The 133,420-nt window shown below is 36.6% G+C and overlaps 3 protein-coding genes and 2 pseudogenes across 11 annotated transcripts in view; 3 read left to right on the plus strand and 2 right to left on the minus strand.

The window, feature by feature from the left end:
* Positions 1 to 1,917, plus strand: part of LOC137936733 (uncharacterized) — an 11,736-nt gene extending 9,819 nt beyond the window's left edge. The window contains exons 7-10 of one of the 4 annotated variants that reach the window (XM_068781592.1): positions 1 to 483; positions 596 to 911; positions 1,107 to 1,206; positions 1,358 to 1,917. The exon at positions 1 to 483 is cut by the window's left edge and continues 2,237 nt beyond it. In XM_068781592.1, coding sequence (XP_068637693.1) covers positions 1 to 483; positions 596 to 911; positions 1,107 to 1,206; positions 1,358 to 1,511 — 1,053 coding nt within the window. In that variant the 3' untranslated portion in view covers positions 1,512 to 1,917. Of the gene's footprint in view, positions 484 to 595; positions 1,207 to 1,294 lie in introns of all 4 variants that reach the window. The other 3 variants (XM_068781589.1, XM_068781590.1, XM_068781591.1) reach the window with 3 other exon arrangements.
* A 19,547-nt stretch (positions 1,918 to 21,464) lies between these two features.
* Positions 21,465 to 69,449, plus strand: LOC137936664 (protein NUCLEOLAR FACTOR 1-like). 2 transcript variants are annotated; one of them, XM_068781480.1, is made up of 27 exons: positions 21,465 to 21,629; positions 22,762 to 22,895; positions 23,311 to 23,427; positions 23,554 to 23,661; positions 25,219 to 25,351; positions 25,504 to 25,604; positions 35,304 to 35,457; positions 38,424 to 38,568; positions 48,739 to 48,862; positions 50,769 to 50,869; positions 50,940 to 51,071; positions 52,438 to 52,518; positions 53,508 to 53,677; positions 54,632 to 54,704; positions 54,974 to 55,033; positions 55,151 to 55,189; positions 55,305 to 55,393; positions 60,765 to 60,829; positions 61,272 to 61,318; positions 61,385 to 61,444; positions 64,358 to 64,429; positions 67,878 to 67,907; positions 68,022 to 68,116; positions 68,233 to 68,338; positions 68,450 to 68,512; positions 68,606 to 68,677; positions 68,852 to 69,449. In XM_068781480.1, exons 3-27 carry the CDS (start codon positions 23,403 to 23,405, stop codon positions 68,924 to 68,926), a joined length of 2,220 nt encoding a protein of 739 aa, XP_068637581.1. In that variant the 5' UTR covers positions 21,465 to 21,629; positions 22,762 to 22,895; positions 23,311 to 23,402; the 3' UTR covers positions 68,927 to 69,449. The 2 variants fall into 2 exon arrangements, with proteins under 2 accessions (XP_068637581.1, XP_068637580.1); XM_068781479.1 differs by lacking the exon at positions 22,762 to 22,895.
* Positions 69,450 to 69,872: 423 nt separating this feature from the next.
* Positions 69,873 to 71,165, plus strand: LOC137937344 (large ribosomal subunit protein P3-like; annotated as a pseudogene).
* Positions 71,166 to 103,893: 32,728 nt separating this feature from the next.
* On the minus strand, positions 103,894 to 117,044 carry LOC137936476 (pumilio homolog 5-like). 5 transcript variants are annotated; one of them, XM_068781184.1, is made up of 15 exons: positions 116,876 to 117,044; positions 115,025 to 115,099; positions 114,760 to 114,854; positions 114,567 to 114,651; positions 114,408 to 114,468; positions 113,479 to 114,131; positions 112,987 to 113,155; positions 111,702 to 112,905; positions 111,407 to 111,548; positions 111,187 to 111,294; positions 107,771 to 107,983; positions 107,555 to 107,665; positions 106,415 to 106,609; positions 104,484 to 104,655; positions 103,894 to 104,270 (listed from the first exon to the last, which is right to left on the minus strand). In XM_068781184.1, exons 6-15 carry the CDS (start codon positions 114,124 to 114,126, stop codon positions 104,248 to 104,250), a joined length of 2,985 nt encoding a protein of 994 aa, XP_068637285.1. In that variant the 5' UTR covers positions 114,127 to 114,131; positions 114,408 to 114,468; positions 114,567 to 114,651; positions 114,760 to 114,854; positions 115,025 to 115,099; positions 116,876 to 117,044; the 3' UTR covers positions 103,894 to 104,247. The 5 variants fall into 5 exon arrangements, with proteins under 5 accessions (XP_068637285.1, XP_068637284.1, XP_068637283.1 ...); XM_068781183.1 differs by having other exon boundaries at positions 111,702 to 113,155; positions 114,567 to 114,647; XM_068781182.1 differs by having other exon boundaries at positions 111,702 to 113,155; positions 114,597 to 114,651.
* An 8,187-nt stretch (positions 117,045 to 125,231) lies between these two features.
* On the minus strand, positions 125,232 to 128,436 carry LOC137937345 (mitochondrial outer membrane import complex protein METAXIN-like; annotated as a pseudogene).
* Positions 128,437 to 133,420: the final 4,984 nt, after the last annotated feature.

Below are 133,420 nucleotides of genomic sequence, written 5' to 3' on the forward strand. Positions count from 1 at the left end.
TTTGACAGGGATGAGGAACTTGATGGCAGTGTACAGTTGCACCTTTCTGATCAGAACTTTGATTCATTAGAGAGCCTTGTGCAGTCTGAGGGGTTCCCAAGTTCCAAGTCCATTAAAGTTGTTTCTGTGGAGCTTTCTGAACATAAGCCTGATATTCTTAACAGTGATTTTACCAGCCACTGGCAAAATCTTCAATATGGCCGATCCTGTCAAAATCAAGGTTACCATGGGCCTCTGGTTTATCCTTCGCCTGTAGTTGTCCCACCTGTCTATTTACAGGGCCATTTTCCATGGGATGGGCCTGGAAGACCTCTTTCAGCCAACATGAACCTCTTCACTCAGCCAATGAGTTATGGGCCCCGTCTTGTTCCCGTTGCTTCTCTTCAGCCTGGGTCTAGTCGACCACCTACCAGTGCTCGTCAACGTTATGGAGATGAAGCACCTAGATATCGTAGTGGTACTGGAACCTATCTGCCAAACCCTGTAAGACCATGCTCCAAATCATGCAGTTTCTCTTTGTTTCATTCTTTGACATCAAGTACTCCTTTGTGGTTGTTCATTTGCTCTGTTTTCTAATCTGCATTCACATTTTCAGAAGGCATCTTACAGAGAACGACAGTCTTCCAACTCCAGAAATCACAGAGGGCACTACAACTACGATAAGACTGATCATGGTGAGAGAGAAGGAAACTGGAACGTCAATTCAAAATCACGTGCTTCTGGGCGAAGTCATGGTCGGGGCCAAGCTGAGAAACCTAATTCAAGATCTGACCGGTTGACAACTGATTCTCGGTCTGAGCGGCAGTGGGATTCCTACAGGCATGATCAATCTCTCTATAACTCATACCAAGCACAGAGTGGACCTTTAAACGCTGCTAACTCTGTACATGGATCTGCAAACATGGCATATGGTATGTACCAGGTGCCAACAATGAGGTCAAATGGGATTGCTCCCAGTGGTCCAAATGTTCCTTCTGTTGTCATGCTGTATTCTTATGATCATAATGTTGGCGGTTATGTTCCTCCCCAAGAGCAGCTTGAGTTTGGCTCACTTGGGCCAGTACCGTTCTCAGGTGTGAATGATGGGTCACAGTTGGGTGATGCAGGTCCTGCCAGAGCTGTGTTTGAGCCAAGGCGTGGTACATACCAAGGAGGTTCCCCGGCTCGTTCATCACCTGATCAGCCATCATCGCCGCAACTCCAGAGGTACAGTTTTTAGGGGAAATATATAATTTTTTTTTCTTAAAATTTGCTGGCCTTATTTTTCTTTACTGTTTTTTTGTTTATTCTTCAGTTGGGATCGCTTGTGATGCTGTTAATGTATCATCTTAACAGGGGGATTTGATTATTTTGCCAGATCAGCGGCCCAGAGGAACTATCAGTTGAAAGATGAGGATTTTCCACCTCTGTCATTTCAAAACCATGGAGGTGGTAATGGTGGTGGGAACAGTAGCTATAACAGCAAACCTTCCCATTACCAGACCTTCTTGTTCAACCCCCCTCACCCTTAAAAGGGGGATCTGGGCCTCTGTTGCTTCATTCTTTCTGTATATTTTCTCCTGTAAGTGGAAGCAGTCTTTCCCACTAGCATAATTAGTGGTTGTATGTACACTACAGCATTTTTAACCTGCCCGTTTTACGAGGGTATAGCAGAATGACAGTCAGGAAGGAAAAGGGAAAAAGGGTTAAAAGGATCTCACTCATTAAGTTAGGTTTTTTTACCGTTACTTTGTAGGATATCTGAAATTCAGTTTTAGGATTTCATTTCTGTTATTCATGTCAGGCTTTCTTTTAAAGGCATCACAGGTCTTCATTTCTATAGTCTTATGTAGTAGAGATTTCCTTTTATCCTTTGTTTTTTTTTTTTTTTTCTGTTTGAACATTATATGTAGCATATTATCTTTAAGATAAGTTAGAGAAAAGGAAAAAGAAGAAAAGAGTGCACGCAGTTGTTTCTAAATGTTGGCTTGTCTGCGTTTGATCCTGTAATTGTTCAGTTAAGAGTATGGCATTTTTAATTGCATACTGCTTCTGTGAAGCCATTTGAGATTGCAGTTTTTGAATTTTGAAGGGAGTATATTTAAATTTTATATGTGATCCTATGAAAGGATAAAATATAAAATGAACTGGGTTTGCTACGAGATGATCTCTTAGGAATACTTTGCAGTGTATAGTTTGGAGTGGCTTCCTGGAAATTTACCGTATTTTGTTTGGAAAAAAACTGTAAAAGGGTCGCAATCGCATAGAGTCATCTGAATTGACGGATTTGTATTTTCTGAGATCAGAAGTGGTCATATTATTGAGGTGCAGCCCCATGACAACCTTGAAGTGAGTTGCATCCCAATGATGGACTATATAGTCCAGGACAGACCTATTGGTCCCAAATAGGGGTATTCAATGGAAATGGATGAATGAAGTTCACTTTATTACCTCAACCATTTCGCCTGGTAAGACAATATTTGAGAACAACTTGTGGATCGTTGATGACCCACAACTTGAAGTCGCAATCACTCTCATATCTTGAGTAAAATAATAATAAATAAAATTAATCAATACAATACAAACAAACTTATTCATAGTAAAATAATTAATGTCAAATTAAAGGTTATCATATCTGAAGAGGGGGAGTGACAATGCTGATCACTACCTCATCCAAAATTGCGAGGTAGTGACCATTTTTGTCTATTTCACAAGTAGAATAGGAATTAGCAAGGTTAGTCTTCTTTGTCAGCCTTTTCTTTCTCGTAGTGACTACAACTCTACAAGAAATAAAGAAAGAGGGAACCATAAGGAATTCAACATACTTCAATAATATACTAAAAGTTTCAAATCAATATTGGTAACTAGTTACTATATTGTACAAAGATGCAATAGATGTTGATACTTTCATTGACCATGTTAGCTTTATCAACTAAATTAAGTTATCGCGAAGCACAATACTATGTTATGAACTTATGTAGTATTATTTCATTGCTATGTGTTATAGTTCATATATTTTTGACATAGGATAGAATATAAACAAAAAAAGCTTTCGATTTTCTTCTCCTACTTCTTTTCAAAAACAAAAAAAAAACAAAAAAAAAAAAAGATCAAAAGAAATGTAAAGTCATGTCACTAGTCTCTTCCTCCAATCTTCCACCTCTATGAGAGGAGGGAGATTACTTCGTAGAGAGACGATTTCATAATCTCTGATTTTATAGGAACATGAATGAGCTCCTTTTGTTAGTCTAAATGAAGGTTATAAGCTTTAATAGTTGAGTGATAAAAAAAGGGCTTCCAGTTGACAGTCGAATAGGGGTATTTTGGTAATCTTATGAATTTTCTAGGTTATGACTTGAGTGAATTGGGCCCTCTAAAAATCCAAACTGCACCACACTAAGTTAGATGAATGAAACTAACAATCACCTATTACAACTTCATACTTAGTCTGACTTCTCTTGATATTAAATGCCCTTAATCTTTCCTACCCTTTTTCTAATTTTACCAAAAATTATAAAAAAAGTTATTTGTTCAAATATAATTTTAAAAATATGGTGGGCACGATCATGAGCACACCTCCATTTTTTAAAATAGGGGACAACCACATTTTTTCCCTCTCCACATGATGAGAAAACAAGAAAGGAAGAAAATTTATTAAAATTTTGGAAACATTAAAAAATGGCATAGAATGGAATGTTGCATGAGTTATCTTGATACTGAAGAGAAAAATTTATTAAATGGTTTTAAAGGAACCTTATATTGAACGTGGAAACAAATATTAATTGATGTGATAGCTGCTATCTATTCAAATTAATCTCCCTATGCTAATAAAGGATGACTTTTATTCTCAAAATTGGATGATAAATCTACCACTTGGTATTAACTAGTCCCTAAAGATATTTATAAGAATTATTTACCAAACATAAAGAAAACTACAAGTCATTACTAACAAAAAAATAAACGCAATAGGATATGTGACTGTATATGTCATACAAACTATAATTCTTATATTATAATTTTTTTAAAAAAAACCCTCATTGTTGCATCAAAATTAACCATATTGAAATTGGAATGAATGGCAAAATCAGTAAATTGAGTAAAAATTTGAGTAAGAAATCAAACAAAATCAAAATCACCTTGTTGATCTAATAAAGACCAATTTGGATAAAACAAAAAACTAACGAATAGACAAGAAACCAAAAGTATAAGAAAAAAAAGGATTTGTTAGAATCTTGTTTTGGAGCAATATTGTTGGTTTTATGAATGTGATATGTTTCATGTTCCAAAACAACACTATTGTGCATCAAATTGTACACGTAAATTTGCACATATAATATATAACCCCACATAGCATATAGATGGATAGTTTTGCTCTACATACTTGGTACCATATTCTTCGTACTGTGTATAGATCTAGTTTCAAATCCCAATTCCTAAAAACTTGTTTTGTGCAAGCCCCTACATGAGCCAATGTGGCCATTACGTGAGCCAATGTGGCCAATGTGGCCATTACATGAGCCAATGTGGCCTAAAAACTCGTCTCCTATCTCTTTGTTGACCAACACCAAACAAGTCCAATTAATCATTGTTTTCTTGTATTTTATTTGAAATGAAGGTAAAACTTATTGAACTTATAATTATTATATTTGAATTTTTTAAGTACAAATCAACAATAATAAATGCATGTGTAAAAAGCTACATGTTTAACTAATAATTATTCTATTTGAATTTTAAAGTAAAAGTTAGGGACAATAAAGGCATATGTAAAAAGATGAAACCTCCAATTGTACTCGATTGCAGCCAATATATAGAAAAAGTTCAATTCATGACCTTTTGTAACATGTATTCTACTTTAACAAGAGGTAGAATTTTTGGAAGACATTATCCCTTCTAATAAAAATGAAAGAATTATACAAAAATGTCAAACTAGAATAAATGATTTTGTAAGATAAAAAAATTCTCAAACGCAAATCTTCGGTCTAATATCATGTAACAATAAAGAAGAGTAAGCTTGAAACAATGTGGAATCAAAGGTACAAACAAATTTTTAATGATTTGGCTTCGAATGGTTGATCCCCTAATGGAGAGAGAAGTGATTAAATTTATTAAATTAGTTGATTTTTACATCATTTAGGATTTTATTTATATGTCAAGAAAGAGGGAATAAATTGTTAATCAAGAATTTGAATTTCAGTGCATTTAATATCAATATTGTTTTAATGGTAGTAATTAACCTTATACATATTAATCTTTCTAATCAATCTTTTGATTGGTTTAACCTTGATTTTCAAATTCTAAATATTTAAATAATAATTGTTTATTTTTTCAAAATGCCTATCATCTTCAATTGTTTTTTACATTTATCATTTATTTTATATATTTATTCTTATACAAGTTTTATATCGTGTTCAAACATTGTAATACACAACTATATTGTAGTGTAATTGTTATAAATCACAATTAATTGTAATTATATTATTACATAATATAAAATTTGAAAATTTTAAGATAATAATTTTTAGAATATATGCATTTGATACTTGTTTTTAACATGTCATTCATATACGAGGTTTTAATTTTATAATATTCTACTTTACTCTTAATAAGAGTTTTCATAGGAACCTTTATCAATTACAAAAATGCCCACTTGTAGTAACAAAAGTGGTAAAACACAAACTAGAATTTGTACTTCTTAACTCACCACCTCTCTGTCTTCCTCTCTCCTGTCCTCTTTTCTCTTTACTCTTCATTGTTCTATTTGGAGAAAACCAAATATTGGCATAATTTCACAAGGTTACAAACATATTTTATAATGACACCCTTTTTTTTCCTTAACATAGTACAAGGTTGAGGTTTTGTTAATTATAATTATTTTATGACCATATGGATTTATTGAAGCATTGCTATGTTGTTCTTTTATTGAATGACATTTATATGTTAATATTGTAGACCATTTAAGAGATATCTCACTTTAGTGACATCAATTTTACATCTAAGTAGGTTTTGGAGGATTACGCTAATTGAAAATTAATTAGGAAATTTAAACTTTGGCCATAAAAAATATTTGATTTAATGCTAAAAAGTGAATGAAATTTTGATCCATCTAAAAACTAGGGTAAATCCTATAAATCATGTAAATTCGTATAAATTTTGTAGTGTTTGATGTTTTGTAATGTTCTTCCAAGTCATGGTTGTAGTGCTATTGTAGATCTTGGTGTGGTTATATATTTTTTCAATGCTGAACAAAAGTTCTATCAAGTTCTCTTATTTGTATATGAGTCTTTATTTTCATGAATCAATGTGCAACATTTCAGGTACTTATGGATAAATTTTTCAGATAAATAAAATATAGTATTAAGATTTTTTTTTGCTTAGTTATACTTGCTCTTGTAAGCTATTGTTTACATCATTATAATGGGTGAGTATAACGTTCTTATGGTATGGATTATCCGTTATATTTGAAAAAAATTAGAAAGATCGCCCTTTAAAATTTGAAATATTTATAGGATAAATCAAAATGTCTTTATCATATTGATGGGGAAATTGAATATTAGAAGACTCGTATTTGATACAAGAACTATCTTTGTGGAAGAACAACATGCATATTTTTGTCTGATTGTTGGTCAACAACAATCGTAGAGTGTTTCCTCATTGATATTTGATAGATTAAATTGGATCATTAGTAAATATTTTAATAAGGAGTTATATGCTATTGTTAGACTATAGTCTGAGTACGATATCAAGACGTTCTCATTCAAAATTTTAAACAGTGGCATGTTTTATCCTTACTTTAATGTAAAACTAATGTCATTTTATGAAAAACTTCAGGCTAATATCAAATATAGATTTGTTTTATCAAATATGTGTCATTAGGATTGTACAGGTGTTACTAAATGTACTTAAATTAAAACATATATCTCATTTAAACAATAAGCAAAATACTGGAACAAAAAGGGTTTTCTCTTACAAAATGTAATGACAATATGTACATTTGACATTCAATTCACTTTAGTACTTGTTGGTAGGACGGATCAAGAACTAATCAAAATGTACTAAAGTCTGCATTAACAAGACGAGATAAACTCTGGGTACTTAAAGGTAAATGATATTTTCTTTATATTATCTATTTTATCTATTATTATTTTAATTTATTCATGTAGAATATATATTTTATTGTAGGTAAATATTATTTAATAGATGTTGAATACGCAAATCTTTTAGGGGTTTTAGGTCCCTGTTAAGGGGTTTGTTATCATTTGTAATAATTTGGAGATAATACACCTATAAATGCAAGAGAAGTGTTAAACCAAAGAAACTCATCTTTAAGAACTACTATTGAGAGTACTTTTGTGGCTTTAAAATTTTGTTATAAAATATTAAAAGATGCCCCTTCTTTCTCTTTTTTTATTCAACAAAAAAATGTGATTGTTTGCTTTATATTATATAATTATAGATTTAAGAGGGATTATATGGATTTATTTGAAAACGAAGATGATGATTAAGATGATGTCTCTCGTAGAAAAGATTATTAGGATAATGATGTAAGTGAAGATGAAGATAATGACGATGGTGATGATATTGTAGATGACAAAGACCAACAAAAAAAATACTAAGATGAGTGTACAACACAATTCTAAAAAGAAAAAAAAATTCAAGATTTATTAGCAACTTAGATGGGGCAAAATTATTGATTATTGTATTTTAATGAAAATGATCATTTAGTTTGTATTTAAAAGATACTAACTTTAGGTTTTTTTATAGTTCTACCCACAATCAAATAAGTGAAATTGACATTATATTATGATCACAAGATAAATAATTAATATGGGGGCTAGTGCACTTTGAAAGTGAATTACCTAGTAAAGTTAAAGTTAAAGTCAAAGTCAATGTAAATTATTTTTATTGTAGTACTGTGTATAATGAAAAGTATAGTGTAAAATATTTTTTGTGTTAGAATGCACAATAGAAAGTATAATGAAAAGTATAAAAAAAATACTAAAGGAATTTAATAGAATTAAATTTCATAAGATAGTTTTTGAACTTTTTTATTAATAATTTAAGATAATTTTTAAATTTTCTAAAGTAATAAATATTTATAAAAATTAAATTTTAGTTATTATTTGATTAATCTATAAAATCTAAATTCCCACTCTTCAAATAGTAATTCAATATTATATAAAAAATACTTAATTGCTATTTTATTGTATAAAATTACTTTGATAGATTTAACTCGTTAAGGTAGTTTATTTAACTAAAATAAAATATATTTAAACTTGTTCTAAAATAGTAAATTTTAAAAATTAAATTTCAAGTATTTATTAAAGTAAATTTATAAAAATAAAATAATTAAAAAATACTTACTTTATAATATCCAAATACTTAATCAAATGGTTACTTTTAAAATATCTAAATTCCTACACTTAAATTAGTAATCAAATTTAATATTAAAAATTATGTATGCTTTTTTATTATATTGATAGATTTAATTTTTATAAGATAATTTTATTTATCTATTCTACTAATAAATAGATAAATTTGAACTTGCTTAAATTATTAAAAAAATTATATTAAATATATTGAAATAAAACGAAAGCTTACTTTTATAAAATCCAAATGTAAGAGTGAGATCACTTTTATAATATCACTTGCTTTCCTAAAGAATGAGTAAAAGTGAAATCCCTATGTGATTTCATTAGTGAAAATGCTTTCACTTTTCACTTTCAAAGTGCATTGACCTATTTTAATATTGATTTATTTATTTTTTATAAATTATGCACTTTTAAAATATTATTTTATACTATATATTAGAAATAAAAATATAATATAGAATATATATTTTAATTTAGAGTATAATATATTTATTTCTATAATTTGGAATATAAGATCAATAAGCATTTGTTTAGGCATTTTATTTTAAATTAATTAATTAACCTTAATTCATTTTGTTATAATTTACCAATTTATTCAAGTTAAAAATAAATAGACCAGGAAAAAGAAAATAAAATCAGAGCTGGAAAATAAACACACACAAATAAACCCTAAACAGGTCAAGTAGACGAATTTTCTACTTTTCTAATTTCACCATTTCTACATGATTTCATCTTCTAGCTTGCTTATAGATGCATTCAACCCTTAGCCTTAAGCCATCATGCCTCTGATATCGATTATAATCTTGATAGAAAAAGGATTAATTAGAAAATTCTACTCCCCTTGTAGTCATACAACATTTTATGTTCACAAAAATGTTGTAAAATAACGAGGAGTTCCTGTAGAATTTAGGAACGAAGAATAATATTGACGTGAGTATTATTGATCAGGTGGACACTATTTATAGGATTACACAGAGATTGTAGGTGATTAGGACTCTACAATTTGAGTCTATCTCTAATTCAATCTCTAGTTATCTTTATCTCTATATTATCTTTATATCTATCACTATCTTTATTTTTTTCTCTATCGTGCCCCCGCAAGATGGAGCTCCGGGAGGAGAGTCCAATCTTGATCTTCAAAAAGAGGAAGCTTGTTCTTGGTAGTGGTTTGGAGAGAGCAGCGACACTAGTAGGGGCTGAGTAGAGTCGCGACACTTGAGGCAGCTGGGGGAGATGGAATTGCATCGTCTGGTGGAAGAGCAACTACACTGGAGGTGGCTGGTGTGGACAAAATTTCATTGTCCGATGGGAGAGCAGCGACACTCGAGGCAGATAGTGTAGATGGAATTGCATCGTCCGATTGAAGAGCAACAACACTAAAGGCAGCTGGTGCGGATGGAATTGCATCGTCCGGTGGAAGAGTAGCGCCACTAGAGGAGGCTGAGGCGGACAAATTCTTATCATCCGAAGGAAGGGCAGCGGCTGGGGCGGGTGGAATCGCATTGTCCAAATAGAATGAAGAGGTTCTTCATTGAGTTTTTTTATAATAAAAAATGCCACACGTGCGAAACTCATACGTGTGCAAGCCCACGTGTGAGTTCGCACACTGTGCACATATGTGCATGGCACGACATGTCCAAGGGGGGAAATAATTTTCCCCCTTGAACTAAGGTCATTTCGTTGCTGCCAAGACGGGCGGCGCCGATAGACTAGGGGCGGTCAGCGCTGTGGCTGGAGGGGCGAACGGTGGCGACGGCTAGCGGCAAGCGGCAACGGAGTCCACCAATTTAAGTGGCAAATCGGTGACGAGAGAAGAGAGACGAAAGTACAGGGGTTCTGTGCGGCGTCGGCTGGCTGAGGGCGATCGACACTGTGGCCGGAGGGGAAAAGGCGTCGACAGTGATGACAGCGGCGAGACGAAACAACGGTGTTGGCACCAACGAGACTGAATCATGACGGCTACAACGTTGTGAGAGATGTGTTGGAGAGACAACGGGTTCGGCAAGGGGGGCAGGGGGTGGGGGAAATAGGTTCTGTGCGGCGTCGACAGTGGCTTTGAGGGGAGGGGAGAAAAATAGGTCTGCCGAGAGAGGTTATGGTGCAGCGTTGGCAAGGGAGTTGTCAGCAAAGCGGATGGTGATGGTAGCGGGTAACGACGATGAGGATGTCAGGCGAAGCGGCGGGGACTATTTTTTTTTTTTCTAAAATTCCCCCAACGAGATTGCGTGGAGAAGGGGAACAGAAAAGTACTAGGTATGGGCGGCGACAGTGGGTTGCAACTACGGAGGCTGCTTTCGATAAGGATTTCCAGCGACGACAAACTGGTACTGATTAATCGATAGGAAACTCTAATACCAGGCAGAATTTAGGAACAAAGAATAATATTATCGAGATTATTTTTATCAGGTGTAAATTATTTATAGAAATACACAGTGATAGTAGGTGATTAAGACTCTACAATTTGAGTATATCTCTAATTCAATCACTAGTTATCTTTATCTCTATCAGTTCCTTGCACTCAATGACTGTCTTAGATGGATAAGATAGCCTATCCCAAATAAAAAGGATCTTTTAGATAGATTCCATTTTGTTAAAATCTTTTCTAAATTTTATCTTAAATCGAGCTATTGGTAGATTCAAATACATGAAAAAGATAAGTATAAGACTGCTTTTACTGTTCGTTTTGGACATTATGAATGGATTATTATGACGTTTGGGTTGAAAAATGCTCCCTCTAAATTTTAAAATATCATGAATGAAATTTTTAACATTTAAAGTGAATTTTCTATAGTTTATATTGATGATATTCTTATCTTTTCTACAACTGTAGAATCGGATTTCAAACATTTGAAATTTTTTAAAAATATTATTAAATTCAATGGTTTAGTGATTTCTAAATTATTTCAAAATGCTATCCGATTTTTGGGTCATAATATTAATCAAGGAATAATAATTCCTATTGATATATCATTTGAGTTTGCCTCCAATTTTTTTGATGAAATTAAGGATAAAACTCAATTACAAAGATTTTTGGGTAGTTTGAATTACATTACAGATTACTATCCCAATCTTGCTCAGGGTTCCAAACTTCTTTATGAACGATTATAGAAGAATCATGCACCTTGGAACATGAGCCATACGATGGCCATCCAAAAAACTAGAGCTCGAGTTCGATAGTTACACTATCTTACCCTAGTTAACCCTCAATGGAAGAAGGTTGTTGAAACTGATGCCTCCTCCTATATTGGATATGGAAGTATCTTAAAAAAATAAAATCCAAGATCTAATAGAGTGGAATTGGTATGGTTTAATTAGCCTTTGGAAATAGGCGAAGTTGAACTATTAAAGTACTATGCAAGAAATTCTTTCCATTGTAAAATGCATTGGCAAATTTCAGGACGATTTACTTAATCAAGAATTTCTTTTAAGAGTAGATTGTTCTGCGGCCAAACAAATTCTTAAAAAAAGATGTGGAAAATTTGGCATCTAAGCAAATATTTGCTCGATGGCATGTGGAATTAAGCCCATTTGATTTTGATATCAAATATATGACTGGAGAAAATAACTTTGTACCTGATTTTCTCACCCATGAATTTTTGCAGGGATAAACTAATGGTACATTTTCCTCGCAAGGGAAATCTTCTCTCTGCGAGAGGAGAAAGAGGTTGAGGTAGTTCCAATCCCAATAAAGGGATAAATAAATGGAAAAATAACTGAAACATCCTCATCAACGTCAATGAAGGATGTGGTTCAGGCAGAACCCAATTTTACCACTCTTCCAATTACAGAAATATTTTTGTCATCAACCGCGAGGATATGCTCGTGACTGCTAATCCTTGGAAAATAAGTTCCAAGTGGTTGAAAGAATATTTCTTTCCAACGTCTAACCACAAATTGGTTTTTGATTATATGTCAATTCTAGCTCATAGTCAATCTGTGACTAATAATCACACTTTGTCTAATATAAATGAATTGGACACGCAAATTTCTTACAGTAGTTGCACAATAACCAAATTCATCTCTTTTGATGATTTGGGACAAACATAATCTTTATGAAAAAGAAATTACTCCTAATAGTAAGGGGTACAATTACTGGGAATATATCAATGCATGGTCCAACATGTTTTATTCTCAAAACCCTACACATAAACATACTTGGTTTATTACAAAATGTTGAAATTCAGAAGCACCTGTAAAATAAAATATATATTCCTTTACGGGTATATAAATGGTGGGTTAAATTTGGGTCTCCAATCTCTATTCTTCCTGAACCCATTCAAGAATTATATGGTCAATGGCGGGCCATACATCCTAGTATTAAGGATGTTTAAAATTTAGTGACAGGATCAGATACATTCCTTTTCTTTCTATAATTTTCCTTTTCCAAGATATGGAAATAGAATTTGAAAATTACATTATATGAATCACAACTACCAATTTTACTGTGTAATTTCCATGTGCATTTGTGGGGAAAATTTACCACTACAACCATGGAAGAAAAGATTACAAAAATTAAGGTTGTAATCCTTAAATATAAAAATTCAACTCCTCAATATGTGGAGCCTTCGACAAATATGTCACCTTTGATATTATCAAAGCTCAATTAAAAGGAAATTTTCCTAACATAATTGAAGATGAATTATTACTCAATGCCCTTGATTTTATTAAAGAATGATTTTTATCTGAACTTAATAATTTCTAAAGATGATAATATATCAATTTCTGACTCCTCCAACAAAGGCAATCAAGATGACAACCAGGAAAATTAGGATGAAGAAGTGAGTTCGATTCTAGACTCACAACCAAAAGAAGATGATGCATCTCTTGGTGTTTAGTAGGATGCAATGATTCACAAAGTTCAATTATGGACTAAGAAGAAATAGTTTTTGCAGATGGATAAAAAGAACGATTATCTAATCACCGATCAGATGATCAATGCTTATCTCATTTTTGATAAAAGAACAAAACAACTATATATCCTATGAAGTTTGCTTCGAGAAGAACAAGAAAACAAACACAAAATGCATACAACATAAATTTCTAATCTTTGGGGAAAACGACAAACAAAGAGTCAAATAAATAGACTCACAATGGATGAATACTATTAAAAAGCAATTGACAATTGGCCAGTAATGGACACAAAAGAAGCTTCTTTTAATTTCAATGACAAATAAATCAAAATGCCATACAGTCAAATCACAACAACTAATAAGATCGACTACCAAATTGATGATTTGAAAAAAGAAAAAGCTAAATTGGATGACCAACAAGTCACATCAATTATAGTGTCAGCTACAGTGTCGCGTCGACATCAGACTCCAACACAGTGTCTGCAATATACATGTCAATTTTTATGTGATGGATTTAAAAATAAGTTGAAATTAATTTTTCTTTTCTGAGGTCTTAAGGTTTCCAATTCTATAAATAGGGAACCATTCAGTATGTTTAGGCATCACTTAGCTCTCTTTGAGTTTGTTGCTAAGGTTGCTCTCTCGGGTTGTGTTTGCTCTTGTTTGTTTTTAGTTTCTTTTGTAATTGATATAGTGCATGCTTGATCTGAAGTAATGAAGTTTTATTTTTGTGTAATGAAGCATTGTGTCTTATTGAAGTATCCAAAACCCTAGAAATTTTAGGATAATTGAAGTATTTTTTGGCCTTGTCGATGCTTGAGACAAAATCTGTGTTTATGTATTCTTATGGGTTGTATTAATCAATATGCCTTATCTTGTGTCATGGCTGAGGAAATTTCAAAGATTCATGTGTTTAAGAATGTTTATGATAGATATAAGAGAGGAGAAAGAAACGCTTGAAACTCAGGCAAAATTTCATTAAGGGAATGACCATAAGGTAGAGAAAAAAGAAACGTAAGCTCCTTAGTTTCTCAAAGACATTCCTTCCTCCTTTTTTACGTATCTGATGTATTGATACTTGATGCTGTTGTAGTCGTTGTGACTATAAAAAACTAGATTCATAGATATTGGGATTGTTGACTTGTTGACATACCAAATTGTAATACATCTGTCTCTCTTCTAATGGAGTTCTGCCAGTATCTAGTTCAACCGTACTACTTGTGTGGTACAATACGAGTCTATTAGAAAATAAAACAACCATTAACTTGATTGCACTAGTTGCTTTCAGGAAATATCAAGTTGACTCCATTGTAGAGGCACGAGTGTCTCCCACCAAATTATCAAGTCGAGTCATATATCATTTAGTGGACTCAATCTGGCAAGGAAGTCATTATCTTATATTATTATTAAAATATTATATTATTTATTTATTATATTCATTATTGTTATTATTATATTAAATTAATGATTTAAGAATGATAATTAAAATATTGTAAAAAGTAAGAATTTGATCAAATATCTAGATATTATAAACGTATAAATTTTTCTTTAAGTGTTTTATTTTTTTATATTTAATTAGTGCACTAGTTAATTTTAACTTGTAATTCTAGTATTAATTTATACTAAACAGTAATATATCTTAATTTATTAATAAAATATATTATTTAATTAATTATTATGTTGATATATTTTAATATTATAATAAATCACTTATTATAAAAATAACCATGTTTGTTTAGGTTTATTATGTGTTAAGATATATGATCTATTTAGGTATATTACAAAAAATAACTCATTTTCGTGTTTACACTATATTTTTTATTTTGGGCAATAACACAAGAAAGTGTGTTCCAATATACTTTACATCGAGCACACCGATACGAAAAAGTGATTTACTTTCCATGTTACTTTCATTAGGACACTAAACTGACTATGTTGTGTCTTGTTGAACCTAACTAGTTCACAATTTTTTGCCAACCCTCCATTCCACAAAGCACAATCACATGGTGATTCGATTACAAACCTTACCGAGAGATGAATCGAGTTGATCGTCATGCTCTATCAGGGGGGGTTAGTCTACAATGAAGTGGAATGAATTCCCCCCGCATTACCTAGTTCATCCCGCGTATGGCTAGTGCAAAAAGAAATAAATTGAAGTGAGATTACATCACTTCATTCTCTAAGGCAAAAATCGTGGAAAGCTTATTCAACCCGATTTTCGGAATCAACCATTTGAATCACGCGATGCGTTGCTTCTTCCACCCCCCCCCCCCCCCTGAAAGGAAAAAATTATCCTCATTTGCCTTTCTCCTCTCCCTCTCCCTCGGTCTTCGTCTCCCGACGAATTTTTTCGCCACATCTTCTTCCTTTTCTTCCTCTCATCTTCACTTCCTTTGTTCTCTCTGCTTTCTCTCGTCATCTCTCGTTTTCGCTCTCATCAGTTTTCTCTCATCATTGCTCGATTTTTTTCGCCCCGTCTTCTTCTCTTTTTGTGTCTCTCTCGGCCTCACTCTTCCTTCTCCCTCTCTCGTCTCCCTCTCTCTTATCTCTCTCTTCTCTCTATCGGCCTCCCTCTACCTTCTCGTTCTCGCTCTTCTCTTTCCTTTCTCCCTCCCTCCCCCGATTTCTTTCGATTTAAACTATTTTGGTTTCAATATCCTAGATTTTCTTTGATTTTTGACATTTGGGCGTCGATTTCTTCGATTGGGCTTAGATTTCCCCATTCGACGGTGGTTTTTCCCAAATTTCAGAAGGTAAGCCGAAACCCTAATTTTTTTTCAACTAATTTAGTGGGATTTAGGGTTAGGGTTTAATTTTGTCTTGATAGGGTTTAATTTCGGGATTAGAGTTGAGGTTTGGGACTTTTAGGGTTTTAAGGTATAGAGTTTACTCTTTACCTAAGCCCTTGAGGGTTTATGTTTTTTTTTTAAAAATAGGGTTCTCGATTTTTGGGGTGATAGTGTTTTAAGGGCTTAGGGTTTAGTGTTTGGGGCTTTTAGGGTATAGGGTTTATGGTTTGGGGCTTTAGGAGTTTTAAGGTCTAGGGTTTAGGGTTTAAGGTTTTGGTCTAGGGGTTTGGGGCTTTTAGGGTGTTAAGGTCTAGGGTTTAGGGTTTGGGGCTTTTAGGGGTTGTAAGTTTTAGGGTTAAGGCTTTAGGGGTTTGGGGCTTGTAGGGGTTTTAAGGTCTAGGGTTTAGGGTTTGGGGCTTTTAGGGGTTGTAAGGTTTTGGGTTTTGGGTTTTGGGTTTAGGGTTTGGGGCTTTTAGCAGTTGAAATGTTTTAGAATGTTGTTGAATTTGTTTGAAGTGTTATGGAATGCTCTTGTCATGTGGTGAGGAAATTTTGGTGTTATAAATATCCACCACATGGTACTATATTTTTTGTTGGTTGTCTGATAATTTTTTTTTTCCATGAGGACCTTCTCGGATTTAGTTTATAAATGGTTGAAAGAAGACAACAAACTCCTCGATCATATGATATTTGGACCTTCGATATGATAGTAAAATGCTCGATCTCTTGGTTGAGCAAGTCAATATGGGGAACAGGATGCCCAATGGGGTTTGGAAGCATGAGGTGTATTTGGACTGTGTCAATAGGTTCAATGAAGATGCAGCTAATAAAAAAACTGTTGAACAGCTCAAGAATCAAACAAGATCATGGAAGAAAACTTACCAAGAAGTAACGAGTTGTCACAACACTAGTGGGTTCGGCTGGGATGCAACCACACACATCGAGTTGCTGCATGTTATTCTCTATGGCAAGACTATATCAAGGTCAATAAATTATGATGCACTGTAAAACATTTTGTATATTTTTCGTATTACTAAACTCTATTCCAAGTTGTCTAAATGATGTTTTATTCTTGTAGGAGCATAAAGAAGCTGAAAAGTATAGACAACAATATAACAAATTGGCTTTAGTAGTGGGAAACTCAATAGCCATGGGGACAGTAAGTCAAAGTCACAAAGAAATGTGCAATGATGTCGAGCGTGAGGAAAAAAATTCACCCTTGGACATGATCGAGGATGTCGATTTAGGTAGAGATACTCCTTCGCCATTCTTTACAGAAAATGAGTCGGCACCTGATCAGTCTCTAAGTGCCAACCCGTCAACTTCAAATCGTCTTAGAAAGCGACCACAAATGTCCACTGATGACAACTTCCTTGATTCAATGAAAGAAATTGTTGTGGTATTGTGTGATGCTATAAAATCGGATGATGATCAAGTTGACGAAAAGAAATGGATTGACGCCCTATCGGAAATCCCGAACATTCCAATACAGTGGAAATTTTGTGCTCCTGAATGGTTGGATACGAAAATTAAGAGGAACATGTTTATGAATATGACAGTGGAAGAGCGACTCCAATGGCTTAAATATTGTTCTAGTGAAATATAGTAAAGAGTTTTAAGTACACTATCTACTTTGGGATGATTGTTTTGAATTTTAAATATGTTTTTTAATTATGACATTATGAGACTTATCATTAATAGATTATGAATGCCAATATGGATAAGATTTGGGTTTTCATTATAACTTATTTTCTTATTGTGTTGATGAATATTGTGGATGTGTGATTGGATATGGTTGTATATAGGTCTTATTGAAAATAGGTTATAATTGAAGATAAGGGTATGTTTTTGTGTTTATGATATTTAGGAAGAAACATGAATTATTTTTATAGTCGTCATTATGATTGTGGTGATTGTTGTTGCAAATTTCCATGGATATTATGAAAGACAAAAAAAAAGGATTGTAAGTATGATAGCATTCACATGTCTTATGTACATTATGGGAAAGTACTATCTCAGCTATAGGTATAGACGTGCACTACGTCCTCGTGGGATTGGTGGTCCGATTTATTTGCAAAAGGCATTAGCGAAAACACCTGTTAAATTTCAAAAAGTTTACAGGATGAATCTAATTGTGTTTCAGAAAATAGAAGAGATATTTTACGGTAAAAGGATTTTTATCACCCACAAAGACCATCTCAGTGGAAGAACAATTTACATATTTTCTCCTAACTGTTGGTCAAGGACAAACGTATAATATCACAACAGAGATCTTTGATAGATCAAACTGGACCATAAGTAGGTATTTTAATAAGGTGTTGAATGCTATTATCAAACTTCAGCCTGATTACATCAAACGACTTTCAGAACGGACTCACTAGAAGGTTTTAAACAATTGAATGTTTTATCCTTATTTTAAGGTAACATCGCTTGGCATCTAATGAACAATTTTAGATTAATATCTAGAGTTGCTTTGTATTAATTGAAATGATATAATTAGGATTGTATTGGGGCTATTGATGGAACTCATATCAAAGCAAACATCCCACTTGAAAAACAACAAAGGTTCTGGAACAGAAAGGGCTATCTCTCACAAAATGTGATGGTAGCATGTACATTTGATATGCAATTCACTTATGTACTTGTTGGATTGGAGGGAGTAGCAGCTGATTCCCGTGTATTGAATGACGCATTGACTCGCCGAAATAGAATCTGTGTACATGAAGGTAAATAATATATTTTTATGTAGTAATTTTGTTCTATTTTATCTTCAATTATCTTATGTGGAAAATATTTTGTACTGTAGGTAAATATTATCTAGTCGATGCTGGTTATGCAAATATGCCAGGATTTTTGGCTCCATATTGAGGAACTCGTTATCATCTACAAGAATTTGGAGACAACCTTCCTAGAAATGATAAAGAGCTATTCAACTGAAGGCACTCATATTTAAGGAATACCATTGAACGGACTTTTAGTGCTATAAAAGCTCAATTCCAAATGTTGAAAGGCGCACCTCCATTTTCTTATAAGATCCAGATAAAAATTGTAATAGCTTATTGCATATTACACAATTATATACGTAAAGAGGATTACAATGATATGTTTGAATTGGAAGATGATGATTCGGATGATGAGTTTGGTGGAGGAGGTGATGAGGTCCGATTAGCAGGTGAAAATTTGAATGAAGATAGCGATGATCTTGGGGATGAAGGCAACCTATCAACAACTATGCGGAGGCGTCGTGCATTAGAATCTACTAGAGTTGCACAATTTCGAGATGCCATAGCGACTAGCATGTGGAGTGATTATTAGTGGTTATACTTTATTGCTTTTGAACATGTATGTTGTCGTTCGTATGTACTAAACTAGTAAGTTGATGATGTTAAACGCACGAAGATGGTCTTAAAAATAATTTACGTTAATTATATTCGTTTTTGTTATTTTATACCTTTTTTCACGTGTTTAAAATTTATTCTATTCACACGTAATAAGTATATTAATTTATAATAAACTTTAATCATTACTTGGTTTAATTATACAATTGCTATAATTAATAAAACAAATGGTTTTACATTTTGTGTTAATATTTCATTAATTATTAATACTTAAAAATAATTAATTGGTTTAATTATCCAATTAATTAAACCATTAGTTTTTCATTTTGTGTAAATATATTATTAATTAATAATATGTAAAATATATATTATATTATTGATAAATTAATATATTTATTTATTTATTATGTATTTTTATTTTGTATTAAAATAGTGAGTTTTAATTTTAAACTATATTTAAACTATATCTTATGTTATTAAAAAATAATTTATTTTTTTATTATATTCACTTATGTAATTTTTAACTTTTTTATTTATTTTAAATAATTTATTCTAGTCACACGTAATTAGTATATTAATTTATAATAAATTGTAATCATTAATTGGTTTAATTATCCAATTGCTATAATGAATTAAACCATTAGGTTTATTTATTATATTCTCTTATGTTATTTTAAAATTTTTTTATTAGTTTTGTATAATTTATTCTAGTCACACGTAATTAGTATATTAATTTATAATAAATGTTAATCATTAATTGGTTTAATTATCCAATTTATATAACTAATTAAACCATTAGTTTTATTTATTATATTCTCTTATGTTATTTTTAATTTTTAATTAATTTTATATAATTTATTCTTGTCACACGTAATTATTAAATTAATTTATAATAAACTTTAATTATTTATTATATTCTCTTATGTTATTTTTTTAATTTTTTATTAATTTTGTATAATTTATTCTTGTCACATGTAATTAGAATATTGATTTATAATAAAATGTTATCATTAATTGGTTTAATTATCCAATGAACTTATAATTAATTAAACCATTAGGTTTATTCATTATATTCTCTTATGTTATTTTTTAATTTTGTATAATTTATAATAAGCTGTAATCATTAATTGGTTTAATTATGCAATTTCTATAATTAATTAAACAATTTGGTTTATTTATTATATTCCCTTATGTTATTTTTTAATTTTTATTAATTTTATATAATTTATTCTAGTTACATGTAATTTGTATATTAATTTATAATGAATTGTAATCATTAATTGGTTAATTATCCAATTTCAATAATTAATTAAACCATTAGGTTTATTTATTATATTCCCTTATGTTATTTTTTAATTTTTTATTAATTTTATACAATTTATTCATGTCACACGTAATTATTGTTTTAATTTATAATAAACTATAATCATTAATTGGTTTAATTATCCAATTGTTATAACTAATTAAACCATTAGGTTTATTTATTATATTCCCTTATGTTATTTTTTAATTTTTTTATTAATTTTATATAATTTATTCTAGTCACACGTAATTAGTATATTAATTTATAATAAATTGAAATCATTAATTGGTTAAATATCCAATTTTTATAATTAATTAAACCATTTGGTTTATTTATTATATTCCCTTATGTTATTTTTAATTTTTTATTAATTTTATATAATTTATTCATGTCACTTGTAATTATTGTTTTAATTTATAATAAAATATAATAATTAATTGGTTTAATTATCCAGTTGTTATAATTAATTAAACCATTAAGTTTATTTATTATATTCTCTTATGTTATTTTTTAATTTTTTTATTAATTTTATATAGTTTATTATTGTCTCACATAATTATTATTTTAATTTATAATAAACTATAATCATAAAAAGTTACTCATTCTCTTCTTTATTTAAAAAAGGACACTAGAATCTATTTTCCAACCAATTCAACTGGCCTAGACTAACATAGATACAGATCATAGAAAACCATAGATAAGTAGAGAATGGCTATTATTTCTTATTTTCTCTAGTTATTTTTTAACGCACAAGGCATCCTTATTTTTCGGGCATGAATGAAGATAGAAACTTCTAGTCAGGCTTAAATAAAAATCCTAGTTAGAATAAAAATTAACCTCATAATTAGACTAAAGCACGAAAAGAAGAGGAGGCGACGGGGCAGAAGAGAGAAAGCGAGAGAGAGAGAGAAAGGAAGAGGAGGCGACGAGGCAGAAGAGAGAAAGCGAAAGAGAGAGAAAGGAAGAGGAGGTGACGAGGAAGAAGAAAAGAGGAGGAAGAAGTAAGTTCGAATCCGAAGTCACCGCTTTCGTTTTATCGTTGATTTTATACTTCCGTATCGTTTTCTTCTTCTCTTAGTTCGTTTTAGAGAAAAATAATTGATTTTTTTGTTCGAATGAGGTGTTTTGTGAAAAAGTGACAATTCTTCTAAAGATTGCGAACGGAGCTTCCAAGCAAGAGGAGAACAATGGTGTGGTTGTGCAGAAGCCCCATTAGCCCTTTATAGTTGGAAGTAACAGAAAAGAATTTTTTTTTTTTTTTGTTAGAAAGGTGAATTTTATTCCAAAGCCGAAAGGCTAGAGAACAAAAGGGAGGTGGCCCAGGTACAATAAGGGATTGCAGGGACCCAAATCCTTGCTTAGCAAGAGAAGAGACAGAAGAGATGCTTCTAGGAAATCTTTGACATTTCGACTTGTCTTTAGCATGCACTGATGATATAAATATGCTCTCAGCAACAAGGGCACTAGTGGTCAGTGCTATAGTGTAGTTTGCAGTCTGAATGTCCAGGCAGGATATTAGATTGTTGTCCCATAGGATGAGAATTCCACCAGCCGAGCCCTTAGCGTCAACAGAAGTCTATTCTGGATTTTTCTTGTGGCTCAGGTCTTTAATTAGTTCCTTTGAAAGAGATTTCAGCCTTAATTCTTGGGTTTAATAAGCTGTCCTTTCCCCCAACCTATTTTGATCTCCTTTGAAAAATGTTTGTTGCAAGCTTTTACATCTAATTTCACATTTTATTCTTTGATGTTCTGCACATCAAAGGGTAAGTGCCATTGGATGGAGATGAAATCAGGAAAATAAAATTTTTAACTTCTTATTGCATGAATTAAAGCTTAGGTAGTTGTCAAGTTCAACAATTTTACGTAGTTGAATGTATTCCAATTTGTTGACATAGTTGAATGTGTTCCAATTTATTGACAATTTTTTTTTGAAATGATGCTGAGTTTATTAACATTCTTGTTTTGTCTTTTTCGTCTGAAGCCTTTATATATGCATTGTTTCTTTCTTTTGTTCCGATGTATTAGCCGATATGTTACCGGCTTCCTTGTAAGATTTTTACCCCCCTCATCTTTTCTCTTAATACATTTCTCATTATTCTAAAACAAAATAATTCCAATTTATGGACATTTCAGGATAATGTACTAGACTGGGTCAGTCATTTGTATCAAAGTTTCTATTGCAAAGATGAAGAAATAAACACTGTTGCTGGGAAAGATTGTTATGTGTCTCCTCTCTTTTACCTAACTTTCTGGTGGTGGGATATGTGGTAATCTTTACTATGAGAGTTAGCGTGTTGTTACTTTAGAGTAGTTTCATACTGTTGCAAGTTTGTGAAGAGAACTGATTGCATGATTTTATGAATAGGTGGTATGTTCACTCTCCCTCAAAGTCTAAAATACCGTCACACTTATAAATTTCAAATGGTTCTTGAAGCTTACCAAAACTGGAAACATCTTTAAATGTAAAAATCTACTTAACCTTTAATAAAAAAAATCCAATTAATCTTCTTTTATTGTTGGCTTTTGAGTAATTGACGTTCAAGGCCCCTACTTATTTTGTGAGGTGAGGCCATTTTAAAGTTAACTATTTTTAGGCCTTTTTATAAAATTTGGCCTTTAAGGAAGGAGGTAGTACACTCCCGATTGATGATTTCATATCTTGATTAGTTCTTTGCTCTGCAGCTTAACAACTGGAAAGGTGTGTGCTCTGACGAGATACCTTGTGGAACCTGGAAGCAAGTGTACTTATAGTTCACATCTTGCTGTAGGAGCCCATGGGGACATTCCTTAAACGAAAAGGTGACTAAGTGACAAATTTTTTTCCTTCAACTTTTTAGTATACCTTGTATATTTTACTGGTTTCTCACTTCTTTGAAGTGTATGAAAAGTTAGACATTTTCTGAAGTTTCTTGTTTCTTTAAGCAGCTTTGAAGAGGCCCCATAACCTTGATAAAATTGATCGCAGTCAACATCTAAAGAGGGTACGCAATGCAACAAATAAGAGAGACAAGAGCTCATCAACAAGTTCTTCAGGTATAGAGGGAGAAGTTGAAAGGTGTTTGTTTGTTGAACTGGTTGAAATTGCTCTAGGGCTGGTTCTAATCTAATTGAAAGAGAAACAATAGACTTGTGGAAGATTCTTTTTCCATGTTGGATTAAGACGGATAACTTTGTTAGGAAATCTTGTTAAAAATACTCTGGTTATGTGGACTGACTCAGATTTTGATCCTCGGACGTTTTGATTTTTTTTCCTGTTTAACCGTACCTTGTAGGACAGCCATATGATATTGAGAAAGATATCCACCATAATTGAGCTATCTGCCATTGTCCATTTGCAATGTGCCAAGGAAATCATCCAGAAGGATGTTTATGTTTGTAGCTTATTTCCAAAAAAAAAAAAGTTTGTAGCTTAGTTGTTTGATGAAAACTGAAACCCTCTTCTTTTATGAAACTTCCCAAGTTTATTTAAAATTATTATTTAATCGTAAATTTGTCTAATTATCATCAACCATCACTAAAAAGACTTGATTCAACTGTGTCAGGTAGTACATGAGTCCTGTTGCTCCATTCCTATATATGACCGGAAGACCCTCATCCCCTGAACAAAAGTAGAGATAAAGGTGGTTCACTCATAAGTAGAGATAGCAGGACATGTGGTGATATTTGACAAAAGTCCATTGTCAATCCCACATAACCTCTTTATTTACTGGCTTAGAACCAGCAGTTAAATAAAGTTGAGTTATTGCATATTCTGCTACTATTATATACATTATTATTTTTTATAAAAACTTGACAAACTCAGACAATTTTGTTGGATGTCCACAGGATACATAAGCATATTTTAGTGAAGCTTGACTCAACAAATTCGACCCAACATAGGAAAAGTTTTTCCTCATAATAAACATTTCCAGATTTATTCACTTGTGTTTGAGCAGTTGGATTCTTTGGATTTTTTCATTTATTATTATTTTGAAAATGATTTTTTAGTAGGTAATTAGATTCTTCTTAGAGAAAAAGAATGTCAGAGAGAACAGTTACCAATAGGAAAACAAGATGCTGTGGTGCATAACTCCATTGCAAGAGCATCAAAATTTTCGATGTAAATCAGTACAAAAAAACAGTGATTACTTTATTTTGTTAAAAAATTGCTCACTGGAAACTGTGAGGTGAGAATGATCTTCTCTTGTTTGGGGCTGTTCCACTTTTGTGACTCTATTTGGCTGAGCCGATTTTTCTGGTCTAAAGATTGAGGTTATTTGAGAGATTTTTGGTCTTGTTGAACTTGATGGAGAGTAAGCATGGTTGTTCTGTTTAACCCACAGTGCTCAAGCGACCGCTCTAAAATTGCCAGTTCCCTTGTTTGGTAGAAACATGAACTGCAATGAGCTGGTCTTAGTTGCTGATTGTTTAGCCATGCAAGAAGTTGGCTGCTCAACATATTTTGTAGGCAATCTTATGTAGGTGTTTCCTTGTGTTTGCTATATACTGCTTAGTGCACTGCCTTTTTTTTCCTGTGCAGATGGCTACTATAGGCTTGTGTTTACTCATCCCTTCTTCTCATTCAATAAAAATATTGTGAATGGTTTACAGGTCGATCATATGAGAGATCTTCAGAAAGTGACATTTCTGAGGAGCTTGAGGTTTATAAAGAATCTTCGATGTATGACAACTTGTTATCGGTTCTTGGACATTGTTGTGAATCTTTACCAGAACTTTATGAGACGTAAGCACATTATTTCTTTTTAGACTGACATTTCTTGAAAGTTTGGGATTTGATATGAGTGATCGTCACCATCTCCAACTCACAAATTATGGTCCCTGCACTTCTAAATATTTCTATGTTTCTTGGTAAATTCTTGGCCAATACTTTTACAGGCAAAGAGATCGATTGGAAGGTGAAGGCGGTAGTGCAGAATCTTCTAGGCTGTCAGAGGGGGAGAGTGATGGAAATTCTGTAGAAGTGAGTGGAGATCAAGGTAACTTATGTTTTTGCTGTTCTGCTACCTTGTGAAGATTGTCTTAGCCTATTTTCTTAATGTAATTTTTATTTTTTATATCTAATGTTTGTTTCATTCTCTCTTGTCTTTTAAGGATTTTTTGGTATAGTGATAGACCTGATTACATTTGAGCTTTTACTTGTTTTTCAGTTTGCACTTCTACACCTGTTTCTTCTTAGACTTGATGCTTAACCATGCAACAGTTTGTTCTTAGATTTGATGCTTAACCAGAAGTGTTTGTGTAAAATTCAACTTGGAAGTTAGGAACTAATCTAGGCAATAACTTATAGCTGATTGTTCTCCAACTTTTTCTCAACTTTATCTCTCTTCCCTTTCTTTCTGTTTCTGATTCTCATTTTTCTTGTCAATCTCTCAAACTTCTTCGCTTTTCTTTTCGGAAATTACTTCTCTTTTTCTTTTTCTCCTTTTATTTTTTTAACATTACTAAAACGGAGATCATATTAAAAAGCTCCTAGGTGAGAAGAAAGTATACTTTGATGGTTCATCGATCAAAAACAATGAGGAGCAAAAAGTGCTAAATACAAAGACCATAAATCGTGTGGAAGAGCATTGTCCCCATCAAGATGTTGACGGGTTGCTTGGCTTTTGGACAAGGAATCAGCTAAAGCTGTTGGTGTTTCTTTGTGGATTTTTTCGTGTCCCTTTGTGTTATTTTGAAATGATACGTATAAAGTATTAAAAGAAGAGGGTAGTACAAAACAAACCTAGGAAAGAGGGCCTTCCTCCACAACAAGGTGTTGGAGTGAAATGCCTACCTTAGCCTGAATGTTTGCCAAATGATTGGTAAAACGAGGAATGTGCTTCCAAATATACTTCAAATGGGAAATTAAATTACAAAATTTTGAGTACATGTCGAAGTGACGCCATGGAGGTCTGTTGGATTTTGCACACCAGTTAATGACAATCTTTGAGTCTCCTTCGATGCTGAGTGGGCCCATGAGCCGGCTAAAGAAAACTTGAATTCCGTTCAATAAGCCTGAGAGTTCTGCTGTTGTAGAGTCGGAGATACCAAGTGGGCCCATGAAGGAGAAGAGGAGATGACCGTTTGCATCATGGATAACTCCTCCATATCCCGCAGGACCAGGGCAACCAAGAGCGCTTCCATCGAAGTTAAGCTTGAAGTGGCCCGATGGTGGGGGGCCCCAGATAGCCATGATCGAGGGGCAACAAGGCTGAGACAGCCCAACAACCAGCTGCCAATTTCCTCTAAAGTTTGAGTTGCTGAAGTTTCTGAATTTTTTTCGGTTTAGAAGCCAGATAGTTACTTTGGCCCGTAATGCTAGCAATCAGAATTTCAATGCGGGAAGATTTGAATTTGAATTTCGTCCTATTTCTTTCTTTCCATAGTCTCCTTGGGATATGCCCAATGCAGCACGAGAAAATCATCTTTCCTAGCTTTGGGAGGCTAGTGTCAATGAGTGAGAGAATAGTGGATGACAGATTTGATGCAGCGCTTTGTTGATTCTTTTTTCTCTTATATAAGCGCAATTGCCTGTTAATACTTCGTCAATGCATCAAAGCAGTGATCATGGTTTTTAATCTTTTTATGAAATTTTTTCTCAAATTGACTGACCATGGTCAAGATCAAGGTACATTCTCTTTTAGAGGCTGTTCTGATACTTCTTTTGTTTCTAGAGTCTTCTACTGTATACTTTTGGTGTAATTTTCCTTGGATATGATTGGTTGATAAGATACATCTTTTTTCTTTCTCCTTTGATGCGTCCCATTTTTACAACCTTGAGGTAGAATAGTTGATACATCAAATCCTTTCCCCCAAAAAAATCCTGATATATGCCAACAGAAAATTGGAACACAAATTGAAACTTTGTTTTAATCGAGTTCCTGGACCTCCTTTTAAACTGACAGTGAACAAAAAGATATTTTGCATTTTGTCTCCAAAGTTGCATGTAGTTTGTGTTGGAAAACTCTTCTAAGCAACAATTGACTGTTAGGGTCTTACATTATAGGTAGAGCTAAGACTGTTTTGTTTTGTTTTGATTAACTTTATTTACTCGTTTATTTTTGGATATAATTATATTTCGTTCAAGAGAAAAACTGCAAGATATTACAAAAGCAGTCCCAAAGCTGAAGTAGAACAAGCAAACCATGAAGAATTTCTAGGATGACAACTGATCACAATAAGAAGTTGACAGTGAGGAACTCTACATCAAAGAATCATCAAACTTGTTTAGGGCTTATGCTTCAAAATCGGGGATGGATAGCTGAAGGCTAACAATATAACTTGCTAAACGCAGTAGAAGAAAACAACAGTAAGGTCACCCAACAGAGAGCATTTCCGACATGATGGCTATTATTGGGATTCTAGATTCATAACTGCTTCATAGAAATCATAAGCTGTCATAAGGTTTCTCATCATGTTCTGCTCTTCCTTTTTGGAGATTTAAGCTTCAATTCAAATTAGTTAGGAATGAGGGAGTGATGGCTAGAGTGATCTGTTCTAGCAAACGTGGGACCTCCATCAAGTCCTTCAAAGATTGGAGCTAGGCATTGGAACTGGGCGATTGATAGTGGTAGAGCAATCGATTGAAGGTGATGATCAAGATGAATGGACAAAACACGCAAGTGTTTTTCCAGGTGTAATTAGTTCTCCTTAAAAGCAAGGTGCTGCAAGGAGGATCAGTGATGCTACTACATCCTCAAGGAGATCGGAAGGGAGATGATGCAGCGCAACAACATTCGAGGAGCAAGAGGAGTTCAGGATTTGATTTAGTGGCTGAGCAAGGTGACCATAGATGGCAGGTTGTGTCTAGGAGGAGAAAATAGCAAAATCTTTATGGGAAAAGATTTTTTAAAGCTAGGAAGAAACAATTTCATTATGAAAGGATGATGCTGAAGGAGGAGGTGATTGGTATGGAGGAACAAAAGCTTCTGAAGGTATCTGTAACAAACGGTGACTAGCAATCTCTTGTTCGGACTCCTGCTACTATTGGGCATCTTTTAGTCACCTAGTTTGAGCTATTGTGATGGATGACAATGTTAGGAGGTCTGGATGGAACACTCTTAGTTCGTCATTTCTGCCTTTCACTACAAAGGGTGACCGGTCTGTAAGTTTACTCTTATTAGAGAATTCCCTCTGCTTGCTGGGATCTACATTTCACAATGCACTTTAGAGGGGTTTGGTTGGATAGTGTTTTATGAAGCTTGACGAGACTTCTTTCCAAATATGCATGATTGAGATTGTTGATATTGGTAAGTCCAATCATAACTTTGATGCGACAAACTGTTGGAAGTTGCCTCAAGAATCAAACCTGACAAAAGTCACTGTTTCTTTATCACTTCAAATCCTTGTAGATGGGAGGATGTTGCTACACAATTCGTTACTGACATTTGTGCTATGAAAATTGAAGAAAGATCATGAGTTTAGAGATTGGATTGCAAGTAATTGGTCCTTAGCATACCTTTCAAATCTCTCTTCTTAAGAGTTAATAGGTGGCTTATCAAGTTAACCAACTATGAAGATTGTATGAAAATCTTCAAATCATGGAATTCAGACTCTTGAATTCTATGTGATACAATCTCTAAGTGACAAGGCAACCCCAATCAAGACCTTTTAAGGTTTGGGTGAAGATTACAGGTCTACTTATCGAGCTCTGGGTAGAGGATGTTTTCCGTAAGATAGTTAAAAGCTTTGATGTATCGAATGGATGAAAATACATAGAAAGGTTGGCGCACGAATTTTTGCCAAAATATAGATTTCTTCCTAGAAGCACTTGTTGAACGATCTGATGCTGAATATCAAGTTAGGAGATGATACATTTGCATATCAATTCAGTTTGAACAAGGGCAGTTTTCTTCGTAGACAGCCAAACACGGAAGACGAGACCAAGACAACATGAAGACTCAGTCATAGAATCTTTCAATTCAGTAGGAATTAGGGCGAGTCATCCCTGCCTTCTTTGGCTCACCTTGTTACAAATAGTAATTTGGCACGCATTCAAAATTAAAAACCCGTTAACCTAGATCCTAGCTGAAATATTCCCGAGATACTAAATTTGGAAGAGGATCACTTATCTTTACATCCTGGCTTAGTTTACCAACAACCAAACATAAATGCCTCCATTAATATCTCACCAACCCCAACCACTATCCTTCCACAATTGCCAAAACATACCAAATCTGGAACCAAATCTCGAGACGTATCTTCTACTACTCAGCCCAAATCATTCAAAATTCATTCCTATCTCTGAGCCTGAAATTGCAAAAATTAACACCCCTATCGGCTATGCCATACGAACCCTTGAACACCCCTTTACTCCCACTGGTTCTTCTGCTATCCCAAAAACATACATCCAAAAAAAACCTTCTCAACCTCCACAATCTTTTTTTTTTTTTTTTTTTTTGAATGAAGATGTATAAGCTATAAAAAGAGTAAGGATTACAATACCTAGCTAATAAAACCACTTGAAATGTTCCAAATACTGCTGCTACTATTCTTGATCGAATAATGGAGCATCCACCTTGATACAGTGATGAATCCTCTTCCAGCAAGCCTTTCTCTCCTAAGAGCACCTCCATTTCTAAGGAATTGCAATTCAATGATTTATCAACTTCGAGTGCCCTTTAGTCATGCCCGAGGCTGATAGTTTTGGAGATCAACAAGGAGGACCTAGTAAAAGAAAGGAAGGAAGGAAGGAGGTTATTGGAAAAGGAAAGAAAAAAGTTACAGCAAAGTAGAAGAATTCTCTTCTGGAAGCAATTCAAAGTCAAAAAGATCTTTATGATGATGAAACGAGAATTCTGGAGTTTGCTGAGCAATTCTACTCTGTTATGAACAACCAAGGAGAGAATTTTGGAGTCCATATGAAAACACAAGGTTGAAAATGATTATAGCCTTGGAATATCCATGGAGTTGGTAGTCATAAGAAGCGAGTATCAATTCGCGACACTTTAAGAATTCAGAAAGCTCATGTTGTTATTTTAGAAGAAACCAAAATTCGATCCCTGCCTGACTCATTAGTACACGATCTTGTTTCTATCTCACAACTTGGCTGGATAGCTTGTGATGCAATTAGATCGGTAGGTGGTATCTTAGTTACTTAGGATAAAGTCTTTTTGGATTTACAAAATTGCAAGATAGGGGAATTCTCATTATCTATCAAATTTCTTTTTTGGGAAAGATATATTTATATAAACAAGAGAAATTACAAAAGAAGGAGCAGATCCCTGACAAACTTCTTAGTCAGGAGCCAAGAAGAAATATGTCCCACCACTCGGTTCGTAACACGATCAACTGTTTCACTTTTTCCATCAAACCTCCTTCAATTGCGTTCATTCCAAAGCCCTCACGGGATATTATCTATCAAATTTTTGGATAAAGAAGCTGGTACAAATTGGAATTTTGGAGGTGTTTCTAGTCCTTGCACTTATGGGCATTGTGCAGAAATTTGGGATGAGTTAACTTTAGCTGTGAAGGATTTGGATTGGGCCATGGATGTTAGGCTTGTGATTTTAATGTAATTCAATTCTGCAATGAGAAGTCAACCTCCGACTTCTTGTTTGATTGATTCAATGATGAACTTTTGTGATTTCATTGGCCCCAATGAGCTTGATGAGATTCTTGCATTAGGCAGAGTTTTTACATGGAGTAACAAGCCTATTTTGTTACTTGTGGTGCCAACAGACTTCTTGCAAATATTTCAAAAGTTCTCGTGGTATTCGACAAGGAGATTCAATTTCTTCTTTTCTTTTTAATATTGTTGCGGAAGGGACTTACAATTCTATTTTGTTTAGCTTGCAACTCAAGTTGGATTCCTCCCATCTTTGCTGATGGTCGTTTTGACACTCCTATCATTTATTTTGCTAATGTTACAATTATATTTGTAATGGCACACTGGATCAAATCTTATGCATCAAAGCTTTACTTCATATTTTTAAAATCATTTCATTGCAAAAGATAAATTGGCTAAAGTCTTCTCTATTTGGATTCAATTTGGATCAAGATGTTGTGGATAATTGCATCGCGTTTAAGCTGCTACATGTCCTCTTCCTAGCACATATTTAGGCTTGCACTATTCAAAGGAAGAATTGATAAACCAGTTTTTTTTTTTGAAATGATGCTGAATTTTATTAAGACAAGCTCAAGAGAGCAAATTACAAAGAGGGGAAGCCTTCCCAAACAATGAGAGATTGCAGGGAAGTTCTGAATTTTGCCAATTTATCAGCCAAAGAGTTGGCTGATCTAGGAATGAGATTCTAATTACAATGAATAATAGATAACATAATGTCAGCAATACAATCAGTGATAGGCCAGTGGCACCAAGGGGGGAGCTATCTTTTGAACACCAATTGATGACAATCTTTGAGTCTCCTTCAATAATTAGCTTGCCATGGAGACGTTCCTTGAAGATTCGGAGGCCAAATAGAAGAACACTTACTTCAGCAGTGTTTTAATTAGCAATGCCCATCGGCCTAGCGTAAGAAAGAATAGGGTTTCCATTGCTATCTCTGAAAACACCACTTGTTCTAGCAAGCACTGGACAACCAATAACACTACCATCAAAATTGAGTTTGATGCAGTCGCAAGGGGGAGGATCCCCATATAGCCATAACCGGAGTCTTGCAAGGGCCTGTCATATGAGCGATCAAACTCTAGTTTTCCTGAAGGGAAACACCTAGTAGAGTGGCAAACTCCTTCCTGGTATGTAACCAGTTTGTGATAAGGTCCACAACATGTGAAGCCGTATTTTTCGAGGTGTTAGCTTTGGAGTTGAATCTCCGGTTATTTCGCTCAAGCCATATGCACCATGGGACATGTGCAAGACATGCTAAAAGAATTAACTTGCCCAACCGAGGAAGGCAGATCCCCCTAACCATCTCATAGGTGCCGAAGGGGTCCTAATGTAGCCCCATTTGGAGCCCAATCTTATGAAAAATCTTCATCCAGACTTGCCAAGAAAATCCACAATGTAAGAGAACATGCTGGATTGTCTCATCGAACACACCACAAAGGGGACAAAAACGATCAGGGGCGGTGAAGCCTCTTCTATGAAGGTTGTCAGATGTGAGGATTTGTTCTCTGATGGCCGACCACATGAAAAATTTGATTTTACTTGGTGCTGAGAGCTTCCAAGCCAGGTTTGCCTTATGCTCATGCGTACTGTAGTCTTGCTTTTTGATATGAAAGTAGGTGGAAACAACAATGAATCGGCCATTAATGCTGGGCTTCCAAGTCAGTTTATCAACTGCATGCTCCCGGTTAAGTTTTCTCATCATTTAGTTCTTGGAGGAACAAGTGACTCCATGAATGATCCCTCCAAGAATCAACCACTAAGCAAGAGAGGTCCCTAACCTTCCTAGAGAGCCCCAGGAGGCCTTTGAGAGGGGGCGGGGGTTGCACCATTCATCTGACCAGAAGAGGAGGGTCCTTCCATTGCCCGTGTGAAAGGAAGTAACATCTCTGAATACTGGGATGAGCTTATAAATTGATTTCCATATCAGGGATGGGAGGCGAGTGACGCCATCCTCTCTCCACCCGGCACCTGAAAATTGAAGGTAGAATCTGACTCTATCTCTCCATAGGTTGTTATGCTTGATGTTTTTTTTTTTTTTTGATATGTCTGTTATGCTTGATTTTGAAGTTCCAAATCCATTTGAGCATAAGAGCTTTGTTCATTTCCTTTGTAGGCCGGATGCCTAATCCTCCCCTATTACGAGGCATGCAAATATCCTTCCAACTAACCAAATGATATCTGAAGGTATCTTCTGATCCTCTCCAGAGAAAGGCCGACAGATGGCGTCAATCTTGGAGCAAACGGGGGTCGAACAGTTTATGAATGATAGCAAATAGTTTGGCAGCCCTGCCAAACAAGACTTTAGGAGAGTGCGATGCCTCGTTGTAGATAGAAGCTTACCCCTCCATGTAGCTAGTCTCTTCTCAAATTTCTCAATGAGGGGGGGCCAGAGCGACGCCGAAGGCCGAGAGTAAAAAAGTGGGAGCCCTAGATATGTAGCTGGCAAATTTTCCAAGGAGCATCCCAAGTAGTCAGCCATACCTCGAAGCCTAGCTTGATTGATGTGGTAGCCTAGAAGAGTGGTTTTCTTCTAGTTTATGTTCTGACTAGAAGCCAATTCAAATAATCCCAAAATAGCTTGCAGTTTTCTGATTTGATCCATAGTACCAACCCCAAAACAAATAGTATCATCTGCAAACAAAGGCTTCTTTTGCCCACAACTCAATAGATAAACCATTGACCTTGAGGTAAATACCAAAAGGCCTTATCGGAGAAGAATCATGCCATTTAGAAAGTCCCTCGCATGGAATTGAGGATTCTGAATTCCTGAAGGATAAAATTTTCAGGTACTCCATGTTGGATAACTTGATAAGCCACCGCTTACCCCTAAAACATAGATTTTGAGTAAATATGATAAGCCCCAATGATGCAAAATTCAAAGGCTAATTTCCTGATCTTTCTTCAGTTTCCATCTCACAGTAGCTACAACAGAGTTGCGGAGATTTTTCAGGCCATTTGATAGCAAATGAGATGGGAGGATGGTGACATTAGATGGAGGAGTGTTTTGGTAGATTGTCTTGCACTTCATAGTGATTGAAGGTGCTTTTGTGATGGCGACATCTTACGTAACATTTGCTGTTTAATGTTGAGTGCTTTTAGGAAAGAAAAAGCTCAATGCATCACGGATACAGGGCTAGCTGAAGCCATCAATGATGACTTTTGGAATGTAGATTCGAGCTAGGACTCAAGTATCTTTAAAGTGTGTGATTTTGCAATCTGATCTGCCTTTCTATTGAAAAGATGGGAACACAAATTGGGAGTTGTCCTCCCATACTTCCTTGCTGCAAACAAGGTTATCGTCACTAGAGATAATAGCTTTGAATTGTGTATTGAATAAAGATCCCTCTATGTAAGGGATTCTAATGAAAGATTGTTTGTTGCCATTTATAATGGAAACCTTAAGATGCCTTTGGTCCTCTAAGCCAATCTCCTCCATCTTCAAAATTGATGGCTCATAGTGAAACCTCTTTTCTTTCCTTTGTGTTGTTCGTTTCCCTTCCGTCCTTCGTTTTCTTTCGACTCTCGCCTCTTCTGTTGTTGCCTTATTGGCTATTGCCTTTTTTGCTTTCGCCTACTCGGGTCTTGCCTCTTCCGTTCTCACCATAGATCAAGCAATTAATCCATCTCACATTAACGCCATTAGTTTTTTCCTGCATCCAAAGGCATGTCTTTAATTCTTCTTGAACTCAAACTTCTACAGATAGTTATCTTTGAGCAATGTAGGTTTCATAAGAATAGATTAGATTTTTTACAGAGAATGATATGAAGGGTTCTTTTCTTAATGCTAAACTCAAAGGTGGATATCCTGATTTGTGTTTTCATGGATACATTGCATGTTTTCTTGATGATTGATTGTAGGGTGCTTGGCTATCCTCTACAATTTGCAAAAATTTGACACATATTTCTTGGAATTTTCATCAGTAATTCAAAAAGGCATTGATGTCATTAGTTTCATCTTTTATTTATAATTATCATTATTTTCTTTGCAGAGGAGAAGTAGGAAGGGCATGGAATGGTCATCTTTGGTTTTTATTAATTTTTGCATGAGAGCATAGACTATACTTTTATGTTCAATTTGACTTCAGGAATTGTTTGCAATACTCATAATGGGCAAAAATTCATGTAGGAAATGAGGTGAGGAAGCTAATTGAACATGACCTAGATGGTCATGAGGGTGAGAGTGAGGAAGATAAAAGTGGTAATGATGACTCTACTGAGTATAGTGCTAGTGATTCTGGAGAAAATGACCAGTTTAATGCAGATGAATCAAGGATCACAAGGTGAATCATGCTCTCTTCTTTTGTAATTGGGATGTTTCTTTGCAATGTTTCTTACTGGTACTTACTTAGGGTAAATCTTGTTATTCGTTCTTGGGTGGGGTTGAACTGACATTCTTGTTTCTTGGGACGCCTTCCTGGAGATTCTTGATATTGCTTCTCACTTTTCTTGTATATGGTCTCTCATTCCATGATCCGTTAATTTGACAGTTGATGTGCTTGCCAAGCTGGGAACAACCCTCCAATCTTTTGTTGTTAGGGGTTTGCTTCCCTGATTTTGTATTGTTCTCTCTTTGTTAATATATATATCATTTTCAAAAAAAAAAAAAAAACAAAAAAAGTAACCATGTAATTGTTCCAAGTACCCTTTATATTTGGCACTTCTAAGCTGCTTTTTTTTTTTTTTATAAATAAAAAGTGACAATCTCTTTAAAAAGAGAATGAAGATACAAAAGTTACAAGATAAGTCCCAAAACAAACTAGCCAAACATCAATTGGCCTAGATCTAGAGAGAAAGAATTCCCCTCAACAAAATGATGAAGGAAAACTATATTCCTAGTTAAAGAATTTTATATGCAATTTGCACCATGCTCAAGATGTGACCATGAAGCATCTAAAGAAGTACAAAAGTGCCAAATCTCATAATAAAAATGTGGGTTGCTTTATTGATTAAATTCAATTTTTCCATGTGCTCTCAAATGTCGTTTTCGGGTTTTGTTGTCCAATTTTAAAGGGTCTTTGTTAACACAAGACAAAATTTATTTTCTCCTTTAAACTATAAGTGGAATCACATTCCACGATCTGCTAATCACCTAGCAGATTCTCAGGCCAAGGCGGGCATCTCTCTCCAACACTTTGTTATGGAGTTAGGCCCCCGACATTAGGTTTGTAATCTTCCTTCCTTGTTTTCAATATATGCACCATTATTCAAAAAAAAACACAAGACATAATTTTATGGCAAACAGCTTTTGTAGTAACTGTTTAGGCTCTTTGGAAAGAAAGGAACAATAGAACCTTTTATTGCAAGCACAAATATTTGGATGATAGAGAGGATTATTTATTGTGCACATATTTCAGTGTCTAAATTTTTGGGTCTTCGTCTTCTTTTAAGTTTTGTCCTAATATTTTCTAGAGAGACTAGCTGCTTCCCCTCTCTCTTTCTCACACACACACATTCTCATCCAGGGGGTGTATGAAATTAATTTTTGGTAAAGGAAATCCTAGCTTGGTTGGAGGTGGAGGTGTTGTTTGGGATTGTTAGGGGCATTATGATTAGTTTGAGGCTGAACTCTTGGTGCTTTTATGTTGTGCAAAGGTCCACAGTTAGAATTCTTGGGTCCCTTTGATGGTGATTCATCTGTGATAATTTCTTGGTTTCATTGTGGGAAGTATCCTCGTGGAGATTTCTTCACATACATGATGAGATGTGCAGTGCTGTCTGTATGTTGAGATTCAGTGGGTTCACACATTGTACAGTGCAAATTCACTGCTGATTCATTAGCTAGCATAGAGCTAGTCTTCTTGATCTTTTATGTGGTTGTATTTGCAGTGCTGGTTCATCTGCGAGGCATAGAACTAATCTTCTTGATCTTTGATGTGGCTGATACTTCCTTTTGATGTCTATTAACTGTTTTTAATTTTTCATGTAATTGTTGCATTTTTTTTATGTAGGATGTAAAAGCTTTTATAAAAGGGTGAGAGAAATATAATTGTTGCATTGAAAGAGATTTTCCGGCTTCCTCTTTGTACAAATTTTCTCTTCAATGAACTTCTCATTGTTGTTAAAAAAGGTTAATTGAATTCCATGGAGGCTTGATCTGAGGATAACCAATTAGTAACCACTACTGAATTTGCCTCCACCACTGAGGGAAAGAATAGTCTCAGTGGAAAATTTGCAAGCTCTGTAAAAGAGCATGGAACTTCACTTCTATGAAATATTAGTGCCCTAGAGGTACTGAGTAAACCTGAATAATCATATCTGTACTGTTACAAAAGACTCCTGCACCTCCCGCACCTCCAGCAGCTCCTGGATTTTCCATGAAATTCTTTAAAAAACAAGTTTAAGATAGCTTCACAGGAGATCAAGTGAGTATCAAGAGAACTCTAAAGCAAGTTTAGGTAGCGATATATATTCAATGATCTCTCTCTCTCTTTTTTTTTTTTTTTGTAATGATGCTGATATTCAATGATCTTAATACTGCACTTTGGATATGATGAAGGTGAAGAAACTTGCTAATCCAAAAATTATTTATGAATTACACATTCAGTAATTTTACCTTCAGAAGTAATTTTGTTATCAAAAGTTTTGCTATTCTGCTACTCCCTCAAAGCCTAGAGAACAACTGCAAAAACAACCTGCCATAAAAACTCTTAGAAAACTGTACGTTATTAATTTATGTAAGTCATCTGCATATTCTGGCAGAAGCTCTCTTCAGCAAACATGTCTCATTTTGGTTTCACAAACTCTTTCTACAAAATGAGGTATCTGCCGTTCATCTGGATAAATTGTTTTGATTGATTGAAAACAAATGTTAGAAGAGTGGGAAGAGGTAATTATGAGAATTTAAAGAAAAAAAAGTTGTAGTTGCTACAATCTCTAAGACTTCTCCCTCCATCATTGTCTCCTCTATTCGATCTGTTGTTTCTATTCGATCTATTATTTCTTATTTTGATCATTAGGTTAATTTTCTTTAAATCTCACCCCCTCTATGCATGCTGTCTCCAGCCTTCCTTAAGTTCTTGTAAATTCATTAATAAATTTGATGTAGTTTTACCAACAGGTGACCTATTGGATATATGTCTAGCATATCTGACCATCTTGGATTGCTCTCTAACGTCAGTCTCTTATATGTTAATTTGAAGGCAGTAGCTTTGAGGTTTCATATGGTTTCTCAACTTTAGTTGTATGCTCTCTTACATTATGCCCAGTTGTTTTATTACGTTTATTGTGTAACACTCTTTTCTTGCAGCTCCTTCCATGCTCATGTGGGTCGCATACTAACTGAAGCAGAGGTTCGTGATTTGACTGAAAGGAAGTGGAAGTTTGATTGGGAGATGCCTGCTGATAATGTGTCGACTGGGAAATGGGTTGGAACAGGAGAGTCTCTTTTTAAGGTAGAGACTGTTCTCTCTCACATTTGTTCAGCATTAAAATCTAAATTACATTTTTTTTCAGAGATATTAAAAGATAAAAAGCTACACTAGATTACAGAGGAGGCAAGGAGGAGCCCGAGACAATGAGAGATTGAAGGCTATTCCTTGCCCAGCAAAATGGTCAGCCTCAGAGTTGGCTGATTGGGTACATGAAACCATGCTATATCCAAAAACAGAAGAGGGGTCATAAATATCTTGTAGTGTCTGCCTATGCCTCCAAGGGGAGATAAGAGTCTGCTTCTCGTGGTCTTTGAAGACACCACCAATGCCAGCTGGGCCCAGGCAGCCAACAGCACTATCATAAAAGTTGAGCTTGATGATACCATGAGGGGGACGGTCCACTCAACTAGGATGATGGGCTGGGGAAACATTATTTAATTTTCTGTCGCTGTTCTCTTAACTTAGTTCTCTATCACGGAACTAATGTCCATGAAATTATAAATTTTTTGTCTTTCCCCGATCCTATTGGTTCCATTGCTGCTTGGTTGGGTACCTCTTGAGCAGATGTCTGCATTGAGACCCACAACTATGCTCTCACCCCCCCCCCCCCCCCCCCCCCCCCCCCTCCGCATCAGGTCATCAAGCTAAGTTTTGATTAAAGTGATAGGAATTAAAGTATTTAGAAACCATGAAGGGGTTATGAAGCATCCTTCTCTGGCGTCACTGGGCCTGCTGATTTGACTACTGCTGAAGTGATGGTGCTTAAGCAGAGACTCCTCATCTCCTTTGAGAATCTTGGAGGACAACTTTGGGTAGAGGGCGATTCTAAATCAATTGGATAGTGCTCGCGCCCCGTTGACTCTCTGTGGAGGCGATTGCGGACTTTCACGAGAGCCTTGACTTCCCCTCTTGTATCAATATTTCTTGGTTCTATTTTCCTCATTCAACAAACTCTATGGCCGACTCTTATGCTAAGAACTAGGGTGCCTTCCGATCCTTTTTGTTTAGGGCCCTTGCTTGCCTAGGTTGTAATCCATTTATTTGCTTGGCTTTTGCCTTTAATGAACTCACCTTTCTCAAAAAAAAAAAAGAGGAAGCAGTGATCAATGTCTTCCTCTTCATTGTTACAAAGGTCGCATTGCATGAGAGGTAGCTGGAATCCTCTCCTTCTCTGCTGGTCACATGAGAGAATTCTCCCTTACACACCTCAAGAATGCCTTGGTCTTTGGAGGACCAATGAGTCCCTAGGCCAAAGAAGATGGCATAGGAGTGCACTGATTCCTCCAACGAGAGCAGCTTAGGACGATGCCACAGTGAATTTACTAGAAGTGTTGGTACACCTGATTATGTCATCTAATCCTCTGCCATTGAAGTAGAAAAGCTCCAACTTGCTCATAAGCCTTCTTTCATCTTCAAGTTCATGGCTGTCCAACTCTCTAGTGAAATTCATATCTTGAAATCATCAATAGAAGTCTTGGGGCAATGCAATACCAAGAGGAGATTTTCAGAGAAAAATGTTTTGTCATCAAGCCACTAATCCTCCCTGAATTTAATTGCCAGCCTAGAACTCGTCCCCAAACTGATTCCATTAAGGAACGGAGGTCTAACAAAATATACTGTTTCCCATAAAGTTTTTTTTTTTTTTGAAATGATGCTGATTTTCATTAATGCAAAAGCTCAAGAGAGCATATTACAAGGGAGAGAAGCCTTCCCAAACAATGAGAGATTGCTGGAAAGTTCCGAATTTTGCCAATTTATCAACCAAAGTTGGCTGATCTAGGAATGAGATTCCAATTACAATGTGTAGAAGATACAATGTCAGCAATACTATCAGTGATGGGCCAGTGGCGCCAAGGGGGGAGGCTGTCCTTGGAACACCAACTAATAACCGTCTTCGAGTTGCTTTCAATGATTAAATTGCCATAGAGACGATCCCTGAAGATTTGGAGGCCGAACAGCAGAGCACTAACTTCAGCAATATTAGAATCGGCAATGCCCACCGGATTAGCATAAGAAATAATAGGTTCTCCATTGTGACCTTTGAACACACCACCTGCTCCTGCTGGACCAGGACATCCAATAGCATTACCATCAAAATTTAGTTTTATGTAGTCGCAAAGGGGAGGATCCCAGATAGCCATTCTTGGAGCTTTGTTGGGGCTAGACATGTGACCGATCAAATTCCAATTTTCCTAAAGGGAAACCCCCGATAGAGTGGCAAAATCCTTCTTTGTATGGAGCCAGCTCGAGATGAGGCCGACGGCATGAGAAACAGTGTTGTCTGGGGTGCTAGCTTTGGAGTTGAATCTCCGGTTGTTTTGCTTGAGCCAAATGCACCATGGAACATGCACAAGACAGGCCGAAAGAATTAACTTGCCCAGCCGAGGAAGGAGAATCCCTCGAACCATCGCAAAGGTGCCAAAGAGGTCCTAATGAAACCCCAGTTGGAGCCCGATTTTCTGAAAGATCTTCATCCAAACTTGCCATGAAAATCCAGTGTAAGAGGACATGCTGGACTGTCTCTTCGCACTCACCACAAAAGGGACAAGAAAGATCGGGGGCAGTGAAGCCTCTTCTATGAAGGTTGTTTGAAGTAAGAATCTGTTCTCCGATGGCTGACCACACGAAGAATTTGATTTTGCCTGACGCTGAGAATTTCCAAGCCATATTCGCCTTGTGCTCATGAGTACTGTAGTCTTGTTTTCTGATATGAGAGTAAGCCGAAGTGACAGTGAATCGGCCATTATTACTAGGCTTCCAAATCAGCTTATCAACTGAGTGCTCCCGGATAATAGTACTGCCGAGTTTAGTAAGGAGAGCAAAAAGCTAATAATTCCTCATCATTTAATCCCCGATGGAACGGGATACTTCACGAGTGATCACTCCATGAATCAGCCACAGAGCAAGAGAGGTTGCTTGCCACCCTAAGCAGCCCCGGGAAGTCCTCCGAGAGAGATCGAGGGCCACATCATTCATCTGACCAGAAGAGAAGGGTCCTTCCATTGCCCGTGTGAAATGAGGAAGCATATCTGAATACTGGAAGCAACTTGAAAACTGATTTCCATATCGGGGATAGAAGGCAAGTAGTGCCACCCTCTCTCCACCATGCACCTGAAAACCGAAGGTAGAATTTCACCATATTCTTCCATAAATTGTTGTGCTTGTTATTGAAATTCCAAATCCATTTGCGCATAAGAGCTTTGTTCATTTATCTTGAAGGCCGGATGACCAATCCTCCCCTATTATGAGGCATGCAAATATCCTTCCAACTGACCAGATGGTATCTAAAGGTATCTTCTGAACCTCTCCATAGAAATCGTCGATGGATGACATCAATTTTGGAGGAAATGGAGGCCGGACAGTGCATGAATGATAACAAATAATTTGGCAGCCCCGCCAGACAAGACTTGAGGAGAGTGAGACGCCCCGCTGTTGATAAGAGTTTACCCCTCCAAGTGGCTAACCTCTTTTCAAATTTCTCAATGAGGGGGGACCATAGTGATGCCGAAGGCCGAGAATTAAAAAGTGGGAGCCCAAGATATGTAGCTAGCATATTTTCCATAGAGCATCCCAGATAGTCCGCCATATCCCCAAGCCTAGCTGGATCAATGTGATAGCCAAGGAGAGTGGTTTTTTCCTAGTTTATGTTATGATCGGAAGCCAATTCAAATAATCCCAGCACGACACGCAATTTTCTGATCTGATCCATAGTACCAACCCCGAAGCAAATAGTATCATCCGCAACCTGGAGAATCGGAATATCAAAGGCTATGCAATCAGTCGTGGGGAGGGGCCATCCCATGTTCTTGGCCGATTAGATCAAGGAGGATAGGTATTCTGTCACCACGTTGAAGAGCAAAGGGGATAAGGGGTCTCCCTGTCTGATTCCCCTGGTTCCCTTAAAATACCCACAAATTGTTCCTTTGAGAAGGACAGAGTAGCTTGCAGAGGAGATGCAACTTTGGATCCAGAAGCGCCATTTTTCTCCGAATCCCATCTTCCCCAGGAGGGTGTCCAGAAACTTCCAGTTAACTTTGTCAAATGCCTTTTCGAAGTCAAGTTTGAGGGTGAATCTGGGGAGCTTTCGGACCTTGAAACGATGACTAAGTTCATGACATGCCATAGCTGAATCAAGAATGTTTCTTCCCTTAATAAAAGCACTTTGGCCATGGTGAATGGCAATAGGGAGGATTGCCTTGAGGCGACTAGCAAGGAGGCGAACAATCACCTTATATACACTGGTAGTGAGACTGATCGGCCGGAAGTCGAATGGGAGCTCTGCCCCATCTTTTTTAGGGATGAGGGTGATGAAAGAGGCTCCGATACTCCTATATCTGATGCCATACTGATAAAAAGAGCGGGCCATGCTGGAAATGTCTTCTATGATGAAGGGCCTACAACGACGATAGAATTCCCCGTTGAATCCATCCGGGCTGGGGGCACAATCTAAAGGAAGACCAAGGGTTGCAATTTCAATTTCCCGATTAGAGAAGGGGAGCTCGATGAGACTAGCTGCAATTGATGGAATAACCTGAAGGTTAACCCTTTGGAAGAAGGGCCGGAATGGCTGGTGATCAGAGTATAAATCTGCAAAAAGATTCACCCGTGAGTCAGAAATAATGGCTCGGTTCGACATGGCCTCACCGTTGACGCTGAGCATGGCAATGCGGTTGGCCATTCTTCGCGCAGAGGCGACTGCATGGAAGAATTTAGTATTAGCATCCCCATTGGAGAGCCATTTGAATCTTGCACGTTGCTTCCAGTGCACTAATTCGCTGTGGGCGAAGGACTGCAATTGCCCTTGAAGGGCATACCTCTGAGAGACTTCTGGAGAAGAGAGACCTCTGACTTCCTCCTCAGAGTCGAGAGCGGCTTTCTGAGCAAGGGCATTGGTTCTCACAACCGAGAAAGATGCCTTCATTTCAGAGGCCCAAGACCTCAGCAGTGGCTTCAACATCTTGAGCTTGATTGGGAAGGCCCACCCACTCGGTCCAACAACATTCATATTCTCCTAAAAGGATTGAAGAGATAGATCAAAAGAGGGGTCCACCATCCAATTATTGTTGAATCTGAAAGGGGAGGGGGTCCAACTGCCAAATGGGTATCAACCATAATCGGCCAATGATCAGAGACGACTCTATTGAACACTTTGCCGGAGACGTTGCTGTAGAGCTGAAGCCAATCATTGCTGGCTAAGAATCGATCCAGCTTTGAGAGGACAGAGGGCTGCCTGCCATTTGACCAAGTGAAGGTCTTTCTAGATAGGGCAATCTCATCCAGGTCCAAGCTGCCAATAAAATCAGCAAATAGCCTCATGGAGGTTGTGATTCTCCGGGTTGGCGGGGATTTCTCGTGGCAGAAGCCACCCACAAGCTTCAGAGTGACATTAAAGTCACCCACAAGCTTCAGAGGAATAGGCCACATCTGTCAAGTCCTCAATAGATCCTCATGGTGTCTGGTAGGGCCGTAGACACCAACTAGGCACCAAATGTTCCCCGAACCTTTGTCTCGCAGCTTGATGCCACGGGAGTAAGAGCCACTGCAACGATCAAGCACCTCAGTAGTACTGGTGTCCCACATCAGTAGGATTCCGCCTGCCGATCCCACTTCATCCACTGAAGCACAACTGGGCTCATTTAGGTGCCACAACTCACGGATGTATCCAAGGGGTAGAGAAGCCACCTTCGTTTCTTGGAGAACAACAACATTTACCTTGGTACAAGCTAGAAGGTCCCGAATGGAGGCGCGGCGACGCAAGGACCCAATTCCATGGACATTCTAGTAGAGAATAATCATTGATCATTGTTTATCTTCTTCAACTTCTCAGATGGGTGGTTCTCCCGGGAGAGGCTCCGTGAAGACGGTGCCCATCACCTTTGCAAGTTCCACTATCTGGGCCCAGGTTTTTGGGTCGTATTTGTGTTGTTCTGACTGGAGAGCTGCCACAAACACTTGAGCTCGTTCACCCGGCTCTGGAATGATGAAATCTCCCATCTCTGGGTTGCAGGGGTATCGAATGGTGGCATGGGGTCCTCCCTGTGGAGGCTCTCTGCTGCCCTCTAGCTCGGTGCTGGTAGGTTACAACGGGAGGGGGAGAATTGTTTTGCCTGTGGGCACGAGGAGAGCGCTCCTTGCTTTCGGACTCTGCATTGGAGAGGTAATTTTCAGGGTGGGGATTTCTCGGGGTGGGCTAGGGGGGATTCCAATATCGGGGGGGGGGGGGGGGGGGGGAGTTTGTGGAGTGTGAGGGTTATGGGGATGATTTGTAAGAGGGTCTGTGAGGGCTTCTATGGGGGGGTGTGGAAGATGAGGGTATGGGTATTTCTGGCAATAAGATAGAGGGGTGAATGACATCTGGATCTGGGCCAAGGGTATTTTTGTGAGGGGCTAGGTTGAGTGGGTGGGTGAGTGATGGGTCGGATAAAGGGGGGGGAATGCCGGGAGGTCAGCGATTATAGTTCCCATGCCAGCTATAAAGCTTCCTGGGGGGGATCGCAACTGCTGGGAGGGGGCAGAGTCGAGAAGTGCACTTCCCAGCTCATTGGCTAGCTGTGTGATTTCCCAAGGTTTGATTGTGTTTTCAGCGACCACATTTCTAAAATCATCCATCACAACAATGCTGATACGGATCCAATATCACTCTTTATCCACCATAACGCATCTGAAATATTGCCCTTCACATGGGTAAAGAGGGTTATGAGGATCCGGGCCTCATCCAGAAGGTGCCAGTGTTCTGTGAGTGGGTCCACAGCAATGATAGAGCCAAACTCAGACACGACTCTCGAAAAGACCGCGTTCTGCCATAGCTCAGTAGGAAGCCATGTAATTGTGACCCATTGGCCGTATTGGCTGGAGGGTGCCGAGGGGAGCCATTCTGAGACCCCTATGATGCCAGAGCTGGTGTGAGGTATGATGGCAAGAGCCGTAGATGACTCCTGCTGGGTTCCGAAATGAACAAGCCAAGTTTGGGGACTAAGATAGGAGATTCTGGGAGTGTAAGGGAGGTGAAGTGCATCAATCAGCCATTGAAGAATGCTGGATTTGATGACGTCGGGGGATGCTTGGACGAGAATGGAATGAGTCAAAATTCTGCGCCCATCATGGAAAAGGTTTGGTGGGATTTGGATGATTTCGGGTGTTTCTGTGGGAGTAGGGGGGACTGATACATGGTTTTGGGGCAAATGAGGAATTTTCGGGGAGGAGGGGGTGTTGTTAGGAGTAGGAGGGGGTGTCGGGAGGGTGTTTTGGTGGCGCTGGGCTGCTGGGAGGAGAGGTGGAAATTTTACTGTGGCATCACTGGGGCGGATTGGCGCTTCTGCTGTGGCTAGCGCCGGGGAGAGGCTCTGGAGTGCATCGGCTAGCTCATTCCAGCCAAAACCCGAGTTTGTGGCCTCATGTATGAATAATCTGGCTAAAATGGAGTTTCCTCTTCTGTGGGTGATCCGACATTCCCGGTGACCACGGAAGGTAGCCACCGAGAAGAGGAAAATCGAGTCCCGTGGCCAGAGTTCACGGGATTTCTCAGTTTCTGAGGTAGCTCTCTAGAACTGAATCCTGAAGTTGTGGATCGCTTCTACTGGGATGTAGATGAGTGAAAGTCTTGATCTGTCGGCTGAGGAGATACGGATCACCGGACCTGTTTCCCATAATGTTGATGATGCCTTTGCAACTCAATTCACATATTTGAACTCCCCGCGACTCATCAAAAAGGTTTTGGCAGATTGAGACCACTCCATAACGTTCCTTCCATCTAGTTTAACTGTAGAAATCTGAGGGGTTTGATTCTCATGTTTAGTAAGAATTTTTTGGGAAATAGAGGTGACTGTAGAGGACTTGGAAGTTTTAGGCATCATGGCTGGATGAGGGAAAAAGAGAAACCCGTTGCGGTACCTTTCCACGCAGACAAGTTTGGCGATGAAGGCCAATGAAAGGATCTCAGCAAATAGAGACTTTTCGGTAATGAAGACTGCAAACAATGGTGACTGTCGACAATGAAGGCCGGTGAAAAAAAGAAGCTCTGATACCATGATGAAAATAAGAAGAAAAAACTTTTTACAATTGGTTTAATCACAACTACAATGTCTACAATATATACACTATTGGATGATGAATAAAAGGAAAACTGATTAATTCCTAGAGCTAGTCTAGCCTCCAATATAAAAGATATTTCAGCAAGACAATAAGAGAATGAATTTGGACATATTTCAACAATGAATCTAGACATATTTCAACAATTCATCATCCTTTGTTGTATATATTGTAGCCACTGCAGTTTATGATTTAAGCAATTAAATAAGAAGTTTTTTCTTCTTCAGTTTCATCAAATTTTGATGGTTGCGCTTTTGGCAACCCAGGCTCAACTGGATTTGGTGGGAATTCTTAGTACCTTTGCTGGCCCACTAGGCATTTCTGATTCCACTTCACTTGAGCTGCATGTGCTCCATGGGCTCCTGGTTTTTCACAACCACTTCAACAACCATCTTCTCATTTAGGGTAATTCCAAGATCGTTATTGGCTGGTGCTTATGATTGCTGTCGCCCCTTGGCGTCATTGGGGAATTTTTCACGAAATTTTTAATATTTCCTCCTATCTTTATTGTATTTGGATTCATGTTCCTAGGGCAGCTATCAGTTTAGCTGATTCCCTTGTTAAGTAAGGAGCCTCCCTATAATTGCTCGTTGTCAGGGAATTTCTCCTTTGCTAGTGTTGTTTTGTGTGCTTGTTTTGTTTTTGGCTTTCCGTGAATAAAATTCATTCTTTGTCAAATAAAAAAAAAGAATAGCCTTGAGGTTCGTTTTTTGAAAGAAGCCTTGATGTTAAGTAATTTATCTATGGTACCATCACAAAAGTGGATGGTATCGTTGGCAAATATTGGTGTGCTAGGGGGAAATCTGGAGAAAAATCCAACAACCTTTTATGAGCCTTCTTGAATGTATTATTCATTGCTTCAGCTACCAAGTTGAAGAGGATGGGAGATGAAGGGTGTCCTTGCTGAATATCGCTAGAACCTTTAAAGAAATGTTTTGTTGCCCCATTGATTAGATTAGGATATTTGGCTGACAAGATCCATATGTAGATCCAATGCCTCCATTGCTGCCTAAAATCCATTTTTATCATGATTTCAACCGAAAAGGCCCTATTGACCCTGGCAATCAGTTTGTATGATCTGGACAGCAAGCTGATGGTCTAAGGCCACCCGGATGGGCTGTTCCATCCTTCTTGGTGAATTAACATGCGAGGCCCTTATCATGAAATTCAGCATGATCTCAGATTTGAGGAAACTCCAGTCTACTCACCATAATTCTGAAGTAAATCCATTAGGCGTAGAGCTTTTACACTAGCATGATTTTATTGCTTTCCAAATTTCATCTTGTGTGAACTTCTTTCAAATATTTTCATTGCTCAAACAGGAGCAAATTGAAGGAAAAATTAATCGCATGTGGCTTGTGATAGGGCCCTGGGCCCTTATGGCTCTTCTTCTATCAATTTTGGGTCAAAATCCTGCACGCCATCAATCAGGGTTACTTGTCTTTCTAATACATATTGGGTTGCCAAAAATCCAATATGTATAGGCCGATACGGGTTACATCGTGCCATATCGGATCGTATAACACAATCTCGTAGGTTACAGCCTGATACAGGTGCAAAAAAATATAAAAAATCTTAAAAATTACTAAAATTTAATTTACTTCATTTGCTTTAGATATAAGATACACTTGTTTTGTAGTGTTAACAGCTTAGTATGGTTTGCTTGGAAAGAAGAATTAAAAATAAGTGAAAAGTTTCCTTTACCATAAACCAATAATGAATACTAACAATAAATATTTTTTTTAACGAAGTAACTTGTGCATAATATTAAGTAGGTATAAGTAGTTAACTTGATGCAATGCTGACTTCCACCAAGTAAAACTTTTCATGGTCTCACTGTAGACCTGCTCTTTGCTGAAGGTGACTAGTCGATAGGAAAGAAAGCTCCAGTCTACAGTTATGTTTATCACTGCTGGATAAGCTTGGGCATGATGCCTGCCTAGTTGATAGAAATGATTTCTTTTCTTTTCTTTTTTTGGAAAGGTCAAATTGTTCAGTCTATTATCTGCTTTTGAGATGTAATTGTCATTCTTCTACAGCTGATTTGCAGTAAGTGTAGTTTGATGGGTGATCTCACCTTTCTACTCTTTTTGGCCATTATAGGAGCTTGGCTTAGGTTCCACTTATGGCCTTAAGCCAAAGTTGTATGAACACTGGTTGGATGTTTACAAGACTTCAGGTGGCAGTGATTTCCATTCATCTAAGCAGCGGCAGTTCTTCTCTCTTTGTAAGTACCAATCATTTGATCCTAGTTGATATGATTGTCATTAATGAATGAAGACATCAAAGGAAAAAGAAAGAAAGAAAGAAGCCTCATGCCTACCACTTCCAAAGAAAGAGGAGACTTGTTCCTTCCATTCTAAAACATTTTAAAAAAAGAATAAAGGAAAAAATAAATTTCTATTTGAAGAAAAAAAAGAAGACCTTTTTTTTTATGAAAGGTGATTTTATTAAAGGAAAGGACCAAAGGAAACAAAAAAGGTGGAGCTAATCCCTAACAACAAGAGATTGCAAGGAAGCTCCCTGTTTGGCCATACTATCGGCCATAGAATTTGCTGACCTCAGGATGAAAAAAAAGAAAAGAAAAGAAAAGAAAAGAAAAGAAGACCTCTTCTTTTATCACTTGTGCAACTATGAACATATGTTAAAAAAGATCACTTCTGGTCTTTGGTCTCTGTGCTCTTTATATTGAAGCTTTCCTGAAGTTTAATTCTTTTTTATGTGCGTGCATGCTTTTTAATATTTTGAATATAGTGTGAATATTATTAAAAGAAGAGAGAAATACATGTTAGGGACACTCTCCCGTTACAACAAGGGATTGAAAGGAGGTTCTCAGTTTTGGCTTGGCCGTCAACAAACAAATTGGCTGAATGGGGAATGTGATTCCAAGTACAACATAAGTTGGAGGAAGTTGTACAAATGTTATAATAGGTTGCCCAATGTCTCCAAGGCGGCTCCTTAGCATTTACACACTAGTCAATTACTACTTTAGAGTCACCTTCCACAATCATTGGCTGCTTGTGCATGCTATCTTCTTATGTAGTTTTATTCTTTGTTATGCTCATGGATGCTTTCTTCTTACACTGCTTGTTAGATCATGTTCTGTTCCTGCTGATGTCAAACTTTATCTCCAGTCAAGAACACTGTCAAGTAGTATTACCCTGAATATAATTTGTTTATTGAACTTCGGCTTGAGTTCCCATCCTCACTCTTTATAGGTATAATTCGTAATGTTCGTTCAACCATCAATAAAGAAGAAAGGAAAGCTTGTGGGAAATTGATCTAATTTAATTTATGGAACTTTTCTGCCCGGTGTTATATCATTGAATCTCCTGTTTTCTTCATGTGAAACTTTCCAGATGTTCTTGAACAATGCTATTGCAGCCTGCTGACTTAGTTTACATTGTTGTTGAAGTTCATTAGAAAGTGACGTTTTTGTGACATTTTTCTCGCAAATGTGATTTTAATCCCCTGCAAATTGAAGTTACCTAAAACTGTTCTCAGATTAATAGTTGATTATATGGAACCTAGGTGTTCCATTTGAAAGAAAAAATAGTGTTTAGATTTGAAGTAGAAGATACATTGGTTAGAAACAGATATACATGAATGATATGTTAGAAGGGTTTATCGATCAGATTAATTTGGTGTTCTGAGTGGAATTCTTTTTGAGGAATTTGTCTCACCCAGTAGCTCCTGTATCAGTAATTGCCTTCGTGGATAGAAATTTCCTGGAGTGAATTGGTTGTCCTGCTTGTTAGTAAGTATTTTTAGGAGCAAAAACTAACTGTATTTAATTCAGTGAAGTTACTTTGAGGCATATACTTACATATGTACATAAATACATCCATACACTCAATATATGTTTTGAATATTAGGTAAGGGTGATAAAGAGATTTAGGAAGGATTCGTAGAATATTTTACAAAGAGATGGGTGAACAAAAAACTCTTAGTGGCCTGAAAAGATAGTTAATTATGTTATTGATGCGAACAAAGGTTGATCAGTTATATCTACTCCATTGTTGTTTTTTTTTTGGGGGGGGGGGGGGGGGGGGGGATGTTCCACTGTTGCATATTCTGCTCTATAGTTCTAATTGATTGATTTATATGACAGTTTTTTCATGTATTTTTTTTAGGCAATAGTTATCGTGATATAATGCATTGTAACAAGAAGCCTTTTTATCTCAAAGGCCTTGAAGAGGACACAAGTATCATGGATGCATACATTATGCACATGGTATGTTCATGTTATCAATTTCTGTGTTTCTCTAGCTGTGGAATTTTATGCTTTACTGACCTCCCCAAAGTTAAATCATTTTTTTCATACTAGAGATGTTGTGAAAAAGAATGACGCAAAGTTGGCGAAGCATCCGGAAAATGGTAAAGATGAGCTCCTTAGCGGCGATGGGTTTCTTGATCAAGGATTTACACGTCCCAAGGTATTCCTGTTGGACTTGGAAGCACTGAGAAGTAATGTCTTTCTTGAATCTGGAGAATGGACGTGCTTGAAGCATGTGCTAAATCTAGCCATAAAAGCTTGGATGAATGGTTATGTAATTTGCCAAATACCCAAAAACTGAGAATTTGTTAGTAATATTTTTATTTGTACTTTGGTTATATTCTGCCATCTTATATGATGGTGTATAAGTTTTTTTTTCCCTTTTCTGTTAGATAGTCTTATTTTCAATTTTAATTTTTCAAAAAAAAAAAAAAAAAAAGAACGGCGAAACTATAAAAGAAGTAAAAACCTACAATTATAGAAAGCATCACAAAGCCAGACATCAGGAGAGAAGAAAAGATTTTTTTTTTTTTGAATATTATGAAGATGATAGTTGGATTAATGGAAAAGTATCTCTAAACAAGATGTACTAAGACTCTTGTTGGCTAATCTTTCTGCCTTGTTTTTTTTTCTGTGAAAGTTGGGACATGTGAGCATTGGATGAGGTGATGGAAGGTCTTTGGTTTTCTGTAATGTTGTGCCTTAACAGCATTATTCCAGAAATAGTTTTCATTTCGTTCTTAAATATTTAAAACATGCCAAGTGGGAAGGGCGTATGACATTTCATTCTTGTTCAACTGAGGTGCTATTATCTGTGGAAATTTTGTGCTGTTATTTTTATTCTCATGTAGAAAAATTATTTCTAGCTGAACAATGTACATGTCGAGTCACTTTCAGCAATTCTTTTGGACAGTCTGCTGTCTATTTCTTTATCGTTCAAAATTTATTGGAAGCTGTTATTTCAAGGCTCTTAATCATCTTTATATGTCATGTATATTGGTCTGCTATATTTACATACACATTAAACAGCTATTGTCTTTGCTATCCCTCATATTATTTCTGTTTTTTGTGTCTTATATGTTTTGTAGAGAACGTTTTGAAGATATGAGATTTTTCAAACCCATCCAATTTGCCTAAAAATCATCATTCACAAAAATATTACCAAACTCAAATCATGGAATTGGTTGGCCTATACTATTGTAAAACCAAAGGGAGGTAACAAGGGGAGTGGTGGTGGCCCTCCCTTCCTGCATTTTTGGTGCCGACAAGGGAGGAGCCTTCATTGTGTTGTGCTGGGAAAATTTCCCCGTGCAACAGGTAACCCAGGTGACCTGTCTGAGTCTGCCAATTCACCTGTTAAATGGGCAAGCCTGGCTTGGTCAACCAGGTTTTGACTTATTTTTGGTCTTACAGAATTCTTTGCACCAAACAATCAGATTAGTTTCAACAGTCGGTCTGAGTTTTATGACTTTGGTCTAGATTATTGTGTAACACTGATTTTCATATATTTCTTGTATATTCTGCAGGTCTTGATCTTGTTGCCACTTAGAAGCATTGCTTTGCGTGTTGTTACGAGGCTGATACAGCTAGCCCCTTTATCACACAGAGTATGATTTATCTTTCTCTTTATGTTTTTAAACTTTTGAAAAAATGTAACCTGAGTTCATGAAAGCAGTTCTATTCAAAAATTGGAATCTGAGTTGGCCACACAGAATATAAGACTTTCTTCCCTACTAATACTCCCTCACATCTAGGTCTGTATGGATAACCTGACCATGACATAAATAAAGATATAGATGGGCCATCGTATAGCAACAAATGGGTTTAGATTCGTTTTGATACTACGTTTAGTTTATCTCAGAATGACTAGAATAAGCTCAGAGGCTTCTCCCCAACTGATAAAAAATGTTTTTTTCCCCGACCCAAACCCATGTGAGATTATTTTCCCACGGACAATTCTCTTAATCTATGAGAACAGAGTGGATCACATGTTCAGTGACAGAGTTGTGGAACTTCTACCCATAAAAAAACTATGCTTTTTAATTCTTGTGCTACTGTCCCATCTCTTGAGCTATATAGCGTTATACTTTCAAGCTTCTGTGTGTTTGCTACAGCATGGCAAACAGTCTCAAGTGCCTTTTTTTTTCAAATGTTGATCTCCATACTCTGGGGAGATTGAACCCAAGACCTCATATTAGAAGCTTCCCATGTGGCGTTTGAGCCAAAGGCTCATCCACTAAAATAAAGTAATATTATTTATTTATTAAAGTTGATACTCTAGTGAGACTAGAAGCTCCCCATGCGGCCTTTTAGCCAAAGGCCAAATCCCCAAAATTAAAGTATTGTTGAACTGAAGAGATGAGATGAAAATTATTGCTTAAAAATGATGATCTCATCAGAATTGCTGTTGGCTGTGATGTTTATTTTGCGTAGTTGTTATGTTTGAATTAGGTTAGAGCACACAAGTGCCTTGGAGCGATGAGCATGTTAGAGTTCTGAAATATTGTTAATGCATGTCTAGTTGAAGAAAAAAATGGCTGCACTGAAAGGTGATTTGGCTCTTTGTATTTATTGTTTTTATGTATATGTTTTTCAGGCTAATGTAGAGCATTTAGATCGTTTTATCACTGAGTTTGGAGTGGAGGAAGATGAAGATGGCAGCAGTGAAATTTTGAAGTCTCTTAAAACCCTAAAACCTGCAGACCATGAAGCTCTTTTCAGCGGGAATAATGACGATCACTTTATGCTTGGAATCAAGTTTACGAAGTGAGGATATATTTATTTTAAAATTTAAACAAGATGTTTCAACTAGTACATTTCTTCTCTTTTTGGTTTCTTTTCATTCATTTTTTAATATCTAAGTCTCATGCTTCTTGTCATGCATGGTAATTGTTGAGTAAGTCCCACATTTTTATTTTGAGAAAGTAAGTCCCACATTGAAAAATGGGAAGAAAAGTTAATGAGTTATAAGGTCAAGCAATAAATTCCTAAGCGGCTAGTCATTTTGGGAGGAACCCCAAAAAAAAATAGTGTTATCAGAGGCAAGTTGTGTGTACTGGCCAAGTACTAATTTGTGCTCCCTAGTTTATCTCTATGTTGTGTTGTGACCTCCATGAAGTAGGAGAGTGTGTGTGCGCCATCGAGGCTTTGTGCCTACATCTCAAACCCGTAGTGTGTAAAGCCAGGATGTGGGGGGAGTGTTGAATGAGAAAAAGTCCTACATTGAAAAATAGAAAGAGAAGTTAATAGTTTAGTTTTGTGGGCATTCATTTATCTAAAGACCTGGCTGGAGATTAATTTTTTTTTTTTGGAAAAAGTGCGCTTTTCATTCCAAAGTTCGAACGCATGAGAATACAATCAGGAGGTTAAACAAGACGTAGATTAAACATTCTAGCTGCTTTTGCAAAAGTTGGAGTTCCTGTTGCACAACTATGACTGACATAGACTAAGCCTTAAAGATGAAGGTATCTAGTATCAGTTGACCGAGATATATACGAGTGTTCCGGTACTTAGTGGAGAAAATCCTCTTAAGAGGCTAATATATTTTGTTAGTCACTTAGTAAACAGTACCTATTTTTCACTATTGAACTGGTCATGGAGTTGGTCTCTCACATTTAAAATTTTCTTCCTTGCATTCATTGTAGTTTGCAATCTTTAAATAGTTTGTTCTTCCAGGATAGTTAAGAAACTTAGGACTTACCTCTCATTTTCTGATTGCAGGGGAAACATAAAACTGTTTAGCGATTTCTACTCCTCTGACCTGATTGTAGCTTCCCCTTTTGCATTAATTACTGTGAGTACTTTAAACTTCCCTCTGCCTACTTTGTGAAGCTTAAATATCATAATTTCATCAAGTGTTCAGAATGGAAACAAGAAAAACAAAGACATCATTCTTCTTAGCTTTTGGTCTTTGAATCCCACCTAAATAACTTATAATATGTGCTTCTCATATTGTGAAATGACAGAATATTTGTATATGGACGTATAAGCATTTGTGTCTTCTATATTTACTTTGGTGAAAAAAATTGTGATAATCTTAACTTCAGTTTTTACTGTGATTAGAAAATGGGAGAGGCTAAAGTAGAGAAAGAGAAAGATGTTGACTATCTCTCCTCAATAGAGGTAATAAATTTTAAACATTTTAATATTATGGCAAAGGTTTAGAATGGGTTTCAATGTTCTCAGTTAGTTGAGGTGTTATATCTGCCTCTAATAAAATTTGTTCCTTATCTTGCATAGATCTTGATAATTGATCATGCAGATGTAGTGGGCATGCAGGTATGACGCTATTTATTTATTAATTTTTTCTTTGATCTAGTTACTAAGATAAAATTATTATCTTTTATAAAGTTGCTGAGATAAATTTATGTTGTTCTTGTCAAACATCTTGCAGAATTGGTCTCATTTGGATACAGTGGTTGAACAACTGAATCATATACCAATAAAACAGCATGGAACGGATATTATGCGCATAAGAAATTGGTAAGTGTTAAGTAAGCTATATTAAAGTATTAAGATAGTTTGTGCAATAACATATGTTTCCTAAGGGTAGACCTGCTCCTATTGGAAGACTTTAATTTCATTAAAAGGTGACTGGGTTTCCTTACTATAGATTTAGGTATGGTACCGTGTCTTTTTCTAAAATCATGGAATTGCATGATTTGGGCCTAAGGTATTTCTATCTAGTGTTGTAAAAACCAACGCAGAGAGGTGACCGGGTCCAGTTGATGTCATTTTTTATAATTTTTAAAAATAAAATAAAACATCATTAGAAAGACAAAGGAGGTGGGTGGACTCATTTCCCTCTGTCTTGTCACTATAATAGAAGATGGGTCTCCTGTCTGATGAGAAGGGGGAGGCATGGTAGCTAAGATTGGGGATTTATAGGTGTAACTCTAAGGGATCATGCGACATGAAGACATCCATGGCAATATGGAAAGTACATCTAGGGTTCTTTCTGACCCTACTTAGCCAAACATGCATTTCATGTCTATGGATAAGCAGTGGATTTCTCATGCAGCTACAGCTGTAAATGGGAAAGAATCGGAGAAGGTAGCTTCATTTACTGGATGTCTATTTTATTATCCACTTCTTTTTGAAAAGGTAAGGGTGTTACGCCACCCGTTTATTTATCCAATTACCTGCAGTGACTTGGTAAATGGGTAAATTTAAAAGGTAATAAATAAATCATAATAAAACCTATAAAAATCTATAAAATAATATAAAATAATATAAAATATTTAAAAATTGTTAACTAAATTAAATTATCCATTATGTAAAGAGGGTTCTTTACTTACACTTACATAGGGAGGGTTTTATAATTAAAAAATTCCCTTTTCTTTATCTGGGTATGATGATGTGTGGACCTGTAGGTAAAACCTTACATGAGTAAATTTTTTTGTTCCATATCCTTGTATAAATGGATGGGTAGAACTTAAAATAGGCAACCAGGTAAAAATTGCCAGCCTACGTGTGATGGGATTAACCCATCTAATGGATGATGTTTGCCAAATCACTCGGCAGCTGCCATATTAGTGCAAAAACCATGTTCATCGACCTAATTTGGTTACCTATTGATTGGCCTGTGCTTGTGCTTTTGTTTGGGTTGTTGCTGACAAGGGATTTGTAATAAGGAGTTAAGAATGAACTGGTTGAGAGTATTGGCCATCCTTGTCTTCATCCATGACCTGCCATAAAGAAAGTTGATTACTGTTGATAATCAGATGGCCATCCTTGTCTTCTTCATCTACTTGAATGCTTGTTGTATCATGCTGTGATTTAGTTTAACATTTATGGAGGAACTACATTTTGAGGAGAGTTGTAATCAAGTTGAACCTGTCTTTCTACCTCGTGATGCTAGGCTGAGTAGACTATTCTTTTTAATTTTTTTAACTTTTTTGAGGTGGATGTAAATTTTATTAAAGAAAAAGAGTGCATAAAATACAAATGAGTACATAAAAGTGTAAAAAGATGAGCATTAGGGAGAAAAGGAGAGAAAAGAGTGACAAATAGAGAGAGAGGGAAAAGAAGAGTGCATGGAACTGCACTCCTATAGGGCAGAAATCAAGGCTTCCTTTTCCGTTATATTCCAGTTGAGTTTACTGGCTTAGCAAAGTTACAAAAATGCTCCTCACAGCTTAAAACCTTAACTCCTAGAATACTATTCAGAATTCTATCAAATTTGAAGCTAATGCTCCTAACATGACACTTAGATTGCTGCTATTTTATGAGGTACATTCCAGAAAGGTAAAAAACCAAAATACCCTCATATATTTTAACACCTTCCTCGAGCTAGAGCGTATGTCAAGATGCCTTAGTTTATTATAAAAGATTCCAAATTCTTTCTTCCCCAAGGCTTCGGTGAAAATATCACCAATCTGATTAGTTGACTGAACATGAGGATTTACCTCTGCTCCACTCATTATTGTATCACGAATGAAGTGACAGTCTACTTTGACATGCTTCGTGATCATTAAATATAGGGTTAGCAATAAAATTTGTTTCCTGATTATCACAATTCATAGTCATGGCCTATATGTTCAGAAAACTCCAACTCTTGCAACATGGATTTGACCCACATCAGCTCACTGACTGGACGAGCTATAACTTTGTATTCAGCTTTTGCTTTGGAATGGACCATTGCATTTTTTTCTTACTTTTCCAACTAAGTTGCCACCATAAAAAACACAATAGCCAGTAGTAGATTTTTAATCTAGTTTTCCTCCCGCATGATCTGCTTCTGAATATACCTCAAGTTTCAAGCAATCATGGAGTTTATATAGCAGAATTTTTCCTGGTGCCCCTTTTGGTATCATAATATTCTGAGCTACTTCCAAATTAACCTTTCGAGGACACTCCATAAACTTGTTGACCATAATCACCACAAATGATATATCTAGATGCGTAATAGTAGCATAAATTAGCTTACCTGTTAGCCTTATGTACATATATTCATGGAGATTATGATTTACTTCCATTGGAGTCTTTGCAGTTACTCCTAGTTAGCTATATTCTTATAGCATATCTGTCACGTATTACCTCTGTGCCAAAATAATCCCAACTTTACTTTTGGCAACCCCAATCCCCAAAAAGTACTTCTGTGACCCTAAGTCTTTAGTTTGGAGTGTCTTGCAAGATGTACTTTTACCTCTTCAATTCCTTGTATCACTGCCTAATAATACTATATCATCCACATAGACAAGTAGTAGCACAATACCAGTTTGTCTTTTAATATGAACAAAAAGTGGTCACAATGACTTCTAGAAAAACCCAATGGCATAATTATTTTACTAAATTTGTCAAACCATGTTCTGAGACTCTACTTGGGACCATAAATTGCCTTTTTTAATATACACATCTTTTTAGTCTACCCTGAGCAACATGCCCAAGAGGTTGCTCTATATAGACTTCTTCATCCATGTATTCATGTAAGAAGCATTTTTAATATCTAATTGAAATAGAAGCCATCCCTTGGTCACTGCCACTGAATCAAGAATTTGATAGAAGACAATCATGCTACAGGAGAAAAAGTCTTAAACACATCAACACCATAGGTTTGGGTATATCCTTGAGCAACAAGGCAGGCTTTACAACTTTCAATAAATCCTTCAGCTGTATACTTCACCATATATAGCCAACAACAACCTTCAATTGCAGCACAATGAGGCAAATCACATAACATCTATGTTCCTTGGTCAATCAGAATCGCTAGATTCATAGCTTGCTTCCATACAAGAGATAATGCTTCTTGCTCCGAGGAAAGAATTGTACACGAAGACAATGATAGAGATAACTCTTTAAAAGACCCAGATAAGAGTCAAATGAAACAAATGGAGAAAGATGCAAGTCACTTTTTCCAGGATCCTCAAATTGAGAAGATGGCAGACAGTTGGGAGCTCAAATCAAGGAACTCAAATAAAAGGGATTGACAACTCAAATCCATTTCTATGAGTTGGGAGCAACTCATAGACCCTAGTCTACCTACTCTATATCATGTTTAAATTTTAAAGGAGAAATTGCATTTGTTGGATGTGTAGAATGAGTACATTGGTACTCTATTTATAATAAAGAAAACAAATAAAAAAAGAGTAAAAGTAAGCTACCCAAGTCCTAATTTTTTAGGAATTAGACGCCCTAATTCCAAACTAACGGGAGCAATACTAATAAACGCGGATGAAGGGAAAATCAAGCAAGAAAAAGCACAACAAGATTTATACAGGTTCGCCTCAAGGTGAGACTATGTCCTGTCTTCCGCTGCTGCAGTAATCCACTATGAAGATGAAATAGTTTACAAGAGAAATCGCACACTTACAGGTGTTTCTCTCTAACCTCTCGGGCTGCAACTCAAGATACTCCTCAAATTAAGATCATAAAACACTAATAGCGGTGTCCCCCAATTTAAAAAGAAAGCTAGGGCAACCGCATTACAAGAGTGAAATTCTCTAACTGCCCATAATGAAACAACAGTCAATATATCGTAAATCGGATAGGGGCTCTGCGACCAATTCAGCGTAAGGCGTTAAATAGGCTCCACAACTTAACATAATTATACCCAAAGTATAACACTTAAAGATAAGACCTAAAACAAATAAACAACTATTGCATAAATAGATAACTGGTAGGACATTTTTTATTTTTTTTTGTGTGAGACTTCTTGCCACGAGACTCATAAAAAACTCCGCTACATTAATTCCGTGATTGTGAGATTACTTGTCATAGGAGTCACGTAAGATTATTCCATATCACTTATTTAACATCTTCTTCATTCTTTTATATATCTTCATTTTTTCTGGATGACTTTCTTCTTCCACAAGTGAGCCATGTACTACATTAGAGGCCCAATGAATTGCCCGGATAAGGTGGGAGTACACGAGTCACTGACAGTATCGTTAATGATAAAGGCATAGGTACAGGATACCAAGAACTTGCTTCTCTAGTCAGCAGTCCAAAATAGTTTGTCTTTCCGATACTGTCATTATCATTTTGGGTACCTCTTACTTGGTTGAGGTTCTAACTACCTTTCATATGAGCAATCTCAATGCACTAACTGATATATCCAGCTCATGGACAGCACTGAAAACCAGGGGAAAATTGAGAGCAAATGGCTGATTCTCCAAAATTCTAACCGAGTCACCCACCATCACAAACCCAAAACCTTACTGATTTTGAAAAAGATAAGACTGGCTCATATTTCATGCCAAAGGGAGGATGCATTGTGGGGAATAGACCTTGGGGAGCAAACTTTATCCCAATTTACAAGGTGATATCCGGACCCTTTCTGATAAACCACACAAAAGTCATTTTCTTTTCATTGCCTCCATCTCAGAGACCAATAATGCAGGGCAGGGCAGTAAAGAGAAAAATATGAATTCCCCTGTGAATACTCTTGTGTACCATGAACTGAATGTAAGATAATACCTAATCATTAACTCCAGAAGTTTTTTTTTTTTTTTTTTTTTTGGGGGGGGGGGGGGATGTAGTTGAATGAGCAAACTCTGCCTACTCTTTTGAAAATTCAGTGTTTTTTCTGTATGCAGAGCCATTCTCTGTAAAATTGATTTCGGAATATGTTTCACTGCCATTTTAAAAAAAAAAATGAGATGCTATTTCACAACCTTATTGTCAATTTGAAAACCGTTGCTATGCCTGTAATTTTAATGCAAAGTAATTTGAAGTTTTGAAAAAATATATCAAGCAATAGTTTTAAAGGTTCAGTTTCAATCCTGGTATCTGTTACAGTATCATCTTCTATTTTTGTTTCAAAGAGAAGCTGTCACAAGCAGAACAACCATTATTATATTGCAAAAGCTGTCTTCTTTTTTCATAGAAATGCTTCTGACTTTCGTCATGTCAGGTACTTGGATGGAAATGCTAAGTTTTATCGCCAGACAATACTGTTGGGTTTCTTTCCTAATCCAGGTATAAGACTATTTCTTGGTAGCATTATATGACTCATATGTCTTCAGGTATTCCTATTAAAAAATGTTTTCATATACTAATTCATGTGTTTAAAGTGGCCCAAGAATTTTGAATGTTTTATCAACGAACCAGATCCATTCATTGTTAAAATTTGAGGGACCATTGTGTAATAACCATTCTATACTTTTCTCTTTGAAGTTCTCTGATATGCTGTCTGCTATGCCTGTTCGATCTATAAATTTTGTTGTATAGATTATGGAAGTTGCAGTTGTAGGCCTCACTAGACATTGCAAATTGTGAAAGTGAATGCAAAATTTACTGACAATAAATATGAAATTACTAAGAACTTGCTTATGTTAGTGTTGCTTTATGTTCTTTTAACAGTGGGTATTGATCTTGTTTTTTTTTTCTTGTCTTGTTTTCATATGCCATTCTTTCTCAGAAATGAATGCTCTGTTCAATCAGCGTTGTGTTAACTACCATGGGAAGGTATGGCACTGATGAATTATACCATAACTTTTCAGTCATGATCTTTAACTTTTTTCTGTCTCTCAGATGAAGTTGGTATCAGAATATAAAGGTGTTCTTCATAAAGTTTTATTTCAAGTTAGGCAGGTAACATATCCATACATATGCTGATTCAGATTATTGAGTAAAAACCTTCAAAATCACAGATTGGCTTTGATTCATTTGTCATTATGTTCTCATTTCCTTTTTGTTGGTATTAGCTGACTAATGAACTTGTCATTACACAGATCTAGTTGTCGTACATATGGTTTATCATGTCAATTGTGTCCTTGGGATTTAGTCTTGAGTTTTTGTTCCTCTTGTAAAAATGTAACGCCTCAAAAATTTGCCCTGCATCTGTTTTTATTTTTGTTAAGATTTGAGTGGTGTAGGTGATGAAATAGAGTGCACTCATCAAAGCTTATGAATACAGACATAGAAAGAGATTTTTTCCTTTTGGCATTAGCAATTGTCATGTATTCAGTTCTTGTAATGTGTAGATATGTGTAAGTCACTCACAGTGGCTTCATAATTACATTATGACCCATCTTTCCTTTAGGCATTAGCAATTGTCATGTATTCGGTTCTTGTAATCTGTAGATATGTGTAAGTCACTCATAGTGGCTTCATAATTACATTATGACCCACTCCAGAATAGCTCCATAGCTAATTTGAGATTTAGAAATCCTTGCTATGTTAGAAGTTATGTTAGAAGTTATCTTCTTCTTTGAAACCGCAACTACTAATCTCTTTCTGTGCGTGTCTTTTCTTTTTTTCACCTTAATCTCTGTTGTTTAAAAATCTTATTCCCTTGGAGGTGAAGAGTTCAAATACTCTTGTAGGTATGTATGTTGGAGTTTATTAACTAATTCTATGATTAGGAGAAATTGTAGTCTACTTATTAGCATAAGTTTCCCAATATTTTTGGGCATGTCCACTGAAACCACATTTTATTTTTTATTTTTTATGAAGGATGTAAAAATTTTATAAAAGAGGGAGATAAATATACAAATCTTACTAAGTGGGCCTTCCTCCAAAACAAGGTGTTGGAGTGAAACACCCAACTTAGCCTGAGTATCTGCCAAGTGATTGGCAGACCTAGGGATGTGATTCCAAGTACAGTTCAAAAGAGAAGTTATATTACATATTTCAAAGTAAATGTCCGAATGCCGCCTGAGAGGATTGTTTGCCTTTGCGCCACTCAATGACAATCTTGGAGTCGCTTTCAATGAGGGGGCCCACAAGATGGCCCTGGAGGACCTGAAGCCTGTTGAGTAATCCGGAGAGTTTTGTAGTGGTAGAGTCGGTGACTCCCAGCTGGCCATTAGCAACCAACTCTTCCATGCTATTAATTAACCAGCTTATGACAAGTATTTCCTCTTTTAGCCACTTTTGGTAGGAGGTGTCTTCTCATTAGTAGACGGAGGAGGCTTAGTCAGGTGTCCAGCCAGATCTCTAGGAATAAAAAAATGTTTAACCGGCTGACACACCTAATGTAAGAAGGATACCACTAGACCAAACGGCCATTGGTATGCTTGCTGAGTTAAGAGACTAAACTCAAGGATTTGTTTAAACTCTGCCATGGTTGGCTAAAAAACCAGAAAATTTGAATCCTAAAACACTTGAAGCAACTTATGAATACAAAAGATGTGGCCAACTGCAACCAAAAATGCCAACTTGTATGAGCTAGAAGGCAAGATCTTGTATCAGTATTGCAACAATACTCTTGCATGAAAAACTTGACGTGCATTTCATGCATGAGTTGTTTTAATTCATGTGTGGACAGGTTTCAAACCACAACGATTTTTAAAAGAGAACAGCCATGAAAATATATATAATAAACATGTAAAAAGTATTGCAGCAATCAGAGACTTAAGTAAGGAATAAAACCAAACCCTAATTTAGGGTTTCAAGCAACAAAAACTGGCTATAGGAGCACGAGGCTGTAAGTTTAAATTCAACTAAGAAAAGAAGTCTTCTAACTCCTACAAGGCATTAACAATCCTGAAAAAAACAGACTTTGATGTAATGAAGAGTTTAGACTGAAAAAGCTAGGATTCGATGTTCTGTAATCCTAGCTTATCAAGAATAAACATGCATATAGAAGACTGAATGTTATGCCTTTTAAACTCGACTAAATTCTGGAATTTTTCTGAGAAAAAAAAGAGATCTTACTGGTACTTTTCTGGCTAGGGTGTGGCTGGAATTTGAATGCTGCTTTCTGGCATTCATGCCGCCTCTTGTTGTCCTCCATTCTAGCTTGTAGTTGAGATTTAGAGCAACTTATTTGAAACCATGGAAAGCCTGCTTTAATACCATGTTAGATTCTAGGGTTTCATTCCTTGACTGGGCTTGTTGTGGTGGAGAAGGAGAAGAAAACTAGAACAGAAAATAGGAGAGGAGGAGAACATGTGAAGAAGATACTAGGAAAACCGAGGAGTAAGTGGCTCCCTTGGATTTGTCGGTTGACTTCAAACCTCTAATTAGTATAGGTCAAGCCTCATAATGTAGGTCAAGTCATTTGACCTTGACAGGAGTTCCACTTTGGTTGGACCTTACGATTTTTATGTCTAATCACATCTTGAGTTCTAGACCCTTGATCAAGGTTCGGATTTAGTGATCAAATTTGTGTCTACAATAATAAAGTCATCTCCCTTGGGAATGGCTCTAATAGTAGGTATGGTAATGCTTTGCCTTTCTTTTTGACATGTATCAGTGGAGAATACTCCAAACACCAATCTCCAGCAGACCAGCAACCTTCGTGCCTATATCTTACAATTTAACCTTTCTTATCAATACTTTTCAGCTAAAAACTGTCCAGGGAGGGAGATCTTTGTTGTTTATAATGTGAAACAGTTTTTCTTGAGTTGTTTGTGTGAAGCTTTTTTCTTTTAACCAATTCAGAATGTTAGGCAAGCTCTTGCCATGTTGCGTTTATTATGTTCTTTTGCTTCTTTAACACGATTTATTGTGAGTTGTATTTGATGTTGAGTAAGTAATCTTTTTATGGGTTATTTGCAGGCTTATGAAAGATTTGATGCTGCTTCAGTTACTGGGGCTGATGATGCCCGCTTTGATTTTTTTGCAAAGAAGGTGAAATGATATTATCTTAATGTTTATATTTTAACTTCTATATGTCCTAAATATACTGCTTGTTCCATATTACATGCTTATATAACTATTTCTTAGAAGTTTGCCTAGTCAAATGGGAGATATTTTTTATCAGGTTTGAAGCTCTCAATTTCTTGTTGTGGGGTGTTCTATCCCATTGCGATGGGCTTAGTCAATTTGTTGCTTTCCTTTGGTTTTTTCATATATACTCCATTCTTGTGTCTCTTACTCTCTTAGGCAAAGTTCATTTAGAAAAACAAGAGAAACAATTATACAAGAACAATTAAACTAGGTTGGGGTGAAAATAACTTCACTATTTGGTTAATCTCTTGCTTTTATCTTTGTTGGAATTTTTTGAGACTGTGAAAGACTTAGGCCTCAATAATTCTCTTTTAGTGAAACGTATTGCTCCACTCAAATGTGGTTTACGATTGTTAGTCTAAGATGTGACAAGTGGTGCTCGCAATGGAGTGAATGAGTGAGAGAACTGATAAGTGGGAGCCAAAGAAGTATTCATGTTTTGAATAGTAATTTCCTTTTAATTTGGAGTTGGTCCTATTGGATTGAGCCATATTACTTACCAAAATGACTAGCAACTTAGGAAACTTATTACTTAACCTTGTAAGTCAATAAATTTTCTTAACATTTATGAATGGGACTTTTCCCTTTCAATACCCTCAACAGAGAACAAATTGTGCCTTGGGCTACACTAGCATCGAGCTCTGATACCATTGTTTGATTGAGCTTGGTTCTATCTAAAAAAACTAGCTACTTAGGAGGCCTATTGTTCAACATTATAACCTAATACCATTTCTTAACATTTATTAATGCGGGACTTTTCCAGCTCAACAGTTTCCTTACAAAACTTGCTAACTAGAAGGTCAAGTACACATTTATAAAGAAAAATCAAGAGGTTGTGACCCCTTTTTACACTTTTGGGAAGAAATGGTTTTTAATAAATAAAGGTAGTTATCTCTTGTTGTTAGGGTTTTGCTCCCCTGATTTCTGTATTGTTCTCTCTGTTAATATATACATCATTTTCAAAAAATAAAAATAAATAAAGGTAGTTTTTAGGAAGAACTGCAATGGTTTTTTTGAGTGGGAAAGAGTCCTATATTGAGAAATATTAAGAAAAGTTAATGGTTTTAAGATTGGGGAATATACCCCTAAATGATTAGTCATTTTGGGATGGAACGGGTTCATCCCAACAGTGGTATCAGATCTGGATGTGAGCATGGATTGAGGCCCCATTTGTGTTCCCTATGTTATTTGTCTGTTGTGGGTTCCATGAGACGGGAGGCTGTGTGCTGTTTGCTTTGTTCGGAGTTTGTGAACACGTCTTAGGCCTGTTATGTGTAAGCTTGGATGCAAGGGGGAGTGTTGAGTGGGAAAAAGGTCCCTCGTTGTAAAATGTTGTTATGAGGTTGAGTTATAAGCCTCCTAAATTACTAGTTATTTTGAGATAGAGCTAGACTCAATCCAACAGGTTTGAACCTTGTCTTAGCTCAATTTCACTCTATTACCCGGTCACATATTCCTAGTTTTCTCTACAGGAGTCAGTCAGTGAAATTCACACAAAAAAAAAAGGAAAAAAAAACAACATAAAGATGAACAATCTAGGTGGACATCAAGGGAGACTCGCATATTGGAGTGATTTCACAGGGAACTATGCGATCCCCTAGAAGATTCAACATGTGATCTATGATTGTCACAAATTGCTGCGGCCTTGCACCTCTTTTATTAGCATATGTATTGGGAAGTAAATGGGATTGTAGATGCCCTCTCTAAGACGGTGTGATGCATGCTGCTAATAGTAATTTCAGGGTCATTATTTATTTATTTTTTGGGGCGGTTTTGTTGTTAGTCAACTTTATTTTTTTCCAACTTGTATTACTGCTTCTGTGAACCTGATTGACTAATATCTTCCTGTTAGTCCTGATTCCCCTATCATATGTCCCTCTTGAAAAGTGAAAAATATGGAGAAATAGAGAAAGATAGAAAAGAAGGGAAAGGAGAGTTAGAAGAGTCTGCGTTGAGGAGCAGCTCTCGTTGTGGCTGAATCCAGACCCGAAGTTTTCTTATAAATTCACTTAAGTTATCATCATACAAAAAAGACATACATGCCCCTGTATTTATCACCCTGACTGCACAGCAGAATGACAATGAAGGTTGAACCAAATAGTGCTAACATAAGACACTAGGCTAACTGGTAAAGTCTATTATTAGAGTTTCTATCTAAGTTTTTTGTTGGAATCCTTTCTTTTACAGTTTAGGAAGTGACAATTCAGTGGTTATTGTGGAACTACAATAGAAATCTGGAACCAAACTACACTTTGCAATCTATCTTCCTCGCCTGCCAACTTCCAATTTTTAATGTCTCAATACTTAGTGGGCTCGCAAGAAGTCCCTTGGCTTTGCCCCATGGAAGAGCTCAATGACATCCCCTGTTCAGTGGAGATTGGAGCTCTTATGTTGCATTATCCTTTCACAAGCATGTGGATGTTGTCCTTTGGGAACTGCCCTCCTCGATTCCCTCAAATTGAACTTGGATGCAAGTTCAATTGGGAACCTGGGGCCATCAGGATGCATTGGTGCTGAACTTGAAAAGGATTCACAAGCTTGTATTTTGGCCCTCTCAGAACAATGGTTTCAAATGGAGATGAACTTAGATCTTTCTTATCTGGGCTAAAATTATGCTAGCAGCGATTTTAAGACTGGAGGATATACATTGTAGGTGATTCTGCTCTAGTCATAGGATGGTGCTCGAAGAATGATAGCGGCCTTGGTGTTTTGTTCATCTTCTAGATCAAATTTTTACCATTTGTAGTGACCTGGATGTTTCCTGGTTTCATGTTTGAAGATCCGCTAATGGCCTTGCCTATAATCTTCCTGAAGAGGGGGCTAATCTTCAGCAGCTTGTTGTTGATACCTGTTAGCTGTTTGTTTTCTCTTAATAAAGATTTCACACTTAAAAAAAAAACAATTGTAGTTGAGAAGTTTAGTCCTAGAAAACATATTTTAGAAAATCTATAGTTGTTTTAATGTCTATTAATAGGTGAATCCCGTTGTAACATTGGCTAAGTTTTGAATAATTAATATTGATTTTCATTTTTGGTTGTTGGAGCACCATTACTTCTCTTTCTTTTTTCTGAGAACAATTTCTTAAGAGGCTTTCTTCCCTTGTGTTAGCTACAAAGTTGAACATGTAAGTTCAAGTTCTTCTCTTTGTACTTCAAAATCAGGAAGTACTTAGTTTTTTTTTTTTTTTTTTGAGTAATGTGCAACTCTCTAATCAGCCATTGCTACCCCATGTTCCCTGTATTCTATGCATATGGTCATAAGTTTCTTCTGGCTTTTCTTAGTAGTTGAATTTTCGAAATGGAAGTATATAATAGGTCATATTTTGATTTTGATGTTGTTCTTCTCGTAGGTATTCCCCAAAATTAAGGACTCAATTCAGGTAATTTGCCATCAAAAGTAAAATAACTTAATTGTCTCGAATTGATTTATAACAAATATTCTATTTTGTACATTACCTTTTATGTCATTTGTGATAAATTTGAAATTCTTGTAGGGTGGAGTTTTACTGTTTATCAGCTCATACTTTGAATTTGTGAGGCTACGAAATTTTTTGAAGGCACAGAATACTTCTTTCTGTTCTCTCATGGAGTGAGATTCCACTCTTTGCTTTTTTATTCTATGATTTACTCATCTCTTTAGTGATCATATCACCGACAAAGTGAAGAGTAAAAGTTATTAAACTCTTGTATGCTACTTCGTTCTAGCCACACAAAACAAAGTGATATATCGCGTGCAAGGAGCAATTTTTTTCATGGTAAACAGAAGATCATGCTGTACACTGAGAGAGCTTACTTTTATTACAGATATAAGGTAATTTCCTCTGCTCAAATATGCTGTGAATTAAAGGAAAAGCTGTTTATGAAATAACAAGAAATTGTTAAGCTCATTAATTTTTATTTTTTTATTTTTATGGAAATGCAGATTCGTGGTGTTAAGAATTTAATCATCTACTCTCTTCCAGAGAGAAAAGAGTTTTACCCTGAGGTATTAGCCTTTTAGAATCCTATTTTTCTTGTTTATTTTGAAAGTTGCTGGGTACTGAAAGATTTGAATGCCTGTGGATTGATTCTCTTCCAGATTTTGAATATGGTCGAAGACTCAACCGACATGAGTTGCACTGTTCTCTTCACGCCCTTTGATAAATTCCGGGTATGATATTTTCTGTGTCAGTTGTACGAGTTTTTCTCTTTTTCTTCTCTTTTTCTATGTAGCTGTTCTTTGCGTACACCATCACTCTCTTCAGATTTAGAAAACCATCTTAAAAGATGGGAAGCATCAGGAATTTAGGGTTATACCCATGCTGACGTCTGTGTTAACTTTCAGCTTGAAAGAATTGTTGGAACGCCTGCAACAAAAAGGATGTTGTCATCCAATAAGGATATGTTTGTCTTCTGTTGATACCATGAGAAAACAAGGGAAGAGTTCAGTGCGGCAAGTTCAGAATTTTGTATCGATAAAGCTGCCAAAGTTGGTTGCAAGCCCTTGATCACATGATCCAGAAAATTGGTATTCAGAAGAGAAACAGTTCTATTTTTGAGAGTTTGGAGTTTAGCTGTTATCATAGGGGTCTGGTACCAAGCTATATCAGGAGAAATAGTGGTGATACTGGCTTGGAGTTAAATCATTAGGTTTTGATAAGTTTGCAGAAGACGGCAGCCGGCGAGTTCTTAAAACTTTTTAGTTCTTTGCTATATGTTTCCCACTAATGTAAGCTGATTATAAAGTGTAAACTGAAAAGGCATTCATTTTTTTTATTAGTTTTATCTTTTTTATTTAAATTCCATATTGTTAGTTACACATATGATCTAATATGAAAAGTTATTTGGATGAAATATGTGAAATGGTTATCTCAGTCGTAGATCATGATCTGATGGCTGAGATAGTCATTGATCTGATGGTTAAGATAGTCGTTGATCGAACAGTTGGGATAACCGTTGGTCATGATCGGATGGTTGAGATAACGTTTCGTAAAATTGACATTCCAGTTGAATTCGGTTTGCGTCAATGAAGGGAGAAATTTAGGAATAATTGTACAGATTTGCAGTTTTTTTGTTCGATTTACACATTAGCTTGATTCATGAAGAGGTGGATTCGTTGACCTGGATGGTTTGGCTATGTTTTCTTACAGAAAAAAAGAGAAAGAAATCCAAAACTGAAAACAGGTAGGAGAAAATACCGTTTCTGATGGGTGTTAGTGATCGCCCTTACAAAATTAACTGCTTGACCAGTCTAGTTGCTTATATTTGGGCCTCGGTTCAGGGCTTTATTTGTTGTCGAGGACTATAAATTCGTACTTTCTTTCGTCTCCTTCAGTTGAATCGCTTTTTATTTCTGTAGGCAAGTCTCCACCCAAGGAGGAAGATGGGAGTGTTCACTTTTGTTTGTCGAAATGCGGACGATGAATGGACAGCAAAGCAACACTCTGGAGATCTAGAGGCCTCAGCTTCTACGACTTACAAATTACAGAGGAAACTGGTGCAAGCAGCTCTGTCTAGCGATTCATCCGGTGGCATCCAGTCGTCCTTTTCCTTGATCACTCCCACTTCCGCTGTATTTCAAGTCAGTTAATGTTTTTTTTTTTTCAAATTGTTCTTCCCCGGGCATCAACTGCTTTGGTTCTATCCTTTTACCTCTTTTGTGAGCCTACTCCCGTGATTGTTTCTGATTCCATGGTGATGTGTTTGGTTCAAATATGTCTAACATTAGGTTCTAAAATATTGCGAAAGATTGTGACTATTGAACTCATCTCGAACCTAACAATGTAAAAAATAGAAGAAATCCAGCTTCCACAAAAAATCAACCCGTAACTCACTTTACAAGCGAGGTCAGATCTATTGAACTCTCCAAAATAATTTGGTTGAGCGAGAAACTTTCCAGAGCCCAATATAGCAGTAGAAACCCTTTTCCTCTATGTGCTGGATTATTTCTTAAATGATCGCTTCTGTTTATCTGCCATCGCTTCAGCAGTAACCCGCAGCCCACATAGCCAGTACCCCCAATTCTTCAGTCTTTAGAGATGGATCTCTAACAACCGTCACAGGCAAACTCAAGAGTTTGTACTCACACTACCTGTTACATATGAAGACAGCAGTGGTAAACATTTTTAGAATCAGGAGACCTTAGTCAACCAAACATTTTCAATGTAAAAATTAGAAAAACCTGAAAGAACCAGAAATCAGACTGTTCTGCATCTCATCAGAAGTCCTTGCCCAATTGCAAAATCCTGTTAATCACAGCAAAGCTCAGAGTGTAATTCAGGACTCTTGAGTAACCTGATACCAATTTAGGAATCGCAATAATCCAGAATGCTTGGTTTTAATTCAGTTGTTTTTTAGTTCCAAAAATATCATCTTACACGAAAGTGCCCTTTTTTAGGTGATCATTGGTGGTGGTGCCTTTATTGGAGGTGGGGATGTTGCAGCACCAGTAGGCTCCAGTGTTGGTTGCAACACCAGAGGCTCCACCTGCTGAAGAGAAGAAAGAAGAGAAAGTAGAGGAGAGCGACGAAGACATGGGATTCTCTCTCTTGGATTCTCTCTCTTTGATTAGTATACCATTGAGTTCTGTTAGCTACATTTTTCTTTTTTCTTGGGTAAATTTTTCTGGTATTTATGATCAAAGTGATTTTGAAATGTGAGGACTAGATGAGAATTATGAAGAATGTTTTTTCCCTAAAAATATCACATTCTGACTACAAATTTCTTTCCCATCAAAATTCTAGATTTTGCAATAAATTTATAAAGCTTTCACGAACTATCAAATGAGAAAATCAAAGTTTCTGACATGGACAGATTTGTACATCACCTTCATGTTTCTATATTCTGTTTACTTTTGAGCTCTACTTCCAATTGCAAATTCACTTGCACTTAGGGGGGTTAGTCAATAATGAAGTTGAAATGAAGTTCACGTATATCATATAGTTCATTCAATTAGGCCGTTAGTGGTACACCAACGCCAACATCATTTAAAAAATGCAGGTAATTATCTCAGGCTGTAATCGTGGAATCATGATTCAGCCCAAAATTTTGAATCATTCACTTGAAGCAAATTTTTGGGGCGCGTCTTTCCTTCCTCGACGAATTTTCTTTCTTTTTTGCACTCTCTTCTCCCTCTCGGCCTTCTTCCGACTCTCATTTTTTTTTCTCCCACTCTCATTTTCCTCTCGCTCTCTTCTTCCTCTAGTCTTCACACTCCCTTCGACTTCTCTCTCTTGGCCTTCCTCCCCCGAATTTTTTTTCTCCCTCTCGGCCTTCGTCGCATAGCTGCCATGGTGGAGCCTCCATCGCAAAGCCTCTCGACCTTCCTTTCTTCTCCCTTTCGAAGTACCATTGCCTCTGGTGTACCGTCGGAGTGCCGCCTCTATTGTCGTTGCCTGCTTGACCGCCGTTGTGTCCCTGCCATATCGGTGCCGTGAGGAAGTCAACGTTGTTGATTTAATTTTTTCTAAGTTAGGAAAAATTAAACCAACGTTATTTATTAATTATATTTATTTTTTAAATATTGTATTATATTAGTGATTTAATAGTGGTAATTAAAATATTATTAAATCAAGTATTTGATCAATTATTTTGGTTTAATTAGCCTATTTTTATTTTGGTTTAATAAAACCTATTTTCTAGCCATTAACCTCCCCTAATTTGATGATTTTAATATTAAAGGTACGAACTCATTGTTATATTCCAAGGCATAAACGTGTGATTTTATGCTGTAAATTGTGGACTATTACGAGTAATTCAGTTCATTTTCAAGCATGTTTTAATTTTTAATTATATATATATTATTAATAATCTATCCTAGGTTATTAATAAATTTATATATTTATTTATTTATTTATTATATTAATTAATTTTATTACTATATTAAATTAAAATTTTAAAACTGGTAATTAAAATATTGTTAAAGAAAGCATTTGATCAATTATTCTGGTTTAATTATCCCATTTTTTAATTAATTAAACTAATCATTTTTAATTTTGTAAAAAATATTATTAATTAATACTACATAAAATCATCTTCTGTTATTTTTTACTTTATTTTTTTATAATTTATTATAGTCACACGTAATTATTATAATATTTTATAATAAACTATAACCATTAATTAATATAATATAGTATTTCATTAGTTAGTATATTAATATATTTTAATACTACATTAAATCACATATTAGTATAGTAACCATGTTTATTTTGGTTAATTATCTGTTTAGGTATATGTTTTATTTAAGTATATTATAAAAAGTTTCTCATTCTCTTGTTTACATCATATTTTTCATTTTGGGACATTAACACTGGAATTTGTTTTCCATTGCACTTGAACTCATCTATACTAACACCCATGGAAGAGTTGAAGTTGAATCAAATCATTGCCTTGAATTTGAAGTCTAAGGGGGGGGGGGGGGGGGGGGGGGGGGGGGGGGGTCAGTCCACAATGAAGTGGAATGAATTCCCCCCACATTACTTAGTTCATTAAATAATGGCATTAGTGTAGGATGAATTACATTGAAGTGAGATTACACCACTTCATTCGCTCAGGCAAAAATCGGGGAAAGCTGATTCATACCTATTTTGCGAATCAATCGATTGAAGTGCGCGACATGCGTTGCTCCTTCTCTCCCCCCGTGATCCTTCAACAAAGTTTTTTTTCTCCTCCCTCTTCCCCCAGCCCCGTCAGCCTTCCTCTCCTCTCCCTCTCGACCTCTGTCGCAGAGCACGGGAGGCCGAGCCTTTGTCGCAGAGCCTCTCGGCCTCCCGGCCTCCCGGCTTCACATTATATTGTTACAATTTTGTATACATTGTAATCTGATTTTGTATATATTTTAAATTATAAATACTATCCAATTACTAGCGTGTACATAATTATTTTTACGATCGTATGTTATTTTTATTGAAAGACAAACATGTGTCTTGGTGTAACATTATATTGTTAAAGTTTTGTATATATTTTAAATTTTAAATTTGTTAACTGCTCTTATTTATTAATTCATTTATTCAGTCAATACAAGGCCAAATAATGAAGATAGAATATTGATGCATGTAATTGGGTACTCGAGAGCTTATTTAATATCAGTATTTAAAATACAAAAAAAAAATGCTTTAGCAACTAAAACACCTAAACAAAAGTAAGCACAAAACTAGATGTTAGTTCACATAAATGTATAGTAAAACTAAAGGTGTTAATGTCAATGCAAAAAATAATATAATTATTGTAAAATATATTCAAAGTAAGTTTAGAAATGAATAAAGAAAACATGTACTTAATAGCTATATCTGAAAATAGATAAACCTAAAAGGTATTAAGAAGGCTTTCCAAGGGATTTGACTTGGTTGTTTATCAATGGGAATGAAACTTAGGATTTTGGTGGATCAATCATGGTATCAAGTCACTTGAGAAAGATTCAGGCGCGAACTTAGTCTTCTTGTTTGTGTCCACGTCTCAAATGATCGCCTCAGAGTAGACCCATCTTCCAAGAACTCTATCAGCTCCTAAATGTTTGTATAACCACCACTACTTCTGGCCCAAATACAAGACCGATGTATGGAAATGATCATTGCTACCTATCTTTCTCAAAAAGAATTGATACTGCAATGATCCATCATAATCCCGAGGTCAATCCCATGGATATCAGCCTCGTCAAATAATCTCAAGAATTTGTTTCCAAAATAAAAAAATATTCAGTTCATGACAACCGTTAAAACACTTCAATTCATTTCCGCAACTATAGGTTTGATTTTTTGTTCGTAGTTCAACTCCCACTGAAATCAAGCATTTATGTCATCCATGGAATCAAAAGTGTTGACTAGTCGTTTCTGGAAAGACACATTATCTTTTCAAACTTCATAAATTATAGCAGAGAGAAAGTTTGTGTGCCAGCAAGTCCAAAGATTTCAGATGACCCCATGTCATTGCGACCCAAAATTCCAAACAAAAACCTCTAACGAGGAAGCTACTCCACACAATAGATTACGGAGTATCAAAAAGAGATCATGTCATAACAAACCAAATTTTTAAGTATTTAGGAAAATAATCAACAACATTCAACAACCACGTCTTACCCTACATACCTAAAAACGCAAGCTTCATAACAAAGGAATCTGAAATATGCTACTAGTTCTAAACATTATGCACATAACGGACTATTCCAAGCATTTCTTATAAACACACGTTTACTAGCTTTACAATATTGGTAAACCATGAAAGAAGCAGGATCATACCTTCATCTTCAAGACTATTGCTACCAAACTTACAAGTCTCAACTGTACGGTGGCATGTCCCTTATCCAAATTTCTCCTTGTGACTGGTAAAAGGCTTTTAAAATACACTGTTATCAACTGAGCACAATACGAAACCAATGGCCTGTATGCACTCCTTAACAATTCTGAGGCAATGATTACTAAACAAAATGCCATTATATTTTTCTTTTAGTAAAAGAACAAAAAAAAAATATTTTTAATGCAAGATACAAGAACAAATATTATACACTATATTGAAACAATAAATAGAAATTTGAGCATATTGTTTGGCCTTGGGAAGACTCAGGAACAAAAATCAATTCAATATAAATTCAAAAAAGCGTACAATAGCTGCATCTAATCAAGCATATACTTTACCTTCATTAAGCAATAGTTTGACCCAAGAAACAATGTGTTTCCCCTATGTATACTTGTGCAACAAATGGAGTACTCTTATGCGAGTAAGCAAGACCTCTGGCTGCTTATCGCTGCAAGTTTCAAGATTTAATGCAGCATGTAATTTGCAAGTTGGTCCTTGATCATTATCTACCACACAAGCCCACATCAAATCTATTACTCTCATTAATAATTAGAGTCACAAACAAATATTATACGTTCCATAAGATACTAAAATAATGCCCTTTTAGGTCAACTACTTGAAGATAATTTTTTATAGTTCTATCAATGCACATACAGTTTCCAAGAACAATATTATGCATTCGACTATAACAAACTTACATGTTGGAGATAAGACTTTTTATTCTTTATTTGAAAGATAATATTTAGATGGTACTGCCAAATAATAATTGTTTTTTTTCAAAAGGTTATAATTGTTCACAAATGTGGTCCTTAATAGAAGTATCCATCTAGCTGGGATATCACATTAGATAAGTAGAAGAATTCGTTTGTTTTTGTAGACTATGATGTCTTTTGAACAAGCAAACAAAAATGATAGAAAGGTGGGAGGGCAATTAAACATCAACCAAGGAAACAACTAAAGAACTAAAGGGGCATGTTGTGCCCATACACATGACATTGACGACACGTGCCCTCATTGGCTGAGGGAATCATCTATAATCTGCCAAATAGAGAGTCTATATGTTAAGAAATTGGGAGATATCTTAAGCCTCAACAAAGATATTACTACAACCTCCAAGAATGGTCAAGAGACTTCTGCGTCTAGTCAATAACAAGCATAAAATCCCATTCAACAATAGAAGGCAGATCAAAATGGTCGTCCTCAATCCACAACCATGAAGCATAGTTTGACATCTGCTTCAAGAGAATATGTCCATGATGACCTCTAATCACAACACAACCTAACCAGGATTACAAAAGAAACTTCCACCAAAGGTGTGTATTCATCGCCTAGGGGAGGGATCCAACTGACCATTTTTTTAATTTGTGACAGGCATGATAACAATACATTCTAGTTGCAAATCACGGTGATTCACAATGATAATTTGCAGCATACAAACTAACCTACTATTTGGATCAGCTTCAAGGGCTTTCTTAATGTCCAACTTAGTCATGTCCAAGTTAGACAGTTTCATGTATGCTTGGATTCTCCTAAACAATGCTTTGATGTCGTGAGACGCAACATATAACACCTGAAAATGAGCCCTATAAACAAAGGAAAAATGAAATATAACACAATATCTACATCCTAGATGTTGAAAGGCCTTCTCATAAGACCTAAGAAGAGGAGTAGAAGAAAGAGAGAGAAAATATACAACAAGTATAAGACAACAGATGAGTGGATAAAAAGTTAGACATAGGGTAAGATGTAGATGGTCTAGAGCAAGACCATGGTTCCTTACCAATAGTAATCAATCAGGTATCAAACGGAGGTCAAAGATAATAGGAGTAGAAGGAGAAGGAGAAAATACCTCAATAGGATTTGTAGACTCCACAAGAGAAGTGTTAGTCGATGCCATAGGTAGTTGTAGATGACTATTGTCATTGAAAAAACAAAGTGGATTCTCTAAGGGAACAATTAGCTAAGGAAACTCTGTGAAAGGGGAGAGAGCCTAGGTAAGGCAACGCCCAGTGGCTAAAATGGTTGGTCTTCAAGAAAAGTCATATTTCTTAACACAAAAATTTTAATAAGGAACAATTGTAACAAATATATCCTTTTTGAGTGCGAGAGTATCCCAAAAAAATACATTTAGTTGGTAGTATGTGGAGATGTGTCATTAAAAAAATAGATGTAGCTAAAAACTTTCAAAGGAAGGGTACAATAGTTCTTATTAGGAAACAACATAGAGTATGGTGACTTGTTCATGAGGAGTAAGAAGGGCAACAGGTTGATGTAAAAGCAAGGTGTAAGAACCGCATGAGGCTAATAAAAGTGAGTACATTCGTATACTGGGGCCTGACAAGATCAAGTAGGTGTCTGATTTTCCTTTCAACCACTCTATTATGTTTGTAGAGTGTAAACTTAAGAGCTTTGATGAATAATACCATGCTCATTGTAAAAAGATTGAAACTCACTATACATATATTCCTTTGCCTTGTCAAATTGAAGAACTTTCAATTTAGAATTGAATTGAGTAAAGATTTAAAAATAGGGGAACTTCCAAACCTATCTTTCATCACAAATAACCATGTTGCTCTAGCATAGTCAATCAACAAAGATAAAAAAGTATTTTGACTAAGAAATATTAGAGACATTGAATGGTCTCTATACATCAGTATAAACTAAAGAAAAAGGGGTAACACCCTTAATTTAAAATTGAGGAGAGTAGGTACTTCGATTGTGTTTACTCAAATGACACATTTCACGATTGAAATTAAAAACAAACTTTAATGTGGGAAACATGCAGTGGATAGACTGAAGTGAGGGATGTCCCAATCTATTGGGTTATTGAAGGGTTTCCGTTTGTGAGCTTGTTGTGGTTGTGACTGCTGGTATGTGCAGGTAATAAAATTTTTCCCTATGACCTCCACCAATTACCTATTTCATTTGCAAATCATAAAACATACAATGGATAGAAAAAAAAGTAATGGAATAATTAAACTTTTTGATTAATTGACTCATTGACATTAAATTTAATGAAAATTGAGGGACAAAAAGAGCATCTTGTAGGTGAGAGAGGATAACTTACAAGACCAATTTGAGGGAAGCAACAGAAAAAAAAAAAAAAAACAAGTTTTAACAACTTCTTGGAAGAGGAAAAATCTACTAGAGGAAACTTGGCTTTACTTACACCCAAGTAACGAAAGGTAACTCTGACAAAACAAAGAAACAATTCGAGGTGGACTCTAGAGAACTCTAAGAGAAGAGGACACCAATTGAGGAAACATACCAATTTGAGTTCATGAAAAGGTGTTCAAAAAAGGAAACTTGAGCTTTCCTGTTCATATATAGAACTTAAATGAGAAAAATCAGGTTTTTGTAGGGAAATTTACCAATTTTAAGAAGAAAACTCGAGGTCATGCAAGTTCAGTTGTGCAAGAAGACGAGGATTTCAAGATCATGCATGGGCTGAGTAAATTGTTAAAAAAACATTAATAGAGTACTACATTTTGAGGTTTTTCAATTCAGACATGGAGGATATTAAACAAAATGGTATGGATTACTTGCCTTTGTACGAATTCACATACTCAACCTGAAACCCACCCATGCAACCTTCCACGTATTCTTTGAGCAGAAACGAAGCGTTGAATCCTGAAGGAACTGCTTTGATACCATATTGTATCTTAGAATTCTATGGATGTAGCCTTAGGTACCTTCCATTGAAAAAAGGGAGAGAAGAGAAGAAGAGAGAAAGAGGAAACAAGGAAAGAGAATTAGTTGAGGAGAGAAAAGAGAGTGCACGTGAGACAAGTGAGATGGAAGAATGTGTGAGGATTAGGGATTTGGAATGGGCTCCTAATCCTCTCCCTTACCTGTTTATATATTGATTTGAAATAAGAATCAATTACATACCCCTTAACCTAAGGGTTTGAAATTAAGGACTAAAACCATAAGCTATTTTACATCAATGCCAATCAATGTCACTCGTGTGTTAAAACAAAGAAGGTTGCTATTCTTTATAGGCATATATACTTGGTCAAGTGTAATCAATTGATTTCAAAATCATGTATGCCAAAACTTAGTTTTTTAAATTCTAGACTCAATTATTTGAAAAAGAAAAAGTCCCACTTCAAATCAACTTGCTAGAATGAATAATATGATTTCAATATAAGAGAATAATGATTCTAGTAAGGAAGATGCTAAGTAAATATAGATTTCAAATTAATAGCCCACATATACTTAGCACTTTAAGAGATTGCTTCTCGAATTCTCAAATTTGAACTCTAAAATCGATTTTAGAGTAAGAATGTGCCTAAGACTGATGTCAGAGCCTTAGCAATCTATGGTATGAAATTTTCGGGCAAAATCAATTTAATAAACAAGTTCTGAATATTCAAAAATTGAATGTTGACCTTGTAAAGGGATATTTTTAATTCAATAAAATCTAGACTAAAAATGTGAGAATGAACTTAATCTTATTTTCGAGTTTCTAATCACATAAGTAGAGCATTTAAAATTTTTGGAGTCCTACAAGTGTTGGATCAAAACTCTGAATCCTCTTCTACCACCTTTTAGAACATGCCATTGGATGTTTGATGTCCGTTCGAATGGTTTTCATACGAGGGCTATTTTTTTCTTCATTCCATCTAGATGTATGTTGAATGGTTCATAACATAACTCTCTCTCTCTCTCTCCCTCTCTCTCACTTGTCCATTCAGATGATTTTTTTTTAGTTGAATAGTCTTCCTAGAAGGACTTGTATTATTTTTAGGCTCTTCATTGGATTAGTCATTCGGATGTTAGGATGAATGCACTCCAATAGAGAACTTTCTCTCTCTTCCCTACTCATATAGTTGGCTACATACTATTGAAATGAATGTCTTAGCCTTGATTATTTTATTGTGCATCCTTTCTGGTCAGTCAAACCTAACATTGACAATTGTTTCTTGAGAGTTTCTCTCTTCTTTGGTAAAATAAATGTTGCTAGGTCGCTTGGAGCTTAAGTAGCATATACCCTTTCTTAATGGGCCTATGTTGTTAAAAAATTTCTTAGCGATTTTTTTGCTATTAAGGTATGCTTAATACATATCATTAGTAGTTTAAGTGTTTATTTTTATCAAAACTAACTTAATGAGGATCTTGAGACCAACAACTTTGATAGATTTGAGAGAAAATCCTTCTGTATACTTATTGAGGATAAGAGGTTGTTTTCATAAAGAAGACTTCGTTTTGGCCAGATCAAATCCATTGACTATTGAACACTTTTTCCACTTGAGTGGCAAGACAAGATCCTTTGTTCATTCAAGCCCTTTTGACTAGTGAATTAGAGTTTCTTCGAGGATAGAGACATTGAGTCGACTCCATAGTGGACGAGTCAACTTGACTCACCGTTGAACAATAAAAGAAATGTGCCTTGAAAACTTGAGTCGGCTCAATACTCCATAGTGGACAAGTCAACTTGACTCACCGTTGAACAATAAAAGAAATGTGCCTTGAAAACTTGAGTCGACTCAATATGTGATTGAGTCCACTTGACTACCAATGTTATGAACAGTGGGAAGTGAAGGTTTTTTCTGTTGCAACCATGAGTTGCTATTTTGGTATTCTTCAAGATTTTGTAATGCCAAGTAAATACTATCCAGTTCCTAGCAACGAAGACATGGGATTCTCTCTCTTTGATTAGTATACCATTGTGTTCTATTGTTATTGAATATTATGTGAGTTTTGTTAGCTAGTTTTTTTTTGGATCAATCCTTTGGGTATTTATGATCAAAGTTCTTTTAAAATGTGAGGACTAGATGAGAATTATGCAAAATGTTTTTTCCTAAAAATATCACATTCTTACAACGAATTTCATTCCCATCAAAATGCTAGACTTGCAATAAATTTACAACGCTTTCAATGAACTATCAAAAGAGAAAAATCATAATTTTTGACATGGACAAACTTGTACAACACCTTCATGTTTCTATATTCTGTTTACTTTTGAGCTCTAGTTCCAAAAATACGTGTAAAATTTCAAATCTGCTTGCACTTACAGGAGAAGCTTAAAAGCTTTCTGCTCTTAACAATTGGGAAATGATGGGTTTTCTCTTGCAATCGTGAGTTGCTATTTTGATATTCTTCAAAGTTTTGTAAGGCCCAATAAATACCATCTCGTTCCTAGCGCGAAGTTAGTCTTCTTGTCTGTGTCCACGTCGCGAATGATCGCCTCAGGGTTAGACCCATCTTCCAAGAACTCTTTCAGCTCCTAAATCTCTGTATAACCACCACTATTTCTGGCCCAAATACAAGACCGGTGTATGGATATGATCATCGCTACCTATCTTTCTCAAAATGAATTGATACTGCAATGATCCATCATAATCCCGAGGTCAATCCCTTGGATATCAACCTCGTCAAATAAGCTCAAGAATTTGTTTCCCAAATACAAAAAGATTTAGTTCATTACAAATGCTAAAACACTTCAATTCACTTTCGTAACTATAGGTTTGCTTTTTCTTTTCATAGTCCAACTCCCACCGAAATCAAACATTTTTGTCATCAAAGGAATCTGGTTAAGTGTGGACTCGTAGTTTCTGGATAGACACATTATCTTTTCAAACCTAATAAATTATAGCAAAGAGAAAATTTTCATGCCAACAAGTCTAGAGATTTCATATGACCCCTAGTCATTGCAACCCAAAATTCAAAACTTCCAAACAAAAACCTCTAACGAGGAAGCCACTCCACACAATAGACTATGGAGTATACCAAAAAGATCATGTCGTAGCAAACCCAATTTTTAAGTATTTAGGGAAACAATCAACAACCATGACTTACCTTGCATACCTAAAAACTCAAGCTTCATAACCGAGCAATTTAAAATACTTAGCAGTTCTGAACATTATGAACATAATAAACTGTTCCAAGCATTTCTTATAAACACACGTTTACTAACTTTATAGTATTGGTAGAAACCATGCAAGAAGAAGGATCATACCTTCATCTTCAAGACTGTTGCTACCAAACTTACAAGTATCAATTGCACGATGGCATGTCCCTTATCTGATTTTCTCCTTGTGAGTGGTAAAAGGATTTTCAAATACCCTCTTATCAACTGAGCACAATACGAAACCATTAGCATGTATGCACTCCTTGAAAATTCCGAGGCAATGATTACTAAACAAAAGGCCATTATATTTTTATTTTAGTATAAGAACAAAAAATTATATTTTTAATGCAAGATACAAGAACAAATATAAATACACTATATTGAAACAACAAATATGAACTTGAGCATATTGTTTGACCTTGGGAATACTCAAGAATGAAAATCAATTCAGTATAAATTCAAAAAAACATATAGTAGTTGCATCTAATCAAGCATATACTTTACCTTCATCTGGCAATAATTCAACCCAAGAAACAATGTGTTTCCCCTATGTATACTAGTGCAATGAATGGAGGTGTACTCTTATGAGATTAAGCAAGACCTCTGGCTGCTTACCATTGCATGTTTCAAGATTTTTTTCAGCACGTAATTTGCAAGCTGGTCCTTGATCATTATCTATGACACAATCACTCCACAAATATATTACTCTCATTAATAATTAGAGTCACTAAGAAATATTTTACATTCCAAAAGATACTAAAATAATGCCCTTTAGCGCAACTTCTTGAAGATAATTTCGTACAGTTCTATCAATGCCCATACAATTTCCAAGAACAAGTATACATTCCACTATAACAAACTTACACATTGGAGATAAGACGTTTAGATAAAGAATTTATTTGAAAGATAATATTTATGTTGATTTTTAGCATTCCGTGGATTTAGCTCTTGGAGAAAAAGAGACAGACACCTATTGGGAGAAAACAGGAGGAAGAAAAGGTTATTGACTTATGTCCAAACCCTTCTCCTGGAGCTTAAATTATAGATTAATAAAACTATAATATTATAATTATGCCACTGGAACTTCAGATAGTTACATCAATGTTACTCTATGAGATGATTCTTTATTTACCATTTTGCCATCATTGTATGGGCCTGTGGGCCTTCTCCTTGGTCTATGGTTCTTGAGCCCATCTTCTACATCTCTTGGATGTGTGGGCCTTCCTTGGTCTTATGGACTTGAGCCCATCATCTAACACACTTAGATGTGTAAGCCTTCCTTAGTCTTGTGAGTTTGGGCTCATCTTCCAACACTCCCCCTAAAGCTGGGAGTGAGAGAACATCATCAACACCCAACTTGCTGCAAATGGTGTACATGATCTTCCTGTATAAAATGGCAGTCCACCATATCTTTCAACACTCCCCCTCAAGCTAGCGGTCTCTTCCAAGAGGCCCAACTAACATAATATAAGTGAGAGTAAAATCATTCCTAACCATAAGACATCGCTCCATACTCCACTCAAATAATTCATGTTGTATGTTGGGCACACTCCTATCTTCTATTGATAATGGGTCTATACGTAGTGCTCAGAAGTATAATAAAATTCCTCCATCATCGTGTCCCTCCCCAAGACATTGGCTCTCAAATGATAGGAGAAATAAATGCTTATTAAGGGGGGTAACGGGTAATTACCCGGAAGATAATATTCTGGGGCCACCATGTGCTTTCTTCTTCATCAGAATAACCAATGCTGACAACAATCAGCAACAAAGAAGTGCTTAATAATAATGTCTCAACCAAAGAGACTCAATGGCAACAACTGAAATGGACTTGGGCCCAATAACACGTACCAAATAATAAAAATCTAAGGACCCATAAAATAATCCGTTGCGAGTTTTTGCACCAAAGAATATACTAACCAACTAATAAGATGCCAATACTTCAAAATAATAATCTAGCAGGAGACAAGGAACCAAGTCCAGCTAAGTAAAAAAGTAGATCAATATAACTGAGTCACGGAAGAAATATGTATAGAACCTGGGACCCGGATACTTATAACCAAGGCAAAAAACAAGTAGGCTGATTCAGGTTGACCTAGACCCGAGTTGACCCGGTCCAAGTTGGTCTGACTAGCTTGGTTGACTCGACTGATTAAATACTCGCTCATAGAACCATGGTAGATTAAACCATACCGGGTAATAATAACACCTGTCTTTTCCCCCAGCAAGCAAAACCAAAAACTAGAAACAAGTCTCGACAGCAGTAGAGTCGTCTCTCCAACAACACCAACGAGACTGTCATTCATGGCAGAGATGACAAACCAGCTCGGGGTTCTGATCGGTTTTGGAAACATTAATAACTTGGAACAGTAATTTAATCTAATTGAGAGTAATGAACTTTGGCAGTAATTAGACCATGATTGAAGGTAGATTAACTGAGTATGCCAGCCGATGAAAACTCGAAAATAGCTAACCAACGCAACAACAAATTAGTTTATGAAAAATAGCAGCTCTCGGGATGGTAATCGGACAATAAAGAGACGTGCAAGAATTATGAGAAAGCAGTAGCAATCAGCATAGTCCAGCAGAGTGATTAGCAGAAAGTAGAAATAGTGTTCCAGAAATGAAACTTCCATGCGAAAGTGGACCCAAAAATAATAACAGGTTTAGTTCGTTGGATCCAGCAAAGGGGAAGTTTCCAAAGGAAAGGCAACAACAATTCAATAGATAATAAAAATGGCAACTATGAAAATAATCTTCCGAAGAAAGCAGAAAATCTCAAAGAAGCAGAAATAGAAACTTAGTCGAACTTAAAGAAAAATAGCATCTCCATCTTCTTCGCGATTCCAATACGAATGTCCAACTCAGTCAAGTCCAAGTCACAGTTCCATGTATGCCTGGATTCTCCTAAACAATGCTTTGATGTCGTGAGACTCAACATATAACACCTAAAAATGAGCCCTACAAATCAAGGAAAATTGAAATATAACACAATATCTACATACACTTTTTCCTAAGATTTCATACCTTTGATAATGACAAATTCTTAAGATTTCATACCTTTGAGCCAACATCAGACTTCAAAAGAATTTGCTTGCTTCAGAGCCTAATTACGGTTGTTTTCTTCCAAGAGGCCTAACTTGGACAAAAATAATATTAGAGAAGACATGATACTCTTTGTCAAATAGCAATACTCCATACACCAGTCAAAATGGTCTAAATATGAAAAAAATTATTCAAATTCAAAGTCAAACAAACCCAATTTTACCTTATAGAAAAGAGATTATTCATTATTTTAAGGGTAGCTAAAAAAATACAACTTGGATGAAAAAGTAAAAGATTAAACTCAAGTTGGAAATTGGGTGCACCCCTATTCTTTGCAAGTAGTGGATCTATATACAATGCTATGAAGTGATAAAAATAAAGGGTAATAAACTAAAAAAATACGAAAGATTTTTTTACCTACACATGTAAAAACTTGACTCATTACTAAAAAGAAAATTAACCATGACACTCAAGAGGATTAAAAAACTAATTATCAAGGAAAGGGAGTTGTGTGTAATAAAATTGGAAGATTGGCCAATAAAAGCAACAAATTAATTGACAAAAAAAGACCTTATGAAATTTAACAAACAAACCGATCATAAAAATTTGACATAACAATTGACTTTAAAAACTAAATAGATTTTTTTGTCAATAAATTAAATACAAGGGAGATATACCTTGAGCGTTATGCCTCCTAGAATCATGTGCATAATAATCAATTGAACTTAAAAGATGTCTATGGATGTAGCCTGAGGTACCTTCAATTGAAAGAAGGGAGAGAAAAGAAGAAGAGAAAGAGAGAGGAAACAAGGAAGACAAAGAACTCACATGAGGAGAGAAAAGTGGGTGCTCATGAGACAAGTAAGAGAGCTTGTGAGATGGAAGAGGGTGTGAGGATTAGGGATTTTGAATGACTTCCAAATCCTCCCCCTTACCCATTTATGTATTGATTTAAAATTAAAATTACATACATATGACTTAACCTTAGGGGTTGAAAATAAGGACTAAAAATATAAGGTATTTTACATCAATGCCACTCTTTTTCACTTGTGTACTTTAACACTCCCCCTAGAGTTGGTAGTGCAAAGATGTCATACTCTCTCAGCATGGTATACATAGTGGTCAATATTTTCAAAGTAATAGATTTCATGAATATCTCATTAACTTGGCTGTGAGATGAAACATACTCAAGGCTTATAGTACCAACTTATAGCTTCTCTCTAACAAAGTGGTAGTTAAATTCAATGTGCTTTGTTTGTTCATGGAAGACTGCATTAGAGGTAATATGGAGGCCACTTGATTGTCACAATGAAGTTTTATTGGGGTATCGTTGCTGAATCCAAATTCTATGTGGAGTAATTTGATATTTATTAGTTCATTCACCACATGTGATATGGCTCTATACTCAGCCTCTTTACTAGATCTAGCGTCAACATTCTACTTCTTGCTCTTCCAAGTTACCAAGTTTCTTCCAACTAGAGTACAATAGTTAGAAACAAATTTTCGGTCATCTGGAGACCCTACCCAATCTGTATCTACAAATTTTTTAATATTAATGTAACCATCACTCTTATATAAGAGTCCTTACCAGGAATCTTTTTTAAGTATTGGAAGATTTGTTCTAGAGCTTGCCAGTGAGGGATCAGAGATTTATGCATATATTGGCTAACAACGCTTGCTACAAAGGAGATATCCAGTATAGTTATAGTGAGTTATATCAACTTCCTACTAGCCTTTGGTATTCGCCCACATCTATATTTTCTCTATAGCCAACACATAGTTTTAAATTCATATTCATAGGAGTATCAGTAGGACGACATCCCATCATCGTTGTATCATTAAGCAAGTCAAACACGTAGTTTCTTTGTGACAAAACAATACCATGCTTGGATTTCAACTCTTCAATATCAAAGAAGTATTTGAAGAGCGCCGAGTCCTTTGTCTTGAATTCATTACATAGATTTTCTTTCACCTAGCTTATGCTTTCTGTATCACTACATATATAGCGAGGAACACAACTCTCTTGTTAGTATGTTTGACAAAGACCAAATGATCCACCATATATCTAGTAAATCCAAATCGAAGTACTACTCGGTTAAACTTGCAAACCAAGCTCCTAGTGACCCTTTCAATCCATATAAAGATTTTTATTATTTTCATATTGACTCCCCTTTAACCATAAATCTAGATGGTTGATCCATATAAATTTCCTCCTTAATATCACCATTAAGAAATATTTTTTACATCAAGTTGATATACTGACAAATGAGCATTGCCAGAGATAAAAGAACCCGTATTAAATTTAACTTAGCCATAAGGGAGAATGTCTCCTCATAATCAACTCCATAGCTTTAAGTAGTATCCCTTAGCCACTAGACTGAATGTAAGTCATGCCATCCGGTTTGTGTTTAACTATGAATACCATTTGCATCTTGTTTTCTTATATGGTGGAAGATGTACCAACTGCCAAGTCTAATCCTCATATAAGGCTGCCATTTTTTGTCCATGGTCATTCTCCATCCTAGAAGCTGAAAAGAGGATAAGAAGAAAGATAGAGAAAATATACAACAAGTAGAAGACATCTCCATCCTAGAAGCTGAAGGGCCTCCTCATAAGACCTAAGAAGAGGATTAGAAGAAAGATAGAGAAAATATACAACAAGTAGAAGACAATCGATGAGTGGATCAAAAGTTAGGCATAGGGTAAGATGTAGATGGTTGAGTGCCAGACCTTGGTTCCTTTCCAATAGTAATCAATCAAGTATCAAATGGAGGTCCATGATAACGGGAGGAGAAGGAGAAGGAGAAAATACCTGAATAGGATTTGTAGACTCCACAAGAGGAGTGTTAGTCGATGCCAAAGGGGGTTGTAGATGACTCTTGTCACTGACAAAACAAAGAGGATTCTCCAAGGGCACAATTAGCTAAGGAAAGCCTGTGAAAGGGTAGAGCCTAGGTAGGGCAACACACTCTGTGGCTAAAATGGTTGGTCTTCAAGAAAAGTCACTTCTTTTGACACAATTTTTTAAGGAACGATTGTAGAAAATATATCCTTTTTGAGTGTGAGAGTATCCCAAAAAAATACATTTAGTTGGTAGTGTGTGGAGATATGTCATTAAAAAATAGATATAGCTAAAAGCTTTCAAAGGAAGGGTAGAATAGTTCTCATTAGGAAATAACATAGAATATGGTGACTTGTTATTGAGGACTATAAAGGGCAACTGGTTGATGTAAAAGCAAGAGTAAGAATTGTATGAGGCTAATAAAAGTGAGGCACATTTATATATTGTAACAGGGCCTGACAACCTCAAGTAGGTGTTGATTTTCCTTTCAACCACTCTATTCTGTTTGTAGAGTGTAAACATAAGGGCTTTGATGAATAATACCATCTCACTGTAAAAAGATTGAAACTCACCAGACATATATTCCTTTGCATTGTCAAACTGAAGAACTTTCATTTTAGAATTGAATTGAGTCAAGATCATCGTATAAAAAGATTTAAAAATAGGTAAACCTCCAAACCAATCTTTCATCAGAAATAACCATGTTGTTCTAGCATAGTCATTAACAAAGATAACAAAGTACTTTGATTGAAAAATATTAGAGACATTGAGTGGTCCCTATACATCAGTATAAACTAAAGAAAACGAGGTAACACCCTTAATTTAAGATTGAGGAGAGTAGGTACTATTGGAATGTACAGAAAAAAATTCCCCCCATCCTCTCCCCAACCCTCTCCCCCCCCCCCAAATGTCATGGCCTCCACCAATTACCTATTTCGTTTGCAGATCCTAAAACATACATTGGATAGAAAAAAATGGTAGTGGAATAATTAAATTTTTGGTTAATTGTCTCACTGACATCATGGAAATTCAGGGATAAAAAAGGGCATCTTGTTGGTGAAGAGAGGGTGCAACAAAAGTAGATTCCATCCCATAGACCTTGGTTTGGGATCTATGGACATAAACTTCTTTGTTAGACAAGGAGATAGGAAACTCAAAAGATTAACATTACGTGTTGGATGCTTGAAGGCCCCAGTGTCAATGATCCAAGATGAAGGAGAGAACAAAATTAATACATGTTACAGTAGTTGCAATAGTAGTAGAGGTGGATGCCCTATTGGGGGTGGGTTGAAACATAGCCTTCAATTTTTGAAGTAATTCAAAATCATCATTAGTTAAGGTTTGTTTGTCTTTTTGGCGCTCAACTTTTCCTTCACTCTTGGCTGCAATGTCTTTAGAAACATGGTTAGTTATAAACCATTTTCTGTTTGCCATGTATTTTCCAACATGTTTCAATTAGATGATTTAGTCCCCACACAACAAGTACACATCTGGTTTGAATTCTCATTTCTCTGAGAACCATTACCAGCCCTGCCACCTCTTCCTCAGCCACCCTTATTATTTCTCTCTAGAACTCTATAATTCATATTTTCTCCCCTATTTTGGGAGTACATGGCTGATGATACATCTGTGGGTGCAATAGAGAATGGGTCTGGAATATGTAAAATTGTGGTACATAAATCATAAAATGGGGAAAGGGCAGCTGAGCTAAGAATTTGAGTCATACCCACTTCAAGATAATATTTCAGATTGTCAAGGCAAATAGAAACCAATAATGCTTCCCTCTATTTTTCTTGAATTGAAATATCAGTGGAATATGACTATAGAAGCTTCCACTCCTGCATAAAGCTCCTAGATTGAGCAAAATAGTCATGTAAAGTCTCCCCATGTTTGGTATTATACATTGTTTGAAAACATTGTATAATTTTAGTAAGTCGTCGGTACTGGAATATAATTTTTCACAAGTGTGACACACTTATTTGACTGTCTCAAGATCAACTACATTATTTGCAACACTTTCTTTCATATTATTAATCAACCAACTAATAACATGTGTGTCTTCCTTGACATCTTCCTAATCCACAAGAGGAGATGGCTTAGCTAAATGATCTGATAAGTCGCAAGTAATAAAAAATCTCTTAATCGATTGAAACTAACTTAAGTAATTTGATAGCCCTTTCAAAGTAATGGTAGTGATCTTAAGCAAATCACTCTTACCATCCATGTTTACACAAATTTCTTCAACCATAAAATCAATTCCTAATAAAAAAAGGAACAAATAAATAATAATTGCTTAAATAACTGGCAATAGTCACCAAATAATAATCAACCGAGAATAATTAGCACATCCCATTCCATAACTTGCAAGTTTACCCAACCAAATAGATTATAACCCAAGGAATACATCAAAGAGGAGGGTTTAGAAGTCTTGCACCTAACTTAAGCCAACTTCCAACCTCCCAAGTGTGCTGAATATGCAAGAAGAACTAACAATTGTAATATGTGCTTTGAGGTAGTTTCAAAATGCTAATTCAATAAGGACAAGCCAAATAAACTGCAACAAACTAACTTGATCCTCGAGGCTAAATTGATGATTTTCCAGAAATTTTAATGATCTAGGACAATAACACATCAGCCATTGTTCAACCGAGACCCTCAAGCCTTGATTCTATTTTTCTTCTTTTTTTGAATGATCCTTTGGAATTCTCAAGCTTTCAACTTGCTGTAATGTTTCCTCAACCTTTGTCAAAGGAGGAAACGAGATAAAAAGGATCCAAGCTTCTTTTTTCTTTCACCTGATACAAAGAGGACACTTTAGGTACCTTACAAGACCAATTCGAGGGAAGCAACAAAAAAGAAAAAATAAAAACAACTTTTAGCAACTTCTAGGAAGAGGAAAAATCAACTAAAGGAAACTTGGCTTTACTTACACCCAAGTAACGACAGGAAACTCTAACAGAACAAAGAAACAAGTCGACTGTCGACTGTAGAGAACTCTAAGAGAAGAAGACTCCAATTGAGGAAACTTACCAATTTGAGTTAATGGCAATGCGTTCAAAAAAGGAAACTTGAGTTTTCCAGTTCATATAAAGAGCTTGAATGAGAAAACTCAGGTCTATGTAGGGAAATTTAGAGATTTTAAGAAGGAAACTCAAGCTCATGCAAGGAACCTACCAAAAATAAAGTCATGCAAGTTCAGTTGTGCAAGAAGATGAGGAGTGTATGATCATGCATGGGCAAAGTAAATTGTTAAAAAAAAAAAAAAACATTAAGAGAGCACTACATTTTGAGGTTTTTCAATTCAGACATGAGGATATTAAACAAAACGGTATGGGTTACTTATCTTTGTACGAATTCAACAACTCAACCCGAAATCTTCCAATGCAGCCTTCCACGTATTCTTTGAGTAGAAATGAAGCCTAGAATCCTGAAATTACTGTTTTGACACCATATTGAATCTTAGAATTCTATGGATGTAGCCTTAGGTACCCTCCATTGAAAAAAGGGAAAGAGGAAAAACAAATAAAGAGAGAGGAAACAAGGAAAGAGAATCAGATGAGGAGAGAAAAGAGAATGCTGGTGAGACAAGTGAGAGAGGTTGTGAGATGGAAGAAGGTGTGAGGATTAGGGATTTCGAATGACCTCCTAATCCTCCTCCTTACCCTTTTTATATATTGATTTGAAATAAGAATCAATTACATACCCCTTAACCTAAGGAGTTGCAACTAAAAACATGAGGTATTTTACATCAATGCCAATCAATGTCACTCGTGTCTTCTAACAAAGAAGGTTGCTATTTTGTATAGGCATATATACTTGATAAAGTGTAATCAAATGATTTCAAAATCATGTATGTAAAAACATAGTTTTTTAAATTCTAGACTCAATTATTTGAAAAAGTGAAAGTCCCACTTCAAATCAACTTTCTAGAATTAATAATATGATTTCAATATAAGATAATAATGATTCTAGTTAGGAAGATGCTAAGTAAACATAGATTTCAAATTAATAGCCCACAAATACTTATCACTTTAGAATATTGCTTTATGAATTCTCAAATATATTGATTGTTATTCATTAAAGGCAGTTTGGAGATTTCACTCTTGTATTACGATTGCCCTAATTTTTTCCTTATATTTTGGGATGCCGCTATTAGGGTTTTATCATTATCCGAGGAGCATCTTGAGTTGTAGCCCAAGAGATGTTAGAGAAAAACACCAATAAGTGTGTACGTTTTCTCTTGTAAACTATTTCATCTTCATAGTGGATTACTGCAGTGGCGGAAGACAAGACGTAGTCTCACCTTAAGGCAAACCTATATAAATCTTATTGTATTTTCGTGCTTGTTTTTCTTTCTTCCGTGATTGTTATTATTGTTCTCGTTAACTTGGAATTAGAGCGTCGAATTCCTAACAATTTTTTATGTAGAATGGCTGGTTAGAGAGTCAAACCCGCAGCCCACATAAGCCAACAATTAATTTCTACGGTTTTAAAAGATGGATCTCTGTCAGTAGTATTAAAAATGGTGACATGCTAACTCATATTCCATTACTGCACAGGTGATAAACACTTCTTACAGTCTGGAAGCCTTTGTCAACCAAACATTTCCAATTAAAAAAATTAGAAAACCTATAAGAACCGGAATACAGCCAATTCACAACTTGGTCCACTGTCTCCACAAACCTATGGTCCTCACACCATCATGTTACTCACAACAAAGAAAAGCTCAGAGAAAAATGATACCCCTTTTGCCATTCAAGAATTCAGGGAAGTACATTTGTTTGAGATTGGCAAAAAAATTCCTCCCATTTTTCCACATTATGAAGGTTCATAATTTGAGGCCCTTGATTCAAGTCACAGATCACTATAAGGTATGGAGTGAGCAACCGATTTTACATAAAAAGTAACTAAGAAAAACTATCTTCTAAAAACAGATGCAAAATGAGAGCTACATTTGAGGTTTTAATCACCAGTTCATTTTAAGAAATCCATAACACTACCCCAAAATTTGTGCAAGAGATAAAGTTACCATTATTTTGAGTGTTTGCTTATTAATCAGATACTCCAGAATGCTTGGTTTAATAGTGTTTATCAATTTCTATGTTTCAAAAATATGGTCTTACTGGTGAAGTCTCTTGACTTTGTCTTTCTGCAGGTGTTCATTGCTGGAATTCTCTCTCTTTGATTAGAACGCCATTGTCACCGTTGTGTTCTTTTAAAACTGAAATTTATGTGAGTTTCTTTAACTAGGCAAAATATATGATAATTATTATAAAAATGTATCTATAAAAGGTTTAGGAAGCAATAAAGAAAACAGGGGTAAAGAAAGCATGAACTCAATAGCTATATATCCAAAAATACATAAATTTAACAGGTATTGAGAAGGCTCTTGTGTTGCTTTGACAGCGCCGATGTCAACGGAAATTAAACTCAGGATTTTGGTGGATTAGTCACAGTACCAATTCACTAGGAAAGATGTTGATGCCAGAGTCTTCTTGTCTGTATCCACATCTGTTCCAGTTCCAAATCATCTTCTAAGGATTCTTTCAGTATATCCACTTCTATTCTCGTCCAAGTACAAAAACGCTCTGTGGAGATGTCCATCGCTACCCATCTCTCTCTGATATCAGCCTTGCCTAGTGAACTCAAAAACTCGCTTCTCTACACCACAATCTTTTATTGAAAATATAAACTCGAAGACCCTCTTCGTTACAACCGGTAAAAAAGTTCAACCCATTTTCACAGTTGAAAGTTTCTTTTGGTTCGTTATCCTACTCCCACCGATATTCAACATTTATGTCGTATAAACAATCACACGCTTAAGTTTTGACAGGTATAACCACTTTGTCCTTTCAACGTTTCTAAATGGATTTTTGCATAGTTGACGTTCTATTCAGTCTTTTCATTCTAGATGCAATTCATCTGTTCTAATACAGGTAATAAGTTGAAACTTCAGAGTTCTACGATTTAGAAGAATATTCAAAAGGGAATTTTACCAAAATAATCATTTAAAACAACTTATTTTGAAAAAAAATGACATCATTAAATTATTTTAAAAAATATCCAACTTTTACCGGTCCACTGCACATGTGTACAGTCAAAGACGACATGTAAGCTTTGACTGCCTACATGTTGCCACATCATCAGTACAGTGAAGTTAGATGAATACGTCGTCTGTTACATCATTTATTTCACCATGTCATCTGCCATGTCATTAAATAAAAAAATTAATAATTTTTTTAAAATAAAAAAATAAAATAAAATTTTTATTACCTTATATCTAAAATAATAAATTATTAAAAAATATATAATAAACAATTAAAAAATTATTTAATATCAAATGGGTTCATGGCGATTGGAGCATATGTTTCTGTGGTTCGCGTGATTCTTAACTGTTCAACGTTTTGATTTTAGTTGCTTGAGGTGGAGTCGAGCCAGTTTTCAACTCCCGGCGAAAGCAGGAAAGCCCGGAAAGCCGCAACCAGATAATTAAAATTTTTAATTGCTTCATTTTCTTCTTCTTTTTTCCGAGTGTCGGCTTAATTGTTTCTGTTTTTCTTTAGAGTTGAGGTGGAGGGAACGGAAGAGATGGAAAAGCGAGGTGATTAGTGTTGCTTTTAGTAGGTGGAGTCCGGCCCAAGAGTGGGCCCCACCACTAAATCGCTTACATGTGAAAGAGAGACGAAAAAAAGAGTGGGAAGTGAAAAAAAAAAACAAAACCCGACAAAGAAGAAAAAAGAACGCGAAGACGAAAAGAAAGGGGGAAGTGAGAATTTGACCGAGAGGAGAAAGAAGAGAAGTAGAAGAGAAAGAAGAAGAGAGGAGAAAAGAAAAGAAGAAAAGAAGAAGGTTCTCCAAAGTTGGTCTTTCTCTACATTCTTATTTTGGTGAAATCTCCATATCTGGTGATTTGTAACCTTTGTTTATTTGGTTATCTCACAATTCTTGTGAATGAGCTTGAAATATGAATTGTTTCTCTCATGATTTTGTAAACCTCAAATTTGACCAAACTTGAGAGAGATTGATATTGTAAGCCCATTTTCAATAGTAGAAGATTATTTGGATTTGCCCCGTGATTTTTTCCCTTCACATTGAAGGGTTTTTCCATGTAAATCTTGTGTTGTGATTGTTTGATTGTGGTTGATTCTTTGAGGTATTGGTTGAGTTCTAAACTTTACGTGGGTTTCAATTTCTACACATAAGGTGTTTGTAGAAATATTTCAAATGAGATGATTTGTTAATATTGCACAAGTCTTATTGTCTATCAGCTTCTCATAACAAATGGTATCAGAGCTTGGTTGTTTGGGGTTTTTTTATCCAATGGAGAGTTCAAATGCAGCTAATAAAATGGTTGGTCTGAATGGAGAAAATTGGATAATATAGAAAACAAAGATGGAAGACTATTTGTATTGCAGAGACTTGTATGCACCCATTGAAGGGGAAAAACCTGAAAATATTTCAGATGAAGAATGGAAGAAACTTGATAGAAAAGCAGTTGGGCATATCCGACAGTGGGTGGATGATAGTATTTTTCACCATGTCTCAAGTGAAATTTCAGCCAAATCATTATGGAAGAAATTGAAGGATTTATATGAGAGAAAGACAACTGGAAATAAAGCTTTCCTCATAAGGAAGCTTGTAAATTTGAAGTACAATGACAATGGTTCCATTGCATAACATATCAATGAGATAAAGAACATTGTAAATCAATTGGCAGCCATGAAGATGGTTTTTGATGATGAGCTTCAAACCCTTTTATTATTGAGTTCTCTACCATATAGTTGGGAAACCTTAGGGTGTCTTTGAGCAACTCCGCTCCGGATGAAATTGTGAGTATGAGCCTTGTCACTAGCAGCTTGTTGAATGAAGAGACAAGAAGAAAATCACTAGGTTCTTCCCACTTTCAAGCATTGGTGTTTGAAAAGAGAGGTAGAAACAAAAGTAGAAAACCTCAAGAGAGAGGAAAATCTAGAAGAAAGTCAAAGTCAAGAAGGGATCTTGAGTGCTACTATTGCCATAAGAAGGGACACATCAAGAGTGAGTGTCGGTTTCTCAAGAAAGCACAAAAGGAAGGGAAATATAGTGCCAAAGAAAAAGAGAATGAAAAAGATGAAAACGCAATAGTGTTGGATAATGAAGTTGCTATTATGACTTGTGATGTAGATTCTCTTTTAGCAAGTGATTTTGAAACAAGTTGCATTGTTGATAGTGGTGCTTCATTCCATGCTACTCCTCATGCAGAGTATTTTTCTATGTTTCAATCAGGTGATTATGGAACAGTGAAAATGGGAAACATAGGTTTTTCGAAAGTTAAAGGAAAGGGGGACATAGTCATCAAAACTAACCTCGGGTGCAAGATGATTCTTCGAGATGTAAGGTATGTCCCAGCTCTTCGCTTTAACATAATCTGTGCAGGCATATTAGATGAAGAGGGATTTGAGAGTCGTTTTGTTAATGGCAAGTGGAAGCTTTGCAAGGGATCACTTATACTAGCAAAAGGAATCAAGTCATGTACTCTTTACAAAACTGAAGTAGAAGTCATTAATGAAGGCTTGACTGCAGTCCTAGAAGCAAGCTCATCAAATTTATGGCATAAGAGACTTGGACATATGAGTGAGAAAGGGTTAGAGATTCTAGCAAAGAAGGACCTTTTACCTAAAGGTATGAAAATTTCTCCTTGTGATCATTGTTTGTTTGGTAAACAACATAGACTTACCTTTGCTAGAAATGCTCATAAGAAAGACACAAAGATTCTTGATCTTATTTATTCTGATGTATGCTTTATGGATGTTAAGTCTCTTGGTGGTGCAGAGTATTTCATTACTTTTATAGATGATGCTTCCAGGAAGGTTTGGGTCTACACTATGAAATTCAAATGGGAAGTTTTCGATTTATTTCAAAGGTTTCATGCCATGGTTGAAAAGGAGACAGGTAAACAACTTAAATGCTTATGTAGTGATAATGGAGGTGAATATACCTCTAGAGCATTTAAAGATTATTGTTCAAAACATGGAATTAGGCATGAGTTGACAGTTCCAATGACCCCTCAACACAATGGTGTAGCTAAAAGGATGAATCGCACCATTGTGGAAAGAGTAAGGTGTATGTTGTCTACAACTAAATTACCTAAACCCTTTTGAGGGGAAGCTGTGAGGACTGCAATTTATTTGATAAATTTGTCACCTTCATACCCTTTGGGAGAGGATATTCCTCAGAGAGTATGGAAAGGAAAAGACATTTCTTATTCTCATTTACATGTATTTGGTTGTAACACTTTTATGCATGTACTTAAAGAAAAAAGGTCAAAGCTTGATGTGAAATCTATTCCATGTGTCTTTGTTGGATATGGAGATGATGAGTTCGGATACAGATTATGAGATCCTAGGAATAGGAAGTTGCATAGAAGTAGAGATGTGGTCTTTAATGAAGACAAGACCATTGAAGACTTTGAAAAAGTTGAGAAAAGTCAAAGTACTCCAGATATTACCTCATCCTTGCGTCATGTGTCTCTTCCTACACCAGTTAAAGAAGAAAGTGTAGAATTTCATGAAGAGGATGATGTTATCCATGAAGATGTGACTCCTAATGATGTTGAATTGGGGGAGCAACTAAATGAACCATCTCAAGAAGTTGAAGAAGAAAAAACTCCTATTGAACAGTCGGTGGCTGAACTTGAATTGAGAAGATCTCAAAGAGGTAGAATTCCTTCTCAGAAATATCCTTCTAATGAGTTTATTGCAGGTGAACCTGAAAATTTTCAAGAAGCTCTGAAAGATAAGAACAAGGATATGTGGTTGAAAGCTATGGAAAAGGAGATAAACTATTTGCATAAGAACCACACTTTTGAGTTGGTGACATTGCCGAAGTGTAAGAAGACCTTGAAAAACAAATGGGTTTACAAACTGAAACAAGAAGGGAATAATCAAGTCAAATACAAAGCAAGATTGGTTGTAAAAGTTTTTAGCCAAAAGAAAGGAGTTGATTTTGAAGAAATTTTTTCACCTGTAGTGAAGATGCCATCAATTAGACTGATTCTTAGTCTAGCTGCTAGTCTAGACTTAGAGAATCAACAAATGGATGTCAAAACAGCATTTCTCCATGGTGATTTAGAAGAGGAGATATGGAACAACCAGAAGGATTCAAAGAAAAAGGGAAAGAACATATGGTTTGTAAGCTAAAAAAGAGTCTCTATGGGTTGAAACAAGCCCCAAGCCAATGCTATAAAAAGTTTGACTCCTTTATGATGGGTCAAAGTTATAAGAGGACATCTATAGATCATTGTGTTTACTGTAAAAGGTTCCCAAATGGTTATTTACTATACCAAACAAATTAACCTTTGATATGGTGAGTTCTAAGAGGACATCTATAGACCAAAATTTAATGTATGTTATGGTATGTACTATACCAGACAATGCTTTTGCAGTTGGTGTTGTGAGTAGATTTCTTGCAAATCCAAGGAAAGAACATTGGGCTACTGTTAAGTGGATTCTCAGGTACCTCAAAGGGTCTAGCAAATTGTGTTTGTGTTTTGGTGGTTCAAAACCTATATTAGAAGGTTTTAAAGATGCAGATTGGGCAGGCGACATAGATGGGAGAAAGTCTAAGTCAGGTTACATGTTTACTTTTGCAGGGGGAGCCATCTCTTGGAAATCTAAACTTCAAAAATGCATTGCTATTTCTACTACAGAGGCTGAATACATTGCAGCAACTGAAGCTAGTAAATAAATGTTGTGATTGAAGAGGTCGATGGGTGAGATAGGCTTCAAACAAAAGGGGTATGCAATTCATTGTGATAGTCAAAGTGCTTTGGACTTGAGTAAGAATGCTACTTTTCATAGTAGGACAAAACACATTGATTTGAGGTATCACTGGATTGGAGATGTGTTGGAAAATGATATGTTATCTCTTGTGAAGATCCACACTGATAAAAACCCATCAGATATGATGACAAAAGTGGTGACTAAGGAAAAACATGAGTTGTGCACAAGTCTAGCCGGTATGGAAGATTGTGGTGAGCCCTCCTCATGGTCTGGAGGGGGGGATTGTTGCTTTTAGTAGGAGCCCATGAGTGGGCCCCACCACTAAATCTCTCACATGTGAAACAGAGACGAAAAAAAGAGTGGGAAGTGAAAAAAAACCCAAAACCCGAGAGAGAGAAAAAAAGAAGAAAAGAAAGGGGGAAGTGAGAATTTGACCGAGAGGAGAAAAGAAGAAGGTTCTCCAAAGCCTCTCCAAAGTTGGTCTTTCTCTACATTCTTATTTTGGTGAAATCTATCTCTAACCTTTGTTTATTTGGTTATCTCACAATTCTTGTGAATGAGCTTGAAATATGAATTGTTTCTCTCAAGATTCTGTAAACCTCAAGTTTGGTTACATGTTTACAAGAAGCTTGAAATATGAATTGTTTCTCTAAGTTAGGTTACATGTTTACTTTTGCAAGGGGAGTCATCTCTTGGAAATCTAAACTTCAAAAATGCATTGCTATTTCTACTACAGAGGCTGAATACATTACAGCAACTGAAGCTAGTAAAGAAATGTTGTGATTGAAGAGGTCGATGGGTGAGATAGGCTTCAAACAAAAGGGGTATGCAATTCATTGTGATAGTCAAAGTGCTTTGGACTTGAGTAAGAATACTACTTTTCATAGTAGGACAAAACACATTGATTTGAGGTATCACTGGATTGGAGATGTGTTGGAAAATGATATGTTATCTCTTGTGAAGATCCACACTGATAAAAACCCATCAGATATGATGACAAAAGTGGTGACTAAGGAAAAACATGAGTTGTGCACAAGTCTAGCCGGTATGGAAGATTGTGGTGAGCCCTCCTCATGGTCTGGAGGGGGGGACTGTTGCTTTTAGTAGGTGGAGTCCAGCCCATGAGTGGGCCCCACCACTAAATCTCTCACATGTGAAAGAGAGACGAAAAAAAGAGTGGGAAGTGAGAAAAAACCCAAAACCCGAGAGAGAGAAAAAAAGAAGAACGTGAAGACGAAAAGAAAGGGGGAAGTGAGAATTTGACAGAGAGGAGAAAAGAAGAAGGTTCTCCAAAGCCTCTCCAAAGTTGGTCTTTCTCTACATTCTTATTTTGGTGAAATCTATCTCTAACCTTTGTTTATTTGGTTATCTCACAATTCTTGTGAATGAGCTTGAAATATGAATTGTTTCTCTCAAGATTCTGTAAACCTCAAGTTTGGCTGGAGACATTGATGGCAAGAAGAGTACCCCTGAATATGTATACACATTGGGTGGTACAACAGTTAGTTGGTCTCTAAGTTGTAGAAGATAGTTGTTCTTTCTACTATTGAGGCAGAATATGTTGTCGTGACCGAAGCCAATAAAAAGATGGTATGGTTGCAGTCTTTCTTGAAAGAATTAGGTTTCAAACACGGGAAGAATGTGTTGTATTGTGACAGTCAGAGTGTGATTCATTTAACAAAGAACCTTCGTTTATCATACCAGAACAAAGCACATAAAGGTGTGTCATCACTTCATTAGATTTGCTTTGGAGGATGGAGTCTTAGCACTTGAGAAGAATGAAATGAGTCAAAATTTGGCTGATATGTTGATGAAGACTGTTACAATAGAGAAACTACAGTTGGGTGCAACTTCAATTGGACTTCTCTCTGAGGATTGAAAAGTTGTTGCCGCTGCAAAGGAGATATTCGTATGCAACATCTTAGTACAAGCCGCCTTTACATTCTAGGACTCCATTTTGTTGAGGAGAACGCACATATGGTCAGATAAATCTTCCCTTGATCTTGAGAAAAGATATCAAACTTATGATTCACAAATTCTAGACCATTATCGATGCGCCAAATATGAATAAAGGCCAAAAACTGATTCTTTATTTCATTGTAAAAATTTTAAATACATCAAAGGCCTCAGATTTCTCCCAAATGAGATAAACCCAAGTGCACCTACTAAAATCATCAAAAGAAGGAAACAAATGTACCTATAACCAAACAAATTAGTTATAGGACAAGGACACCATGCATCCAAATGAATGACCTCAAATAGCTGACTTGTCTTATGATGTGAGGCTTAAAATGAACTCCGATGATGCTTGCCCAATTGACATGACTCACATTAAAAAGTAAGACTAGAAGGAAATTCTGGAAAGACTTAAATCAGTTTCGAAGGTGAAGGATGACCTAATCACAAATGCCACTGTATGGCAGTAGTAGATGTGTGAAGCACATGTAGTGTATTATTTGGTAAGTGGCTCTTCAAACAATACAACTCATTTCTCTCACACGTGGAACCATTCGTCTTCTTCATCACGAGGTCCTGAAAGAGACAATAGGTAGGATAAAAAGCTAGAGAACAATTCATAGACTTAGTTAATTGACTGATCGATAACAAGTTCAATGGAAATTTAGGAACAAGCACAGTAGACCGAGGAGACAAACCCATTAGTTAAGTTTACCTATTTTATATGTAATAACTCTTTCAAGTTAGAAAATAAGGATGACATGCCTGACATGTGAGCAGTTGCTCCGAAATCAATAACCTAGATAGGAGAAGGAGACACGTTAAGATCAAACATACTTGAGGTGACTAGAGTAGCCATAGGAGTAGAAGCATGAACCATCAGTGCAGAAGATGAACCAATTGAAAGCTCAAGTAGGTGCTACATAATCGATTGTTGTTACTGAAATAATTGTTGCACTTCATTGGCTCCCCATGAAGTAACATGAGCCATAGCCTTAGATACTATTCCACTGTTTTCATGAATGGTAGAGTTTTACCTAGCCGGATTTCCAAATTTAATCCAACATCTATCTGAGTAACGATTAGTTCATCCACAATGAACACATTTCCTCTCAGATCCATCATCACCTCTACCTCTACCTCTTCCAAAGTCTGTCCGGCCTCGAGATGAGTTTGTTGGACTAGAACTGGGGCTTGAAGTATTAAGTGCTGCAACAGCAGCCATCTTAACCCCTTTTTCTCCCTCGGATACCAAGGTCGTCTCAGCCCTCATAATCCTATTAAATGTAGTGGGTAAAGAGGGCACCTCTTCTGAGGTTAGAATATGTGCTTTAATCCCATCAAACTCAGCATCTAGACCATCAAGAAACTCCGCCACAAGTAAATGATTTTATTGTTTCCTCAATTCATGCTCATCTAGGATGATACACATTAATTTCTGGCCAGAGTCCCAAAAAGGCACTATAGTATTGTTTTACTATTTTGTTACCTCTTTTGAGACCAAAGAAATCAGTAAAAGGTTCATAAACTCGAGATAAATTGCACTCTTGAACATACAAATACTCTAAAGAAACTTACATAGTTTTTGCAGTTTCACAATGCATCACTTGGTTTCTTAAGGTAGAGTTGATACCGTTGACAATCCAAGTTATAATTTGGCAGTATTCCGCTTCCCAATCATTAGTTGTAGGAATTGGGGATCATCCCGGATGTACTTTATCCTTTTTTGCCCTTCAAAAATATTCTCACAAATTTGGCCCAATTGAGATAGTTTGATACAAATGACTTTTCAAATGTCATAAAAACTACATCCTTACCATTAGATCCAGCCATCTCCCTAGATGGTCCATAAACTTCACCAAGATCAGCCATAGAAAAAATATAGAGTCACAAAATACTTCAATTTCAACACCCAAACACTTTCACAAATCCCAATGATGCGGAGCCCACTTCGCAAAAATTAGGGTCAGGGCTAGAATGAGATGTGCATAGGTAAAATACTAACAGATTAGTGTAAAACTTCAATTATAAAGAAAATACTTCAAAAGAGACCTCAATTAGGTATGACATCAGTATAAGGATTTGATGATGCAGACAATAGGTCTAGCATAAGTGATGCACATCCCAAGATCGATATAAAGAACCCTTTTTAGGGCAATTAAGACATGAACAATCCTTCAAAGAGTGATAGAAGCAGTAACCCTAGGGTTATGATAGAGAAAAAAAGAAAAATCAAAATTTTACCAACCAGTCATCGAGGAGGTTTAAAAAACCTACTTTTATGAGGTCGCTCTGATCAAAAGATGAGGTTTAATGCCAAAGAAGTACTCTCCAGTAGTTATTTACTGCTCTAATACTATGTAAAATATGAAAAAACTTGAAGGTAAAGAGAGAGAGAGAATGAGAGAGGGAAGAGAGAGTTTGAGTGAGCTATGTTGGGGGTCGTGCATGGATACTATTTAGGTGATGAAAACAACACAAGCTGAAATCAACAACTTGTCCACCTTAGGAATAGAGGTCCCAAGTAGCATCTGATTGGTAGAGATAAGGTCCAAAGGAATACATAGCTGAAGACCAATACGGCTGAGAATGGACATCCACAACTGCCAAGAGAAGGGGCAAAAAAGGAGAAGATGGCTGACCACTTCTTCCTTGGAGTTGCAAAGAGGGTCTCCCGTTTGGCAGAGAAGGTGGATAACTAGGTGTGTGCATATAAAGATGGAAAAGTTATCATACACACTACATCAGGCATGTTTAGCAGATACGATCCTCAGCCTGCTCAACCCAGATAACCTGTTTACAGTTTTCTCTGAAACAAACGGGATTACTGTTGGATTGCTGCATTGGTTGGTGGACAATGGGTACGTTACAGTTTCACTATTTTTTCATCATCAGTTTTTTTCTGCTTGTCGAATGCCCGAATGATGACCGAGTTTTTATAACATATATTGTTGTTAACTTTTGCAGATTATCCTACTATTCTTTTCACCTTCAATTTTAGGTAATATCTGCCATGAGAATTAGTGATTGAGAGGCAGAAATCTATTTGATATTTTTGCCGAAAAATCCTTTTGGTTATGCCCTGCAAGTTGCGGCCATCCTAATTTCTGGTCGTAAATCTCAAATCTTGGACGACCAATGGATTTTTGCGATTCCAGCATTGAACCATTGAGTCTGCGCGGGCTGATTGAATTGTTTCACCAAGTTTTTTCAATAGAATCTTGAACTCACAAAAACCGTTTGCTTAGGGATTCTTCCATGTCAAACATCTCTGTTTATGGGTTTTTTGTGGTTATGTGGCAGAATTATGAAAGAAGAAGCAAGAGTAGATTACTTCATTCCTTTGCAAAATAACGGAATCTGAAATATGAAATTCTCTCTCTCATAACTGGAGTTCCCTTTCCATTGAATCATCGAATATCTCCCTTGCAGCAACAGGAGGGTGATCCCCCCACCCTTATCTCATCTTGGCTCTTTCGAGGAGAAAGCCTCTTGCCATGGAGGCGCTTCTCCTCTTTTCTTTTTTTCTTTAAACTTAATAATTAACCAATATAAAAATAAAAATAGTTGAAAATATTTATAATTTTTATTAACTTAAAAATATGTCTAACAACGATAATTTATAATAATTGAATCTATAAAAAAAATCTACATATTTGGGGAAACTATGGGATAAAAACAATCAACAGCATCCAACAAGCACGAGTTACCCTGCATACATACCTAAAACCTCAAGCTTGATTACAGGGTAATCTAATATACACTACCAATTCTATACATTATGAAAGCAACAACTATTCCAAGCATTCCTTATAAACACATATTTACTAACTTTACAGTATTGGTAGAAACTATGCAAGAAGCAGGGTCATACCTTCCTCCACATTCAACACAGTAGGCTAACTGACTTACGTGTATCAACTGCAAGGTGGCTGTGCTCCGATATGGATTTCTCATGAATGGTCAAAGGCCTGTATGCAACCCCTTTTTCTTCATGAATCTGAAGCAACGATTTCTGCACAAAAAGGCGTTATATTTTTCGTTTGATATAAGAACAAACAGATATTTTTTTAATGAAGGATATAAGGAATATTAGTACAGTGTAATGAAAAGGCAGATAAGAATTTGAGCCTATTGTGTAAACTTGGGAATACTCGAAGAGTAGAAATCAATTCAACTAGAAACAAAAAAAGGTATTGTGGCTGCCCAAATATGAGTATGTATGTACCTTCACCAGCCAATTGTTCAACCCGAGCAACAATGTGTTTCCCATATGTATACTTCTTCAATGCTTGGAGGTGCATTCTTATGCGATTAAGCAACACTTCTCGTTGTTTATCAGTGCATGTTTCAAGAATCTTTTGGACCACATAGTTCGCAAACTGGTCCTTCATCATTATCTACAACACAAGTACCACAAATCCGTTACTTTCATGAAAAATGAGACTCTAACAACAATTAGTATGCATTAGATAGGATACTAGAACAATGCGCTTAAGTTCAAGCGAGTTGAAGATCATTTCCTACAGTTCTACCGATGCCCATACACTTTCCAAGAACCAGAACATGCATCTTCTAAGCTCACAGTAAACGTATGCTGAGCCCGAAAAGAAATCCAGGAACACCTATACTGATCATGGCATAAACCATGCCTAGATTCCACTGGCAAAAACTTACATGTTGGAGACATTATCTTTTTACAGTTCCGACAATTATTTGAAAGATAATATTTCGATGGCACTGCCAGATAAAACTTTGTTCATAGAGTGGTCCTCTCGTACCCATCTAGCAGGAACATCACTAACATTATCAGATGGTTAGAACTCCTTTTGACTGGTCAATGGTTTATATTGAAAAAGAAGACAAAGAGCATAGAAATGTGGGATGGCAATTAACCAGTAATAGAGGGAAACAAATACAGAACTAAAAGGGCAAGCTGTCCCAGCAACATGATGTTGCTGACATGTACCCTCGTTGGTTGTTAGAATCAGCAAGTCTGCTGAAAGGAGAGTATGAACCAAGATATATTAAGAGGTTGGGAGATATCTTAAGCCTCATCAAGAGATTGGGAGATATCTTATGCCACATCAAGATCATGCTGCAACCTTCTAAGATGGTAAAGAGCCTTCTGCATCGGGCCATAAGAGAATGGAGTGGATTGTCTTCTCAATTTGGCATTATACAATATAAGTTATATTTTGAGAAAGTAAAATCTATTTGCATTGTTTTCTAAAAATGATGAGACTTTCATTAAAGAGGAAGATAAACAAAGAGAAGTAAAAGCAACCAGAATTAACACCAGAAGATGTATATAAAAAAAACAACTATCACTAGGGGTGCCTAATACTTAGTCTTATACCATGAAGAAATGCATCCAGAAGTTCATTAATCACAGAAGTTTTTGAGGTGAACTGAGGTCTCTTTGATGAGAGAGGACAGATTCTTTTCCCACCCAGCATCCCCAAGTGCGGTAGAATCTACAGAAGATAATTCATATCCTAGCTGCAAAGGCCAAGACTCTCCCCAAGCTTCTTTAGTCAACCACTTCAACTGGAAGGTGACCACAAGATAGTCGATAGTTGGTGCTCTCAAATGATTTCCTTTAGCATCAACTTTCTCTATACAAAGAGATAGAAGACATTGCTGTCTCTTTCTATCTCTTGGTTGCATGTCCCACACTCAGCAAATCATTTTTTTTTTTGCTAACAATCATGCTGCAAATCCAGGTGGAATAAATCAGCAATGACAAGTTGTCTGGAACCCTTAATTGGCATTCGGCCTTTTCTTCTTTTATGTTTTTTGCATTGTTGCTCTTCTTGTAACATTTTTTTCTGGAATTTCAGCCTTTCCTCGCCATTGGAAGGGCTGAATTTTGTTTTCACTGTTCCCTTCTCTCAACAAATTTTCTTCATTCAGAAAATGGAAAAATGATTATTAAGAGTTCTAAAAAAATAAAAATGATTATTTACCCCAGCTGTGAAGGGAAAAAAAACAATGGTCACAAGATTTATGAACAAAGGGAGCACTATCTTGTGCCTCATCCAACAGCTTCAACAAGAAACATGGGTTTGGAAAACAGTAAGTATGACATACATCAGCTTTTAGGGCCAGGAAAAATAAAACAGCAAAGAAAAAGGAATCCAATGGATTATCACATACCAGTAAATTATCATTTCCTTCTGTCTGTCCAACTATTTCCTCAATCAGAAGTTCGCGCTCGGAAGTGCCACCATGCTCCAAACATTTTTCAATAACATTTGATGCAAATTTATGCTGACTCATCTGTACAATTTGTCCAGCCAATTTGCCAATGATTTGACTCCTTTCATGGGGTTTTCCTCTTTCCAGAACATGCTGCAAGCAAAATACATTCATGAAATTGACAAATGCAACAGGGGTCTATCAAGACTGTAAGCCTTGAAAAGAGGCAGCTTTTTCATTATGCATTACTCAGGTCTCTCTTGTTCCAAAGGGAAAGAAGCAAATGCAACAGTTAACCAAGCAGATCAACAGAAAGGAATTTAGAGGTGACATATAGAGGTTGGACAAGAATGTAAATTTTCAGCTTTACATGATAATCATATGTGAATCAAATTATATCATACAGAGAAAACCAAGGCTCAAGAGAATATTCCAACTAGAGTGCACCATAGTTTCCAGATTTGGTGGATCAAATTGACCTGAATTCAGAGGTTGCCAAGCCAGGTTGGGGAGTGGAGTCCTGACTTGGAGTTGAGCAATCTGACTCAATTTGACCAATCCGACTCGGTTCCATGTCCAAAATGGAAAACCATGGAGAGCACAGGAATCGAAAATCAACAGCATTGAATAGCATTACTGCTTATTGGGCTTTCCACTCAATCTTTAGGTTCTCAAACAAAGAGAGACATCTAATTTAGCAATCTACGGCCTTTCCCTCAATTGTACTCTTTAGGAGTAAAGAAGAGTTTTTCCCCTACTCCTCACCTCCCACACTTCTATTGGTTTCCCTTATTTGTGTCACAAACACCTCATTCACCATTCATTATCCACCATTATCATCATTACCGGTGCATTATCCTATCGATATTAAGTTTGACCACATCAAACAAACAACTCAAAATAAAAATAAATATAAAAGCAAACATGTGGAGCTAAATATGGAAACAAATTTTTAGCCTACAAATTGCAGAAAAATTAGAAACTTCCACATAATCCAATTCAAAACAAAGCACATTTGGACCCCAGAAAAGTTCATATAGCTACCAATTATTCTAAGAAAAAGTCACACCATAAATGACTAAACAAACCAGACATTACCTGTGTAACATAATTACCGTACTGGTCTTGGGCAAGAGAAGAAGCAGATTGCAATACCTCATCCACTATGCACTGAGTTTGTTGCTCATCAGTGCAGTGCTCCAACACTCTCTGTCCATCAAAGTAAGACAGACACATCAAAAAGAGGAAAAAGAATATCACAATCCCAAAAAAGTTTGACTTCAATTGAGTCTGTCCTAGCTGTTTCCGAGTTACCTGGATAACACGACAACCATAAGGATGTGTTGACAGTGTTGCAACTTGACCATGGAAAGCTGAAATGATAAATCCTATTTTATCCGTTGGCACACATTCAATGCATTTTTGTATTACATGATTCCCATTTTGATCACGTACGCATCGCATAACATGCCCATCAAGTTCAAGGACAAGTTGGGTTTTCTGATCAATTTCAATAACTTCGAGAGCCTGGATTAGGTACATAAGAAAAGGATAAGAACTAGAAGAAAGAGGATCAATCAAATGCTTGCAACAATAAACTGAGAAATACAGGAGTTAATAAGGAAAAACAGAATCTATCTGAATGTGATCTGAAATCTTCTAAAGCATATAACATGCTTTAATGACCACTACCAGATTCCATATTGATTGATCATCATGTGTGTCCTGCAACGCTTTTAATTTCTTGAGAAGTATTATTATCATTTAACCTTCAAGAAAACAAACAAATGCTTACAAGTTTCAGGCCTAGAATCACAAAAAAGTATCAGAGTTCACATCTGTATAAACATAATCACAGCAGTAAATTTTCATAGATATACATTTTAAATGGCTATTGCAGATTGTTATTGGGGAATGAACACATACACACATCCTTTGGAGAGTGGAGGTATCATTAGAAAAGAGAAGATCAAAGCCATTCTTCACTACGTTTCCCACGAAACACTCAGCAAGGGAGAAAAACTAGAGGAAAAGGTTGACAAAGAACATCATTTGGAGAATGAAAGAAACCACAGAAGAGTGTCATTTTCTCAACATGAAACCAGAAATTTTGACAAGTTTAAAAATTAAATGACTAAATCATTAAAAGCCTTCCTGTGATAGTTTCCTCAAGAAGTTGCTAAAGAAACCAGAAAAGAAGATACAATGACATAAGATCTCTTTTTCTCTTTGGCAATGAAATAAGAGAACTGAAAGACAGGATACTGATAGCTAAAAGTTCATGCTTGCATACACCACCAATTAAACCTACAAAATTCTTCCTTCCATATGCCATAAAAATCCTGCCCATTAATTAAATCCCAGTGAAGCTTCTAGTATGGCCTCAAGCATGAAACAAATTTAAGCAAGCTTCTCCACATAAAAAGACACTCTATGGTGACCATTGGTTAATGTGCTCATATGATGACCATCTTACCCTCGTCAGCTGCCGCTTAATTTCTTGAAAGGGTTCTAGAACATTCTTGAAATTGATCAACTCTCAATCCATCACTTGGATGCGTGTGCTGGGCTCCAAAATCATACTGTGGACTCCCTTGCCAGAGAAAGGACTGATTGTGCCTCAGACATCGCCTCCTTAATCTCCACTTTTATTTTTTACTTTTTGGAGTTTTTCAAGCCATTGGCTATTCCTCTTTCCCCTTCACCCCTCCCCTTAGCTTTTGGATTCGTTGTTTCAGAATTTAAGCTCTATGTGTTTTTGTTTCTAGTTCTTATTCATAAAATTAGTCACCATTCAAAATTAGCTCTATCTTTAATTACGATCTCTCTAATAGGCCTTGAAAAGAGTCCGTTTCAGGCATTCTCCATGCCTTGAGGAAAGAGTTCGTTTACTGGCCGATTCCTCAGCTACATAAGTTCCTATGACATACTTCTCCCACTGCTTTTTTTTTTTTTTTATAAAGATGTATTTATATTAACAAGAGAATTACAAAAGAGGAGGGAGCAGATCTCTGATAACAAGTTTCTCCCACTGCTAATTAGTTGATGACACATCTTAAAGGAAAAGAACCACTGGATTTTTTTTTTTCCAACAAGAATTGTTAGAGAGTTGATGATTATAAGGGCTTATTTGGAAGCCATTAGCAACTTGAAGCAGATGAGTCCCTTCAGAACCCACCAACAATTTCTTTGTGTCCCCCCACCCCAAATGAACATGTCCATCAAGATTAACTCTAACGGTAGTTAAAAAAGTAATCCATGGCCAGCAGGTTATGAGGTAATAGATCATAATGGTACTCCCCTTCTCTATTATTCTTTTTCTTTGCAACTACTGCAGAGATGCCAGACATACAACTCTTCTTCACGGGCTCAAGCTCTTTAGCAGTAGAATCTTGAGGACACAAGAAGTTGAAGGTGATTCAAAGATTCTCCTCGACATGTTTGGTGCATCTTTGAAGAAAATTAAGATCTCACGAATTCCCTTGACACCTCTTGGTTTCATTCTACTTAAGAGGCTGATCGTGAATATCCCGTTGCCATTGATCACAAACCCCCACCTTAATCTCATGCATCTTTGCCCTCTCTACTAGTTAATTGAAAGAGTACCCTTTGTAGGTTGAACCTTTTTCTAGTAATACCACCATAATAATAATAATAATAATAATAAATTTCTTCTCTCATGTCAATTCGCCCACTTAGTCTGGACGTCCCTCTTAAGCAAAATTGGCCTCCAATACTGTGCCTCCGGAAACTTAACAGACACTGCCCTCTCACTCATTAACTCAAACCTCCCAAAGTTAGGTAAAATGCTTATATCTTGTTGTGTGGGTCATATAATATGGGCACTCAGGAAAAAACATAATAAGAGGAAATTCAAATTCAAAACCTCCTCTATTGAGGTTATGACTGAGCAAATCTCTAACCAAGTTTCTGTCTAGCTCTTGAATAAAAAAGAATGCAGAAATCTTAGTGGTTCAAACTTCAAGGGTAATTGGTAAACTATCGCTGAGATATCTCTGCCCCCTCGCCCTCCTACTATGGCAATATGGGCCCCTCCTCCCCCCGGGTACTTAAAGCTCAATTTTGATGGAAGTGCTCTCGGCTTCCCAGGTCCAGCAGGATTCACTGGTGTTATCCACGATGAAAAGGGTGATCTCCTCTTCTCCTATGCAGGCCCCCTCGGCAACTCAGATTCTACCACAGCAGAGCTCTCGAGTCTTTTACACAGGCTCAAAATCTTCTCTAGCAACCTTTCTGGTCCCCTTTGTATTGAAGGCGACCCAAAAGTGGTCATCAATTGGTGTGCAAACCACGGCCATCCCCCATGGCATCATTGGGATATGTTCAAAGAAATATGTAATTTATTCTCCTTTAAACTGTAAATGGAATCACATTCCACGATCTGCTAATCACCTGGCAGATTCCCAGGCCAAGGCGGGCATCTCTCTCCAACACTTTGTTGTGGAGTCTAGCCCCTGACTTTAGGTTTGTAATCTTCCTTCTTTTGTTTTCAATATTGCACCATAATTCAAAAAAAATACCACCATAATTTAAGGAAAGGAATGCAAACTTCTAAGGCAAACCTAGCCATTTAGTTGGCTATTCAACCCATCTTTCCAAGCCAGGCTAGTGTTAGATCTGCAGGTTCTAGACAAGGTTGCAACCCAAACCACAACCTTGAAGGATTGCACCACAGAACAGTTGTAAAATTGCTCTGAAAGTTGTCTTACCTTCTGAATGACACGACAACCATACATCTGAAGACTCAAAGGTAAAATGCAGCCAGTGAGCTGGTCAGCAAGTTGTTTCCTCTGTTCAGGACTTCCATGCTCAAAAAACTGAAAAAAAAAAAATATTAGCAAATATTAGCAAATCAACTGAAGGTGGGAATATAATAAAACAAATCATGGAAAGACAGCTGAATGAAACATTTTCAGGGAAAGAAAAAACCTTTTGAATCACATAATTTCCAAATACATCAGTCATTAGAGTAGAAGCATGAGGAAGGACTTCTTCAAAAACAGATGTCTTCTCTTCAGCAGTACAAGTTTCTAACTTCTGCTGAATAAAGCGACTCCCATGTTGATCAGCACTGATACACCCAAGCAATCACTTATGTTACAAAATAAGATGGCAACAGTTCCAATAGCCTTATATTATGCCTTCTCAGACAACAAAAGAAAACAAAATAAAATAAAATAAAATAAAATAAAATAAAATAAAAGAAGTTCATATAGATACTTGCCTGAACTCAACTATACGCCCTGCAATATCAGATAGCTCAAACCTGCGGGCCTTACTGGATTTCAACTCTTCCAAAAAAGAATATGATTTTTTATCATCAAGCTTCTCAGCTTCTTTATGTCCTTGCCATCCGTATGCTCCCACATTTCTACTTGATGTTACAGGAAACCTAAAGTTTTCAGTTTTTCTACCAGCAAGGTTCGCTCCAACAACTGGGGATCCAGGACTTGTGAGAGAGGAGGTTGGATACTGCGTCAAAATACCCATTCCAGGTGGGCTTCCATAAGAATTTGAACTGGCAAGTCCCACCTTCCGAGGGCTTTGAATGCTAAGTGCACCACTTCTGGGATGGTGAGACTTCTGATCAGCTGTATATGCAGAGGGTAAAGCTTTCTGTGGGAGAAACACATCCTGGCCTCCCAAAACCCCTCCTCTAGGGGTCAAAGCATCATATTGACCAGTGACACTATATGCATCATCAGAAGGGTTGTGGAAGTAATTCATATAAAGAGGATCTGTAAAAGTAGGCTGCAAAGCTAACCCAAGCTGTCCATAGAACTTATATAGATGTTGAATATCAACACCCGGTGCAACACCTCCCCCAGTAGACATGCCAACAGAACGAGTATTAAAGCTCGGACCAGCAGAATTATCATAAGCCATAGGAATTGCACCATGAGGGTAACCAGCAATAAGTGGAGGAAAAAGGGTAGCATTCAAAGCATACCCACCCATGCCATATTGAGGAGCAAAGACACTTGATGGTTGCAAGTTAGGGTAAAAAGGAGAACCAGCCATGTAAGCGGTTGCAGTGGCATATAGAGGTGGTGATATTCCTGACGTATGAAGAACTGGCTGTGCCTCAACTGGGGTTGATTTGGAATGAGCATGAGATAAGTGATCCATCCCGTTATATGAATGGTGGATCCCCAGGGTATTAGCAACCTGAGAGTGGGTCCCCTGAGCTTGAGATACACTTTGTTGTAGATGAAACTGGTGTCGTGGCATGCTGCCACGATGAGGTGGTTGCTGTTCCTGTTGAACTCTAAGAGCATCAGATTTTGGCAGGTTAGAAATAGTAAATCCCTCCATTTTGGACTCAATGCTGTTGATATCTGAAACAGCCAGACCACTAATCAACACTTCATCATCTAAGGAAACATCGATACTACTTGTGTCTTCTTGTGAACCAAGACTGGGGCTTCCTGCCATGTCAGTTAGTGATAAAATTAAGCCAAATGTTGAATGAGAATGATACAGAATAAATCCCAATAACATGCACATACCTGCACCCAGGCCTAGCATTGTAGTATGTGTTTCTGTGCTCGTTGTGCTAACAGATGATTCATGCAAATGGTTGGCATGGACATCTTGGTCACCTACTCCTTCAGTTGCTGTATGACTTGAAGAACGTAACTGGCTATATACAGGAGATGGAGTGCGAGGGAAATCTTCCTGGGGGCAATGCAGAAACAAAGTAATCATGCTAACATGTAGTACATTACAGCTTTAGTTGGTTCAAGAATGCAATTTACATACCAGAAATAAGCTCTAATGGTAGTCTAGCACAACACTATGGACAGGTGAAACTTCTTAGCACTAACTGAAAACTAGAGAAGAAAGATTCAAAAGTATATCCTGATGAAAAATGAGAAGTAAAGCAATTTGCAAGTAACAAAGAACCAAGATCCCACTTGCAAGTTGGTAAAATAACTTCCACCAAAAAGGGTATCTAAATACCAGAATGGTAATCTAACATGTCAAGATAGAACTTTTACCTGTATCAAATCTACCAGACTCTTATGGCGAGCTGCTGATGAGGTTGTGTACCGTCCAGAGAGAAACACAGAACCCATCCCTGTCCACTCATTAGAAGCATGTCTCGGTGACTTCTCATCCTCAGGCTCCTCCTTATGAGTTGGGAGGGCAGCCCTTGGCATAAACAAAGATCCACTTGTGCTGTCATCGAAAGAAGTGAATCTCCAGTTATCTCCAAGACCACTAACATGGTGGGCTAAATGCCGCTTTTCCCGCGAGATGAGAGGTGGAGGAAGCCTAGGATTCAGATTGACATGAGCAGAATAATATGCTAAGTAGGCTGGGTCTGCACGAAGCTGCTCTTCAGTTTCGGATTTTTCAATAGCACTATTCAGACTGGCTAAGCTACCTTCAACACTTGAATGTTGTTGCTCAATAAGGTTCCTTATAGCTGAAAATGATCCTTCCATGCTTGGTGGTGCACTTCCACTCCGACAGGGAATTGCATCCTGACCATTTCCACGAAATCTATGACCTTTCAAAAGTGAACTTAAGTCCTGTGCAGCAACAGAATTTGATGACGATGGAAGTTTTGTGACATCCCTAGAGGGAGGCCATTTTCCTGCCTCACCAACTCCAACTATTCTCATCGGACTCTCAGTTGCCATTGTAGCTGAAAAGAAGACGAAAAAATCTTCTAAGAATAACTTCTTTGACATACTTACAGTTCTTTAAATCACTTGAAGAACAATGGCACAGCTATCCTGAAGCTTAACATTAAACATTCAGTGACAAAAAAACAATGTCTAAAAGGACACTCAACAAAGACAGGCTTTTACAAAACTTATTAAAACACTTCATTCTATAAGAATAGAACCAGAGGCAAACTTAGTCAAAGAAATGGAGATTGAAATATATATGACTTTAAACAAGTATAATGAAAGCTCACCCTTAACCAGGCTATAGAACCGCCGGATAAATACAATCCCCTATTTTAGTTGGATGTAGATCTGCCACACAGAGGCTGTAATTATTCAAATGGTCTGCCAAATATTAGACTATCTACTTATCCATGTAAAATGCAATGGTTAAAAAAGGAACCACTGACTTATCAGCAAAACAACGCACACACACACACCCTTCCCTCCCTCAATGTGGCCTTTGAATCAAGGTCCAATCCACCAAGGATCTGCCTAGCAAGTAATAATAAAAAATAAAATTAGTAAGAACTATAAAGCTATAAGTCTAAGATGAAGAAAGAGATACAGATTTGACTGTGAATACAGAGACTTGACTATTACCTATAAAATCCACTGTTTGCAGCTCAGATCGTTCATAGGTGATTCACGGAAAGAACAACTTATGCTCTAATGAGAAGTTCTTTCCTCTTCTGCAACTGACAGATGAAAAAGAAGTAAAATATAAGCAGTTGGATGCAGCACTACCCACCAAAAAAAAAAAAAAACAGGAAACATTGTAACTCGAAAGCAGGATACACCAGTCAATTGCTCCATACAATGGAGGGGTGCAGAAGGGGAGAGAGAGAGAGAGAGAATCATGCAGTACCAAGCAATCTCCTCTGCCTCCCACCCGATTTTATTTGTCTAGAGGTTACCTTGCAATACTACCATCACCATCAACCTAGAGCAAGATAAAGACACAAAGAGAGAACAAGTAAAAATCCTATGAAAAAAAACCTAAATTGCTTGTCTTAGTGAGAACAAAGGTGAGATGTTTCTTTCTTCCATGCTAATATCTATATATGGTACCCTGTTCTTTGTAACATTAGACTGAAGCCATTCATTCACCACTAAATAATATAAGTAAAATAAGACAGTTCAAGCCCTTCCAGAGTTTTATAACTAAATCAGTTGCCTTCTTTGTCAAGTGCTTACAGCAACCAAAGGCAAAGTGCCTACAAGTTTCCATATGTTATTATCCACCTGAAAAAGATGGGGTGGAGATACTATATGACACGAAGACTAGCAAAGGAAATGAACGCACAATGAAAAATGAAAATCGAGAATCCATAAGAGGAAGCTACCAAAAAACGGATATCAATGATCAGAAAACATGCATTGAGATAATATGTGTACAAGTCCTAGCATAAAGAGCTATATATGTACATTTTCCATCATTTTTGTTTTAGTTTCAATTTTCTCTAATATGCTTCCTTCATTTGACCCTTTGGTCCCAAATGAAGCAGGTTTATTAGTGCAATGTCTCAGGTATAAGTCTCACAAGGGCCCGGGTGTCTTGGCATTTACAATCATTCTTTTTTATTCTTGCAAGATGATCATGATAATATTAAGTGACAGGAAAATTTTAAAGTGTCAAAATCACAAGATGACGAAAGCCCAAATTATACAACAGAAAGTGAAATCAAGGGCAAGGCACCACAGAAGAGGATCCAATTACAACAAGAAAGAATCAAACCCTTCCCTAGCAAGAATATGAGCTACGCTATTGGCAGGGGGAGAACATGCTGCCATGAGATAGAAAGGGGGAAAGCAAGATCCTCGTCATACAATGACCATATCCACCGGGGAGAGTCAAGATTATGACCACTGTCTACCAACAATAGAAACAAAAACTAAGAAAAGCTTAACCATGCTTTCTACAATTACTTAATATTTTATGCAGGAATTTCCTTTCTCTCAAGATTTTATGCAGGATTTTCCTTTCTCTCAAGCTTCTAGCTTGCTAACAAGTGTCCCATTATTATTCATGGAATGAACAGCATAAACTTATAAATTTAAACGTCGGGGCCCTTCCTCTACCTTCAGCCCGATTCCATCTTAAACGCTACATTCACACTGTAATGCAGAGGGGAGAAAGCAACCATCTTCAACACGTTAAAAAAAGCTTCAATTTTGACTTCACAAAGAGAGCTTCAAACTTAGTGCTAAGAGGGCAATTCAAAACCAAGCAATCCACAGAGACTACTCCTTGAAAAAAATAGGATATTCTCCCGTTCACCAAAACAAACCCACTGAGAACAAGGAGATAATCAATCAAATTCTAGCACATCGAAATCCAAACATTATCAATAACTGCAACCTTAAATGTCTCTGTCTTCGAAATAGTAAGAACAACAGAGTTGACCAATTATAGCAAACGACATGTTCAATAACCGTCATTTGCAATGGAGAAGTGTCATCTCGAAAAAGAAGTTCTCCAGATAATAAACAAACTAGTCAACCGAAGCAGGAGAGTTTAGAGAGGAGTTTCGGAAAAAGTAGACTCATCTCATGCAGTTCAATACAACAAGCAAGAACCCACAACAACAGGCTTTTTACATACCAATTCTAAAACCCTAGTTCGGTCCCAATAGAGTCAAAAAAAAAAAAAGAACAAGAACAAGAAAACGCGCGCGCGCGCGAGAGAGAGAGAGAGAGCACCGGCAGAGGTAAGAACCTGATTCCGAGGCCAGTGAAACCCTGGCGGCTGCCAACCAGGGAGCTCTCCGCTAGTCGAGTCATGGAATGAAAAACTCACAGGGAGGTTCTGCGTGCGGTGGCGTCAGCCAGCCGCGCGAGTGATTTTCGGTGTCCTTATTTGCTTGCTCGGAAGCCGAAATGGAGTGACTGCCTCTACGAGAAGCACCAAAGGAGAACCCGCAGGCTTTGGATTGTTGTATATAAATTAATAAGAGGTTTAAGGACTGAAATAACCTCTTAAAAGTAGCGAAAAGCGGTCCCCGTATTCAGGACACAACAGTGAAGCACTGGGAAGTCATTAAAGCTATTTTCCGAACTTTCCGTTGATTGATTTTGGTCTTCCCTCCTCGTGACGGAAACAGTCAGAATCCTGCTCGTATCGGTGGCATAGAATCTAGCCCCGTCCAGACCTATGTTTAAAGTCAAACTTAATTTAAATATTTTAAACTCGAGATTGAGAGTCTATCCTCGAGTTTAAAATTATAATTGAGCTCGAACTCAATAATTTTAATAGAACTTGACCCAGTCCATACCTATGTTTCAAGCCAAACTTAGATTTAAATATTTTAAATTTGAGATTGAGTGGAGCCTAGCCCTAAGCTTACATTATAATTGAGCTTGAGCTCAATAATTTTAATAGAACTCGAGCTTGAGTTCGAACTCCAACCTATATTTAAAATTTTGTATAAAATATATAAAAAATAAATTGTATGTAAAATTATACATATATTTTACATAAAAAAATTAGACATAATCTCTATAAATAAAATTATCTATATACTATGTATAAAATTATTCATTAAAGTTACATAAGTATGAATAAATTTTATTCAATAATCAACACACAAAAACATTCCTTTGAAAATCAACGTTAGTTTTGTCTATTTGTAATCAATCAGATCGTTCTGATTCAAGGACCGGAACACTAGATCATCGAGACAGAGAAAAAATTTAAGAAAAATGGTTTTGGATGACTTAATCGCATGCCTATTTTCGTTTTTTCTTCGGAGCATGGAATCACACAGCAGCAATTCTGAAACGCTACCAATCTGGTCTTCTTAAAAACTTTAGTGGAATTAGCATTAAGAGAGTACTTCAAATACTAAGAGGAGCTACAAATTGCAACTGTATCTAGCATCATGCAGTTTCTTTACCAATTTTTACCTCAAACAAGTTTATAAAAAATTCAAGCCTTCTAGAAAACAAGTGATACTGCTGAACCAAGTACCAAGGTGTAAACATATTAACTTCATTGCCTGTAATAAACAAGTAAAGGCAGAGGTATTTGTTTATATCTTTCAAGGAGGACGATAGATTTTTGAAATACCCCTCCTACTTGGGGAAAGGAGAAAATGTTTTCACTTAAAAAATATTTCTACCACATATTATAGGAACTATAACAAGGATATGATAGAATTTATAATAAAAAAATTCACACGCATGTGCAAATTCGCATGTACGTGCAGGACGAGGTGTCGGGGGGTGGGCGATGGTGATGGTAACGGCAAAAGCGTCTGGAAGGGGAGAATGAGAGATAAAAACAGAGAAGAGGAAGAGAAGTTGCGGGAGGGGCTCACTAGTGATAAGGATCGGAGATGGCAAACGAGGGGAGGAGGAAAATTGTCAAACATCGTTTCCTTGTTCCCCCCTAATTCCTGAGAAGTCAAGACGAAGACGAAGACAACTCCGCTCCCTACTCCCACCTCCCGGGTCATCATCGAACTAACAAACCGGCTCACAATTTTTCAAACTGAACCATAGTTCGATCAAGTTCGGCTCGTTAACTTAAACGAATTTGATTTGGATCTTACTCGATTCGAGATCTAGATAAATTGAATCGAACGAGCTGAACCAGCTCAGTTCAATGCCACCCCTACCTCCTCGACACATCGAAATAGCTTTGGGACTCGTGCTTGGCTAGCGATTCTTGTGGGGGGGCCCTCCAGGTTCCATCTGTACAGAATCCCTCCCTGCTTCTAGGGTCCCCAGCCCTAAATCTACCAACCGTGGTGTTCCGTTCACAAAATATTATCTTTCACGATTTCTAAGGGTGGTGAATATAGAATTGAAAAAAGTTCTAATAAAAAAAATATAATGTTTCACTGACAGTAGACGAGAGAACGAGATGAGATATCGTGTAAAGAGCTACGACGAAGCTCAAGAGTAATTTAATCATGGACAGGACAACTCCTGTTTCAGAGTAGGCGTAGGCGACGAATCTCCCACTTCTGCACAAGCCATAAAGTCAAGACAGATTAACTAACTTTTCTGGCGTTTCAAAGCTTCTTCGGCTCCTCATTCAACGAACATAGACAACCATCTTTCACTGGCCGGAGGTCGAAGAGAACTGAACTAAAAATATTGAGTCGAAGAGTTCAACGAGGCATCGCTCATCAACAGAGCTGCCAGATTGCCAGCAATGGCGGGAGACGAACAGAACGGAGAAGGGTATCATCAACAGAGCTGCCAGATTGCCAGCAATGGCGGGAGACGAACAGAACGGAGAAGGGTAGTTTAATACGCAACGAGGCGTTGACGGGAGTAAGTAAACAACGGGGGAATTGATCGCCGGCCGGAATGCAGCGCCAGAAGGCTCGGATCCCGGGAAAAGATTCATGGGCTTGTCTTGATTTTGGAGCGACACGCGGAATATTCTTGCCACGGGTGAGGCGTCCACGGTGTCATATACAGTCTCCGTGCTGTTTCGTCTAGATGGCAGGCGGCTCACGTGTTGGACTTGGACGGAGCTTCGTCTGTTTGTTTCTCCTCCACCGTTGTTTTTGCCACCCAGGATTTGAGCAACCTTTGAAAAACGAAAGAGGCAGGCAACGATTGAAGAAGAATTTGGAGAATGAATGATTTGGCTGATTTCACAGGTTCCTAATGTCGAAAAAAGTACTTCAATTTGCGCTCATTTTTACCGACTTACATGGAAGAATTAGGAGTGATTACAGGGATTACAGAGTTTACAAAAGTTCGGGATTTATGGAATATTTATAGGATTTCTTCTTAAGGTAAGAAATCTAAGAAAAAATCTCAACAATCTTCCTCAAGTTGGTGCATAGATATCACTCATGCCTAACTTGTTGAGAAAAGTGTTAAAGGCACGATAAGATATTGCCTTGGTCAACACATCGGCAAGTTGATCCTGAAACCGAACATGAGAGACTTCAATGATTCTTGTTTCTAATTTTTCCTTAGTAAAGTCTCCATTAACTTCAATATATTTAGTTCTATCATGTTAGACTGGGTTGTGAGCAATATCACATGTTGCCTTATTATCACAATATAATTTCGTAGGACTTGTCTGCTCAATATGTAGTTTATGTATCAAATTTTTTATCCCTAATAATTCACATATTGCCTTGGCCATTCCCCTGTATTCGGCTTCAGTTGACGATTTAGCTACCACCTCTTGTTTCTTACTTCTCCAAGTGACTAAATTTCCACCTACAAATGTAAAGTATCCGGATGTAGATCGTCGATCCTCTATTGACTCAGCCCAATCGATATTTGTATAACCTTATATTTTTAAGTCGCCTCCCTTGTTAAATAAAATTCCTTTCCCTGAAGATGATTTCAAGTAGTGCAGGATACGGTTGACGGCATTCATATGCTCTTCACTTGGAGAGTGCATAAATTAACTAACCACACTTAGTACATAAGCTAAATCTGGTATGGTATGTGCAAGATACATCAACCTCCCGACTAGTCTCTGATAACGTTCCTTGTTAGCAGGAACTTGATTTGAATGTGTTCCCAATTTTAGATTTTCATCCATGGGAGTATTGACTGGATTACATGTTGTCATACCAGTTTCCTTCAACAAGTCAAAAACATATTTTCGTTTAGATAGAAAAATTTCTTCCTTTGATCTTGACATTTCAATACCAAGAAAATATTTTAAGTAACCAAGATCTTTCATTTCAAACTCTCTGGCAAGATGACTTTGCAATGCCTTCTTTTCCTCTGGATCATTCCCAGTTACTATCATATCATCAACATATACAATAAGAGTTGTGATTGCCTCCTTGTTAGATTTCAGGAAGAGAGTGTGATCTGAGTTGATTTACTTATATCTGATAGATTTTATAAAATTTGTGAACCTTCCAAACCACGCCATCGGGGACTACTTCAAACCATATAGGGATTTCTTCAGTTTACATACTTGTTTGCATCATTTGGTTTGCATAATACATCCAGGGGTAGTTCCATATATACTTCTTCTTGGAGATCTCCGTGTAAAAATACATTTTTAATATCAAATTGATATAAGGGTCCGTCAAGATTCACAGCTAGAGATAGTAGAATCTGAACAGTATTGATTTTGGCCACTGGTGCAAATGTCTCCATGTAGTCGATCCAGTAGGTTTGAGTATATCCTTTGGCAATAAGCCTTGCTTTAAAGCTTTCAATGGTGTCATCGGCTTTATATTTGATGGTAAATACCCACCTGCATCTAACTGGTTTCTTTCCTATAGGTAGATTAACCACTTCCCATGTTGAATTCTTTTGGAGGGACCACATTTTTTCATTCATAGCTTCTTTCTACTTGGATCTTTCAAGGCTTCCTACACACTATTAGGAATAGATATAACAAATAATTGATTCACAAATACTTCATTTGCCTTTGACAATCTATGATAAGACACAAAATTATGCATGGGATACTGAAATTTAGAGGTGAGAAAAGGTTCATAATTGACTCTAGGTTTTTCTCTTATGGTTCGATGAAGTAGCACTCGTAGTTGAGTTTCGAAACTTACCTGAGGCTCAGACATGGACTCGGACTCAGAAAGCAATGGATCCACTGGTACACTATGAAGGGGGGAAGATGTCGACTGAGACTCTGATTCCATCACTTCCATTTGGTCTTGTTTGTCTCCATCCTATGAATCATGCCCATTTGTATCATTTTGATGTTTACTACTTTAATCTGAATACTCACCACTTGTAGTATCCAAGTTGTCCAAATGATGATTAAGGATCTTCAATTCAATCATATTCTCCCCCTGTATTGAAGATTCGGGAGTAGAATAATACATGTTATCTTTGTGAAATAGCACATAAAAAGTGACATACAATTTGCGATAGGGAGGATGATAACAACGATAGTCTTTTTGATGTTGAACATAACCAACAAAAACACACTTGAGAGTTTGGGGTTCCAATTTATTTCTCAATGGCTTATGGAGGTCAATAAAGGTTACATACCCAAAAACTTTAGGTGGCAGATTCGGCACAATAGGTGAACTTATGTTTTATGAAGAACACTTAAGGGAGTCTGAAATTGTAACACACTTGAGGGTTTTCGATTAATAAGATAAGTTGCAATTGTAATGGCTTCACCCCAATAACTAGCAGGCATATGAGCTTCAAACAAGGAAGCACGAATAACCTCAAGAAGGTGGCGATTTTTTCCCTCTGTAACCCCATTTTGCTAAGGGGTGTATGGACAAGTAGTTTGATGAGTAATACCATGATCATCTAGATATTCTTTGAAACTTTGATTCACAAATTCTCCACCATTGTCACTTCGAAGAGTTCATATTGTAGAATGATACTGAGTGACTATCATTCTGTGATATTGTTTGAACAATGAACTAACTTCACTTTTTGACTTCATTAAACAAATCCAAGTCCTACGGGTGTAATCATCAATAAAAGAAACAAACCACCGTTTATCACTAAGGGAGGCTATATTTGCTGGACCCCACACATCAGAGTGAATAATCATAAAAGGTGTTGGACTTCTATTCATGCTTATTGGGAATGGAATATGATGGCTTTTAGCCAATTCACATACATCACACTTAAAATTTGAAATAAATAATTTTTCAAAAAGTGTAAGAAACAATTTCTTTAAATAACCAAAGGATGAATGACCCAACCGTTTATGCCATAACCAAATATCAGAATCTGCTGATTTATTCTCATGGAGAACGCTTGGGCTAACTGATGAAAACTTTCTGGCTGCAGATCAAGGTAATAGAGTTTCCCCCTTCTAGTACCATACCCAATTGTCTTATGAGTTCAAATGTCCTTAAAAACACAAAGGTTAGGCCAAAAAAACACAATACAATGCAGAGTACGAGTTATTTGAGCAACTGATAATAGATTATGATTGAGGGTTGGAACAACTAATACAGAATCAAGACTCAGATTTTCAGTGAGAGTGATAGAAACTTCTCCAACAACGTGAGATGAAGTACCATTTGTTGTAGATACGATATGTTGTTCAGATGGTTTCATACTATTAACATGATGATTATCAAAGGTCATATGATAAGTAGCACCAGAATCAATTATCCATTCATTATTTCTACTAGGAGCAAAAGTATTAAAAACCTAACTAGATGTAGCGATTAAGACTGATGCATCCTCAGTTGTGTGAGAGGTGGAAGGTTTTGCTACTACAACGGAAACATGATTATTTGATTTGGAGTTTCGTTTGCGAGACACTTTTGTAGGATCCCACCATTCTGGATACCCGATAAGTTCATAACATCATAACTTTATATGCCCAATCTCACCACAGTGAGTACAAATGCGCTCTGGTTTGGTTGTTCCAACCTCATAGCTACGATTCTGAGATCCTGATGTTCGATTTTGATCACTGTTAGGACCAGTTGGTCGACCTATTTTAGGCTTAGCTCGACGTGCTACCATTGCAGATATCTCAACATTATCAACTTCACTATTTAAAGTGGTTCTACGAACAGAGTCACGACGTACATAAGCATAAGCTTCTTCAAGATCCAATATCGGGTCTTTTCTAAGAATTGCGCCACAGACTTGTTCAAATTCTGCATCCAATCCGTTTAAAAAAATATGAACACGCAATCTTTCAATAGATTTTCTATAAGCGATCACATCATCAGGATCTTTCATTATAGTCCTGTCATGATGATCAAGTTCTTGAAAATTTTTCACAAGATCACCATAATACGTTGATAAAGGGCGACCAGTCTGTTGGTAGAGAAAGCTCTCCAATTCAATGAAAATAATTGTGATTCATCTGACCCATCATAGAAAGCTTTTTCCAGAGCATTCCATATTTCGCGTGCGGTACGCAGTCGAATATAGCGCTTCATAATATTTGGTGACATAGAGGTTAACAACCACCCCTTGACTTTTTTATTTTCAGCATACCATTTCGCATAAGAGGCATCCGTTTCTTGTGGGAATGGTGTTTTTTTCATAATATATTCGAGTTTTTCTCGTCCTGCAATTTGCATCTCCATGATCTGGGACCATACATCATAGTTGACTTCGGTAAGAGTAAAACTGGTTGTAAAACCAGAGTTTTCGGATTGCACATGAATAATCGGTGTTGATTCCTTCGACATGATGAAAAGAAGATCGGCGGGGGACACCAGAAAAATATTGGTCCGATCCGGTCCAGTCCGTAGACTGATTCGGTTTGGTCCGATTGGCTTTCTAAAAATAATTGGTCCGGTCCGGCCTGTAGACTGATTTGGTCTAGTCCGGTTCACGTTATTTTGCTGGGCTGATCTTTCTCCGTCCGAGACCGGGTCGCTCGGAAAATAAATAACCCGAACATAAGTTTAAACGAACAAACATAAAATTTACTGTACCTCTTCTTCATCGAGACGCTTGACAGTGCGTCTCTTCCCCTTAGCCAACGTCGATTGGAAGGCCGTCGTCAGTGCAAATTGTCTTTGGCGAGACGCACGCTGGTGTGGCGCCGGTGAGGCTTTTCCCCTTCTTTTTTTTTTCCTTCGTCGGTCGGCGAAGCTTTCTGATGGAAGGCCGAGCAGTGGCTCGGCTACAGTCGTCGGCGGCCTGCAGAACTTCCGAACAACTCTTTTTCGCGGCGAGTCGTCAGTCGGCGAAGTTTTTTGATGGAAGGCCGAGCAGTGGCTCGGCTACGGTTGTCGGCGTAAACTCTGTTTCGCGGTGAAACAGAGTCCGTCGACTGAGATTACAAAATAGAGCTTTCGCTCTATTCTTCGGCTACGATAGACTACGGAACAGAACTTTCGCTCTGCTCTTCGACGATGAGAAGGAGAAGGAGATAATTCTCCCGCTTTGATACCAACTTGAAAATAATACTTCACTTTCAATCTTGATTTCTCATTCATATCATCGGCTTAAATAGCCGTTTTACATAATATACATGGAAGAATTATGAGTGATTAACGGGATTACACAATCACCGGATTTACAGAATATTTACATGATTTCTCCTTCAGAGAAGAAATCTCAAAGAAATCTTAACAACATTCTCTGAAAGTGACGAATTTGGAACCTGCGATGATAAATTTTGAAAATAACAAGATCACCAACATTCGTGTTTCAGTCTTCGTTGTTCAACCCCCATCGTCAGCATCATCCTCAAGCTCCACTTCAGCACCACCTGTACGACCCTTGAGTGACAAGAAGACGAGGACTGCTACCAGTTGGGCCGCCAAGAAGTATTTGCCTCTTCTTCTGAAAGTCTTCTGCTCTTCATTTTTCTTTTTCTTAGGTTTTGGCTTGGGCCTTAGACCTACAAGGCTCGAATCCTTTACCATTATAATGCGATGGAGATAAAATTTAAGAAACAATATAGTATCATCTGAATCAAGTTAATGGCACGTAAAAGCATCTTCAACCAGAGGTTGTTCTAAAATTTTCATAGATTCTAGATTGGTACCAATAGAGGGTATTGTCTATATCAGTCATCCTTGAGTACCCAACTCGAAATAATCAGGAAAAAAACATTCAGTTAAGACACCAAGCTCCAGATCCCACGGGTAAATAGCGTACTTATCCCATTACCCCAAAACAATAACCAAATGTAAAAGAAACACCCAAATCTAACTCACCATGTGTAAAAGGCTCCCTCCTTGGGGTAGATGAGGTTGAAAGATCATGAGGAGAACTTGGTACAGAATATGATGATTATGAAGCTTCCAAGAATTGTCTTTTATGTATTTTGGTGTACTTTACAAGAGCTTCATGCATTAAGATCTTGCATCGCAACAGTGATGTTTTCCTGAAACATTGTTGCACAAGCAAATATTTCAGGACTGCTAGTTACGAGCAGAAGGTAAGAAGCACTGTCATATTGGCTCTTAAACAGAGAGAAAAATAGTGCTTAAAATAACCAGAGCAAAACTACAAATTTTATAGGTGAAAATGTCCTGATACACCATTGCCAAAACAATCATTCTCCAGAACAAAGCTAGCTGACGCTTTTCTTTACAAGGCCAGACTCAATACTGCCGCAACCAAAGAGCATTAACCTGTTCTGACAGAAACTTTTCTTATTAAACTATTAAATTACTCTTCTTGCATGGATGGGCTAGTCAGAATAGAGATATTTGAAACTTTAATCCAATTGTATACCAAGCTAAATCTGAGGAACATAGGGTAGTTATGGTTCGGCTCAGCTGGGATCAGGTTCACCATTTGGGAGCTTATAACTGATTGATCGAACAGAACTAATCATGAAACACCTTGTTATGCTACACCGAGAGTTTCCTGCTGCAGATACATTTGGAAAAATGATTGTATACTAAGGCACCTCAATACACTATGATAATAACCCTAGTAACAAAAACAAAACTGATAAGCTAAACTAGAACCATGGAAGCACAAGACTGTAAGCTCAGCTTCACCAAAAGCCAGTAAATGGGAAATGGGAGAACAACTTACAGCTAAACCTTGAAGGACAATGATGGCATGACCAAGGAAAAGAGCATCCAAACTGGTAGGCTTGTTTAAACTATAAAAACTGGTCAAATGGGTGTGCCACCTTGCTAGTTCCAGCAACCAAAATTCCACCAATCAGGAAAGAAAAACGAATAAGACAAAACAAAAATGCATGTCAGATTGTTATCTTGGATACCTGGTCCTTCAACTTCATGGCAAGTGCCTCATACGCTAGGGATGCTTTCCTATATACCTGTACATGCAGAAATTTTAATCTGGTTAAACGATAGAAACAACTTGTACCTATTTCTCCATGCTTATTTTTTATTTCAGAGCAGATAATGGTGCCTCTTGCAACATTGCTAAGCCTTAAAGCCCCAACAGGAAAAAAGAACCAACAAGCAAGGCACATTTTCATTAAAAAATATAAGTAAATAAAACAAAACAAAAAAAATAAAACTCTCTAAAGCATCAAGAACAGGAACAAAAGGAAATGCCAGAAACCTCTGCTTCTCTTTCTTCAGCATTATCACTAGTTATCCCAAGCAACTGCTTCACAGCTCGAGTTTGCTTCCAGCAGAGAATCTTCCCAATTGACCATGGAAGATCAACGAAGTATATTTTCTTTGCTGCATTTCTATCAGAGGCCACCCACAGTTCATATAACATTGCATCTGAAAGCCGTGAACTGACCATTGCTTTTGTGGGAAGCCATCTTCTTTTAGAGTTTCAATAACCCCACTATTCTCATTGTTAAACGCCACGTAATCACCATTCTCGACATAAGGAATTTCATTTCTAGAAGATGTTAAACGACAATTGTAGTAATACAGAGGTAGAGGAAAACAGTGTTTATGCATGACAACAATCCTTGGCATCATGTTGTGAGCTTCGCTTTGAAAGTCAAAGAAAAGTAAGAGCAATCCGAAGGGCTGCTATCTTGTACAAAATCCTAATTCAGTTCAGAAAGAGTGACAAGATGGGAGGAGGGAAACCAACAGTCTGGAAAAACGACAAAGTTCATTGGAATAGGATTCACTTAAAGCAACCTGACATATCCCAAATAGGTTGGGGATAGGAACGGAGTGTTTTGGGGCAAAAGCCCAAGACTGCTTTCCACCATCTCTGACAAAGACCCGTGAGCGGACTGGACCTCTGTCTGTACATTTTCACCCCATAGTAGCACTTTAAGAAACAATCAATCTTGACTTTCCCAGTGTTTTGTATCTGAAAAATCAAATTGGGTCCAAGTTTCTTTGTATTAAAAGACTTACATTGTGTGGCGCCAATGCGATTGTTTCAGCCATAAAGCTTCCCTCTATTCAATATCCAATTCAAGCTGCCAACCCAAGATGTCATAGATGAGACTACTTCAGTCACATTTCAAGTCTCGTTTAAACCCTTCGGTCTGCAGGTGATCCTACGATATTTCATTTTGGGAAAACTTCTTCTAGTTAATAAAAATAAATAAAAAATCATCTGAAGCTGGTGACAGCCAGCAACTTGTATTTCTTCGTCTTTCTGATCGCTTAATCAAATATTCAACTGCTTCCAGAAGTTGCTCTAAAAAAAAGACGACTCAGAAGAAACAAAGCCCAGTAAAATTCCACAGAGATTTTTCAAGGAAGAATCCACTGTACTCACTGCTAGAAACGTAGAACAAAATAGAACAACAAGACGTAAAATTCAGCAGGTACTGAGCGCCTTGCAGGTAATACGAATCAACTGAGCTGAATCTGGGGTAGCCGTATCAAATTCCATATCAAATGACAAATTTGCAAATCTTAGATAAAGGAAAACGGATAAGCAAGAAGGACACCCAGTAGGGAGAGCACAACAAGATTGTCTTACGACGAGGAGTCCCTTCAGTTCATCCATGTAACATTTTGAGCCCACTTGCCACTTTTCAGTGTTGAAGTGAGAATTGATCTAAAAGTTAAGCAAGGATAACAAATTAATGTGTAATTGTAGTATATTAACTTTTAGAGTTTTACGGTTAAATCACTAATTATGTTTAAGTTTTTTAGTATTTTTGACACAAAAATTAAGCAAGAATGAATTCTTGTGAACGAATTATTGTTTAATTGTAGTATATTAGACCTATTTAAATAGGTATTCCAAACCAATAAATTATATTTCAATTTAGGTATATCTATTATCATACTTGACCCATTGCAATAGTTGATTAAACTGGTACTGACATCATCATAGACATTAAAAAATCATATAATTTATTTTTTTAAAAATATCTAATCTTTCATAGGAGAACTTCCTTCTGAGCTACCACCCTCTCATCAGAGCAGACCATCTGACCCATAAAAATGGTGCCACATGCGACAACCCCTTCCCCTTTCTTTTCGTAGTAGGGGAGGAAACCCCTAACTTGACTGTCATTGTATAACAATAACAAAGTCATGGATTCCACCTCATTGTTCAGCCAGGTGACCAAGTGCAGTTGGGGGAGGCTCTGCCATGTTCCAACTATTTTAAAGATAAGGGAGAAGGACAAAGGCTCTAAGCATGGGGAGAGAAGATACCCAGAAGTTCTACCTTATCTTTCTATCGATTAGAGATTCACACAAGTAGGAGAGACTCGTCTCTTCTTGGAGAAGATTGTATATATCCTACTTTTTAAACAATCGAACATGGCTGATTTGTAGGCCATGTCAGTCTCATCCCTCTAACCTTTGCATGGCCGCCGTATGGGCCATAAGCTTGTCCTTACTGACAACTCGTCCTTCTGATGCACTCTAAAATAGGAAGTCCTTGATCATCTTTCTCTTGGATCCTTTCGAGAAGAATGACTTCTTCACTGCAACTTTGTCGTCATGCTCGTTTTGTGTGGGTTTTGGAGTCGGCTTGACGGGTCTTTCAGAGCTTGATCTAATGGTTATGGTTGGCAGCCTCTCCTTGGTCGATTAACTACTATTCCCCACGAGCTTCTCGGACTTGGATCTCATGGCTTTTAGTTTTACCGACGTCCCCAGTTCAGATTCGATGGGCCCAACATGTCATTTCGGTTTCGCAAGCACTATCGTTACTGAGTCTGATAAGAGTGAATTTGGGACAAGGAGAAGAAGGGGAATTGAAAGAAGGAAGAGGAACTATGAGAATACATTGTGTCCTTTATTGAATTCTCTTAGGCTTTATATAGTCATACAATTGGAAAACAAAAAGCTAGAAGATAGGATCATGATAGGCTAAGAATAGCACCACCCACAATGAGACCCACGATCCCACTTAAAATTATTCTTGACTCAACAAACAAAGATTGACAATTCGGACTAAGTCCAATTTGCTATTTCTGGCCACTCCCCCTCCATACCTTGGTGCTTGTGAAATGGCTCGTATCATTCCTCCCCGCTTAAGGATCCTTGTCCAAAAGGATAAAATCAGGATAGGACTTAGTAAAGCGCCACTCATTCTCCCAGGTTACATCTTCGACTGGTGCACCTATTCATTTCACTAATATTTCAGACTTTGGACAGTATTTACCCTTGTGGATCACACATTGATCTAAGATGACTTCGAGCTATCGAAGGATATCCGAGATAGGGGGGAGTTGGGTAGACGTGGGAGTGACTGGTCCCAAATGTTTTCTTATGGAATAAGTTTGAGTGGGATCATGGGTTTCAATGTGGGTGGTGCTATTTTTAGCCTATCATGCTATAATTAGCCTATTATGATATTATCTTTTAGTTTTTTGTTTTCCCATTGTATGGCTATATAGAGCCTAAGAGAATTCAATAAAGGACACAATGTATTATCATATTTTCTCTTCCTTCTTTCAATTCCCCTTGTTCTCCTTGTCCCAATTTCACTCTTATTAGTGGTATCAGAGTCAAGTTCCGACCATAGACACTCATGGCAAATTCCCCTTCATGGTCGGGTGATTGTGAAAGTTTGGTTTCTTGGACGCAAAGTTGATCGCATATGCTCAACAGACGCTGGGAGCTCACATGTACCCATGTGATAATCATAATGGCATGAAGACAAGAAATAGCTTGCCAAGCTTATCATTGGTCACTGGCCTCTCCAGGACAAAGTTTGGTTTCTTGGGCGCAAATTTCTCGATTATCTCTTACAGTAGAATTTTTTTTAGATGGATATTAAAATTCTAGAAGGAAGTCGATCATTAATTCATTAATTTAGTACCATTAATCTCTTCTCCATGATTAGATTTAGAAATGGTTTATGTGATACTTATTAAGTACAATAATTTTTTTAATATCAATGAGAGAATCTGCTTTTTAACAACTTAATATGTTCTACTTGCTCTCGTGATTGAGTTGTTTACTATAGAGTTCCACTATTTATTTATAACTTTCTTATCAACCTCCATTTACATTTTGCAACTTTCATTTGAAATCAATTTTTTGTTAAAACAACTTGATGTTTTTCTTTTACTAGGTCTTAACTCCTTCATTAAGGGTGAAAATGTAACTTTTATTGATCATTGCTCAAGTTCTATTTTTATATGTTCTAGATAGTAGTGCTCCTTTGAAGTCATATCTGTTTAGGATGCAGTTTTGTAGCTAATTCTATGAACCATGAAAACGAATTAGAAAATTCTTGAGCTTCACTTTTTTTTTTCCTGAATGACATAGCTTTCCTTTGGTTGATTCTATTAAAGGCCATGTCTAGTGAAGGATCAGTCATCATCTCCAAATTGCTTTAATTTATCATTAATATTGCTCTTTGCACTCTAAGGAATCCTTCTGCCACACTATAAAAGAGATGGTTAATCCACATAGCACACACACTCCAACTCCTACAATGCGCATATCGATCCACTTTCTTCATTTGTAAATTTTTAGAATTGATGGCGGTGTTGACTTCACATGATGACATTTATATGCTTTGTTTTTCATTCAATTATAGTATTATTTGGTTGTAAAATTGTTAAGGAATAGTCCCACATGGATTAGTGAGTACAAAAATCTTGAGTTTATTAGTTGGGGAAAAGGCTTCCTAAGTTGGCTAGTCATTTTGGGATAGGTCTTGGACCATACTTTACATAGTACCAAAGCCTTGAAGATGATTAAAAAAGATGGAGATAAGAGGCTTCCCAACGTGTTGAAGCAAGGAGGAAAGTTTATGTGAGTCAAGGGAATTCAAATCGAAGAACAAATGCCTCTTCCTCTACTACTGAGATAATTCAAATCAAAATTTGTTGCTCCAACAGCTAGTCTCAAAAGTTATTGCAAACCAAAGGAAGATAATTGAGAAGAAGACATTGATGTTGATCTTCAATCAGCAACGTGTCATAGATGCGTAATCTGCAGAATTTCACTAAGGTTTTTGCTATAATAGATGTCTGAGAGAAGAGTAATGTCTTCCTTATGCTGATCAGAATATAATCTTTACTGCTCAGAAGATAATATCTACTACTAGCATACTCAGAATAGAGCAACCTCTGAAGCTGAGCCAACTGTATCTTAGTAGCCACACCAACTGCTATTAATCGATATGTCCAACCTTGTCAATACCAACAAAAGTTAATAACTGAAGGTAATGAATAGACTCCTATAATTATCTCCAAAAGATGAGAGGAACTCTAATAACAGAAAAAAAAACCGCATAGAAGAATTCTGACAAACAAGAGTGATATCAACCCCTCAAAGACTCCAACCAAGAATCGTAGGATAGTGCGAGAGAATTCTGAATTCTAAAGCCAAAATCTCACTGCGTGATTTTCGGCTTTACAACAACAACAACAACGTGAAACATTCCCTAGCTTTGTTTGATCTTCTGTGACTGAAACGGAAACTTTCCAAACACAACTATTCTATGTTTATCACTTAATAAGATAAACATTCCAAATAGTAGCGTGTAGATTATTATAGGTCCAAACAGAAAGACATAACCTTTCATTATTGCAATAGCTTTACGATGTCTATTTTCAATCAAAGGGAGCCTTTATCCCAAGAGAGCTTCATCAAGCCGGGAATTTTGAACAGAGACGTAACCAACTTTTCAGAATAGAAGGGTCTGTCAAGAGAAGGCAGCAAAACGGGTGGAGATAGTCAGGAAATAACAAAAAGGATTCAGAATCAAAAAGTTATTTTTCCCACCTTGAATCTGCATGTCCTTCCTTTCCGACGAATTGGGCCAAATCAATTAGCGTAATTGCAATTCTGCCAAGAGATTAACAACACTCCAAAAAAACCATGAAGTTGCTAGAGAGATGATGAATTTTTAGTAGGAGCAAGACAAACTGTGAAAGATGGAAAAGGTTTTGCTCCACCGGTAGATTGGAATCCTAAAAATTAATCTCCCTAGTAGAACTGTTGTTAATCAATTGTATCTCAGAAGCCACACACCATCTGTTGTTAATCAACACGTTGGTGCTAGACATAAACAGTAGAAGAACACATAGTTTCCTCCTTTGATTAGAAAAGCAACTGCTGCCTTCTCTTGTCTCTTGAATTCCAACACTTGGTCGCATTGCTGCACTTGTTTTGCATTATTTAGGTGGTGAATCAGTAGGTTATTGAGTTTCTAGTGTTCTTGAATTTATATCATCTAGTAGGTCCCCAACCTCTTTTTTGAATTTCAGCAAAATCGTTATTTTATCTAGTGGGTGAGTCAGCTACTGTAATTGGCAATGGGTTTAATCAGCCTGCTTTGATTTATTGTTGAAACATATCACAGTCTGTGTTTATCAAACTGATGAATCAGCATGATGTTTTTTTACTCCAAATGAAGATGACTTTAGCAAGCTATTGTTTTTGTCGTGTTTGTTGCTATCTAATTGTTGAATATTCTGGTCACATTACTACTGCTAAGTCACTGGTATCATGTTGCTGATATTATGCTGATGACCATGGCATCTATTCATGGTTGATGTTGTGATACTTGT

This window comes from Aristolochia californica, unplaced genomic scaffold (assembly GCF_029961685.1).
Source record: "Aristolochia californica isolate CCGP_79_NKW_82.1479 unplaced genomic scaffold, dmAriCali1.0.hap1 SCAF_7, whole genome shotgun sequence".
In the NCBI taxonomy this organism is placed as follows: Eukaryota; Viridiplantae; Streptophyta; class Magnoliopsida; order Piperales; family Aristolochiaceae; genus Aristolochia; species Aristolochia californica.

Bases quoted from the DNA above. Each gene is read 5' to 3' on its own strand.
- LOC137936664 (XM_068781480.1), top strand. From the start codon at position 23,403: ATGGGGACATTCCTTAAACGAAAAG. The intron at 35,458-38,423 runs GTGAATCATGCT...CTTTTCTTGCAG, and splicing joins GATGAATCAAGGATCACAAG to CTCCTTCCATGCTCATGTGG. The intron at 64,430-67,877 runs GTGAAATGATAT...TTCTTCTCGTAG, and splicing joins TTGATTTTTTTGCAAAGAAG to GTATTCCCCAAAATTAAGGA.
- LOC137936476 (XM_068781181.1), bottom strand. From the start codon at position 114,126: ATGGCAACTGAGAGTCCGATGAGAATAGTTGGAGTTGGTGAGGCAGGA. The intron at 113,156-113,478 runs GTAAAAGTTCTA...CATTGCCCCCAG, and splicing joins GTCTGGTAGATTTGATACAG to GAAGATTTCCCTCGCACTCC. The intron at 107,984-111,186 runs GTAAGACAACTT...TACCTAATCCAG, and splicing joins GTTGTCGTGTCATTCAGAAG to GCTCTCGAAGTTATTGAAAT.